The 140,322-nt window shown below is 37.9% G+C and overlaps 13 protein-coding genes across 20 annotated transcripts in view; 7 read left to right on the top strand and 6 right to left on the bottom strand.

The window, feature by feature from the left end:
• Positions 1-2,821, top strand: part of cers5 (ceramide synthase 5) — a 25,421-nt gene extending 22,600 nt beyond the window's left edge. For both annotated transcript variants that reach the window (XM_077225300.1, XM_077225301.1), the window contains 2 exons: positions 664-820; positions 2,138-2,821. In XM_077225300.1, the coding sequence (XP_077081415.1) occupies positions 664-820; positions 2,138-2,308 (328 nt within the window). In that variant the 3' untranslated portion in view covers positions 2,309-2,821. The remainder of the gene's footprint in view (positions 1-663; positions 821-2,137) is intronic.
• A 1,210-nt stretch (positions 2,822-4,031) lies between these two features.
• On the bottom strand, positions 4,032-4,414 carry cox14 (cytochrome c oxidase assembly factor COX14). Its single transcript, XM_077225502.1, has one exon. The coding sequence runs from the start codon at positions 4,412-4,414 to the stop codon at positions 4,232-4,234; it is 183 nt and encodes a 60-aa protein (XP_077081617.1). The 3' UTR covers positions 4,032-4,231.
• bcdin3d (BCDIN3 domain containing) lies at positions 4,359-8,274 on the top strand. The gene is made up of 3 exons (XM_077225416.1): positions 4,359-4,446; positions 5,871-6,076; positions 7,320-8,274. Exons 1-3 carry the CDS (start codon positions 4,395-4,397, stop codon positions 7,878-7,880), a joined length of 819 nt encoding a protein of 272 aa, XP_077081531.1. The 5' UTR covers positions 4,359-4,394; the 3' UTR covers positions 7,881-8,274.
• Positions 8,275-10,535: 2,261 nt separating this feature from the next.
• Positions 10,536-18,062, bottom strand: LOC143735205 (keratin, type II cytoskeletal 8). Its single transcript, XM_077225277.1, has 9 exons — positions 17,507-18,062; positions 15,564-15,772; positions 15,261-15,321; positions 14,248-14,343; positions 13,427-13,591; positions 12,882-13,007; positions 11,581-11,801; positions 11,424-11,470; positions 10,536-11,079 (listed from the first exon to the last, which is right to left on the bottom strand). The coding sequence occupies exons 1-9, from the start codon at positions 17,792-17,794 to the stop codon at positions 10,976-10,978; spliced, it is 1,317 nt and encodes a 438-aa protein (XP_077081392.1). The 5' UTR covers positions 17,795-18,062; the 3' UTR covers positions 10,536-10,975.
• Positions 18,063-39,952: 21,890 nt separating this feature from the next.
• Positions 39,953-45,911, bottom strand: dnase1l4.2 (deoxyribonuclease 1 like 4, tandem duplicate 2). 2 transcript variants are annotated; one of them, XM_077225393.1, is made up of 9 exons: positions 45,875-45,911; positions 44,058-44,147; positions 43,889-43,983; positions 43,713-43,799; positions 43,471-43,583; positions 41,707-41,819; positions 41,300-41,457; positions 40,342-40,438; positions 39,953-40,257 (listed from the first exon to the last, which is right to left on the bottom strand). In XM_077225393.1, exons 2-9 carry the CDS (start codon positions 44,136-44,138, stop codon positions 40,144-40,146), a joined length of 858 nt encoding a protein of 285 aa, XP_077081508.1. In that variant the 5' UTR covers positions 44,139-44,147; positions 45,875-45,911; the 3' UTR covers positions 39,953-40,143. The 2 variants fall into 2 exon arrangements, with proteins under 2 accessions (XP_077081508.1, XP_077081507.1); XM_077225392.1 differs by lacking the exon at positions 45,875-45,911 and adding an exon at positions 44,692-44,963.
• A 34-nt stretch (positions 45,912-45,945) lies between these two features.
• Positions 45,946-54,018, top strand: dnase1l4.1 (deoxyribonuclease 1 like 4, tandem duplicate 1). The gene is made up of 10 exons (XM_077227095.1): positions 45,946-46,003; positions 47,217-47,308; positions 47,559-47,647; positions 47,732-47,818; positions 48,666-48,778; positions 52,526-52,638; positions 53,198-53,355; positions 53,428-53,524; positions 53,668-53,719; positions 53,799-54,018. The coding sequence occupies exons 1-10, from the start codon at positions 45,946-45,948 to the stop codon at positions 53,801-53,803; spliced, it is 864 nt and encodes a 287-aa protein (XP_077083210.1). The 3' UTR covers positions 53,804-54,018.
• Positions 54,019-55,761: 1,743 nt separating this feature from the next.
• LOC143735337 (uncharacterized) lies at positions 55,762-58,243 on the bottom strand. The gene is made up of 4 exons (XM_077225496.1): positions 57,946-58,243; positions 57,640-57,695; positions 57,164-57,251; positions 55,762-57,008 (listed from the first exon to the last, which is right to left on the bottom strand). The coding sequence occupies exons 1-4, from the start codon at positions 58,178-58,180 to the stop codon at positions 56,974-56,976; spliced, it is 414 nt and encodes a 137-aa protein (XP_077081611.1). The 5' UTR covers positions 58,181-58,243; the 3' UTR covers positions 55,762-56,973.
• A 1,104-nt stretch (positions 58,244-59,347) lies between these two features.
• Positions 59,348-62,147, bottom strand: LOC143735339 (translation machinery-associated protein 7). The gene is made up of 4 exons (XM_077225499.1): positions 62,046-62,147; positions 61,641-61,696; positions 61,164-61,251; positions 59,348-59,537 (listed from the first exon to the last, which is right to left on the bottom strand). The coding sequence occupies exons 1-4, from the start codon at positions 62,059-62,061 to the stop codon at positions 59,503-59,505; spliced, it is 195 nt and encodes a 64-aa protein (XP_077081614.1). The 5' UTR covers positions 62,062-62,147; the 3' UTR covers positions 59,348-59,502.
• A 241-nt stretch (positions 62,148-62,388) lies between these two features.
• Positions 62,389-65,440, top strand: ccdc51 (coiled-coil domain containing 51). 2 transcript variants are annotated; one of them, XM_077225287.1, is made up of 4 exons: positions 62,389-62,485; positions 63,042-63,407; positions 63,503-63,667; positions 64,554-65,440. In XM_077225287.1, the coding sequence occupies exons 2-4, from the start codon at positions 63,087-63,089 to the stop codon at positions 65,331-65,333; spliced, it is 1,266 nt and encodes a 421-aa protein (XP_077081402.1). In that variant the 5' UTR covers positions 62,389-62,485; positions 63,042-63,086; the 3' UTR covers positions 65,334-65,440. The 2 variants fall into 2 exon arrangements, with proteins under 2 accessions (XP_077081402.1, XP_077081403.1); XM_077225288.1 differs by having other exon boundaries at positions 62,399-62,571.
• A 462-nt stretch (positions 65,441-65,902) lies between these two features.
• On the top strand, positions 65,903-77,720 carry mcm2 (minichromosome maintenance complex component 2). Its single transcript, XM_077225228.1, has 16 exons — positions 65,903-66,032; positions 66,767-66,951; positions 67,996-68,168; positions 68,665-68,937; positions 69,545-69,764; positions 70,619-70,826; positions 71,874-72,008; positions 73,024-73,215; positions 73,298-73,391; positions 73,826-74,076; positions 74,932-75,058; positions 75,260-75,372; positions 75,796-76,038; positions 76,762-76,944; positions 77,042-77,197; positions 77,314-77,720. The coding sequence occupies exons 1-16, from the start codon at positions 66,027-66,029 to the stop codon at positions 77,422-77,424; spliced, it is 2,670 nt and encodes an 889-aa protein (XP_077081343.1). The 5' UTR covers positions 65,903-66,026; the 3' UTR covers positions 77,425-77,720.
• A 765-nt stretch (positions 77,721-78,485) lies between these two features.
• On the top strand, positions 78,486-102,434 carry podxl2 (podocalyxin-like 2). 3 transcript variants are annotated; one of them, XM_077225253.1, is made up of 9 exons: positions 78,486-78,959; positions 85,423-85,662; positions 88,102-88,272; positions 92,173-92,852; positions 93,823-93,897; positions 98,387-98,543; positions 99,372-99,433; positions 99,553-99,732; positions 100,356-102,434. In XM_077225253.1, the coding sequence occupies exons 1-9, from the start codon at positions 78,926-78,928 to the stop codon at positions 100,566-100,568; spliced, it is 1,812 nt and encodes a 603-aa protein (XP_077081368.1). In that variant the 5' UTR covers positions 78,486-78,925; the 3' UTR covers positions 100,569-102,434. The 3 variants fall into 3 exon arrangements, with proteins under 3 accessions (XP_077081368.1, XP_077081369.1, XP_077081370.1); XM_077225254.1 differs by lacking the exon at positions 88,102-88,272; XM_077225255.1 differs by lacking the exons at positions 78,486-78,959; positions 85,423-85,662; positions 88,102-88,272 and adding an exon at positions 88,716-88,901.
• A 103-nt stretch (positions 102,435-102,537) lies between these two features.
• Positions 102,538-107,446, bottom strand: LOC143735237 (gamma-glutamyl hydrolase). Its single transcript, XM_077225341.1, has 10 exons — positions 107,092-107,446; positions 106,488-106,602; positions 106,359-106,409; positions 105,657-105,741; positions 105,225-105,363; positions 104,867-104,973; positions 104,585-104,675; positions 104,230-104,367; positions 103,710-104,018; positions 102,538-102,705 (listed from the first exon to the last, which is right to left on the bottom strand). Exons 1-9 carry the CDS (start codon positions 107,186-107,188, stop codon positions 103,897-103,899), a joined length of 945 nt encoding a protein of 314 aa, XP_077081456.1. The 5' UTR covers positions 107,189-107,446; the 3' UTR covers positions 102,538-102,705; positions 103,710-103,896.
• Positions 107,447-110,243: 2,797 nt separating this feature from the next.
• On the top strand, positions 110,244-127,926 carry LOC143735206 (uncharacterized). Of its 3 annotated transcripts, none has more exons than XM_077225279.1 (12): positions 110,244-110,594; positions 113,674-113,948; positions 116,720-117,004; positions 117,150-117,269; positions 117,408-117,452; positions 118,638-118,679; positions 120,292-120,333; positions 124,314-124,355; positions 125,685-125,723; positions 125,811-125,837; positions 126,011-126,373; positions 126,925-127,926. In XM_077225279.1, exons 2-12 carry the CDS (start codon positions 113,792-113,794, stop codon positions 127,071-127,073), a joined length of 1,311 nt encoding a protein of 436 aa, XP_077081394.1. In that variant the 5' UTR covers positions 110,244-110,594; positions 113,674-113,791; the 3' UTR covers positions 127,074-127,926. The 3 variants fall into 3 exon arrangements, with proteins under 3 accessions (XP_077081394.1, XP_077081393.1, XP_077081396.1); XM_077225278.1 differs by having other exon boundaries at positions 110,271-110,594; positions 125,682-125,723; XM_077225281.1 differs by lacking the exon at positions 118,638-118,679 and having other exon boundaries at positions 110,290-110,594.
• The last annotated feature ends 12,396 nt before the right edge of the window (positions 127,927-140,322 follow it).

Raw genomic sequence — 140,322 nt, 5'->3', positions numbered from 1 at the left:
CATGGTGACCACGGGTAACGGGGAATCAGGGTTCGATTCCGGAGAGGGAGCCTGAGAAACGGCTACCACATCCAAGGAAGGCAGCAGGCGCGCAAATTACCCATTTCCGACACGGAGAGGTAGTGACGAAAAATAACAATACAGGTCTCTTTCGAGGCCCTGTAATTGGAATGAGCGTATCCTAAACCCATGGGCGAGGACCCATTGGAGGGCAAGTAAATTCAAATTCACCAAATTCATTCATTCATTAATTCAAGTAATTCGTTCAAAAACGCTGATTCATCCAGTAATGAAACAAAGTGAAGTATTTGAGTACTTGAATTCGACTCGATTTTTTCATATTTTTAATAATTCATTCAAATCAATTAAACATTTTAAAAAGACTGCAGCAATTAACATTTTATCATAACTTGTAGTAAATTACATGTTATTTTGTTTAGATGTCTGTTCAGAATCATGGGAGAATCGTGATTCTATTTGAAAAAAAAAAATTGTGATTCTCAATTTATCCAGAATCGTGCAGCTCTACAAAATAGTAAGAGTTTATTATGGATATTTTGTTAAATGCCAAATGATTATTGTGGAGAGTTCCAAAGAATAAACCCCACGTTTTATTGAGAGCGAGCCGCTCATGCCATTATTGTGGTGTCTTGGCTGTTGCAGGATCCTGAACACGACGCTGTTCGAGAGCTGGGACATCATCGGGCCGTACCCGTCCTGGTGGCTCTTCAACTTCCTGCTGCTGGTCCTGCAGGTTCTGCACGTCCTCTGGTCATACCTCATCGCACGCATCGCCTGGAAAGCCATCATGAGAGGAAAGGTGCGCAGAAACCTGTCACATATCCTCGTTCTGAGACACTCTTTCAGGACATCATTCTGTGTAGTTACACGCGTTTCCTCCTTTTATCTTTCTTTCTCCTGCAGAACTGGTTTGTCTTTTCCTTCTCTCACTGGCTGGAAGACTGTTCCTGTCTTTCTGCTTCTGTCCTGATAGAAATCTTTCGTTCTTTCTGCTAAACTCACTCGCTTTAGAGTCTTTCGCTCTCTGTATCTTCTTCGGCTGTAAGTTTGCTTCTTTACTTGTTTTCTGTGATTGTTTTTGGTAGTTGTCCCAGAATGTGTGTTTAGCCCTTCGGTCACACTCAACAAATATTTAAGATTTATGTATTTGAATTGCATATAAAATTATGCAGTTTTAACATAATCTAATACATTTCATGTGAATATTTGCCAGTTATACGGTACATAAATTAAGCAGATAATAGAACTACTAATAAACTGAATGCACAATAACCAGGTTTGTACATTTATTATTATGAAGATCAATCTTTTATACATTTTGTTTTAAAGCTAGCCATATTTTAACTTTTATTGTTTTTGTAAGAATTTATCCTGATTCTAAGAATTTTGAATAAATGATTATTTAAGTAAACTATGCCATCGTTTTTATTTTGAGCGCAGAAATATTACCTGGTGGTTAATTTACTTATGACTGGCAAATATGAGTCACATTAAGTCTATCAGTTTGGTCAATGTTAAAACCGTGTAATCCAAATGGGTGTACATTTTATATGCAATTACATAAAACAAATTTAGGCCTAAATATTTTTTGAGTGCATTTTAGACATTTTGGCTTCATCCTAATGGTACGAAACTTGGTGGCTTTTATGGCACTTACTATATGACACACTTAATAAATCATGGACGTCATTAGAAAAGGCGAAATGGTCTTGAACAAAATAGCCACACTTGCAGTCAAAAAATATCGCCATAGGAAATGAATGGAAAATATGAAATTCACAGCAATTTTACTCAAGTAACCAATCAAAATATAGTAGTCTTTTATTAAATCTGAAGAATACCAAATGGTTTAAGGATTGTTTGGACTTATCTTCAGTTAGACAAAAACATTCAGATTTGAGTGCAAATTGAGGACTTTTAAAACTTTTAAAGCACCTAAGCGCCCTCTTGAGGAAGGATGCCAACAGTGTATTGAACCCAGAAGAGTTATTTAATTGAAAACCGACAATTTAATTGGTCTATTCAAATGTATGAGATGAGTAAACAATGTATATACATGCACACTACATCTAAACCCTTAAAACAGCCACAGCTAATAACCCAAATGTCGTTCCAGGTGTCCAAAGACGACCGCAGCGACATTGAGAGCAGCTCGGACGAAGAAACTGACACAACCTCCAAAGAGCGACTCAAAACGGGCACTCGCAGTCATTCACCGAGAGGAGAGAACGGCACCAACGGCCATTTTGGGCCCAAATCCTGGAGCCAGAACCACAGCGACTGGTGACACTCCCTCCATGTGGCCTTTGCACACACAGAACTCGTGTCCCGGAAATATCACAACGGGACCATTTCTCATCCCTGTACCTCACTCCAACACCAAAAACCAAAAAACACCAACAAAACATCCTGCTGTGGGACTTTTGAGACTCGATGACGGAGTTTGGGACGTTATTCCAGTGATGATGGGACACTAATGACAATATGGCCACTATAAGAAGCTTGTGAAAGAGAAAATGATTAAATTAGTCATATCTGCATTCCCTCGTTTCCTTGTTTCGGGAGCTGGGAAGACGTTTCTTCTCCGCGCTTCGCGTTTTACTGAAGTCAGGGAAGAACGTTGTCTTCAGATTTTAATGGTCAGATGTACTTGAGTTTCTATATACAGTCGTTTTTCTTTTTTTCGTGTTTGTTTTGGTTACTAATGTGTTTGTAATTTGTTTCCTGTGCTGTTTTTCATTTGGCTTTTTTATTTTTGGAAACCAAATAAGGTTATTAAAATGAAAGATGGGTCCTGTAATCAGATGCGTCTTGATTAATAGGTGAGTTTTCACCTTCCGTTTGATGAACAGGGTAGATTGAATGAAATAAATTTGCAAATAAATATAATTTATAAAATTACCAGTCAAACTAAAAATGTTATATTTGAAGGGTGATTTAAGGCTTGAATTTATTTCTAGTTCTCAACAGGGGGAAATGGGTCTTGATCACAAAGAGCATGGAGAGAGAAAAAAACACTAATTACAAATTATATAATTAAGAATTAAATTGTGCAACTATGTAGGTTGTCTGAAATATCTGTTCTGAACCAGTTGAGTGACTGTCATGGTGAATATAACTGTTTGTATTTCTATATTTCCAGTTGTCATTTTAATTTTAGTAATTTTGTTGTGTACTTAAGTCGTTTTTATTATTTTTTTCATATTTATATTTTGCATTAATTTATATTTATTTCCATTTTAGCTTAAAGTTTTTGTGATTTGTTGTGTACTTATGTTTTTAAAAAATGTTATTATTTAATTCATTTCAGCTTGTCATTTTAGTTCCTAATTCACATATTTTAATTCAGTAACTTGCCAAGGCAACATTTCTAATTTTTAAGTTTTCTAAATCTGATATTTTATTTTATGTCAATTAATGAAAACTACTTTTTAATAGTTTTAGGGTGTTTACACGACAAAGATGTGCAAAAAACAGAAAAGTTTTTCCGTTGCTTATTCGCATTCAGACGACAACAAAGTTATCAAATCGATTCCCGTTCACACAGATTCGCGAAATGACAAAAAACGGTGTATTATTCGTGCCAGGCCAGTAGAGTGTGATGTCACTTTGTAAAGAAACACTACGCACCAATACACTGAACACGCAATACATATGTGCATGACATCACCGTTTTCACAAATTCATGTTTGTGTAGTTAATATAGAGATGGTAACGGTACCGTTTTCAAAAGTTTGCGTTTTCAGGCTCCCTAAACGCTGTTTTCGTGTAAATGAACGGCCAAAAAAACGCATAAAGTTTTACAGTTTTAGTTAAACGGTGTCGTGTAAACGCTGGAATATATTAATTTCAATTAGGTTCAGCTTGAAAATGCCATGTGCAATCTTTAAAATGATTAGGTCCAGAAAACCTAAGAAATAAAAAAAAAACATGAAAAAATAATTTCAACCGCAAATTCCCAAACAGCAATTTGGGAATCATGCAAATTGATAGGACAACTCTCATGATAGTAGATTTTTACAAGGAACATTTAATATATTACAACATAAATCACTGTTTCCATAGTAGAGACCTCATTCACTGAACTAGACAAACGAACCCTTGAGGTTCATGAACGCAGGTGTGTTTCTGTTGACACACTTCCACACACTGCTGAGTCCCGTAACGTCCCACCCGTGTGACATGATTGTCCGGTTCAGGGATTGTGTGTTCAGTCTTTAATGGTCTCTGCAGCCGTGCTCTCGCTCTGTGCCGCCAGCTCTAGCTGTTTCTGCTTCTGCATGTAGCGTTGAGCCCGCAGGACACACAGGTATCCACCGTACACCGTCAGCAGCATCATGGAGCCCGAGAACAGCTTATAACCTGCGTCTGCGATGCGCTTCCCACCGAGCATGATGGATCTGGGAAAATATGACATGAACTCAGGTGAGGTGAATTAGCAGCATCCCAGCAAACACAGAACGTTCCCATATGGTTAAATTGGGAACCAATTAAGAACATTAGGAGAATGTTCTATGTATGTAAAGAAAACTTAACTGATAAACCAACAAAAAACCTTAAAATGCATGTTTTGGGAACCAAAAGCGGTTAGATGAGATACTCAGTGCAGTCAACGATGATCATCTGATATTTCATGAATAATATCAGCCCTTAAAGGGATAGTTCACACTGTCATTATTTACTCACCCTCAAGTTGTTCTGAACTTGTAAGAGTTTATTTGTTCTGTTGAACAGAAAAGAAGATATTTTAGAGAATGTGGGTAACTAAGCAGTTGCTGGACCCGATTGACTTTTAGCCTATAGTATGAAAAAAATACTATGAAATTCAATGGGGACCAGAAACTAGTTGCCAACATTCTTCAAAACATCTTTATCTGTGTTCAACAGAACAAATAAACTCTTACAAGTTTAGAACAACTTGAGGGTGATGTTGATAGAACTCTCACTTTTTGGTGAACTATCCCTTTAAATATACACCAGTTATACTTTAGAAATTTAGTAGCCGGTATTGTGTCGATTTGTGGAAGTAGATTCAAAATAGGCTTAATTAGGGTCTAATTCATTTCGGTTTTTAAATGTGTTTCTCCATTTTTCATAACAAATGTAACCGTTACACAGAGTTACATTAATTTAACCATAATAAAGAGGAGTAATTCATAGTTTCAATATTTTTACAGTTGCACCTTGACGCTGCAATAATTAAAATAAATGATTACCGTGTTCACATACCATTGTATTTACATGATCAAAGATGTTCCCATGTTACATCGCAAGAAACACGGTAATGCAATGTTCAATACCGATGGTAATGCTAAACCTTTTCTTAGTGATGAATACGAATCGTATTTATCTTTAGGTTTACAACACATCAGTATGAGTTAGCATCTTAGACATCTAATCAACAATTATGTTTAATTGTACCCCATTCCTCTTATGTTTTTACTACGTTTAACGTCGTACCTACTATAAAGTTACTGCGGTTACATACAATATCATAATGTGGAGTCTTACCTGTTTAATAACCAATTCAAAGTAAGAGGAAATGCAGTTTGTTCTCAATGTCAGACTGGCAAATGTTAATGCGCATGCGCAGTTACATTTCGTAACTCTATGGCAAAGCAGAAGGGCCAAATCTAGTAAATGCGTTTTTCTCTCTAGATTTCGTCTGGGTTTATAAACGATATATTTTAATATTTTACAACACGGAGCAAAATATATGTGTCTCTTTGCTGAATTCTTGTTTTTAACATTATAAATGTGAAATTCACAGTGAATTCATTCTATTCAATATAAGGAACTAGTTTTAAATGGCAGCGCGAGCCTTCAGGAATTATTTTGTTGTTGGACAGCGATGGAGACTCACGTTCCCCATGTGAGTTCAGAGGAAAATGAAGATCCAGGAGCCGCTCCTTATGGAAACTTCATCAATTATTACTCCTTTAACCCACCAGAGAATCGCCTGGGTTTGATACCAGAAGCGCTGCTTGAAAACATCGGATTCGGTTCTGACAGCTGTGAACGTGTTTTAATGCTGGATGTGGGATGTAACACAGGGGTACGAAGGATTTATCTCATTTTGTGCTTAAATAATGCTCGATATTGTTTGATGTTGTTAAATACATTTTTAATACATTAATTTAAGTTTAGTTATATAAAACTTGTTATATAATATATATAATTAGTTATATAATAAATGTTAAAATGAAATTCATTCATTTTAATAACCCTTGTGTTGTATATTACTTTAATAATCTTGTATCTGTTTTTAAAAAAAACTGAAATGTTGATGAAAAAAACACTCAAAAATGTCAAGTCTGTCAGTAATTACTCACCCTCATGTCGTTCTAAACCCGTAAGACTTTTTTTCATCTCCGGAACACAAATGAAGATATTTTTTAATTCAATCTTAGAGCTTTCTGTCCCTCCATTGACAGTCTACGCAACTACCACTTTCAAGCCCCAGAAAGGTAGTGAAGACATTAAAATAGTCCATGTGACTCCAGTGATTTAACCTCAGTTTTATGACGCGGTGTGAGTGCTCTGTTTGTGCAACAAAAAAAAAAACTTATAAAAACATAACTTAGGTCTTAAGAAACTAGCTTTCTGTGGTAGTTGCGAAGACAGTCATTGGAGGGACAGAAATCCCTCAGCCTTCATTATAATAATAAATATCTTAATTTGTGTTCTGAAGATGAACGGAGGTCTTACAGGTTTGGAATGACATGAGGGTGAGTAATTAATGACAGAATGTCCATTTTTTAAATAATAATAATACATTTTATTTGTAATGCGCCTTTCTCAAACTCAAGCGCAAACTCAAAGTTTTGTGAACTATTCCTTTAAGTATGATATTTACCCTTCAGATTCAGATTTTGAAGTTCTCTAACTAATTACTTATTTGAAATATATTATTAAATCCTTCCTAGCCATCCATATGCATGCATTTGAAATTATTAAATGAGACTTAAGTGTAAAACCACTATAAATACTATGAGCAGTGTCAGACATAGAAAGAATAGAAACATAGTTTCCAGACATGGAAAAGTAATGGAAATTAATATCTTTAAAATGTCATGGTTAATCTAGTTTTGTTTTTGTTGTTTTTTTGGTTATGCTCAGCAATTAATTGTTTTATTGTCTAGAAGTTGCTAAATAGCTCTTTATGAGGCTTTAATTATAATTTTGTAATAGATATTTGTGTAACAGTATCACCGGATTGGTTTCGATAAGGACATATTCAAACTCATAAAAAGTGTAGTTTTAATCACCAGTTTTATATCATTCCCTCTGTTTGTCAGGACTTGTCCGTTGCTCTGTACAAACATTTACTCCACGAGGACGCCTCTGGAAGTGACTCTCCTAAAAGAGAACTGCATCTGCTTGGATTTGACCTGGACCAAGATCTAATCCTTCGGGCACAAAACTCCAACCCTTTTCCCCAGAATATCCAGTTCATCCCCCTGGACATCACGGATGCTCAAGAGAGCCGGGCAGCGCTAGAGTCGTATTTGGGCAGGTTTGTCTGCCCCCGCTTCCACCTGTGCACGTGTTTTGCGGTGACGATGTGGGTTCACCTAAATCACGGAGACGCTGCGTTTCTGTCTCTCCTCTCCAGACTGGCTTCTCTCAGTGAGTTTCTGCTGCTGGAGGCTCAGCCGTGGAAGTGTTACCGCTCTGCTGCGCGGCGCTTACGCAAACTGGGCCGCAGTGACTTTGAACACTTCAAGGCCCTTGAGATTCGAGGGGACATGGCTGCGCATGCTAGAGAGCACTTGGAAAAGCAGTGCGGCATGGAGCTGGTGCAGAGTTTCGGCAATACAACCTGGGACAGAAGTCTTCTGCTCTTCAGAAGACGATAATAAAGAGAAACACAGTCAGATAGATATTTTAATCAATCAATCCACAGTCATCTGATGTGTGTATGCTGACTATGAACTGACACTGTATCCTGGTACTCAGAGCCACTACAATTCTTTGTAATTGTAGTTACCAAACACAAGGGGGCACTAGAGATATTTGCTTATGCCATGAGTTTGATGGTTTTTATGTCTGTATTTTTTTCTATCTGATGTACACTTACAATTAAGACTTTTTTATATTATTATTATTATGGATGTTTGTCTTCAGTAATGTCTTTAATTGTAAATCATTGCAGTGTGTATATATAAATGATTATTTGACAACTTTAGTATAAGTTAGCTTAAAAATATTTATTTTAGTTTAAACATTTTATTTTAATAATGCTTTAACTACCCAATTTTTGTCTAGTGTATTTACATTGTTTTCACTTCGTTGCATAAATAGTATTACAGCTTTTCTATAGGCTGGGGGGTGGGGGGGGGGGGGGGGAGATTACGCCTGTGGGCTACACAATATTAGTGATGGGATTTATGGCTCTTTGAGGGGATCCGGATCTTGGCGATCCGTTCCTTACAAAGAGCCGTTCAAAAGAACGGCTCTTTTGGCTCTTTTTAAATATTTAATCAGTTTTAAGAAGCCAGCTTGAGGGCATCTCAGTTTATCCTGGAAATAATCACTGGGAGGAATGATGAGGTGAGATTTGTAGTCAAATAATTTAAACTCAGATATCACACACCAATATATGAGTTTGAATTTTTCTGAAATATAGATTATTACCTCATTTGTCATGTGTGGACTATATACCATAGGGTTGCACAACATCCCTCTGTTTAGAAAGTGACATCACTATTTTGGATTCACCTTTAGTACAAAGTGTGTGTATGTGTAAAGCTATGTTGACTTATGTTATTCATACAATACCTACTCACAAATAAACATAAAAAACAAAGCCGGCTGCAATGAATTTCTGTGCAAATCAGCTTTTACTACAAACAGTAACACTTCCACACAAGAACATTGTTATCACACAAGAACATTTTGATTAAAAAAAACGGCTCTTTTGGCTCTTTTTAAATATTTAGTCAGTTTTAAGAAGCCAGCTTGACGGCAGCGCGCACAACTCCGCTCCTACCCAATGACAAAGGCACGTAGGTTTTTTTTTCCATTGGAGTACTCACGTAAAGGATGGGCGCGCATGCACAACTACTATCATCATGCTGTTAGGCAGTAGTACCCCTGCGCTGGGTGCGCCCCTTCCCCTATAACTGAGGAGCTAATTTGTGTGCATCTGTGTGAAACACGCATAGGAAAAAAAGAACGACAGAAAGAACGGCTCCCCTCCAGCCGCGACTCGGCTCCCATCGTTCATGTTTATGAGCCGTTCAAAAGAATCGGTTCGTTCACGAACGTCACAACTCTACACAATATTTTAACTGCTCATTTTACAGGATAAAGTTAAAATGTGCTTAAACGCATTAATTAAGTCACCATACGACGTGAGCTATAAGTATAACGCCAAAACGCATAATACTTATAACTAATCCAGGGATCATATTAATATTAATAATTAATAATTAAGGATCATAATTTATTAATCCAAAGTAATAAATCGTCACGCGCTTCCCGTCTGCACGCCACAGAAATCTTCCCGCGCTGAAAGAATTCAAAAACTAACAGACGAACCGGTCTAGCCTACTGGCTTTTCGCATTATTCTTATGTTATTATGTTATAATATATAACGTTTTATTAAACCGGACACTTTAATTTTATCAAACCATGTGAAAGTAACAGAACTACGTGAAACTGCGAAGTTCTGGACGATTAACGGAGAGGAGCAGATCGCCTCTGCAAAATTGTGAATCTTCGTGGTAAGCATAAGCAAGTATACAGCTGATAGAATTTAGTGTAATGGAGCCCAGCTACTAAGAGCTGATAGTAATCTAATGTTTAAATGTCAACTATGTGGAGCAATTTGGGGAAGAACAGTGGTGTATCAGCCTTCACACTCACACACTGACATTCCTCTTTAATTCTTTTCATCACCAGAAAGTTAGTTTCAGGATGTCATTTTGAGGAAATTTTGTCCAATCGGATATTATGTTAAACCCTCACTGACCATAATGTGCTGAAGACATCTTCTCTCTTCCTCTAAAATGACTCTCATCGTTGTGATTAGTGTAGTATATAAAACATTGTTTTATTTCTGCTATATTGCTCCAACATAATGTATTCCCAAGGCTGTTGTTAGTGTATAACGTTAGGCCTATCATGTCAGTTTCTGAAGCCTTGAGCCATTGGGATTAGGGAACATGAAAGACAAATCATATCATGTTTTACTGTCACTGAGTGCACATTGCCTACAGTCAAATGACAAATTATATTTGTTACATTTAAACAGGTTTTACAGGAAGAAATTCTCAAATTGCTCAGTGGAGAATATTTGGTTTTATTTTTCAGACCGTCTAATTATAAAAAAAATTAAGGACTGTCTGCTCTGATTTCACCATTTGCAAATGTTGAAATCAGATCTACTATTTGTTCATATTGTTAACTTTTATCACCATGATATCACTATGCAGGTATATCTACATGAAATACTGGTTTTGCACGCAAATTAATAAGTAAACAATCAGATCTAACAGTTCAAACTAGATTTTTTTATCTTTAAAAAAAAAGATTTCTCAATGTTTGTACCAGCTTGATTCTTGTTTTCCGTTGTTTAACTATTAAACTCAATTGAGTCAAACAATAAAATACAACTTGTCTGAACAAAGCCTTAAAGTTTATCAGATTGTATTGCAAGAGAAATTGACCCCATTTACAGGCTTTATCTCATTGAATAATAAAAGCATTTAATTCTATAGAATAAATCATTACACAATTTCACATTATAATAGTCATTTAATATTTTTTTTATATTGAATATATATATGTTTATAATATATTTGAATCACACACAAGGTCTTCGTTATTTCGGAAAAAATCATTGCAGATTACTCTCCTTGATTCACAGAAAGACAAAAGAAAACTACTTCTATATTTCAGGTTAACTGTCTTATGTATAGTATAGCATATTTGACTATTGTTAACACTTCAGTGAGTGCTGAATCTGGTGCTGTTTCTGGTTTCAGTAGTCTTGATCAGGATTTTAGGTGATGGAGAGCTGTTCTGCTGAAAACCATTCGCCCCTTTGGAACCTGTGAAACAAAAATAATAATACAATTCAGCTTTCAGATTGTGTATGAAGGTTTAAAGTGCTGGTAAAGAACAAGTTAAAGTCGACATGAAATGGCATTCGCGACCCATATTTCTTTCATTTTAATATTTTACTGTAATATGTTGTTGAATATCCTCTCTAAAAATCTTGGACAGGCTTGATTTTCTTTCTGGACAATTGATCGGATTGTGTAAAGTGGGTGTTTCATACAGGAATGGGTCGGCAAACACTATTGAGGAGCCTTTTGTAGAAGTCAAATGTTTTATGTGTATACTGTCGCCATTGTTGTAATGAATAATGTCACACTTGTCCACTCAGACTTACTGTAGTTGGGAACAGACTGGATGTTCACAATGGACTGCTGCCCAATTCTGTGAAAGGTAAAAACAATGAGACGGTCAATATTTATTAATGTAAACACTCTAGTTTCATTCCTCTTAGGTGGAGAACCATGCAGTAAAATAGGACTTGGACATGTTACCTGTCCTCCTCTCCTTCCAGAAGCTTCCTATAGGTGGCGATCTCGATGTCCAACGCCAACTTGACATTCATGAGCTCCTGGTACTCGCGGAGCTGGCGGGCCATGTCCTGCTTGGCTCTCTGTAGCGCCTCCTCCAAATCCTTGATACGAACTTTGGCCTCCTTCACAGACATCTCACCACGATCCTCGGCCTCCGCTATCTGGTTCTCCAGGTTCGCACGCTAAAATGATAGTAGCCTCGTGAATAAAGGTCCTTGCTCACTGAGTCCGAAATTCTCGTTCTGAAATGTTTGCGCGTTAAAAAATAAATACGACCTCATGTTGTGTCAGTCACATTTACACACTGCCTCCGAAACTTTCGTACGTCATAAAAAAATTCAGATCGGGTTAAATGTTCTTGCGTTTTTTGCATCCGTTGCAGCATTTTGAAAGTTGTTTTGACAATTCAAAGCCACCGAATGACGCATACAAAAATTTCGGACTCAGTGTGCAAGGACCTTAAATAACCACCATGGTTTTAGGTTAAAGGGGAACTTGGCAACTCTAGCTATTTCTTCGCTGATTTTCACTTTTGTTGTCGCATGTTTTCTCAACGAGCTCCCCCTACAGCTGTGAGGCGTATATTTCACAACAATGTTGTAAAAAAACTCACTTGTGGCACCCTTCTCCCCCTTTCTACCGCTGCTCATGTGCATTTCGTTTGCTTCATAGCATAATTACCTAGCATAAATATGACTTAGGCAATTATGCTATGAGGCTAACGATTTGTTATTATCGGAGCCGGCCAACTTTATCGTGTGGAGCTATGTCTACCGAGGTGGGTAATACATCATACACATTGAGGGCGGCGTGTGTGTTTATGTCGAATTATCGTAAAGCAGTTTGTGTTTCTCGCTCGTTCTCGCTTCTCACGAGACTTCCTATTTCCAACTTACCGGGACGTTAGTCCCCATGTTGCAAGGTTGGTTTTCCGCCTAGGAACGTTGGGGGGAGCGGAGAAAGTCACCATTCTCACCAGAACAGGTTATTAAACCATCCAAATGATTTCTAAACGGTTTTATTAAGTTGAAATAGTTGCCGAATGCCCCTTTAAAAGAAAAAGTTAATGTAGCACATTGTAACGGTGATGGCCGGCCTAACATAAATACATTCTTTTAAAGAAATCTTCGGGCGCCTGACAGGATTAAACGTGTCAAAATGTTAATTAACCCAGGATAGCAAGGAAAAAGTAACCACCTGTTATACAATAAATCACAGTAATAGTCCCAGAAAAATTCAGTTCACAAGGTATGTATTCTCACCTGTGATTTAATAACCTCGATCTCGCTCTGCAGACGGCTGATCATGCGGTTGATATCTGCGATCTCTCCTTTAGTGTTTCGCAGTTCGTCGTTGTACTGACTCGCCTGAGAGGACATCTGATCAAACTGACCAGATCGAGATTGAAAAACTGATCAGTACACAAATCACTGTAGTCCTGTACCTTAATGAAAGATCTTTTAACTAAACTTATTTTATTCCTACTAGCCATTTATGGAGCTCTACGGAGAAAAACACCTAGGGTCAACATGAAAAGTTTACTTTCTTAATCCATCCTCCTGGTCACATTGTGAACGATTACTCATTCCAATGGAAAATATTTCATCAAAATGTTATGAATTGCCTCTGAAACGACTTTTTCAATAACTAATCATTTCACAATGTATAAAATCAATCCTGCCCTACATTTTAGGACATTGAGTTTACTTTTTCAAGTTGAAAATGTGACTTCATGTTGACTTGAAGAGACAAATCTCTTGGAAGCCAATGCATTTATAAAGAGAATACGTTTGTATTTTGTGTCTACCTTGGACTTGTACCAGGATTCGGCCTCTTCGCGGCTCCTGGCTGCGATATCCTCGTATTGAGCCTTGACTTCGGCCACGATATGATCCATGTTGAGGTTTCGCGAGTTGTCCATCTGCACGACGACGGACGTGTCTTTGATGCTGGCCTGCAGCTCACGCAATTCCTGATCCAGAGACACAAGGCAACTTTATCTGTGTTTGAGGGAGCTTTGGCTCTGTGGAAACTACATTGTTAGATGTGTATTTAAGCACTGTATAGACAAATTGGTCTTGGTATTTGATTTGATGTGTAGTTCAAGATTGAAAGACAAAACATTCAAATAATATTCTTTTGCATACTGTGTTTTTTATCATCTGAAACATGCTGCAAACATGTGCAAGAAGCGACTTCTCTAGAATTGCAAACTAGCACACATTTGGATCAGTACTGGATGAAAGAGGTCTGAGCTCAAGTTTATTTATAAACACTGGTTTTACAAATTTATTTAGGCTTGGCTTTTATAATAATTGTTGTTTAATGCCACTGTTAATAATTTTTCTGTTTTATACTTATATTATTCCTTCATTTGTGTTTGTTATCTTTGAAAACATTTTGTTTTATTTACTGGTATTTTACATTATCTGAATGCAATAATAAACTGTGACTAATATACTGATGTGATGTTTTTTTTTCTCTCAAAGCAACTTGGAGTCAGATGCGAGTGTGTGTGTGTGTGTGTGTGTGTGTGTGTGTGTGTGTGTGTGTGTGTGTGTGTGTGTGTGTGTGTGTGTGTGTGTGTGTGTGTGTGTGTGTGTGTGTGTGTGTGTGTGTGTGTGTCACCTCATCGTAGAGGGTCCTCAGGAAGTTGATCTCATCTGTCAGAGCACCAACTTTATCCTCCAAATCAGCTTTCACCAGATACGCAGAGTCTACATCCTGCGGGACACAGTACAGTTTTTCCTCTTCTCGATTGCAACCTTGAATAACTTGTGTGTCTTCTTTAGGCATTGAATGCTCATCGCGATATTCAATAGAGCTACATCTTGTATATTTAGTATGCAACTTTGACTTCTTGCTACTCTCTGTAGGCCACTGAAAGCAGATCTCCTCTAGTGTATAAATAATGCCGCATCCCCACCCAGGCTTTTGTCAGTGGTGATTTGATCCCACCAGTCTTAACTTTAGCTCTTTACTCCTCCCAAACATCTCATTGTTCCCTCGCCTGGCCTGCTTTTATTGAACGTGTTGTGAAAGTTTAACTTTCCCTGGTCCTAAAAGTTAAGCTTTTTACCTGGTAACCTGCCCTAACCCCACATCACACTGAGGTCATACTTCTTGGATTGTGTTTAACAAAGTAAAAATAAATAAAAAATGTTTACTTCTGACCTCGAAAGTCATATGGATAACTAGGGATGCACGATATATCGGCCACCATATCGGTATGAGACAATTTATAATGTTGTCGGATATATTAAACCGGATAAATAATGGATTGTTTCCTTCAGCTGAGCCACTTCAGATGCACACTGTTCAACATGATGGTTTTGAATCGCTTGAAATATGATTGAAATCACTTCAAAAAAGGAAAATACAGTTCAGCGCAACATGTGCGGCACAAGTCTGTCATATAGGCTACATCAATTTATAAATGAGAATGTTATAATTGTTTGTTTGGGACATGGCTTTTAATGGTGAGATTTTTGTTTTTGTAATCATGCTCTCAAAATGTATCTAAAAATTTAGATTTAGATTTATCGGCTAATATATTGGTTACCGGCTTTTAAATATAAAGAATTATCGTTATTGGCACCAGCCAAAATGTTCATATCGGTGCATCCCAACGGGTAACCGACCTTTTTCAGAATCACAAAGTCGTTCTCCAGGTTGTTCCTCTTGTTGATCTCATCTTCGTATCTGAATAAAATAAAAAGTGGAAGTGAAAGTTTCTGATGTCTGAGAGTGAAGACATAGATTAAGTTTAGAAAAGTGTTTTGGAAAGATTTATTGTAAATATAGAGATATGTTGATTTTGATGATAAATGATGAGCTGTGTCAGATCAGGTTGAGCTCCAAATTCGGTTTCTCAAAGAAATACAAGAGAGGCTCTCGTCAGAGGTCAGTTAACATTGGCGCGAGCGTAGAGCTAAAGACTTTACTTGTGTTTGAAGTCCTCCACCAGACCCTGCATGTTCCTCAGCTCTCCGTCCAGCTTGGTCCTGTCGTTGTTGACCACGTCCATCTGTCTGCGCAGGTTGGCCATGTACGCCTCAAACATGGGCTCGACGTTGGACCGACCCGGGCTCTGGTTGTGCAGCAGCTCCCACTTGGTCTCCAGCATCTTGTTCTGCTGCTCCAGGAAGCGCACCTGTAGAGGTACAAAAAAATATTTTTTTTATAGTTTGGATGCTGAATCTCAGTATTCAATGTTATAAGAACCTTGTGGAATTTTATGCAGCAGTAACCGGTACTTATAATATCATAATATCATTGTGATCAAATAATGTGATCTTTGTATACAGCATACTGAGATGCTGATGTAGAGGTTGTTCACCCTCAATGTAAATCTTCCTTGAGGGACATGATGAGGTAGGCCAATTAAAGTGGAGATCTATTACCAAAATCCTTCTCTACAAGTTGTCCTGTCATGCTGTGAGAACAGAGAGGGAAAAAGTCCACTTCACTGCAAAAAAAAAAAAAAAAGCTTTTCTTCCTTAGCATTTTTGTCTTGTTTACAGTCCAAATATCTACAAATTCTTAAATCAAAATGCATTTAGATGATTAAAATGACATAAGATATTATGTCTTGTTTTCTGGATTAATAAATCAAAATTAAGCGAGTTGTTGCTTTAAAAAAAAGCAAAATGATCTGCCAATGGCGTAAGAAAAATAATCTTAATTATTTTTCTTACCCCATTGGCAGATCATTTTACTTTTTGTTTTACACAAAAACTCACTTAATCTATTTTTTCCCCCCAGAAAACAAGACATAATATTTTATGGCATTTTACTACTTTGGTAAATGCATCTTGATTTAAGATTTTTTATATATTTGGACTGGAAACGAGGCAAAAATACTAAGGAAGAAAAGCATTATTTGCAGTGTTCTGTGCAATTCCAGCATTTTACCAAAGTTATTTACCTAAGTGTTTTTCGTTCTGGTATGCAAGCATAATCGCTACAAACATGTGTTTGTTCCATTGTCGATAAAATTGTGCAACTCCAGTAAGGTGTTGATACAACTGCACATATTTTTGGCAGATTAGAGGTAATATAAATATAGGAGTTGCATGCTTTTTAGGTAATTTGTGAAGTAAAAAAGTTTTTCTTTTTCATTTAAGTATTTTGTTTTTTATTTCGTTTTTTTAGGGAAGAGTGTTTTATGTGGGATGGATATTATTAATGTTGAATGATGGATGTTTTTGGTGGGTTGATGTTGCAGCAGTTCACTCATCCGAGACAAATTCCTCATACGGGAGACAATAAACAGTACCTTGACCTTGATTTTAAGAGTTCTTCGTTGAAAGTTCTTCACTTCACTGCACATCCTGAAAGCTTGTCCGCTTTAATAGATGCCCATCTTGCCAAGATGGACTTATTAACAGTAACATGACTCCACATTAGCTGAACTGTAGCACTCCGGAGAGTAGTGGCTGACCTAGATGGGTTTCTGCGTAAATCCTAAAATTCAAGCACTTTAAAAGCCGACCTGAGACCCGTGTTGGAAGACCCAGCCCTGCCCCGACCCACAACAGTGACTTGGTTGTACTTCAGTGAGATTGAGGTGTCGATTTCAGTCCGGCAGGCTCATGGGATTCGGTTTCATTGTCCTCCGGCACACAAAAGCTTCCTTCATACTCACTGCGATAGTGCTGTCTTCAGTGGCTTGGTCAAATACGACCTGCTTTTTATCAGGTTTCAGGCTTCAGAGAAATGGGTCACGCTATGAACTATCGCTTATCGTACCAAATCACCTTTCACTTAGAGGTTTCTGTTGCAAGAGATGTTGATCATATAAAAACTATATCATTAACACTCATTTTAACCCCTACTTTTTAACTGAAACTATACCAATCTCAGGGAACAAGAAACCCAACTGTACCTTATCAATGAAGGTGGCGAAGCGGTTGTTCAGGGACTTGATCTGGTCCTTCTCTTTAGTGCGCACCATCTGGATGTTGGGGTCGATCTCCAGGTTGAGAGGCGCCAACAGGCTCTTGTTGACGGAGACACTGGCCATTGGAGGCCCCAAATATGCCGAGCTGGTGCTGAAACTTGGAGCAGATGCTCCCAGTGAGATCCCACTTAAACTGCTGTAACCGAAACCTCCCATCTTCCCACTGCTCCTCACGGAGCTGCTGGAACTGATGCGTTTGTTTCTCAGACTCATCGTTGGCTAGTGACGAGAGAAACTGAACTGATGTTTCAGATGAGAACAGGTGAACACGACGGGTGTCTCTCTGTGTGGAGAGGCTGGGCTTTTAAAGTCCAACCAGGATGGGGAGGAGAGTTCCTATTGTGGGAAAACCTGTTTCAGATTGGAGACACACACACACACTGTTGGCTTTATCTGAGCTCCCGGATCGGCAGTGAACACACACTCTCTCAGTTTCTCTTTCTTACTGTTTCACCGTTCTCATATAGCATCTAAATGTTTAATGTGGCCCATGTCAACAACATTCCCGAAGTAACTGCATGCCCTAATAAACGCATTTTCCAAAAAAGCAGTCCTAACATCATTCATTTCATATATGCATTTTATTAAAACTGTTTCATATTTTAGGGCCACATTTACCAGAAATCATGAACTTGTGTGCATAAGTTTCAGAAAGAGGACAACTATTAAGAAAACAGCATGCTTTTATGATTTGCTTAAACAACATGTGTTAATATAGAGCTCAGAGTAAAATCAAGCTTTTTTTGTGCGTTTTAAATAGCAAAAGCAATGTATTTCTATGCGAGCAAAACCATGTTATTCTTCCCTCCAGCAGTCGTATAGTTAAACTAAGATATGTTGAGCGCTCCACCTACTGGTAAGACATTTTACCTGCTTTGTTGCCCATATAAATTGTTTAAAAACTGATGATGTGCTCTCCTTATTGTTTTGACACATAGATATTTGAATCTCATTGTCAAAACAATTTTGTTATACATGGCTTTAAATGTTATAAATCATCATATTAACATTTAGCTGTCTAAATGTGCCTCTGGTATCATATGCTGTTGCATTGTTTAATTTTTTTAAGAAATTCCACCTAAAATACACATTTACTTTTTTTAGAAAGACATTTGGTAATTTTTCATTTAATAACTGTTGCCATTTGTTATTTATGTATATTGTGCTAACAAAACCATGCTATTCTTTCCTCAAACACTAGTTCAGTTTGAGACATGTTGAGCGCTCCACCTATTGGTAAGCTTTTTGTTTGCTTTATTTGAATGCTTTGCTCTCCACATTGTTTTGCCATAGATATTTAAGTGCAATTGTTAAAACAATGCAATGTTGAATGTTGTTATATATGGTTTTAAATGTTATACATCGTCTTATTAACATTTAACCCTCTATGGTGCACAGTATGATATCAATGAGGAACAAAATATGTGTTTTTCCTGTCTAAAATTGAACACTATAACAATGTCAATAAACATTTTTAAACATCAATTTTTAATTTAATTTATTTTTTTATTTTTTTTAAAGTTTGTTGCTTCAAGGCAACATTGTACCACAACGGAGATATTGAAACATTTGACATTTTCATGTAGAAAAAATTAATATATTTATTGAAAAGGTCACTTTCTTTAACCAGATACTTGAACAAACACATTTATCCAGTTTTTAACGTATTGCAAATTTCATATTTAATAAAAAATAACATTTCATATCCAGCTGTTACTCTCAGTCTACACTCTAAAAAATGCTGGGTTGTTTCAACCCAAGTTTCGGTCAAATATGGACAAACCCAGCCATTGGGTTGAATTTTTAAATTACATTTTTAACCCAATGTTTGGGTTTGTCCGTATTTGACCCACAATTGGGTTAAAACAACCCAGCATTTTTTAGAGTGTACTCTCTTAGACAAAAAATATATATCATATCAAGTTATCACATCAATCTTATCCATCTTCATCTTCGCTCTCACCCTCATCAACTGGCAGTTGTGTTTTATACCTTTTTTAAGTGCTTTAGAAAATTTGCAGATCATAAAATGTGCAGATATAGTATGTGAATTACTATTCTTATAAGTGCATTACAAAATCATGCAAAAATTGAATATATTTAGATAATTCTAACTCGTTTGCTTGCAAAAATAATACATAATGTAATCCAAACTAGTATGCCTGGAATGCCTTATTATGGTACAATGTTGCCTTGAGGCAACAGTTTTTTTTTTGTAATGTCCTCTCAAACATTTGATGATATAAAGTGTAAAGTTCTTGAAAATAATTCTTTACTTAGTAGTGAAGGTGACTCGTATGTTTTATGTGGGTGATTTACTGGATGCAAAATAGTGAAAAAGGCACTTTTCATCTGAGCAAATATGGAGCCATGTGCTGAAACAGCCATAAAATGGACCCTGTCTTCTCCCCTGAGATAGGTTTGACCAAGAAATGGGTGTCTCATTTTATTAAAAATAAACTAATATAGACTATGTTGCCTGGAGGAAACACTGTACCACAATGGGTTAAAATAAAGGCATGTTGAGTCTGTTTTTAGTTGCGGTAGCATTTTTCATTTAAATAAAAAAGGCATATTATTGCTTATGGCTGTAGTGCGCCTGCTGCTCATATTTAAATGAAATCCATCTTTAACAATGCCATTATTGTTAGTTCGATGCACCCCGCTGCCACTATCTCTTGACGCCTGTGCTTGCGAGGACCACCCACTGACTAGTTTTTAAGTTTAATCTAGGTAATTATAATGACTATAGGACTGATAACCCTCGTAGGTGTTGCGTATAGGGGGAGGGACACTTTTCGTCTAAATTCCCGCTGTCTTGCGTTTGACCTATGAAAAACCAGCATATTAAGACGGACAAGTAAAGTAGCCAATCAGGAGCTCGGTTACTCTCAGCGCGACCGTGTTTTTCAGCAGGAGATTTATTTTTCTGCTGCTGAATTGCGTTTTGCGGTGAGTGTTTATGAGAATGGATGTAACCGTTAACGACGAGCGTGTAAACGGTGTCAAGGAGGAATGTAACGATACAGTTGAAAATGGGGAATCGTCCGGTAGTAACGGGGAACATGACAAGACGATTGAATTGGGAGATTCTTCTGACGAAAGTGACGCTTCCAGCGTGGATTCCAGAGAAGAGTTGCTCGATAACCTGGATCTCGTGTTGGACCAGTACGTTTACACACATTTTAAATTGGGAGTTTATATATAATATATGTAATGATCAATTGAAATAAATGTATTGTTAATTTGTATTTATTCACTTTATAGACCAGTAGGTTTACACACTTTTTAAATTGTAGATTTTTTTATATATAAGCAAATTTTAGGTAGATTATAACAACATTTAACTCTTTAATGACCGCCACCTATAAATGGTTAAATTATTACAAACCGGTGATGGACGTGATATGTCTGAATTAGTTAAGGAAAAAAGAATGAGCAATGGAAATAAATGTGTTTTAAATTTGTATTAAATCACTTTATGTAGTGACTGGACATTCTAGTGCCCTCATAGACTGCAGTGCATTTTTTCTATTGCATACATAGATCATGATGTTTACCTATGCTGTTAATGTAGTAACTTTAAGGTACATGTTTTATGTTTGTACTCAAATATAATCATTTTCAGTATGGGCATATTAAAACATATGCCTGTAACTATATTACAGCTCTTTATTTTGTATTTATTTAGGGAATTTTAATAGATGCCTCACTGTGGCATAATGGATTGTAACATGATCATTTAAACATGAATAGTTAAATTTAAATGCTTTCTTTAGCAATATAGGTATAAAAATAAATACAAAAATTAACTATTAAAGTTTCATTTTATTTGGTAATTTTTCATTTGTAAATGTGGCATTTTGTATTCTTGCCTCATGCAACAGGTTTTCAGATTTCTCTGATGATGATGACGGTTATGATGATGTTGATGATGCTGACTGGAATCCAGAAGTCACTCCACGAAAGAAGAAGAGAACCGGTCTGTCTTCAGTCTCACCATCTCCAGCAAAGTCTAGCAGAACTGCTTCACCTGCTTCTGTACAAAGTAAGAAAGGGAAAGATAGGAAAAGCAAAGTGAGTCGATCCCTACCCTTTTCCATCTCAGAAGACAAGTGGAAAAGTGCAGATGAGCCTGATATTGAGCCGAATCAGCCAATCTTCAGACCTAGACTAACGCCCGGCCCACAGTTGGTCTCCAATGCGTCATGCAGTCCTCTACAGTATTTTGAGTTGTTCTTTTCAAAATCAGTGATAAAGACAATTTTATCACATTCAAATGCATACGGGGCCATGTGTCATAAAGAAACGAAGAAGCCATGGGAGGACATTTCTGTAAAAGACTTCAAGAAATTTCTGGCAATGGTGATTTACATGGGTTTGCTGAAATGCTTCCAAATGACGGACTATTGGAGGAAGTCAGACATCTACAGTCTTCCATATCCTGCAAAAATCATGTCTGGTAGAACATTTATTCGCATATGTGCGGCTCTCCATCTCAGTGACCCCAAAGTGGATGCAGAGAATGACGCAAAGAAGGGAACGCCTGGATATGACCGTCTGTGTAGGATCAAACCGCTGTACCAGGACATTAGGGACGCATGCAGAGCCTCTTTCCATCCCTTTCAGAACATCTCCATTGATGAAAGAATGGTGGCGTCAAAGGCTAGACATGGTCTCAAACAGTATATGAAAAACAAACCTACAAAATGGGGGTACAAACTCTTCGTACTGGCAGATTCCCTCTGTGGCTACACATGGGACTTCTTCATTTATGAGGGAAAAATGAACTTAGAGCAGAGCAAAGGCATTAGTTATGAATCTGTCATGATCTTGGCAAATGCAAGGTTGTTGGGTTCTGGCTACAAGCTGTTTGTTGACAACTTTTACACCAGTCCCAAGCTCTTCAGAGACTTGCTCGCTAAGAAGATCTGGGCTTGTGGCACTGTTCGAGCGAACCGCATTGGCCACTCAAAGAAACTGGCTCCTCGTGGCAATATTCGCTGGTTTCGTGAAGATGACCTGCTGTTTGTTGAGTGGAAGGACAAGAGAGATGTGCTGATGTGCTCCACCTTTCATAAAGCCTTTAATGGAGACACCATAAAGAGGAATGTGAAAGGAGCCGATGGAGTTTGGGCCATTCAAGATTTCCCCGTTCCAGCTGCCGTGTTGGACTACAACAAGTTAGTAGACTTTAATCAGTGGTAATTATGCCTTTTAAATTACATGTCTTTTAATAAATTTTATTTTGATTCCAGGAACATGGGAGGAGTGGATCTGTCTGATGCGCTTATTGGATATTACACAGTTCTACATAAAACAAGAAAGTGGTATCGATCCTTTTTCTACCACTTTGTGGACATCGCTGTAGTAAATGCTTTCATTTTGCACCAGCAGATTGCTAATATGAAGAACCAGAAGCCTTTGACCCAGAAGGCCTTCCGTGAGGCTCTTGTTAGAGAGCTTGCAGGAACGGGCCCTGAATATGCCCCTGAACGACCAGAACCGGCTCCTTCTACTGACTCTCACCTGCCCAAGTACATCAGAGGACACAGCACATTCGGAAGGCGGACATGCAAAATGTGTACCCACAAAACTCCAGTCATTTGTGAAACTTGTCAGGTGCCTTTGTGCTTTGTTCCGAAGCGCGACTGTTACAGTAAATGGCATAAATCTGGTGTCTGTGATGAGTCTGACACAGAATAAAACTTAAAGGGGACCTATTATGCAAAATTCACTTTTGCATGGTGTTTGGACATAAATGTGTGATGGCAGTGTGTGTACACAACCACCCTGCAGTGATAAAAATCCACCCACTTCTTTTTTTAAATCCCCATAAATCATAAGCAGTGTCTCCCAACGACCTGATTTCAGAATGCGGCTTTAGTGATGTCACTAAGGCACAGGCCCCGCCCACGAGTGTTGACAGACACTGCCGTTTTAACACAGAACCGCCCTGATCGAGTTAACAGCGAGTTGAGAGTTGTACACATCCGCCATTGCTGTACTGACGAGAATGAAGAGACGAGAAGGAGAGAGTTTATGGATAAGACTTTAATGCGGACTTCTTATACAGTGTTTATTCAGCTATTACAGTGATTTTCTTGAGTAAAATTTACGCTTCATCTTTTGTGTGATGTACCATAAACTTAATTGAACTCATCAGTATATTTTTGGCCAACATTCGGACGCGGTCCGCTACAACAGCCTTGTACTAACAGTAGATAAAAGCAAGATGGAAAAATAAGTTATAACCATAATTAAACTAGACTATACCTGTTCTATCTACATTCAGCATATATTATCTGGCTCTGTGGGCATTATTGTCCGACTCCGGGTAGAAATGAACACGGCTACTGAGAGTTTATGTTTTTATATCTTTCCGTGAGATGAGATTGTCATGACACGCAGCGCGAGCTTGTGAGGCTCCGCCCTCTTGGCCGGCAGCATTTGCATTTAAAGGGATATACACTAAAACGGTGCGTTTTTCTGAGCCCCAAAAAGTGACAATTTAAACATGCTGTAAAAAATTATCTGTTGGGTATTTTGAGCTAAAACTTCACATACACACTCTGGGGACATCAGAGACTTATTTTACATCTTGTGAAAAAGGGCATAATAGGTCACCTTTAAAGAGCAGTTCATTTCAAGTCCAAACTGCCAACCTAAACAAATCAAGGTATAAAAGCATTATCAAACCCTGGAAATAGAAATGCAACATGAAACTAGCAAGCCGTTGACAATGACTAATGGCATTTGAGGCTTGTATATTCTGATGAACTGGAAATATCATAGAAAATAACATTAAACTTTTAGTAGTAGGTGTAGTAAGTAGATGTAATTGAAACTTTACACTTTCTTTTTCTCCCAGTTTTATTCTGTTGCACTGGAACTATTTTTAGGGCTTTTGCACAGTCCGTCTGATGTTTTACCATTGCAGAATTGTGCCATTTAGTACCGATCCAGATTTATTGACACAGTTATGGTTTCTTTGTTCATTGTGGTGCGGCAAAATCATGATTTGAATGTATATGGGCAGTTGTGAGCGAATAAATCCAATCTACCATTGTGGTTATCCTGTCCTAAACACTGTTAGCTCACTTGCATTTTGTAATTGTATCAAAATGTTTTCTCATGGAAATGCTATTGGTACCATTACCTGCTGTAGTCTGATCTATTTGACCTGAATGGGGGATGGGGGGATGCTTAATATTAGTATTACAACTGTAGACATTCAAAATACATTTTATATCCTTGTGTATAGTATTCTAAAGTAGTCTGGTTATAGGGATATCTGTTTGTAAGTTGTTGAATGTCATTAAACACATTTATTATCAAGTACCCTTTCAGAATCACTGTTTGGAAATGTAATTAGGTATAGTTTGTTGAATAATATTGTTACAAAGTCAGAAATGATCAATCATTAAAATAAGTCTTTTTAACAAACGTAAAGTCTATTCTACTATTTTTTATTTTTTTTCATAGTTGAGAGAAATTCCTTCTAGTTTAGAGGTATATGTTTTGCTATTCTTACATGTTCATTCAAAAAGTCCTGACATGAATCGAAAATATTCCTTAGGGAAATAAAAAATAATTGCGCTTTATTTCAAAATATCCAATCAGGACGACCAATCCCGGTGACGTCCAGGCAAGGTATACCTGCTGTTTAATCTGGAGGCAGCTGGCCAATAACATTATGATCAAATCATGATAGACAAGAAGAACAGCGAATAGAAGAGCGACCTCGGTGGTTAACGGGTTAATTTCATTCTGCAATAAATCACGGCATGGTGTTTTTGCTCCACTTGCTGGAAAGATTTGCCGTACTATCTGCGACTTTAACTCAGCACGGCATTTAGAGATGGATGCATGCAATAAGGAGAAGGTTGACAGCTATGAAGAACAAGTCGAGACGGAGGAATGGGATTCTTCATCTGATAAAGAAAGTGTCGCTTCTTGCGTGGACTCTGCAGAAGAGGAGATATCCCTCGATTGTTTGGATACCGTTCTGGACGAGTAAGTTCATGTATATTTCTACAAGATCGTCATTATTAGGCTGATAGGAAAATAACCTCTGATTTTGCATGTCAACATCACAGATGTGTCAATGAATGAATGAGAAGATAATTGAGCCGATTTATTTTAAAGTAATGCACTGTTAGCCTTGTCTTGCGTGCAACATATTTCCCCCTCTAACTGAGAAACAGTTTTACTACTTGTCAATTGCCCCAATATTAACAGTTTTCTTTGAAGTCATATAATTTTAAAAGCGCCATAAATTAAATTGGCTTAGCTTGACTTGACGATGTTTTTGAAAGTGAACTCCAAGCTTTTTTCCAGTTAATTTTAGTTGTGACGAGGTCGCAAGCCACTTTAACTTATGTTTTTTAACACTCTCCTATTTTGTTTATTAATAATAATAATAATATTGATTTCTGAAATTGCATTAGGCTATGCAATATTAATGTGTTGTTGTTTAATATTATTTTTTATTTTCACGCAGCATCACTGCAATCCAGTTAAACCCTCGACTTTTTCACATAAATTATTTTTTAATTTCCGCGTAGACCTGTTTGAATGAAGTTGCCGTCCTTTTTTTTCTTCTTCTTCTTAATAAATATGCCCTTCGGTCCCGTTTTGAATCTGTGTCAATGTCATAGGCAGTAGATTTGCACAAACCTGTTTAAACATGTTTAAAACTGTGTGAATATTGTGTGAACGTGCTGTTTTTACCGCATCACGGAATCAAAAAAAGAAAAGAAAAGCGCGTTTGTGTGGATCGAGACACCGTGCTTTGTTGGAAAACATTCTCCCTATCCCTGGTGCTGGACCCTCAACAACACTAATCAATAGACCTTTTTCTCAGCAGCTCCATCTTTGATTTCCAATGGACATGTGAGGCTGTAAAGGGTTACCAAACTCCATTTCAATGAAAGTCTGTCCATAGGCGACCATATGGGCAACGCATCCGGCATTTCGGGGATACAAGAAGACCAAGCCCTATTTGAATGGGGGAATCCAGAAATCTTATAAACTGCTGGCCGAACTTAAAATTAAATAACATAGGTATTTCAAATCAGCAACAAAATCCCATAAATGTTGTTTCTGCTCAAATAACGTGAAAAAGGTTTATTTTTCGGGCTAGTGACCACCATCAAACAAACCAAATGTGGGACGATTATAAGTTTGTGTGGGACAATGTGGGACATATTACCAACATTAAAACGTAACCTGAAACTGTTATATAATATTTATAACTTAATAAAAACATTTGTATTCTGCCTTTCAGCTGATAAAAAATTATTTGTTCTTTAATCCCTTCCAGAAAACACCATTACATCACAATGTAACATAACATGTCTTTATTTCACATGCCCAAAGGCATGTATCATGCAGATAACTATTTTTGAAACAGTTCTGACCAAGTCCTACTAAAATCCAACAAAATAAATAATGAACAAATAAAATATAAACCAACATGAATTTAGATCATTGACAGTCTTAAATATTAAGAATATATTTAAAACCAAAAACGTTCCTATTTAACAAAAAACAAAAAACACCCTTTTGGGGAAAAGCTTTTGGCGGAATTATGTAATTGTGAATATTAAGGTACTGCAGCTACATAAATGGTCATATAACCCTAAAATTTTGCATAGTGTATCATGACACATAGGGGAAACTAGCAGAAAAAGATTCTGGGGATTGCTGCCTTTTTACTGTCAAATATCACCCTCAACATACCCCAAAAGACAAAAAAATATCTGTCCGCCTGACATATTGTCATCAAAGATGATCATTTTCAAGCATTTTATTATACATATAACTGCCACAAATGTACATGAAAAACGGGTTAAACGTATGTAACCCTCGTTCCCTGAGTACAGGGAACGGAGACGTGTCGTCGGGGGAGTTCCCTGACGAATTGGGATCACGCTAGGGAGACCAATTGCCTTCGAGTGAATTAAAACGAGCCAATGAAAATTGGCATGCAAGATTTGCATTCCGCGACCCGCCTACCAGCGCGGGTATAAAAGGCGGAAGTAAACATTGCGCAATGCTTTTCGCTGAGGAGCCGAACGGTGTCCAGTCCTCCGCGAAGGTACAGCAACATGGCGAAGGGACGACACGTCTCCGTTCCCTGTACTCAGGGAACGAGGGTTACAAACGTAACCGAGACGTTCCCTTTCGTCCTGGGAACTCCGACGTGTCGTCGGGGGAGTTCCCTGATGAATTGGGATCCCTAATAAAACGCCATGGTGCTGGCCCCTTCCAGCGCCCGGCAAAGCTACCCTGCAGCAGTTTCTTGAAAAAAGTTGCGGGAGCTAGCACGGGAAACACACTGCTGTTCCGCAATACCCGCACAGTGGATATTGGATAACACTGGGAAAGCGTTCCCTCAAGAGAGGAGGGAACGCTGCGGAAGCCCCAGCCTGACTGAGGAAGGCCAGGAATACACATATGCACTAGCCCGAAGGAGTAGTGAAACATATGGCAGTCCCTGAGGTAGTCCCAATCCAAGGGAAGTGGGAGCGTACTCAACAGGGACGACGAACGAGTCCGTCAAGGGGAAGACACGGCTGAACTGCACGTGGCATGATGGGCCACAATAGAAACCACTGGAGCACCCAGTCTACTAGCAACTCCATACTAGAGGTAGCAGACCTGGTGCCGGTCAGTCCGCCACGCCCAGCACCGGAGGGGTGAAGGAGGAACTCTCAAGGCTCACCAACGTAGGGCGCCATACGGAGCAAAGAACGCACGTATCCGCTGTTTGAGGCGGAGTGGCGCAGCAAGCCGACACAACCTATTCCCTCGACCCACTGGCCGTAGCCAGAACTCGGGAGGAAACAGGTTCCACACGAAGGCTATAGAACCTAGCGAACGTGTTAGGTGTCGCCCAGCCCGCAGCTCTACAGATGTCTGTCAGCGAGGCGCCTTGAGCCAAAGCCCAGGAAGCGGCAACACCTCTAGTGGAGTGAGCGCGCAACCTGGGAGGACAAGGCTCACCCAGAGACTCATATGCTCGGGTGATAGCATCCACTAACCAGTGGGCTAACCTCTGCTTGGAGACGGCCTTCCCCTTCTGCTGGCCTCCGTAACAGACAAAGAGCTGATCTGAGGTTCTGAAGCTTTGCGTTCTGTCAATATAAACCCGCAGGGCACGGACGGGACAGAGAAAAGCCAGGGCTGGGTCTGCCTCCTCCTGGGGCAGCGCTTGCAGGTTCACAACCTGGTCCACGAAGGGAGGGGTAGGAACCTTGGGCACATATCCGAGCCGGGGTCTCAACACAACGTGAGAAAGGCCCGGCCCAAACTCTAGGCACGATTCGTCGACCGAAAAAGCCTGCAGATCCCCGACCCTCTTGAAAGAGGCCAATGCCAACAGGAGCGCTGTCTTAATCAGGATATTATCTCTACCGTCAGCAAATCTCTACAGGCTCAAAGGGAGGACTTTGAAGAGCTCCAAGTACCAGAGCAAGGTCCCAAGAGGGTACAGAGTGCGAAACACGAGGTGGATTTAACCTCCTGGCACCCTTAAGGAATCTGATGACCAGGTCGTGCTTCCCTAGGGACTTACCTTCCACTGCATCGTGATGCGCGGCTATTGCTGCGACATACACTTTGAGGGTGGAGGAGGACAGCCTCCGCTCCAACCCATCCTGCAGGAAGGAAAGCACGACACCGATCGGGCAAGTCCGGGGGTCCTCCTGACGGGAGGAACGCCAATCGACGAACAGGTTCCACTTCAACGCATAGAGGCGCCACGTAGAGGGGGCTCTAGCGGAAGTGATGGTGTCTACCACTGCCTGTGGTAGACCACCTAGAACCTCCGCGTCCCGTCCATGGACCAGACATGGAGTTTCCAGAGGTCTGGACACGGGTGCCATAGAGTGCCCCGTCTCTGAGAAAGAAGGTCCTTCCTCAAAGGAATCGGCCAGGGAGGGGCTGTCGCGAGGAGCATGAGTTCGGTGAACCAAGTCCTGGTGGGCCAATACGGCGCCACAAGAAGGACCTGCTCCACGTCCTCCCAGACCTTGCACAGAGTCTGTGCAAGAAGGCTCAGTGGGGGAAACGCATACTTGCGCAGGTCCCGGGGCCAGCTGTGAGCCAGGGCGTCCGTGCCGAGGGTCCCCTCGGACAGGGAGTAAAACCACTGGCAATGGGTCGTGTCCGGAGAGGCAAACAGGTCTACCTGTGCGACTCCGAAGACACTCCAAATCAGCTGGACCGACTGGGGATGGAGTCGCCACTCTCCAGGCAGGGGAGGCAGTCGTAAGAGCTCGTCTGCCACATGGTTGAGCTCCCCTGGAATGTGAATGGCATGAAGCGACCTCAGATGCTTCTGACTCGATAGGAGGAGGTGGGAGGCCAGTCGCGACATACGATGGGAGCGTAGACCAGCTTGATGGTGGATGTACGCAACGGTCGCAGTGCTGTCCGTACGGACCAGTACGTGCTTGTGTCTGAGAACCCCTTTGAGGCGACGCAAGGCTAAGCGTACTGCTTGCAACTCTAGGCAGTTGATATGCCAATGCAGTTGAGGCCCCGTCCACAGACCTGAAACTGCATGCCTGTTGTACGTGGCCCCCCACCCGTTGGCAGAGGCATCTGTGAAAACCACAGCATGCCTGGAAACCTGGACTAAGGGCACTCCGGCCCGTAGAAACACAGGATCCGACCACTGGGAGAAGGTTTGGCGGCAGTGCGGGGTCACTTTGACCCGGCACGTGCCGCTGTGCCACGCCCACCTCGGGACTCGATCGTGAAGCCAGCGCTGAAGCGGTCTCATATGTAACAGGCCGAGCGGCGTTACTGCGGCTGCCATATGCCCCAGGAGCCTCTGAAATTGTTTCAGTGGAACCGCTGTCCTGCCTCGAAAAGACCTGAGGCAGGTGAGCACTGACTGGACGCGTTCCTCTGTGAGGTGCGCAGTCCGGGCGACCGAGTCCAGCTCCATACCGAGATAAGAGATCCTCTGCAATGTGATCCAGGGCAAAGTTTGCTCTTGTCCCAGTTGACCTGAAGCCCCAACCGGCTGAGGTGCCGAAGCACCATGTCCCTGTGATCGCACAATACATCTCGCGAGTGAGCTAAAATGAGCCAGTCGTCGAGGTAGTTGAGGATGCGAACGCCTTGTTCTGTCATGTGAACAATGGCCGCCTCCGCGACTTTCGTAAAGACGCGGGGTGACAGGGCCAGCCCGAAGGGTAGGACCTTGTACTGATACGCTCAACCGTCGAAAGCAAACCGAAGAAAAGGTCTGTGTCGAGGGAGAATCGAGACGTGAAAGTACGCGTTCTTCAGGTCGATCGCTGCTAACCAATCCTGGGGACGGATGCACTCGAAAATGCGCTTCTGCGTAAGCATTTTGAACGGGAGTTTCTGCAGGGCCCGATTCTAAATATGCAGGTCCAGGATTGGCCGTAACCCACCGCCTTTCTTGGGTACAATGAAGTAGGGGCTGTAAAACCCAGACCTCATCTCGGCAGGAGGGACCGGCACGATCGCGTCCTTCGCCAGCAGGACATCAATCTCTTTCCTCAAGACAGGGGCGTCCACCGACCGCACACGGGTGAAGTGGACGGCCCTGAACCTGGGAGGCCGGCGTGCAAACTGAATTGCATAGCCGAACCAGACGGTGCGGATGAGCCATCGGGACGGACCCGGAAGCGCTAGCCAGGCTTCCAGATAGTGTCCCAATGAACCCACCCGAACCACCGGCGTACCCGCGGAGGGGCAGCGAGGTGGAAGACAGGGACCCGGCTCTGGTGGCGTTGTAGCGACCGAGAGCGGGGGTCTGGGTGCGCCTGACACCAACCTGCTTCCACCGAGGGGTAGACGGCAGTGGAAGTGGACTGCTCAAACTTTGGGTACCGCTGATACAGTGGCGGAACAGAAAAGAAAAATTCTCCACCCGGCCCTCCCCCGGGGGAAGGAGTGGTGATGACACGCACTCCCAGAGACCAGATCGTCACACACTCTGGGTCGCTCCTCTCAGGGTTGCTTCCCTTCGCTGGGGGAAACAAACTCTGAGCGGGCTGGTTTTGAGGCGCTTCTGGACCACCAGTGTGGACATCGTCTAACCGAGGGCCAGCGCTGTGACTAATCACGGTCAGTCACTAAGCACAGCTCAACCCCGAGTTAGAACTACGCACGTGCAGTGGTAGTGAGAGAGGAAAAACTTCTGCAGATTTAGGCCTGTTTGGCTTGCCATATTGGCACCAAAATGCTTGCATACTGCCAAAATTCTTCACACACATCCAGGTACTTTAGAACAGCCCAGGAAAGTGTGGCTGTTAAGTCTGAATCTTCAGCATGAGAACACACCATTATAGTAGGAACTCAGCATCATTTCAGAGTATAACAGCCCTCTCTCCGATGTAGCGATCGACATCTGTCCTCCCTGGGGCCCTGAATGAAATGCTTGGCCCTCATGAGAAGGACCAGAATCCCATCCGAAAGCCTCGACGGCACACGGCACGCTGAGCGGCTCAAACCTTTACGAGAAAGGGGAGACGAACAACGTGCCGACGTGGTCATGCACTCTTGAGAGAACATGAACCACCCACGAACGCAGTCTCAACACACTGATTAGGCATGTGAAACAGTGATCGTGGCCATCAACCAGGCATGCAAGATAGTGAACGTGGCCATCGCTTCGATGACACACGGCACGCTGGGCGCTCAAGCCTTCAGGCAGGGCGAACAACGTGCCGACGTGGTCATGCTCTCATAAGAAAGCATAACCACCCACGAACACAGTCTAAGCATGTTTGCAATGCGCTAGAGGAGTGAGTGGTTCGTACTCACTGAAACCCTCAGATCACCAATGTTATTCACCAAAGTAGCCCTCCTCTGGTGCACCAGAAGAGAAACTAGATCGGGAAATAAGCAAAGGGACTCACCTCATAGAGGCACGCGAGTCTTGATCTTGACCGCGCATCTTGAGCGCCGAATGACGCGCTCTGGGTTGCAGTGACAACCCGCGCTGTCAGCCGGCGCTCGAGCGGCTCAAACCTTTACGAGAAAGGGGAGACGAACAACGTGCCGACGTGGTCATGCACTCCTGAGAGAACATGAACCACCCACGAACGTGGTCTCACACACTGATTAGGCATGTGAAATAATGAACGTGGCCGTCAAATAAGGACAGGAAACGATCGCATCCAGAAACACACGAGTGAAACGTCATCCTGAAAAGGACGCGATCTTCACTCGTGTTGCTCTTTCAGGAAGAAAGTACTCTCTCTATCGTGCTGAAGCACACAGGGACCCAACGCGGCAACACAGCGGGGAAACTGCAAGCCCGCTGTGCGCACTCAACCGTTTACCAGCTGTGAAAACAGCTTTTGAATTAACATCATATAGACGCAGCCGGCAGACAGGAAACCGGGCGCGGGCGCTGAAACGCCATCTCGCCAACACAGAGAGATCCCCTCCCGAAACAGCAGACTCGAAGCCGTAAGAAAAATACAATCTTAAAGCTCACTCACTCAGAGAGGACACAATCGGTCGGCTCCGAAGCTAAAAGCATTGCGTAAAATGTTTACTTCCGCCTTTTATACCCGCGCTGGTAGGCGGGTCGCGGAATGCAAATCTTGCATGCCAATTTTCATTGGCTCGTTTTAATAAACTCGAAGGCAATTGGTCTCCCTAGCGTGATCCCAATTCGTCAGGGAACTCCCCCGACGACACGTCGGAGTTCCCAGGATGAAAGGGAACTTCCCAAGTTTATAAGCTTCAATTTAAGTCCAAGATGACCTTTCTATCTAGAGGATTACAGCTGGTATAACCAAAGTTCTCCACTGTACCTCAAATCGGAGAAAACGGAACTTTCAAGCATTACCATTCCATATGGGATTTTTGCATATGAACAATATATCTAAAAAGAGTTGAGACTTGACTTATCTACTGCTATACTATATGAAGTGAATTGCATGAAAATTGAGTAATGTTATGCCCCTAGGTGGACTGGGGTCAGGGTACAACATACGGTACATTCACAACAAAATCAATTAACCAAATGTGAGGTTTATTAAAGCATTAATTTTTTTAATTTTTTTTATTTTTGCTGCTTATCCATGCTGTACTTAGACGATTGGTCATGTTAGTGTATTTTATTAGTGTAGAATATAAACTCTCAATCATCATTTTCCTCCTCCTCCTCATCTTCACCTATATTCGTATGGATTTCATCAGTCAAGTCCTCTTCATCGGTTTCATTTTCTGCCAAGACATCAACAAGGGCTTTGGGGATGACCTCGCCCTCAAACCATAGTGGTTCTAGCTTGCCTGTCTCTGTGTTTATGTGAAATCCATGGTCAAGAGGGCTTGGGATTTCCGGGTAGTGCTTATGAGCCCTCTTCCAGATGCATACTTGAAAGTTTACTCTTTTCATGTGCTGTAAGAGGACCCTCTTGCAAGGTGGGAAGGTTGAGAGGTCAACGGAGAGACCCTGTCGAAGCTCAAGACTTGAGCCACACATCTTCTTAACTTTAATCTCTCTTGCCTCATCAACTTTCTTGATTCGACGATTAAAACCGTAGAGGCGACAGGTGAACTCTTGAACACCGCTGATAATCTGTTCATCGAGCTCCCAAGAGTTCCCCACTTCAGCAAAGATCTGAATAAAGTTTGAATTCTGATCAAGAATTTTCATCGGACGGACCTTCCCTTTGCCTTTCAATGCTGAAGTGCAGTCAGCACCAGTGAATGCATGCAAGGCCAGAAGAGCTGAAATGTGTTCCTGTGAATAATCTTCAGCCAGCTGGTTGATGTTGATTAGTCTATCTCCCATGTCAAAGGTGATGTTGACAGTTGATGACTTGGCATAATACAGGAGGATGAAGAAAATGTCAGAGTCTTTTGCTCTGACTCTAACTGTTCTGATGTGAGGCATTTTGGTTTGGATATACTGCATGTAAATGATCACCCTCACATCTGTTTCTTCATGTTTTGAACAGATCTCTGGTAGAAGTTCTTTTGACTTAACTCCATCATTGCATTCTATCTTGTAAGCTTGACCAGCCTCTATGAAAATGACAGGCCTTCGGATGATGTCTTCCATCATATCATGAGAGCTCCAGTGATCCAGAAGTAAACGAATGAGTGCCTCCTTGTTTTCATCATTTGTGAGAAAACCATTCCAATCAGCAGGTCGATGAACATTCTGCCCATTAACTATAAAACGTTCACCACAACCTCTGCGATCTCTCTCAGCTGATTTTGGTGAATAAAGACGGTCAATGTAAGTGTCTGTGCTGAATACTGTTTCAGCTGCAGCAGGTAGACTTTTGAAGGTGCGCTCTGATATAGTCTTCATTGTCCGTGGTACATCACACATGTAGAATGAGGAGTTTCCATCTTGAATGAGAGCACATTGGCTTAGAGAAGGAAGTTGTGCATTCTCAGCATCTTTGATCATGTGATTCATTCCTTTTGCTTTGTTATTTTTTGCGAAAAAGCCATCGATTGTTGAGATGGAGTATGGCGTCAGAGTCAAGGGATAGGTCATTAGGTCAGAGATGCTTATTTGTGACTTAAGTTCTTGTGATTTCATGAAGATCTGAAAGATAAACCCACTTGTGGCCTTGTACTGGATCACTTTCTGGTTTGATGCCACAAGCTTCCTTTTAGGTGTGGTAGAGGACATTGTTTTGAATCTGTTCCTCTTGATGGGTTCAAAGAAAAGGACCTTTTTTGTTTGAAGTCGATCACAGATGAACTTCTCTTTTTGAGTTTTGGAACTCAAACTTGTCAAGGGCTGAGTAGTCTCAAGCTGAAATGGGTTGATAAAACTCTGAAAAGCTTGTACTGTTTGCTGCACTTGCTCCTCAGACCGAGTCATTTCACGTGGTCGGAGATCTCTTTGTTGCTTCTCTGAATGTTCGCCTCGGCCACTTGTCATTTCCCACATGGCTTCTACAAACTCTCCTTTGGCATGGGCAGACAGGATATGACGTTGGCTCGCTTCATAATTACTGGTTATTCCACAGATCCCAGCAGAATATGTCCCAGACCCTGCGTTTGACTTGAGCCATTTCATAGCTGTCTCCTCTATCGTTTTGTCTGTGTGGGAGCGGTTGCCTGGGACATGTGATCTGGAAACACTGATTGCTCCAGCGCGCAAAAGTTTCTCTGATCCTGGATGTGTTTCTTCAATGTGTTCAAGAAAATATCACAAGTATGTGAGGAATCTTGCATAGTTCTGTGCAGAAGAAGAGGTCTGGCATGTTGTTTAGAGCAGCTTTGTATCCTTCGTAGTCATTAATTTTGATTGCCTTATTCATTGACAGGACGAGCCAGATGCAGTCAATGTATTTTACCGTTAAAAACACAGTAAGTCTGTCCCTCAGAGCCTCGCTGTCATATCTTTCATGGCGCTGCTCTGAATAAGGTAGAGACAACGAGACCTGAAATGGGCGTGTCAGAAATTCAAAGTGTGTACTCTACTCAGGTCCAGGTTTTTACATCATTAATTTTTTTATTACAGCTTTTCAATTTTGAACGCATTGATGTATTCCTGAAGTAATTTATCATAAGAAACATGAGCTATGTCTCTTTGTTTGAAGGCACATTATAAGTTCATTAAATATAGAAATGTATAAACAACAAAAACCCCATCAGTTTTTGTAGAACAATCTAGATATAAATACATTAACACAGCATTCAGAAATGAAATGTAACTCATATTAAGTTTTAGAAAATAAAAAGATTAATTCAGCAAGAGTCTTTTTTGATTGTTTCACATTGGTTCTTGCTTAGTGTAGTACGTTTGTAATGTTTTTGTTTTCTTCTTGCATCATGCAACAGGTTTTCGGATTATGATGCCTCTGATGCTGACTGGAATCCAGAAGTCACTCCACGAAAGAAGAAGAGATCCGGTCTGTTTTCTATATCACCATCACCAGCAAAGTCTTGCAGATCTGCCTCACCTGCTTCTGTACAAAGTAGGAAAGGGAAAGATAGGAAAAGCAGTGTGAGTCGGTCCCTACCCTTTTCCTTAAGCGTCTTAGAAGACAAGTGGAAAAGTGCAGATGAGCCTGATATTGAGCCGACTCAGCCAGTCTTCAGACCTAGACTAACGCCCGGCCCACAGTTGGTCTCCAATGAATCATGCAGTCCTCTACAGTATTTTGAGTTGTTCTTTTCAAAATCTGTCATGCGGACAATTCTAGCCAACTCAAATGCATACGGGGCCATACGTCATAAAGGAACGAAGAAGCCATGGCAGGACATTTCTGTAAAAGATTTTAAGTCATTCCTAGCACTGGTGATTTACATGGGTTTGCTGAAATGCTTTCAACTGACGGACTATTGGAGGAAGTCTCACATGTACAGTCTGCCTTATCCTGCACAAATCATGTCAAGTAGGAAATTTATGTCCATCTCTAAAGCTCTTCATCTCAGTGATCCCAAATTGGATGCAGAAAATGACGCAAAGAAAGGAACGCCTGGATATGACCGTCTGTGTAGGATCAAACCGCTGTACCAGGACATTAGGGACGCATGCAGAGCCTCTTTCCATCCCTTTCAGAACATCTCCATTGATGAAAGAATGGTGGCGTCAAAGGCTAAAAATGGTCTCAAACAGTATATGAAAAACAAACCTACAAAATGGGGGTACAAACTCTTCGTACTGGCAGATTCCCTCTGTGGCTACACATGGGACTTCTTCATTTATGAAGGAAAAATGAACTTAGAGCAGAGCAAAGGCATTAGTTATGATGCTGTCATGATCTTAGCAAATGAAAGGTTGTTGGGTTCTGGCTACAAGCTGTTTGTTGACAACTTTTACACCAGTCCCAAGCTCTTCAGAGACTTGCTCGCTAAGAAAATCAGGGCTTGTGGCACTGTTCGAGCGAACCGCATTGGCCACTCAAAGAAACTGGCTCCTCGTGGCAATATTCGCTGGTTTCGGGAAGACGACCTGCTGTTTATTGAGTGGAAGGACAAGAGAGATGTGCTGATGTGCTCCACCTTTCATAAAGCCTTTAATGGAGACACCATAAAGAGGAATGTGAAAGGAGCCGATGGAGTTTGGGCCATTCAAGATTTCCCCGTTCCAGCTGCCGTGTTGGACTACAACAAGTTAGTAGACTTTAATCAGTGGTGTAAAGTTTGTGTGTGTGCCTTTTAAATGACAAATCTTATTCTTTTCATTCCAGGCACATGGGAGGAGTAGATCTGTCTGACGCGCTCATTTCATTTTACACAGTTCTACATAAAACAAGAAGATGGTATCGATCCTTTTTCTACCACTTTGTGGACATCGCTGTAGTAAATGCCTTCATTTTGCACCAGCAGATGGCCAAGATGACGAACCAGAAGCCTTTGACCCAGAAGGCTTTCCGGGAGGCTCTTGTTGCAGAGCTCGCAGGAACAGGACCTCCATCTGCTCCTGCACAAATACGCCCGATTCCTTCGAATGACTCCCACCTGCCCAAGTACATCAGTGGGGACAGCAGTATTGGAAGGCGAAAATGCAAAATATGTACCTTTAAAACTCCAGTCATGTGTGTGACTTGTGACGTGCCATTGTGCTTTGTTCCCAAGCGCGACTGTTTCACTAGCTGGCATGAACAAGGTAGCTGTAGCGAGAGTGAGGAAGAGTAAAGTTCTGGGATTTTGACTGTAGTTTGGACTAAGGTCAATATGTTAAGTCCAATTCACTTTCCAAAATTGATAGATGAGAAAAAATGTAAACACAAGAATAAACAATACTCAGAAGTGTAACATGAAAGTAGCATAATAGTTTGAGCCAAGTGGGATGTAATAATACAAAGTCCTTCTAGTCAATCTTTCTATTGGATTACTCGAAACCGCAAACATACAGCGAAACCAATAAAATGGGAACTGTTACTGATTTTTCTGTACTGAGACTTGAATCAGTGTATTGACTCAGGCCCGGTTTACACCTGGTATTAAGATGTGTTTTGGTCGAACGGATTACAAGTAGACAAGGGAGACACATACCCGTTTACACCTGGTGTTGTAATCCGTCTCCTTGGGTCTTCAGTTGACAAAGTTTTAATCACGTCTGTAAGGCGGAGAGTAGACAGTCTTTTGTGGCTGTTCGAACGCATTCGACCTCATGAGTATTTACACTACGAAAGCAGTGAATGCGTTTTTGACTACCTGACTGTAGAAAGTGGACAAGCTCAACTTTTTAGACCCCGTTTACATCTGTATTTAGCATCGTCCACTTGTGATCTGATCGACCAAAGCTCATCTTATTACCAGTGGTGGCTGGTGGGTTTTAAAATAGAAGAGGTAAAAAAATTTAGCGGTCAGATTTTTTTAACTGCATTAAAATGTCTTTTTTGGTCACTTATAGACAGAATATTTATGAAAAACGACACATATATCAAGAAAATATAAATATAAGTTCACTCACCTATCACTTGAAGCAAAAAATGCATCCTTCAAATGTTCATGTTAAAAAATCACATTCGGCCGTTTAGTGAAGCTAATTGCTGTAGCCTCTATCCAATTTAGGCATAGGGTCTTCATTTATTTTAATTTGTAGCTGTTGTTTGAATGGTAGTTTAGTAAATTTGTTTGCAATCAAATATTGAATGTCTATTCTCTCTATAGTTACATCAGCGGTAGCAGTTCAAACTAAAATCACGTAATTTACATCTCGTCGATGAATGGTTGATATACCAAGGGAAGCCAGCCTCCTCTGCCATGTAACTTTTCTCAACACTAATCGCTGAAAGTGAAATACTTCAAAATCGGGACACTGTAGCACATTAACATGCATATAAGGCCAGATGTCCGGATGGAAAGAAGAAGCAAAGCAATTTTTATGAAAGACTTTAAGCCTTTCCTGTCCCTGGTGATGAACTATTGGAGGATGTCACAGATTTACAGACTATTTTTGACCACCTATAGTACGGTCTACAAAATGATGGTACAAACATTCATTGTTACCAAATTGTTGTTTTCTTGCCCATTTAATCTCATTTGTGAGGTTGCTTCATTCCTTGGTGAGGGTAAGTGGATTGCAGTAATTTATCTTATTTTGGTAATGTAGACATTATGCTGAAGCTTATGTCACTAACTGATGTTTCCACAAGCCTTGTTTAATTTTATTGTTTACATTTTTAATAAGAGTTCGCTAGAGGTGCACGAGGCATGATTATTACACAATAACTATGATCTGCTATTTGCTATCACGTTTTCCTGCCAATTCATTGCTTGAGCATGAGTAAAATAGTTTGATAAAATAGCTTTGCTGATCTTTATTTGCTAGCATTTTAATAGTTGCTTTCCAGATGTACACACACATATTTACTAACACATTTAATTACACTTTAGGCATGAAATTATACGTTTTTGTTGGACAAAAAAAATGACATCAAATAAAAAATGAAAAGTTTATTTCGAGAAACTTGTGAGCATTAATTCTTGTGAACTACACAACAACAAAAACAATTGTTTTGAAATTAGTTATTTTTAGCCCTGATTTTCCTTATGAAGAGGTAGCTTCTCTCCTTCAGAAGAGTGATGTTTCAGATCCCATACGGTGGTGCAGTGGCATCCCATCATGCTTTTCATTTTTTAGTTTTCGTTTTGGAGGTCTTTGTTTTGGTTTTGGAGCTAGTCTTTGCCGCAGACTTCTTCTTCAGACTCACTTCTACTGGATAATGATCACTGATCTCCAGGGCCTGCCATAGATCAATCATATCAATATATTAATTACTTTATACCACATTAAAAAGTTAGATATGCATTGTGATGAATATACTCACCATTTCCTCCGAAAGTTTGTAGGCTTCCTGGAAGTTAAAAGGCTTCGCAGATTTTGGCACAACAGCTTGTAGCATGTCTTCTTTATACACCACAATTCTAGAAAATTACTTGCCATCAATATTTTCCAAAGCTTAACATGAAAATTGACCTGCCATTTTATGCATTTAGTCGTCTAGTTACATCTAAGCTATGATTTGCTCATCTTTTAATCAATAGTAATAATTTAACATTCATACTCTGAAGGTGCGGTCACAGGTGTCAGTGAGTGTTTACAGGCGAAATCCAGTCATTTCAATTGGAATCCATTGGGAATTTGGTGTGATGGCGAAGAGTTCACCACATTTTTCTCTCATGTTCATGTTTGTCTTGTGAAATTGCTGTACTGACCAACAGAAGGTTTCTTGGTTTGAAAGTGTCTTCTATGTGAGCTGTGCTTTATGCATCCCTAGACTATCGAAGATAGACAGTTGACCTTTTCGCTGAAAATGCGCCAATGTGACCACACCTTAACACCATGTCTAAACTGGGAGCGATTATTGAAAATGATTCTGTATTTTCAGCTTCAGAAACATGAATATTTGTATTCTTGTCACCATTGTCCTGTGCATTGGGTTCCCAACACCAAGTCCAAACCTATTCATTTTAACCCCCAATGTAATACCAATTTAGCATTTTAATCAACAGTAATTTTTTTGTTCACCTTCTACCAAATTTCTTGGAGTATCGCAATAATATTGTATCGTGAGTTCTGTATCTTGATATGTATCGAATCGTGACATGAGGGTATCATAACACCCCTAGGGATTATAATCAGCTCTATTTACTTTTGTCGCATTGCGATGCGCCACTGCATCCAGTGTAGACAAGGTGTAAGATGCATTTAAGTTATGAATTCTTAATTTTTAAACAGGCTAGCAGATGAAAGGTGAGTAAATTATTGATGTATCTCCGCCTCACCTGTCGTAGGTGTGGTCATTGGACTGTATGACTGTGGTGTCAACATCGTCCTCGATCAGCCAGTGGAAATTGGGATCACTGCGGATTCTGATGCCCTTCATCTTCTTCTTGGAGACGTAGGCGCCGTCTGCATTGAAATCGCCAAGGATCATGACGTTCTGTAGGACGGTATGTGTGAATTTTCTCTCAAACTCTAATCAATGTTTGGTTAAACTCAAGTTCACTTGTGTGTTAACCTTAGGATTGCTTTATTTCCCCATTAGATAAATGTCCTTGAGATGTGTACATTCACACATTTGCCAGACTCTTTATCCCCCCAAAAAACTTGCTGGACATTCAGCTATAGGGTACATTTTATCATTACATGCATTCCTTCTGGTATTGTGTTCTGGAAGTGTTAAACTCACATCTGTTTCCCATTTATCTTTGACGTGCAAAAACACATCATATAGTTCATCCAGTTCCTTCTGTGAGTCTTTGGGTTTTGTGTGAACAGGAATCAGCACCAAATCTTCCAGCACTGGAAAAGACAAACACAAACAAAATTGACTAACAATGGGGGTGCAGGTTGTTCATGTGATCCAACTCCTAAAACATTCACAGTTATGTAGGAATGTGCAATTATAAAAGAAGGGTAAATAACAACTTTCGTTTTGGTCTGTTTCTCAAATGGACTTCTTTTATGGTGGTTTTATATTTGTTGTTGAAATCTGAAAGTGCCATTACCCATTCATTCCCACATGAGGGTGAGTAAATGATGATAGAATTTATTCTATTTTGGGAGAATGTTTAATTTAAATTTCACTTGAAAATGCATGTACTATTAGGAGTCTAGGCTCTAGAGTTGTTCCAGAAAGTGTATTTGTCTAAGGTTTAAAGGGTTAGTTCATCCAAAAATGTAAATTATGTCATTAATTACTGACCCCCATGTCATTCCAAACCAGAAAGACTTTTGTTCATCTTCGGAAAACAAATGAAAATATTTTTTATTAAATCTGAGCGATTTCTGTACCTCCATTGACAGGCTACGCAACTACCACTTTGTTCATACAGAAATCGTAAAACAAATCCATATGAACTGAGTGGTTTAGTCAAATGTTTTTGAAGAGATTTAATCGCTTTATATGATGAACAGATTGCATTTAGGCTTTTATTCGCATGTATAAACATTGATCAGGGAACAAAAACAGAAGCTCAACCGAACCTGCTTAATGCGTGAGAACAAACCTCATTTGTTCTTGCAGAAGCTCAAACGTGCCACACTACACGAGAATGAACCTCATTTGTTCTTGCAGAAGCTCAAACTGTATTGTCTTCTTTAAATCTGAAACATCACTCTTGAAGTCTTGGAGTTTTGACGCCAGAAGATTACAAGGAATAAAATGGAGTTGGTCTGCAGAAACACAACTGCCGAACCAGCCCTTAAACTATATTTTCCTACAGTTTTCCTATAACACTCCACCCATGGGATCAATACATCTTATACATTTTCAAACTCTGCACCAATGTTGTTTATAAATTCATCCTTTTGCTTGTTGTGAATCCAGCCTGTTTTGAAAAGTGGAATGAGAGACCCCGACTTATTTATATTAGAGTCCCCCGCTCATCCTACAAATATTATTTAATGGCAGATTGAGATGCACAGCTTACATTTGTACCATATATCTAATGGCAAAATGACCCAACATATGCAGACATATTCCATGCAAGCACATTTCATCCTTCTTACAGGCCTACACAAACACACATACTCAGATGATTATAATAGCAGAATAAAAATGGCTGTTATACTTAAATCTTTATATTCTGATGAATAAAAATCGTCCACAAAACGTGCTGCGTAACACGAGAAATAACCTTATTGGTGTGTGTGGAGCTTCGTTTTCCACAATTGATGTTTGCCTTGATTAATGTTTAGCCTATTTCTGCATAAAAACCTAAAATAAATCTGTTTTATTTGGACTAAACCGCTTGATTCATTTGGATTAGTTCTACAATCCCTTTATGAAAGTGGTGGTTGCGTAGCTGTTAGTAGAGGGACAGAAATCTCTCAGATCTCATCAAAAAGATCTTCATTAGTGTTACAAAGATGAACAAAAGTCTTACGGGTTTGGAAAGGAAATAATGACAGAACTTTTGGGTGATTTATCCCTTTAACAGAAGCAGATTACCTGTGTGTTTACACTTGAAACGCAGAATGAAAGGCTCTCGGGAGAAAGCGTCCTCATCGCCCTCTTGATTGTCTTCATATTGGTACGTGTCGACCAGTTCAGCCTCGTCTTCTCTTATTGATATGAACAAAATAGTTTTGTTAGTGCCATATGAATGACTGTTCATAATTAAACATCTCATTTCTGATTCAATTAAGCTTTTTACCCCAGTTTTTATTCTGATAACATAATTCTGATAATACCTGTAGAAACAGACAAACTGCTCCTTATAAAGAGTCCGTCCCAGCCTGGCGCTTCCCACCATAGTGAAAGGACGTTTCTTATTAGCACTGTGGGAGAAACAGTGAGTTAAATTTGGGTTGAATTCAGGCTTTTGAGATAGTGTTGATGAAGCGAATCTCTGAAGGTTCACACAGACCCGGTGCTGTTGAGCTCCTGCAGGAATTTGGCTATAGCTTTTCCCGATTTGTCCACCACCTCCAGCACAATGATTATACTGTACCGAGAGAAGATCTACAGGGAAACAGTGTTGAGGTCTATTTGTTTTTACTATGTAATCTTCTTGAACAGTCCGATCATAAACTCACCTTAATGAGATATTTCATTATGTTTTTGTTTGACAGCTTGCTGGAACCCATCCGTCTGATGTTAAAAGATGCGATCTTCATGGTTTCGATCTAAAGAAGAAAAACCAGAAAAACAAGTTAAAGTGAAATGAGTTTCACGACTATAAACTCTTCAAACCGGTTGCATATTTTCAGGTCTGTTTTTTGGTCCTTCGTGCCAACTCTTAATCATTTCTATACAGTTTTCCTGTCGTAAATCGTCAAAGGAAGTTTAAAGGACAATTCAAGGATACATTGTACACACAAAGGAAAGACCTATAGTTTACTGACATGTCAGTTTGTGAAGGAACACAGCAAATACCACAGACACAGAAAAGGAAACCACAGCGAGTTTCATTTGGAGAGTTCGAAAACAAAATGCAATCCACACAACACAAAGTTTAACTTGATTGAATAAATTAATCCAAGAATTAAAATAAGTCCAATGCACAAGTATGAAATTAAAAACAACATATTAACCCATTCAAAGACTGCCGTCTATAACTTAACTTTTTTTAAAAATATGTTAGATATCTATTATTAAAAACATGCGACGTGTTTTATATATTTACATTTATTGTAATATAAACAAACAAACTTGATAATCAGCTCTTACCAAAGGTGGTTTGTTTACTATGAAGTCTCGACTTGTCTTCCTGTGTTGGCCGTTAGACAGCTAGTGAATAATTAATGATGGCTCTGCTCATTTAAAAACAGACCATGCCTACTTCCTCTTTACATCAGATAAGGTTTCTGTCGCACAGATGTCTCGTAAAATGGAGAATTTGTAGAGGCCACACTAATTGTTTCCAGCATGTATAGAAACATGTAAATGTATAGCAGACTTGACTGGAGGGAACCGCATATAGGCTCTTGTTTTTGACTGTCAAGTCAAGCGCTTTTTGAATGAATTTACATATCTGAAACCCCACCCATCAAGATAATGGTGCAGTCCAGGCTCAAGCCGGCAGAATATGTCGTCTAACACTTGTTGATAGTATGTGGTCCAGTTTGGTGCATTTTTTTGATAACACTTTATTTCACAGTCTCCTTGTTACATGTAATTACTGTAGTAATAACTATAAATGATGCATAATTACATACAATTAACCCTAAATCAAACCACAATCCTAACCCTCTAGTTAGTAAATAGTGAAATATTATTACTCAGTACTTAAATGTATAATTACACTGTAACAAGAACACCTTAAAATAAAGTCTATTTTTTAAACATTATGTAAAATGGTTCTGTCTGTCTGTCTATCTATCTATCTGCAAACCTGAATACCCAACATTTCCCGCCCTTTCCCTGACAGAATTTTTTAACAGACATCATATCGAAACTTTGTTGTGGCGTAAATGTTGTTCTTGGCTCATCGATTTTTACTTTACTCATATTTCACTTCGCCATGGAGGCATTGACTGCATTTCAAGCGTGAAAAACAACACAGGGCCTGGATTGTCTGGACATGAAATCCATCCCAACGACAGTTATAAACACAAAGAACCTGTCAAGTTGAATGTAACATCTACAGTATGTAGAGAATTATTGAACTTCATGTTATAATTTAACCCAACATCCACTTTAACCAATGTCCCCATTATCAACGACCTTCAACTGCAGGATTTGTGATGTAGTTACAAAAACAAGCACTTTGCATCCTTTAGGAAGCAACTTCCTGCTACACCTGAAACATCCTTCTTTGCTTTTTCTTCCTTAGTAGATTAACGACCATACAATTTATTTGTAATTTTAAACCCTTTGTGCCAGTCATGAGGATGATTGAATTGTAACTCACCTGCGCTCTTTAGCTTTCCACTTCGAAGTGAGTGTTTGCCAGGGGGAGGAACTGTTTTGTTGTTTCGAGGGATGTCCAGGTTGGGGCCGCGCCAAATCACTCTACTGGTTCCTGCGACTAGCCAATCAGGTCACAGGTGTCCAATTTTAAGGTGTCCAGCTGTTTATATGAATCAATACAGTCCATTTCTTCAGTGAATCTTCGGACCAGTGCTTGGGTAAGTTGGGGTTTGTTCTTTGATTTCTTAAATCCATAACTTATTTTGGTAACATTTTATTTTAAGGTGACATTGTTACATGTTACATGTACTTATACTAAAGTAATAACAGTAAATTAGGCATAATTACAAGTAACTAACCCTAAACCAAACTCTAACCGAAACTCTATAGTAAGTAGTATATTAAGTAGTTAATTTATACGTAAAGTACTAGTTAATTAATATTACTCACTACTTATTTGAGTAAGTACAATGTAACTACTTGCTTTTTTTTCAAACTTCTTGTTTTTTTTTATTTAACTGTTTTTATATTGCTAAAATGTTGCTTAGAATTAAAATGCTTGAAATTAACTTTTTTTTAAACAACACCCACAAATAGGAGTCGTGTTAGTTAATCCCCTGGACTTGTTTCGGCTTGTGCGGTGTTGAATGAGATGGAATGTGAAAACACTTTCTTTAAGTGTGTCTTTTCTTCGAAATCCATGACTAGAATCTATACATCCGCCATCATCATATACGTTTTTGGGTGGTGTCGTCATGTCCATGACAGATGGTCTCCAGAGTGCAGATTGGATTTAAAGGCAGTTTTTCTTCTTTGAAATTCTCCGTAATGTCTGAGAGCTGAAACGAATTTCTGCCCCATTCAGAGAGCCATTGAGAAACCCTCCGGGCATAAAAGAGCCCAAGACCCTGAGATAGTTTCACACAGATCTGCTCTTTCTTCTCCAGCAATCTGTGCTGATTTAATCCAGTTGCAGTTGTGAATAAGATTTGCATTGAAAGCCCATTTCCTTCTCAACCTGATTAAATGTACCCCTTTTTTGATTCAGACAGGATTAAATAGATTTTAAGCGTTGTTGGCCATTTAGACGAGATTATCTGTCTGTTGATCTCTTTGTAAACTTGTACTATAAACAGGTTCTTTCACTTGTCAGTCATAAGAAGATCACAAGAACACAACAAACAGGATTTTTCACATTATTTGTTGACAACTTGATTACAAAGAGTCTAAAGCGCATGATTTTTCATTCATTTGTATTCAACCGCCATTATAAATATAATAGCCTGATTTTCCACTAACGTTGCACATCTCTAATTTGATTTCTTCTGTTTCATGTTTAACAGATATCATCATGAAGGTCGCTTCTTTCAACGTCCAGAAATTTGGGAAATCAAAACTCTGTGATCCGGCCGTGCTGAAAACCCTGATCAAGGCAGTGTGATTTTACTATCATTCATTTGAAACCATTTCTTTTGTTTAAATGACAGATGGTTTAGTTTTTGTTAACGGTAATAACCCTGATCAATGTGACGCCCATTCACACCTAATACAGAGTCACATAAATACATCCCATTTGACAGCGAACTCCCTCTTGGATGAGTCTGTAACATGTTATTTATCGTAATGACTGATAATCCTTCAAGGGAGGAGTAGCAAGTATGAAATAATGGCTTGTATTTCTGCAGATAGTGTCACGCTATGACATTATCGTCATTCTTGAGGTGGTGGATTCTAGCGGAGCTGCGGTGGAAAATTTTCTCAAAGAGCTGAATAAGTGAGTCAAACAGGTGTGTTTTTCCATGAGGAAAAAAAACACATTATTGCATGACAGTAGTAACCATGGCCGCTCTTTCAAGAGGTCCAACAAGGCAGATCCTTACAAGATGGAGATCAGCACACGCCTGGGAAGAGGAAATTACAAAGAACAGTTCATGTTCCTTTACAGGTAACAGTTTCATTTTGAAGTTGCAATAGACCATGAGTCAGTGTAGAAAACGCCTGAAAACAAACACTGAATGTTCCCCAAACATTCCCATGGAAGCTTGTTTCCGCCACAGAATAAAAAAATTAAAAAGGTAATTGCGACTTTTTATCTCAGATGATATAACGTTGCTAATGTGAGTTATAAAGTCAGAATGGTGAGATATAAACGTACAATTCTGAGAAAAAGTCAGTCTTTTTTTCCTCAGAATTGGACTTTATAACTCGCAATTGCAAGTTAATATCTCACAATTGCGACAAAAAAAGTTAGAATTGCAAGTTTATTTCTTGCAATTGTAAGTTTATATCTCACAATTTTGACTTTATAACACATAACTGCGACTATATCACGCGATTCTTCAATTGCGAGTTTATACCATGCAATTCTGAGAAATAAAGTCAGAATTGCGAGATGTAAAATCGCAATTGTGAGATAAAAAGGCGTAGGTATCTTTTAAAAATGTTTTAAGAACTTTCTAGGAAGATTCTTTTAGGTAGGTTATTTTTGGAACCAAAAACTAACCTTTCCAGAACATTTCAGGGAGTTTATTTTGTGACAACGTAACTTTACATGTATTTAATAATAGATCTATAACAAATTTTTAAACAAAGTTAAGTTTTAGAAGACAATCCTTGAATGTGTTAATAAGGTGTTTTTATTTTAGTACTGGTGCATTGGCGCGTTTACATAGTCTTAAAAGCACGGCAACGAAAAAAAAGTCTTGTTTAATTATTTACAGATTAGAGGGTGATACAAGGTTAAAAAATAGTAATACCCCCACTTAACTACATGATCTGTTTTAAATATAAAGGGTCAGCATGGTGGATTTGGTTGGGTCTTACCAATATGGTGACAAACAGCCTGGAGATCAAGATGCTTTTGCCAGAGAACCTTTTGTTCTGCGATTCAAGTGTCATAAAACAGGTAAAGTACAACATATTATCTCCGTCTAACGTCATGAGTGTGAATCTGATTATCAGGCACGTGCAGAGGGGGGGGGGGGGGGGGGGGGGGGCTTTGGGTGCTCGAGCACCTGCACTTTTGCCCCTCGGTGCCCAAAGTGCCCTTTTGTCAAGGCAAAATGTTCTCTCCTTTTTTTTTTGTAATTAAAGGCCCTTTTGTGGATGCCTGCCCAATCTAACTATTAGTAAAATTAATGAATATTAATTTAGCCGTAAATAAAATGACCCACATGATGACCTTTCACCTGACGAACTCATCCGGGACGATTCCTCACGCTGCACGCGCATTTTTTAATTCGAGGGGTCTGGTCTTTTTATGTTATTTGACTAAAAACTATTATTTTTACTTTAAACTATTATTATTATTATTACAGTATTTATTTAAAAAACGTATAGTGCCATAAAAATTATCATCACAAATCTGGTAAGAGTTTAGGCTTATTATCACATACCGTTAGGCAAGGGTAACTTTGGTTTGAGAAGTGGTGGTGTGGGGGGGGGGGGGGGGGGGGGGGGGGGGGGGTATTTTCGATTTGAATCCCATTTCCTGCATTTACAGACATTTAAGGACATTGGTGATGCAAAATCCAGGAAATCATTTGATTATAATGATAAATTCTGCCAAAAATAATAGTAGGCTATCTATGTATATAAGAAAAAGATGTCTTACTTTGTTTAATAGGGCCCGATCGCCAAGACTTAAGAGAATAATTTTATAAAGTAAAAAATGTTAGCTATTAATGTTTGGTGTGTAAATAAAATTTAAATAATGTGAGACTCAATTTCCACTGTAATGTAGAAACAACATAAAGACAGAATAATGTCTCGATGAAATTAGGCTTCATTTTATTAGGCTTCAAAAAATAGTGAAAAAAGTGAACTTAAAACAAACCTCACATAAACCCATAATAGATGTCTTATTATGTTGACTTTCTGTCTAACAGCTGTGCCAGTTGTCTAACATGTATGAAATATACAGACATTTGAGAAAGTTTATAAAACGGCATAAATTATAAATTAAATATTAATTTAAATAAATTAATTTAAAATATTTTATTTGGTTAATCCGTTCTTTAGTCAAGAGCAGTTAGTAATTTTCTCTTTTCCTTTTGTTCTTTGGTTAACTTTACTGACAGAGAGAATGAGTGGCTGCTGTCACTTTAAGATCTGCCGCTGCTGACAGGATCTCACGCGTCTCATTCTCTCACAACTCTTTACTTCCATTTAAGATACTATTTAACTAATTTAAGACTGTTCTTGTGGGATACTCGACAAAACGGACATTTTGGCATAAATGTGTGTGTGTTATTGTTAGGTTCTGTCTTGACTACTTCGTTGCTGACAGAAAATGCAGCGGTTTAAAGTGGACTCGTTTTCATGGTAGGCCTACAGAATGTTTATTTTTTAGTAAGCTACACAGAATGTTCTACATTAATATATTTAGCTAATACAGTCTGAAGTTATTAAGCAGCAGTGTAGCTCGCCTCAGTCAACGTAAGGCTAACATCAACAGGTGTAACGTTAGACAGAAAATATGATTATCCTGACCTGAGCAAATTTACTGAATCAACCAATTCACATGTCCTTTCTTTCTTTTCATCCATGATGACATTAAAGTCACCTGTTGTTGTTTCTGGCGTTGCGCTGCAACCGCTAACGTTATTCCTGCTCATTAGAACTGTCAATGAGCTATTTTTAGAGTGCACGCGAAGTTCCTGGACGTGGACGCGCGCGTCGACACAGGCTCGGTCCTGCTCCTCCGTTGCTATGACGGCGTGCGGTTTAAAATCATAACAAACGAATTTGAAAGTGGGGGGGACACAAACGGGATTTTGAAAAGTGGGGGGGACATGTCCCCCCTGTCCCCATAGGAAATTACGCCCATGCCGTTAGGCTTACCAATATCTTATGTTTTATGTGCAGAAGCCTCTGTGAACATCTCCCCTAGTACTATTATATAGGCTACTATTATTATATTATTATATTATAGCAGCCTGGGCAGAATCTGCAGCTTTACAGCAGGCCAGTGAGCTAGTGAAGGTTCCAAACACTGTCAGCAGTCTTTACATGTTGTCATGGTCACATAAAAATGATTTAATCAGCTAATATATCTCTATATGTTTGTTTTAATGTCTACAGTCTCAGATCAGCTCCAGCAGTATCAGCAGCAGCAGCAGTAACAACAACAGCAAAGGCAGCAAACTCACTTAAGGACTTTAGTAAGAATGTACCAGAACAGGTATCACATTAATGTTAAAAATCTTGTAAAGTATTAATTGCTGTTTCTGTTTGCTTTGTTTTTATTTTCATTGTATAAATGTAACTCTTGTATTTGTGTAAATCAGTTTATGCCATGAAAATAGCCATAGATGCTGATATGGCATTAAATAAAACTGTACTGTACGAAACATGGGCCACGTTGATTTAGTCCTACACAGTTTAGTATAACAGCTGTTCTTTATTATTCTGTATAACAGAGAAGAAAAAGCCATCAGGTTGGGACAACTTAAGATACTTCAGTTTCTAATCCCAGAGTTATTAATAGGTGCACACTGCACATTAATTATTTTTTTTTAACTTTTAAACGTAAAATTTGTCTTTTCTGTTCTGTTTCTTTTTCAAAATTGCATCAATGCATTTGCTACTGTATCGATAGAGAATCATCCGTATTGATATATTACTGTATTGATATTTTGAGCACAGCCCTATTTAAAGCCTTGTTCCGCATGTGCCCCCTTTTATACTTTGAGCACCTGCCCCTCCAGAGGTCTCTGCACGGCCCTGCTGATTATTTTGTGCACAACACAGCGTATTATTTATTAGACCAGGGGCCGGTTTCACAAAGATGGACTTTGACTATGGCTTAGATGTAGTAGATAGTCAGACTTCAGACTAAATCAGACCGTTGCAGAAAGCATTTTAAGACTCTATCTTAAGTAGAACTACACTGCAATGCATTCTGGGTAAAATAAGACACTTTTCAAAACAAAAAACATGGCGGATCGAGTAAGCACATTCAACCGCTCAGTGCAGTTTACCCCAGAGGAAAATATGTGTTTGTTAGAGGAGTATAACAGTTACAAGGAAATTTTACTTGGGAAATTTAGCGGAGAATGTAGTAACAAGAAGAAATGTTTAATTTGGAAAAGGATTGCTACGACAGTTAACGGCGTTAAGACATACAGAAAAAAAAAAAACTCATTATTATATATTTCCAGTAGGATACTGCGGTCCCTAAAAACCCTTTCCCTTCTCATAACTCTCTCCATAACGCCGTCAGAAAACCACAAATTAGGAGCCATTTTCCCTTTTCTTTTGGCTGTTTGTAATGTAACTGATTGTTACTGTTGGTTGCCAAGGTAACAGAGTCTTAGACCTGAGTTAGCGTCTAATTTTTTTGGTCTAAATTAAGTCAGTCTTAATTTTTGTGAAACAGTCTAACTTGCATTAGACTAGTCTATGAGCCAATTTTAGACGTGTCTAACACTATAGACCAGACCGCTAAATAGTTTTGTGAAACCGGCCCCTGGCTACGAATTTCAAGCTAATAAATCAAATTTTCCTGTATTGTGTAATCTCTTAAATCCCATTTGACAATCTAAACAACTGAAACTGAAATCTCACAGGCTGAATTGTATTAATCTCTGGGGACAGGCTTTGACAGAAGGTGTTTATTCAATTATTATTAGCAGTGCTAGTGTCTCGGCAGTTTTGGAGGATTTGGTGCTAATGCCCGTCCACACAAAGCCTGAGGATTCAGTGAAGGAACTTGATGAACTGTACGACGTGTTTCAGGATGTCAAGAAGAAATGGAAGACCGATGTAAAACATAATGCACACCTTTAATACCTTTATGATAATCAACCATTGGCTGATCCATTAAAGAGTCAATATAGCTACTATATGTGACCCTGGATCACAAAACCAGTCACACGTCGCACGGGTATATTTGTGGCAATAGCCAACAATACATTGTAAGGGTCAAAATTATAGATTTTTCTTTTATGCCAAAAATATTGGGGTATTAAGTAAAGATCATGTTCCATGAAGATATTTTGTACATTTCCTACTGTAAATATATATATCGCAGATTAGGCGATTTTCTTAATATTTAGATTTTTTTGCTACATACGATTCCAGATTTTCAAATAGTTGTATTTCGGCCAAATATTGTCCTATCCTAACAAACCATAGGCTACATCAATGGAAATCTTATTATTATTTTTTTTTTAAATTGCACATGTGACTGGTTTTGTGGTCCAAGGTCACATATTTTAGGCAATGAGAAGCCATGCATTGTTGATTTTATAAAATGGTTACAACATAGTACAAAGTTTGTAACATAAAACAAATATATATTTCGAACATATTATCTTTACAGAACATCATGATTTTGGGGGACTTCAATGCAGATGGTAGTTATGTGTCTGATAAAAAGATGAAAACAATGCGCATCCGCAGTGACACAAACTTCCATTGGCTGATCAAGGATGACGAGGACACCACAGCCAGCACACGCAACGACAACACTTATGACCGGTAAAAAATTACACTGTACAATAAACACAAATTAGGATATCATTGTTATCAATAGCACATGTTCATGCACAGGATTGCGGTATATGGAGACGATATGCTGAACGCTGTTGTTACAAATTCGGCAAAACCATTCAACTTCCAGAAGGCCTTCAAACTGAAAGATGAGGATGTAAACAAGAATTTTTATATTTTATTTGAACTTACACCACAGCTTATCTAATCATACTTACCATCAAACATGAATTATTACTATATATTTAACTTTGAGGACTGGTTTAGGATGTTACTTAAACAGATTTAATGTCTTCACAGGCACTGAAAGTGAGTGACCACTATCCAGTAGAGGTGGAACTGAAGAATAAACGTAAGACACACAATACATCAGCAAAATAACTACAACTACATAATGAAAAGAAACTATAACAAAAGACTTTTGTGTTTAGGTTAATCAAAGAGGATGAAACATTGGGAGACATGAAAAGTGTGACTGGAGAGCTGAATATAAAGATGGATAAGCTTGAACAAACACTACAGCGATTGAGTCGTTTACATGAGAATTTAAACTTGAAATGTTAGGATGTTGTATCATTGTGTTGTCATGAGCTTTGCAAATATGTTTCACAATCAAAGACATTAAACATCTGAAATTCAAATTTATACAAACTTTATTCCTTTAAAGTTTTATTTACAAAAGAAATATAAAGTGTCAATAAAATAATAATAATAATAATTTGACGTTGCCATTGTGGACCCAAATCATAAGTTGGTGGTTTTGAACAGCAAGCAAATACACTAAATCACATTCATTTCTTCCCAGACTTCTTGATTCCACCTCAGGCTATAGAAAGAAAACAAAGGAGAAATGTTTGTTTACAAAAGCTTTATAGTAAAATTTTGTACATTAGATGAAAAAAGTCAGGGGGGGGGGGGGGGAACAGCATTTAAATGACATATTAAAGAATGGCGGGTGGCTTTATGTGTCTCTTACTTAAAGGTCCTTCCGAGCAGCCTTGGCTTTCAATTGTTCCATTGCTTTCGGTTTCTGTTTGAAGGCTATGTCCTTCTGTAGTTGGTAAATAAAACAAGGAATTGGTGCAATTCAACAAGTCATTAAATGTACAAACCATTAGAACAATCAAACTTTGACTGGTATGTAAGATTTTGATTACTCTAAAAACACGTAGCTAATCTGTCCACAAAAAATGTTTAATAAATAAATGTAGAATTAATCAATTCTGACCCTACCATCTGAATGTTGCTGCAATAATTGAGACTCCTCAGACAACGTTTTCCCCTCAGAAACAACATTTTCCACATCTTTTACTGCACTATTTTGCTGTGCCCGTCCGAATTTTTTACTGTAGCCCATTTGCTTCAAAGTTCTCCGTGTTGTGCGTTCGGAGATGCTCTTTTGCACACCTTGGTTGTAACGTTTGGTTATTTGAGTGACTGTTGCCTTTCTATCAACTTGAACCAGTCTGGCCATTTTCCTCTGACCTCTGGGATCAACCAGGCATTTTCTCCCACAGAACTGACGCTCACTGGATATTTTCTCTTTTTCCGACCATTCTCTGTAAACCCTAGAAATGGTTGTGCGTGAAAATCCCAGTAAATCCGCAGTTTCTGAAACACTCTGACCAGCCCGTCTGGCACCGACAATCATACCACGTTCAAAGTTACTTAAATCCCCGTTTTTGCCCATTTTCTTCCACTCACCGTGTGTGTGCATGCGCGGCTCCTCTGTTGCGCGGTCCCGCACACTCTCACAGGCTCTGATTGGTTAAGAGGCCAGATCGACGTAATACGTAATGTTAAGATCCTCAGCTATCATTGGTTCGTGCGTCGTCATGTTTTGCCGATCTTCGCCAAGTTTTGCCGAACTTACGCACAACTTTACAGTAGTCATGAGGCAATTCATGAGGGAAACTCAAATAGACTTCTTTTTTAAGAAAACATCCTAAAATAAAAGTCTTTGTAGCATCTTGGCTAATTTTAACTCAGAGATAAGCTAATCAGATCTGAAACAGAATGTTTCTCTTAATTTGTTTACAAAGATCAATTTCAAAATTCATTCAGTAGCCTATATTTGATCTGTTGTATTATATTAACATAATAAACTACATAACCATAATCTTGAGAATGAAAGCTTTGTTTAATATACGGGTTATGTTCATCAAACATGAACGATATTGGAAATATTCAAATACGTTTGTATACTCATTGTCGCTGTGGGAATTTAAACATTCAAATGCTGCTATATGTAAATTAAAATTTTAAAACGATGCTTTTGTGTGTGTGAAAAGTAGAGATAAGCTTTGTAATGATACCACAACTGACTTTCAATGTTTCATCAGGACTCTGAAATATTAAAGGACGGTCTTAATTACGTAATCCCGGACCCAGTACCAGGTTTACGAACTTAATCATTTATTAAACAAGTTTTTAAATTTTTTAGGACTGGTTTAGTAAGTTCCTAAAACAGATTTAATGTCTTCAGGCACTGAAAGTGAGTGACCACTATCCAGTAGAGGCGGAACTGAAGAATAAACGTAAGACACACAATACATCAGCAAAATAACTAAAACTAGGCCTACATAAAAAAAACTGACTGGAGAGCTGAATATACAGATGGATAAGCTTGAACAAACACTATATCGATTGAGTTGTTTACATGGGAATTTAAACTTGAAATGTTAGGATGTTGTATAGGCTAATTGTTTTGTAATGAGCTTTGAATATGTTTAAAAAAGAATACAATGTCATTACAATCTGAAATTTAAATTTACAGTCATTACAAACTTTATTCCTTTTAACCTTTTTTTTTGCATGAGAAATATGAAGCAACTAGAAAAAAATAATTTGACATCGCTATTGTGGACTTAAATCATAAGTTGATGGTTTGAACAGCAAGCAAACATACACTTAGGGGGCTTTTACACTGGGCTCGTTTGCTGCGGTCCGAGCCCAGGCGCGATTGTTCCCGGCGCCCCCGCAGCGCTGGTCTGGTTTCACACTCAACTTGATTCTATCGAACTCTGGTGCGTTTGCGTGTATCTTACGTCATTGCAAACGTGCACGGCGCATGATAGAAAACACGACGCGGGTCAATATATTGTGTTTTTTATTAATTTGGTGCTATTATGCATAGCTGAGTAAACAACGCAGGTTAACTGTGTGTGTGTGTGTGTTGCATGTCTTTCCGCTACTTGCAACTGGACTCTTTTGAGGAGACAGTGGATTTCCATTAATTTGTTGCCTTGATTGCACGCACTATGCGCGAATACACTGCAGACTCACTCTTGCTCGTATCCAGGGTAAATCTTCATCCCTTACGTGTGTTTTATTTAACTTAATACATCATAATCAGCTAAAACGCATGCGCAGGATACTTTACTTCCTGAACAGGTGCGCACCCGAGTCCGTGTTGCTTTCACACAAACGCGAACCGCAGCACGGTTCGGGATTAACCGAACTCAGACCACCTCCTCCAGGCAGTCTCGAGTTCGATACCCCAGTGCGCACCCGGGTCCCATGACAGCGTTCACATTAGCGATTTTTCATGCGAACCGTTCCCCGTTCCGAACTAAACTGCCAGTGTGAAAGCCCTCTAAAACGCATTCATTTCTTCCCAGACTTCTTGATTCCACCCCCAGCTGTGGAAAGAAAACAAAGGAGAAACTTTGTTGACAAAAGGAACAACTCAAAAGCTTTAAAGAAATATTTTCTACATTATAACATTAATAAATAAAACAACAAAAAAATGCATTTAAATAATAACAAATGACAGGTGGCTCTATGTGTCTCTTACTTAAAGGTCCTTTTCCAGCAGCCTTGGCTTTCAATTGTTCCATTGCTTTCTGATCCTCTTTCTGTTTCTGTTTGAAAGCCATGTCCTCCTGTAGTTTGTAAATAAAACATGGGATGAATGTGTGCAATTTAACAGGTCAAGAAAATGTACAAACCATTATTTCAAAATGTTCAAACTTTGACTGGTAAATAAAGTTCTGTAAACTACAAACGTCTTGAATTATACATATGTAGATTAGAGAAATATTTTTTTTCTCGGGGAGCATGACCTCGAACCACCTCACATTTGAATGCTCGTGTCTGTGGTAATGTGGACTGGTGTGGCTACAGTGCCAGAGTTGAATCATTGTCCCAGTACGCCCCTGTCTGTAGTCATTACTTTACTCTAAAGAAAGCTGATCTGTCCAGTTCACAAACCATAATCTCAGTGTTTATATATAAACACTTCAGCTGAAACCTCTGTACGATTGAACTTACATCATCCACATCCTTCGACTGCTTCTTAGGAGCCTTGATGGGTTTCTTTTTACCTCCTGCATAAAGAATAAATCATTTAGGTATATAAAACTCACATTTTGAAAAATATTAAATATACGTAATAAGAATTTTTTATTTTGTGTGTGTGTTTGGAGTATAACAATAAAAGAAAGGCCCAATATCGACTTCAAAAAGATTCAAATGCACTGAAATGTTTTAATACAGCTAAGCATCGTGTACAAAAAAAACGACATGTTTAAAATCTATAAATCTCCCGGCAGGATCGGAAAATGTCGTTTTTATTACCTGCAACCAGTCTGGTCATTTTCCTCTGACCTTTGGGACCAACCAGGAATTTGTTCCCACAGAACTGACGCTCACTGGATATTTTCTCTTTTTCGGAACATTCTCTGTAAACCCTATCTATGGTTGTGGGTGAAAATCCCAGTAAATCCGCAGTTTCTGAAACACTCTGCCCAGCCCGTCTGGCACCGACAATCATACCACGTTCAAAGTTACTTAAATCCCCGTTTTTGTCCATTTTCTTCCGCCCACCATGTTCGTGCGCGCGCGGCCCCTGTTTTGTGCGGGTGCACGCACACCCTCCCAGGCTCTGATTGGTTAAGAGGCAAGATCGACGTAATACGTAATGTTGAGATCCTCAGCTATCATTGGTTCGTGCGTCGTCATGTTTTGCCGATCTTCGCCGAACTTACAGCGTTACTTACTGTAGTCATGAGGGAAACTTAAAGAATGGACTCATTTCTGAAGAAAACAGCCTAAAATAAAAGTATATGCATCATCTTGTCTAATTTTAGCTCAGAGATAAGCTAATCAGAGCTGAAACTTAATGTTTCACTTAATTTGTTTAAAAAGATCAATTTCGAAATTCATTCAGTAGGCTAGCCTATATTTGATCTGTTGTATTATATTAACATAAACTACATAACCCATAATATTGAGAATGAAAGCTTTGTTTAATATATTGGTTATGTTCATCAAACATGAACGATATTGGAAATATTCAAATTAATAGTCATAGGTACGTTTGTATATTCATTGTCGCTACTAGAGTTTTAACATTCAAATGCTGCTATATGTAAAATAAAATTTTAAAACGATGCTTTTGTGTGTGTGAAAAGTAGAGATAAGCTTTGTAATGATACCACAACCGACTTTCAATGTTTCATCAGGACTCTGAAATATTAAAGGACGGTCTTAATTACGTAATCCCGGACCCAGTACCGGGTTTACGAACTTAACCACACTTAACATAAAGACATGAGTTATTACTGTGCATTTAAATAAACAAGTTTTTAATTTTTTTTAGGACTGGTTTAGTAAGTTCCTAAAACAGATTTAATGTCTTCAGGCACTGAAAGTGAGTGACCACTATCCAGTAGAGGCGGAACTGAAGAATAAACGTAAGACACACAATACATCAGCAAAATAACTAAAACTTCATAATGAAAAAAAAACAATAACAAAAGACTTTTGTGTTTAGGTTAATCAAAGAGGATGAAACATTGGGAGACATGAAAAGTGTGACTGGAGAGCTGAATATAAAGATGGATAAGCTTGAACAAACACTACAGCGATTGAGTTGTTTACATGAGAATTTAAACTTGAAATGTTAGGATGTTGTATAATTGTTTTGTCATGAGCTTTGAATGTGTTTCAAAAAAATCAAAGTCATTAAAATCTGAAATTTAAATTTACAGTCATTACAAACTTTATTCCTTTTAACGTTTTCTTTACATGAGAAATATAAAGCAACTAGAAAAAATAATTTGACATCGCTATTGTGGACTTAAATCATAAGTTGATGGTTTGAACAGCAAGCAAATATACACTGAAACACATTCATTTCTTCCCGGACTTCTTGATTCCACCCCCAGCTGCGGAAAGAAAACAAAGGAGAAACTTTGTTGACAAAAGGAACAACTCAAAAGCTTTAAAGAACTATTTTCTACATTATACAGACCTGCCAACCTTGGATTTTTTTTGAGTAGCATCAGGGTGGGGGGTGCGGGGGTGTTAGCTATTGCAGTGAAAGTCCAAAATTTCAATACGGCTCAAAACCATTTTTAATTAATGACTAATATTGCATTGCATATAATGTGTGCTGGTCAGCTAGTCTAAAATTAAGAAACCCCTAGAAAACAGTAAAAAAACAAACACAAATAGATGTGTACATTTAAGATAGGCTACTTAATGTATTATTCCAATATCCAAATATGATACTAAATCACACAGTAAAAAGGAATTTTATTTGTGCCGTGTCTTTGCATTTGAACATTGCATATTTTAAACAGGACACACATTAGCTGAATAAACGTTAGCCAATACAAACATATTTCTAGAAAATAGTTGACAATGAATAGACAGGAGTCCGGTCACATGACCAATAATAGAAAAACGAATCACTTATTCTAAAAAGAATATCAAGTATATGTTAGACGATTCCGACATATGAGGGCTGTGTTAACAGTAAAACGTCTGTCTTTTAACGAATTTTAAAAACACGGATGGATAATACAAAATGCTTTCTGACATTTTGAAAGAAAAAAACTTTAAAAAAATAAAAAATTTAAACTTAGCCCCTCAATTTACAATTATCTTTTCTCTCTCTGTGCGCGCGGTCTGTGTTTGTGAGAGAGAGCTCGCGCAGCACTGATACAACGGTTAATCCATAAGTAACTAATGCGCTAGTTTTCATACAAAATCATTATGTAACATAATTAGGTACTTTAGTTATTATTAACACAATAACGTAACACATGCAGACTACGTTTCTCAACACTGAGAATGAATAAAACGCCTGTTTCTCCAGACTCACGTTTATCAGTAATCCGCAAATTACAGAACTTTCATAATCACTAAGCCACAGCGATTTTAATTTTATTTAGATTTATTGTTCATCAATACTAAAGCATTTTATAATTTGCATGACTGAATGATGTTTTCCTCTTATCTGAGTGACCATGAATGACGAGTATTTTAAGATAATCCATGTGATCACTCCCGTGTGATCATCGAATCCAGATTAAGTTAACTAAAAACAATATTTCAACTTTCCACATCCACCCCAGCCCGTTTACCTTCAGGAGTCAGAAGTGCTGTGGCTAACAGCTACTGTAGCCTACTGTCCTCGCTTATGAACTCAGTCAGACTGCGGGCCGCGGGAGTGGAAGAGGATTGAGCGGGATTCTTTATTGCTGTCGATTATCAGTCTCTTTTTAATGATAGGCTTTACGCATCTGTCAATCATCCCCGCTTGCTATTTGGGGAATGAACCCAGCGCTATGATTGGTCGAACTCCGCTTCTTTTGCTGTTGCTTGATTTGAGGACTGCACGTGCACAGAAGCGTCACCAGGTTTTTGCGTAGTTTAGAGTGACAAATCGTACCACCATACTTTGAGGTCAAAATGCGTACAGGTTGGCAGGTCTGCATTAAAACAATAATAAATAAAAAATGCATTTAAATAATAACAAATGGCAGGTGGCTCTATGTGTCTCTTACTTAAAGGTCCTTTTCCAGCAGCCTTGGCTTTCAATTGTTCCATTGCTTTCTGATCCTCTTTCTGTTTCTGTTTGAAAGCCATGTCCTCCTGTAGTTTGTAAATAAAACATGGGATGAATGTGTGCGATTCAACAGGTCAAGAAAATGTACAAACCATTATTTCAAAATGTTCAAACTTTGACTGGTAAATAAAGTTCTGTAAACTACAAACGTCTTGAATTATACATATGTAGATTAGAGAAATAATTATTTTTCTCGGGGAGCATGACCTCGAACCACCTCACATTTGAATGCTCGTGTCTGTGGTAATGTGGACTGGTGTGGCTACAGTGCCAGAGTTGAATCATTGTCCCAGTACGCCCCTGTATGTAGTCATTACTTTACTCTAAAGAAAGCTGATCTGTCCAGTTCACAAACCATAATCTCAGTGTTTATATATAAACACTTCAGCTGAAACCTCTGTACGATTGAACTTACATCATCCACATCCTTCGACTGCTTCTTAGGAGCCTTGAGGGGTTTCTTTTTACCTCCTGCATAAAGAATAAATCATTTAGGTATTTGAAACCATAATAGCATGATCAAAATAAACTCACATTTTGAAAAATAGTAAATATACATTGTAATAAGAATTTTTAATGTGGAGTATAACAATAAAAGAAAGGCCCAATATCGACTTTAAAATGATTCAAATGCAGTGAAATGTTTTAATACAGCTAACGCAGATAGCATCGTGTACAAAAGAAAAATACTGAAACAAAAATCGACGTTTAAAATCTATAAATCTCCTGGCAGGATCGGAAAATATCGTTTTTATTACCTACGACGTTTTACACAATCAAACTGTCATGTTTAGGGGTTTTATTTTTTTATAAATTTTACCTTCTCTTCCAGACATGTTGCTCTAATTATTTAGCTAATGCTTTTTCCGCGCTGTCAGGACCCCAGCTGTTACCCGGATGTAGTACGCCCGTCTTGTGCCTGAGAGAGAAGAGAGTCTGATTCAATTTGGCGAATCGATTCGTTCGGTTTGAGCCGTTTGGGTCGTAGTGTTCATAGACATCATATGGTAGTGTTCCCAGAAGATTAGATGTTGCGTTGTTTATAAGCCCAACATGTCAGCCTCACAGTTATGTTGCCAAACGAACTTCTTATAATATGTTTGTTTTAAGTGGCTTGATAATGCGATCGAGTGGCTAACAAATGCTTTGAGAATCGGTTCAACTAAATCATTAACAAATGAATCTGTTCAAAAGAACACCAGCCACTGCCTGAAAGAAATGCGCTCATGCAGCAAGATGACATTTCAGGAAATTTGACAGGTATTTTAGACTATACAGTCTTCTGTAAACATGAGAAAATAGGGACCTGAGCTGAAACGCGACAGAGTCTGCCCGGAGAATCGCTGGTGAGTTTTCTTGGTTTAATCCTGAAATGAATTCAATTAGAACTGTAAACATTATTTACCGACACTATTCATTCATTAGTTCGAAAAAGTAAATATAATGTATGTATATAACAGCGTCATAGTTACATTAGACATATTTTTGCTGTGTTTTTCACTTTTGAATTACCAGCATAGAAACTTTATTTTAAATGTTGTGTTTATATGTTGTGTAACTATATGACCTTAGATAGTAGATCTTTCAAAAATAAGCCCAAATCAAATTTATCAGTCGTATTTCATCATTTTTAACCTGCCTGTATATGTATTTGCTCCCAATATAGTGTGTTTTTGTTTTATACATTCTTGTAGCCTAGTGCAAATGCAAATTAAGTTAATTTTTCAGCTAGAAAACAACATTATTGTTTTTTTTAAAGGATCACTGAATCCACCTTGTGGATAATCTCATGAAGTCAATGTATTTATTCTTGCAGGTTTTATATTTGACGTGTGGAATATTCCACATATGAGGCTCTTCGATGAGGTTCAGAGCGAAAACTGTATTTTCGAGTAGCTACGTTTCCACATGTCTCTACCGACACCAGCTGTCTGTCCCGGTCCAGTGGAACCGCCACAGAACTTATTGCACACAGCAACAAACCCCGAAAGATGAGCCGAATAAAATGACGTCTGTGAAAGAGCGCACAGCATCTGCGTTGACGTATGCTGGAGACCTGGGGAAACAATGGGGCCGAAATTTGGTGAAAACCACTACAGTGACCGTCAACTACTGGTGGGAGCGCTATGAAGAGTTTGTCGGGCTTAATGAAGTCCGAGATGCTCAGTCTAATGTCACAGAGGTAACGTTTGACAAATGATCCCAAAAAAGATAGACTTTTCACTCATGGATTCATTCATATATCAATATAATGTGATTTTTGTATTGCTATATCAGGCTGAAAAGGCCTTCATGATCGCCAGAGGAATCGTCAGAGAAGCTCACACCAGCCTGGAGGCTCTACAAGTTCGGCTGAAGGAAGTGAGGGACCGTTTGGACCGTGTGTCTCGTGAAGAGGCTCATTATTTAGAGTTAGCCACACTCGAACACAAGCTACTGCAGGTGAGGTGACCTAGTAATGTACAGTACCGCATTCATTTCTTTGAAAAATGTTGTTTTTTAAAAAAGAAGTCTCTTCTGCTCACCAGGGCTGCTTTTATTTGATCAACAATACAGAAAAAAATCTAATATTGTGAAATATTATTCCAATTTAAAATAATGGTTTTCTATTTTAATATACTTTAAAATAGAATTTATTTCTGTGATGCAAAGCTGAATTTTCAGCATCATTACTTCAGTCTTCAGTGTCACATGATACTACAGAAATCATTATTATATGCTGATTTATCAATGTTTGAAAACAGTTGTGCTGGTTAATATTTTTTTTATAACCTCTGATATTTTTTTCAGGATTCTTTGATGAAGAAAAAGTAAAAAAAGAAAGAAAGAAGAACAGTATTTATTTTTAAAAGAATGATTTTGTAACAATATACAGTACTGTTCAAAAGTTTGGGGTCAGTAATTAATACTTTTATTCAGCAAAGATGAATATTAAGTGATATTAAAGATTTACTTAGTTAGAAAGGATTTCTATTTTGAATAAATGCTGTTCTTTTTAACTTTTTATTCATCAAAAAATCCATCACATGTTCCAAAACAATAGTATGAAATCATCATATTAGAATGATTTCTAAAGGATCATGTGACACTGAAGACTAGAGTAATGATGCTGAAAATTCAGCTTTGCATCACAGAATTTTTTTTTTTTTAATTTTTTTAAAATAGAAAACGATTATTTTAAATTGTAATAATATTTCTGTATTTTTAATCAAATAAATGAAAATTAGCAGAAAAGGTTTCTTTTAAAAACATAAATAATAGTAATTTTTAAAACGGTACTGTACGTAGATAGATCGCACCTTCCCTTTAACGTTTTTATCATTTACAGGAAGAACGGCGCTTCAGAACGGCGTATGAGAACGCAGAAGGCGGCGAGCGAGAGAAGTTTGCGCTCTTCTCGGCTGCGGTGCGAGCAAGCCACGAAAAAGAAAGGACCAGGGCCGAACGTACCAAAAACTGGTCCGTGATTGGTTCAGTATTGGGCGCAGTCATAGGAGTGATGGGCTCCACTTATATAAACCGGGTGCGTTTGCAGGAACTCAAGAGCTTGTTGCTGGAGGCCCAGAAGGGACCGGTGAGTCTTCAGGAAGCGATTAAGGTCCAGGCCAGCATGCATAAAATGCAACAAGACGAACTCAGCAACCTCATCGACTCCCTCAGGGTGAGTGCGAAAGGAGGCGTAGAAGATACGAAAAAAGTCAAGCAAGCACTCGTCCCGCCAGCGAATGCCATCGTCCCAACCTCCACATCTAGTGCCTCAGAAGAAGCAATTCAAGAGATTCTCCAACACAGCCAACGAGCCCAAGGGCTCATGGAAAGCCTGAAACCACAGCTGGAGCAGCTGGAGGAGGGCGTCGGGAAGGTCGGGATCGAGATACAAGCGGTGAAGACGACCCTGCAGTCTCGGCCCTTGGAGAGGCCGGTCATTCAAACACGAGACACTCAGCTATTTGTTTGCGACACAGAGATAGTCGTTCAAGGCCTCGGTCAAACTGAGAAAAGACTGGAGGCGCACATCAACAAAACGAGTCTGTACAATACAGTCCTGACCTGTGCTGCGTTTGCTGTGACTGTGCCAGTTCTGTACATTATGTTGAGAGGTACTTGAAAAGTGTGCAGGCACTTTAGGGGCCAATACACTATGATAATAATGTAACTGAAGAGTACAATTATTGCTTACGGTTGTGAAAGATTAAATATTGTCAATACTAAGAATCAATGTTTTATGTTCATTCTTTGTTATACTTTCATAATGCTGGTTGAGGAGATCCCCCCCCCCCTTCTTGTAAAGTGCTGAGAAAAGCCCTATATAAATGTAATGAATTATTAATTATTACAATGCTATAGTTCAGAATGTGCTTAATTTAGAAAAAGTATTTTTCACAAGGAAACACCATTCACATTTTTTTAAACTGTAAAAATCTAGATAGTTTTTATATATTAAACTTGTAAAATATGGACTAAAATGTATAAACTGTGGACGTCTCCTCACTGTTTATCCAATTGCTTATTTTGAAGCTAAATGTGTTCGTTCACTGTCACAATGTGCTTTGTCTAGTTTTATTTTTCTAACCATCTTAACATGTCCGTCCCTTTTCACGCGTCAAACCAATGCGCGTTCAGATCAGAGTGACGCAGTCGCCAACGGACCAATCACAGTGCTCTGACACTCTTCCTCAATTCATATTCATAGCGTTTCTCGCGCGCTTAGTGGTCACGTGGACAATTTCGCGCGAAAAGTTAGTCTTCCCGGGAAAAACTAGTCTACAGTCGAGCTGCTGTTTAAGACGGACGTGAGAACATGGCGGTGAGTGTGTTTTGTATTTCATCTATTTATATGTAAACAAATAATTTAAGCCATAGTTTAAATGTGTTTAAAGTATTTGACGTTCGCAAACGTGTCCGTGATTATGTGTGAAATGTACATGGCACATAAAAGTATTATTTAGTTGGTCGATAATGCAATGTAATGATCTACATTCAACAATAAACTCAATATAATATACACACTTGAACAAATATGCGTTTACATTTTCACGAAAGTAATTTTAATTCGATTTTTGTATTTTTTGTTGTTGTTATAACTGTAACTGTCAAATCAAACTTAGGCCTGTTAAAAAGCCGACCAAAATTATTTAAAAAAAAAAGCATTTCTTGTTTTTAATTGAAAACCTCCAGAAGTGACATGTTGAATATTTTAAGCTATTGTGTTGTAAAGGGTTAAGCCAGTCTAAAATAAGTTCCCACGTGGGTTAAACTAGATTCTTTGTGTAACTCTTGTGGTTTCAAGTAAGTGACTGTTCTTGTGTTGTATGAAAGTAGAGCATCAATTTTTTGTTGCATGTTGCCCGATTAACAGGTCTGTTTTCTGCAGTAATAATATTAAGTTAGTTTCAGTATTAATACCTCAGCCTGATCTACTTGCACTGTTGGACATGTGTGAAGTTTCCACTCTGACATTTTCAGTCTGTCATTTCACATCCAATTATAGTGAAGATTCTTTTTTTTATGTAACACTGAATTTTTTTTGCTTCAAAACAGGATTCCTCAGAATCATTTCAGATGGCCACCAGCCCCACTCGTGGGTCCCGGCGGGGGGACCTGACCTCCAGCCCCGGCAGAGACCTGCCTCCGTTTGAGGACGAGTCCGAGGGGATTCTGGGAGAAAACATTCCCAATGAGGATGACGGAGATGGAGAGGAGCTGATCGGAGATGGGATGGAGAGGTGAGACATAATCTGGGTGTCTTTGTGATAGTTTGCAGATGAACAGGGTGACTTTTAGGGAGGAACCTCATGAAACGTCTCAAAAACATGTTCAGGTCATGTGACATCCCAAAATAATAAAAAAAATTGTGCTTAAAAGATTTTTAAATGCCAATGCATTTAATGTTAAATTACTATTTTATCAATAGATACGTTTCTATTATCATATTTGTATGTTTTGATTAGTTGATCGCCATGTAGATAGCCTTGCTGCTGACATGGCATTAAAAAATTGGGTAACACTTTATTTTACAGTGTCCTTGTTACATGTGTTCCATGTATTTACCATGGTAATAACAGTAAATTATGCCTAATTACATGCCATTAACCCTCAACCAAATCCTAATCCTACCCTAACCCTATAGTAAGTACTTGTAGTTAATTAATATTACACTGTACTTAAATATTTAATTACATTGTAACAATGACACCTTAAGATAAAGTGTAACCAAAAATTGTAAATATTTTTATGCCAATTTTGGGATATTGCATAAAAAAAAATTAAAAGAACATTCAAAAAAGAAGATTTGCGCATAAACTACAATAAGGCAAATCTCATTGCGCACAGTTTTAGTCATTCCGAAATGCCTGAGCCAATGTCTGTCATTAAAATGAATTGGTATAATTATCTCCCAGAACCGTCTCATACGATTCCGTTCTCAAACATCAGGCGTCTGAACACAAGATAGCACAACAACATTTGTTATTGCATTTTGCCTGCAAGCTCTGAGGTGCGAGTCATTTATTATACAGGGAACAAAAAGAGCCATAGTGGCTTCACTGGTTTCAGAAAACCATTTTTATTCTTGATACTCTGTGCAAGTTTACCAGGAAATTACTATTTTGTTCTCTTTAACAAACATGAATATTGGAATTGGTGTGAATATTTTATGTGATACTCCACTTTTTTGTTTAATTCGCAGCTTTGCATGAAAACAAGTTCGCTTTGAATGATAGCATCTGCTAAATGAATGTAAATGTAGCTAACGAGAGTATTTTTTACAGAGACTACCGCGCCATCCCAGAGCTGGACCGTTATGAAGTGGAAGGTCTGGATGAGGATGAAGATCTCAGTGAGCTCTCACCCGGAGCTCGGGCTGAAGCAGAAGCGGCCATGAGACGGAGGGACAGGGAACAGGGCCTTGGCATGGGCCGCATCGGGCGCGGACTCCTCTACGGTGGGCGTTTAGTCATTGTTGAATAATACTTAACTTTACTGCAAACCACAGAAGATTAGCTAATGTAGGGCTGCACATTTAATTGAAATAAAACCAAAATCGGCATGTGGCTTAGTGCGAGTTACTATTTTTTTTTATTTTACAGTGAAATTAGAATAATATTGTTTTTATGAAGAAGTGTGTGTGTATATATATATATATATATATATAATGTATTTATACTTTATAGTATATATATATATATATATATATATATCATATATTATTTACCATATATTACATTATATATATATAGTAAATGTACCAAAAATCTCATTCATTTAAACACATTTAAACACATTTGGCCAAATTGTGCAGCCATACCAACACGCACAGCCAATCTGGACTTTTTTTTAAAAATCGCAATTTGTTTTTCACCCCAAAACATTTGCAGACATAAGTCAATATTAGTGCATAACAAATGTTTAACTGTAGTTGATGTTTCTGTGATGTACAGACAGTGAAGACGAGGACGACAAACGGCCCACGAAGAGGCAGCGCGTTCTCGCGGAGAGGGCAGCCGATGGCGTCGCGCTGGAGGGCGAGGATGAAGAGATGATCGAAAGCATTGAGAACCTGGAGGACATGAAGGGCCACACAGTCCGGGAGTGGGTCTCAATGGCCGCCCCGCGACTGGAGATCTACCACCGCTTCAAGAACTTCCTGCGCACGCATGTGGACGAGCACGGACACAACGTCTTCAAAGAGCGCATCAGCGACATGTGCAAAGGTGGGTGGTGGACGGTCATCTGGGAAAACCATAGACTTAAAAAAATTTGGATGTAGTGTCTGAGACGTCACCCGTAGGTTTCTGAAGAGCATTTTTGAAGCCCAAAGTGGGCGGAGCCAGCTGTCGCCATCTTTGTATCGCGTCACTCCTTGATAAATAAAGGCAGCGAGGCAGAGTAGCTGAGGTGACGTGACGCGAACAGACGGCAGACAAACGTCTAGAAGTGACATCAGCGGTAATCCACCTATCACTCAAGTGGCCACGCCCTTAATTATGCTGAACTTTAAGGCTTAATAAAATTTAAACGGGTGACGTATAAAAAAATTCACCCCCTCACAGATGTCATGAGGGGCAAAAATTAGCTATATAGACCAAAACCACTTTTGTACCAGGCTATAAACATGTTTTTCTGCTGTAAAGTTGGCCATTTTAACATGGGTGTCTATGGGATTGGGTCTTTTGGAGCCTGTCTCTAGAGGCCTATTGATGAATTGCAGTTTAAGTCGCTTTCGTGTTGACTTCACGAGAGAGACTGGAAGGTTTCCGCTTGGGGAAAACCCTATTCTATAATCCAGACGTTTGACATGACATTTTGCGATCTCTTCAGAAAATAAGGAGAGTTTGCTGGTGAACTATGAAGAGCTGGCATCCAGGGAGCACGTGTTGGCGTACTTCCTGCCGGAGGCTCCCGCGGAGATGCTGAAGATCTTCGACGAAGCCGCGAAAGAGGTGGTTCTGGCCATGTACCCCAAATACGACCGAATCGCACACGAAATCCACGTCCGCATCGGGAACCTGCCGCTGGTGGAGGAACTGCGATCGCTCAGGTACGAGCAAATCCACTTCTGTTGTGCTTGTAGTACTCTTGGTTCTTCAAGAAATATTATATCTATAATTTATAGCGGTGTAACGATACCCTCATGTCATGATTCAATGGTGAAATGAAACTGCTGAAGACGCATCTCTGTCGGCAGCACTTGATCCACTAATACTAACACTTTCTCTTCTATTCTATTTTTATTAAAAAAAATGGACTGCGTTAATTAAACTGAAGGGTCATAGCACTTGCATATTGTTGTCCTATTGTTAGTTTACCTGCTTCTATTGCTCTCATTTGTAAGCCGCTTTGGATAAAAGCTTCTGCTAAATGTAATACATATATAACGATACCGACACGATATTATCGCGGTACTCCAATACATGTGATAAAAGGTTAACAAAAAATGTACTGTTGATTAAAATGCTAAATTTGATATTAAATTGTGGGTGTAAATGAATAGGCTTGGACTCTGTGCTGGAAACCCAAAGCACAAGAAAATAGAGACACCAGAATAACAATATTCATGATTCTGAAGCTGAAAATACAGAATTATTTTAGACTAATATGCTGCACTCTTTCACTGACTAGATATTTAAAATAATGTACCCCACTTTTTACTGGTAACAAGACATTTGGCATTATCAAGACCCACAAATATTCCCTGATCGCATTATTAAACATTACATTCAACATTATATATAGTAGTATAATGTAGTACTGACACAACTTTTTTTCTCACAGTAATTTTAATTTTGGGTTCACTCTCCACAATACATATTGTTGCATTTTTGTATTGCGATATATTGTGACACGATATATTGTTACACCCCTAATAATTTTATTTTTAATTTTTTTCTCCAGGCAGCTTCATCTGAACCAGTTGATCCGCACCAGCGGGGTCGTGACCTGCTGCACTGGAGTCCTGCCACAGCTCGGTATGGTGAAATACAACTGTAACAAGTGTAACTTCATCTTGGGTCCGTTCTTCCAGTCCCAGAACCAGGAGGTGAAGCCGGGGTCCTGTCCCGAGTGTCAGTCGCTCGGGCCGTTCGATATAAACATGGAGCAGGTGCGTGACGAGGATCATTCTGTGCCAAATTAACTGTAGAGATGAAGATTCGTTTGGGTTTATGTTATGAAACCAAAATATCTAGGTCATTTTCACCTCCAAATCAAAAGAAAAACTGTTCCTGCAGAAAGAAAATGTAATGTTTTTGTTTTTCTGCTTTATTTTTATGGCATTAAGCTCATTTTCACAATTAAATGCCACAATATACTATAGGATCAGTATAAATTCAGTACAGTTTCCACTGTAATGTTGCAACACTTCAGTTTAGGATCCAATTCTCACTTTTACTTGCCTCGGTAAACTCCTATTTACTGCTTACTAATAGTTTGTAAGGTAGTTGTAAAGTTTAGGTATTGAGTAGGATTAAGGGATGTAGAATATGGTTATGCAGAATAAGACATTAATATGTGTTTTATAAGTACTAATAAACAGCCAATTTCCTATTAATATGCATGCTAATAAGCAACTAGTTAATAGTAAGGATTGGACCCTAAACTAAAGTCTTATCAAACATTATATATAAACCCGTATGTAAATTATATTTTAAATGTATACATTTTTATATATGTGTATATTACTGATACAAAAATAAATGTAAATTATATATTATTTCTATCTATCTATCTATCTATCTATCTATCTATCTATCTATCTATCTATATATCTATCTATCCATCCACTTTAAGAAAATAGTGCATATAGCATTTGTGTCTTTAGTTATTTGGTGAAATAACATGTTCTTGACCGTTTTCATGAGGTTCATTCATATTTGTTATTTCACCTGATCCAATTTTAGTGGTTGTCTATTAATCAACTATTTTATGTATAATTTTAGTATTCTATAGTATTAAATAACAAGCTAATATATATTAGTATTGAAATGATCTTTGCCTAAGATGCTAAGATGCCTAAGTTGCTTCTGTCTTTATGTAAATGTGTTGATAAGAGACCAACCCTAATCTCAATTTTGGCAGTTGTTGCCATGGCAGCAGGATGCAGCTGTTTCTCTCTTCTGCTGATGTTAACTAGCGTTCTTGCCTTTATCAGACCGTGTATCAGAACTACCAGCGAATCACCATTCAGGAGAGTCCTGGGAAAGTGGCGGCGGGTCGACTGCCTCGCTCCAAAGACGCCATCCTGCTGGCCGACCTGGTGGACCACTGCAAACCTGGAGACGAGATCGTGAGTCGACACACCATCATTACTGCAATATTTCTCAAATCCTGTTTAATAAACGAGCCGAACTCCAACAATCCGTCACCGACACAGGATATGACAGATTTGTGGCATAAGATTAAGCTTTGGGTGTTTAAGATTAAGTTTGTAATTAAATGTGGACTTTAAAACCTTTTTGATCATTAAACATCTTCATATAAATTACATAAAACCACAACATTGAATTATATTGACATAACTGTGTAATAAAACATGTACCCAAATATTTCAATTTTGACCTGTAAATATTTAAAACTACATTTTTTTGAAATGTGCTTTTTGTTTATATCACTATAACTATATCAATTGATATTCAAGTAAAATATGCCTATCTAAATGTATATATTTTTCACAACATAAGTAATATTTTAATATATATTTAATTGTGCTGGGCAATGATTAATTGCATCCAAAATAAGTTTGTGTTTACATAAGATGTGGTTGTTTGCTGTGTATAATTATTTTGTATTTATGAATACACTCATATGCATGTATATATTTAAGAAATATTGGCATGCATATACTGTATGTGTGTGTATATATATATATATATATATATATATATATATATATATATATATATATATATGTAATTGATATTATATATAATTATAAATATTATTTTATATATAAGTAACACATTTTTCTTAAATACATGTATGTCTGTGTATTCATACAAAATAATTATACACAGTATACACACATGTATTATGTAACCACAAACTTATTTTGGATGCGATTAATCGTTGCATAGCACTAATATTTAAATAAAATATACCCTAATATTTCAATCTGTAAATATTTAAAACTTATAAAATGTTTAAAAAAATATTTGAAATCTGCTTTGTATTGTTTATAACTCTATAACTATCAAATAATATTAAAGCAAAATATGCCCATCTAAATGTATGTATTACCAATATAACAAATATTTGAATATAGATTTAAATAAGATATACCCTCAAAACATCTTTTTTGGCAGGAGCTCACAGGAATCTACCACAACAACTACGACGGCTCCCTCAACATGGCTAACGGCTTCCCCGTCTTCGCCACCGTAATCCTGGCCAATCACATTGCTTGTAAGGATGAGGGCGTGGCCGTGGCGGAGCTCACCGATGAAGACATCAAAGCCATCATGGCTCTCTCCAAAGACGAGCGCATCGGAGAACGGGTGCGTGATGCTCAGATGCTTCGAGTCATTGTAATACACATCTGAAAGTTTCTCCAGACTAAGCTTAATTTTCCTCGTACAGATTTTCGCAAGTATTGGTCCTTCCATCTATGGGCACGAGGACATTAAACGCGGTCTGGCGCTCGCTCTGTTTGGTGGTGAAGCCAAAAATCCAGGTATCTTCATCTTTCACAACTGTTACCTTAAATATCAGGGCTGGGCAACAAGTAATCGTGATTAATCGCATCCAAAATAAAAGATTGTGTTTATATAATGTATATGTGTGTGTGTGTATATATATATATACATACACACACACACACGTATGTATATGTTTAAGAAATATTTGCATGTATATATAGTTATATATATATAATTAATATTTTTTAATATATATATATATATTTTATGAATAACACATTTTTCTTAAATATATACATGCATGTGTGTGTATATATATTATACAAAATAATTATACACAGTACACACATAAATATTATGCGGATGCGATTATTTGTTGCGCAGCCCTATCAAATATACGTGTCTGGTACTATATTTTCTAGCAGATGAAAATTGGCTTGGTACAAGTAAGTAATTTGTGTCTCAACAGGCGGGAAGCACAAGGTGCGTGGCGATATCAACGTTCTCCTGTGTGGAGATCCAGGAACAGCCAAGTCCCAGTTCCTGAAGTACGTAGAGAAGATTGCGAGCCGGGCGGTTTTCACTACAGGACAGGGCGCCTCCGCTGTGGGTCTGACGGCTTACGTTCAACGCCATCCCGTGACTCGAGAGTGGACGCTTGAGGCGGGAGCTCTGGTGTTGGCGGACCGAGGAGTCTGTCTCATTGACGAGTTTGATAAGGTGCGATAACGTTTGAGGCAGCAGTTTGTAGCTTTAACTCTCTGGTGCTCTTCGGTAATGTTTGACCGAAAAATGTAAAAAAAAAAATTCCTTCATTGGAACGGTACGAAACTTGGGAACGGTTATGGCCCTTGCAATGTGAACACACACACACACAAAAAAAAAACATGGACATGATTTGAACAGGTTAAATGGTCCTGTAAAAAACTTGTATTGTTTGTAGTCAAAAATTAGCATATTGGAAATGAATTGGAAACAAATTTCATCTAGTGGAAACTTTCGGTACTGCGCCCAAACAAAATCTTACTGGAAGCTTTTTTTTTTTTTGATTTATCAAAAACGTAATAAATTTTAAACTTTCAGAGATTTTGAAACTTTAAATTTATGTCTGATTTTTCCTCACAGTTTTAGAGTAAAATATGTTTTTGAAAATATTTCATATAAAAATTAAAAATAGTATTTTCCCACATTTTTCATAACAATAAACCTAAAATTCTGAAACTTGAGTTGTCTTTAAGTCTGTGCTCTAAAGCATTCGAGATTAATGAGACGGTCTAAGTTGGAAATTACATTTTCAGGTCTATGCTCAAAAAGTGAATAAATTGATTATAAATGCAGTGTAAATATAATTTAGTACTATAAAATGCCCTACAAATACAAAATATTAAATAAAAAACTAAAACTAACTATTGAACTAAAACGGTACATTTTCACTGAAATAAAAATTCAGTCACTTTTGACACCAACACACAAAGAGCACCAGAGGTTTTTGATGCACTGTTCCACCAATTTTTAAATCAAAATAACAATGTTTTTTGGGGAATACCCATGTGAACATGTAAGTGTGTTCTTTAGATGAACGATCAGGACAGGACCAGTATCCATGAGGCCATGGAGCAGCAGAGCATCTCTATTTCTAAAGCTGGGATCGTCACATCGCTGCAGGCTCGCTGCACTATCATCGCTGCCTCCAATCCTATCGGTGCGTTCTGGGACTCGTGACGGAACTGTTTAATGAAAGTCGAAATGAGGGTCATAACTTCAATTTTGCCATCGGCACTTTGAGTTGCATGTTAATCTATAGCGCAGTCAGGTTTTAAATTACTTCCTGCTGGGCTAAACGTAGCAGCAGCGTTTCTGACAGCGTTCATTTTTCCTATGAAACTTTTCATTCTTTTTAAAGGTGGGCGCTACGACCCGTCTCTCACGTTCTCTGATAACGTGGACCTGACGGAGCCCATCATTTCTCGATTTGATGTTCTGTGCGTCGTAAGAGACACTGTCGACCCTGTGCAGGTGAGTCAATGTCCTATTAATATGCATGCTAATATGCAACTAGTCAATAGTAAGAATTGGAGCCTAAACTAAAGTTTTACCAAAAATGATATATATACCTGTATATAAATTGTATTTTAAATGTAAAAATATTTATATACGTGTATTACTAATACAAATTAGATGTAAATTATGTATTATTACTATATATATATATATATGAACACTTAAAGAAAATAGTGCATATAGCATTTGTCTTTAGTTATTTTGTTTTCATGAGGTTCATCCATATGTTATTTCACCTGATCCAAATTTAGAGGTTGTCTATTAATCAACTTTTTATTTTATGTAAAATTGTAATCCATTGACATTTGTCAAGTGCTGACAAACACTCACCTAAACTTTGTTGATTACATTACCCGTAATGCAATTCTCTGCGTTCAGGATGAGATGCTGGCTCGCTTTGTCGTGGGCAGCCACATCAAACATCACCCAAGCAACAAAGAAGGGGGTGTGGCCGGTTTAGAGGAAGTGTTGCTCCCGAACACCTCTGATGCCCCCCCCATCCCGCAGGATCTGCTCAGGAAGTACATCTTATACGCCAAAGAACGCGTGCGACCCAAACTCAATCAGATGGACCAGGACAAGGTGGCCCGAATCTACAGCGACCTTCGAAGAGAGTCTATGGTGAGTCGCATTTGAGGTTGAAGACTGTTAAGATGCTTCATTAGTGTTGCTCGATTTATTAAAATAAAACCGAAATTGCTATGTAGCTTTGTGCGACTGTCAAATCGCAAAGGCTGCGAATTAATTACATAAATATGCGCTGCATGTTTCAGAGTGAATCACGGCACGGTGTTCTTAAACGCAAACATCTTATGCATTACTTTTATTTTATAGTGAAATATTACCATAGTGATATTTCTTTTGTTTTAGTCATTTTTTATATTTGTATTTAGTTTATCATTTTATAGCCTATATTAATATATGATCGTAAAATGTTGGCTAAATTGTGCATCCCGTAAAGCAAAAGCACAGCAAACGTGAATTATTTTACTTAAACTTCAATAGCAAATTTTTTTTTGTTAGAAAATTGCATCATATTGAAATACCCCCCGTCGTCACAGTCCACACGTCACAGCGAAAACGGCATTTTCTAATTTATGTACTTTGTGTCTCCAAAAAGCTCCGTTTTTTGGATGGAAGGCCTAAACCTGAAATATTTTTTTTAATTCACAATATTTTTCGAGAAGAAAAAAAAAAATCGCAATGCGTTTGATTTTTTTACAACTTGTGCAGCCATTCTTTTTAACATTCTTCAAATGTTTCCCAAAATCTGCACTGAAATTACGTCCGTCCGTCCGGCCGTATTTACCACTGAAATGTTTAATAATACAAGTTGTTTGGCAGGCCACAGGAAGTATTCCGATCACCGTGCGCCACATCGAGTCCATGATCCGCATGGCCGAGGCTCACGCTCGCATGCACTTGCGGGACTACGTGCAGGAGGACGACGTGAACATGGCTATCAGAGTCATGCTGGAGAGCTTCATCGACACACAGAAGTTCAGCGTGATGAGGAGCATGCGGAAGGTGAGCTGATTGTACTGATCCGGGATCAGTTCTGCAAGTCTTGTGATTCTGTCTGGTTAAGTTGGTAACCGAAGTCGCGTTTATCGCGTTTCCACAGACGTTCGCACGGTATCTGGCCTTCAGGCGAGACAACAACGAGCTCTTGCTCTTCATCTTGAAGCAGCTGGTTTCTGAACAGGTCTCGTATCAGCGCAACCGGTACGGAGCCCAACAGGACAACATCGAGATTGCAGAGAAGGATCTGGTGGACAAGGTAACTAATAGATGCGTTTAAAAAAATAAAAAAAAATCCAGTAGAACTGAATTACAGGCATGTTACATGTGTCATTTGTGAATTTGAATTGTAACTGTCTTTTTTTTTGTCTTCAGGCCCGACAGATTAACATCCACAACCTGTCTGCGTTTTACGACAGCGACTTGTTCCGCTCGAACAAATTCTCCCACGACAGCAAGAAAAAGCTCATCGTTCAGCAGTTCTAGGCAATCGTCCTGGATTTGTTTGCAAGGAGTTGCATAGAATCGTCCGGACTTGTATATAATTCTATCATGTGGTTATTGGACCAGTCGTTACATGGATTTGAATATTGTTTTTGGTCCATTCGTGAACTTGTTACCGTAGTCATTACGGTTGTAGTGATCTGCTCGGCTCATGTGGTCTTATTCGGCTGCATGTGACATCTTGAATTGTCCCTGGTGTCAAATTATTTGAATGTTGTAAAAATGGAAAAATAACTTTTGTACTGTTATTGAGCAATAAAATAGAGTTGTGTATGTAATTGACTGTTTGTATAAATTATTACGCTAGTGAAATCTCTGCTTCCTGTCAGAAAATGTAAAATAAGTAGTTTACTAAATTACAGAGGTCTTGTTTGAATGGAAGCTTATTTCCGCCACAGAATAAAAAAGGTAATCGTGACCTAACATTTCTGACTTTTCTCGCAGGTTGAGTCGCAAATAATAATTAATAATAATAGTACATTTTATTTATAATGTGCTTTTCTCACACCCAAAGCGCTAAATTTCGAAACTCGCAATTGCAAGTTTATATCTCAATTCTGAGGGAAAAAAATCTGAAATAAACTAAATACAGACTTTTTTCCCCTCAATTCTGAGTTCAGACCTCGCAATTCTGACTTGATTTCTTGAAATTATTAGGTTCTATCTCATTTAAATCTCAGTATTATGAGATATAAAGACAATTCTGTCTTTATTTCTTGCAACTCTGATGATGTCTTGTAATTTAAAAACTTAGAAAGAAAAAATAAAGGTAACACTTTACTCTTAGGTTTGTTAGTTAACATGAACTAATAATGGACTGCGCATACAGTATTTATTAACCTTTGTTAATATCAACATGTACTAATACTTTGTTAAAATCTTGTCAAAAACATTAATGCACTGTGTGAACTAACAATGAACAGCTGTATTTTTATTAACCAACGTTAACAAAGATTAACAAATACAGTAACAAATGTATTTTTCTTTGTTAGTTTATAATGTTAACTAATGAACATTATTGTAAAGTGTTACCGTTGATTATATAGGAGCGTTCTGATTGGTCGACGTGAGGTTCCATCGCTGGCCGTTTAATTCTAGTTTCGTACTGTCGCTAAAATAAGCCCGGCGGTGTTTAGGACCCAGCATCCCTGCAGTCACTGCGCCAGGCAGGAATCAAACCCTCCAAAATCCTCAATATATCCCTGCTAATTCATTGACTGGCAGAGCAAGAGGAGCAGCAGACGAAACTACCGTCTAGTTTTCCTCGCATTCTTTGCACAGTGTATCACGCATGTCCAGATAGATCGGCAGATGAAGCTCGAGACTATCGACTGACCTTTTGTTTTTAATTCCGATGAGTATTTTGTGTAAGTGCGTCTCTTCTCGCGCACGTTGAGGTCAGTAAGTCACGTATGATGCACATATGAACGAACTGTAATACTGACGCGATTATTCCTAACTGCGACCATTTAAAGCTGCAGAGATGTCACTCGTGTCTTTTCAGTGCCTGATGTTTGGTGAGTTCAGTGTTTTTCTGTGTGCATGTGTGTGTGGAATGAATGAATGTTTGCATGTAGATTTATAACAAAATATTTTAAAGTATAAAATATTAGTTTTATTATTAAAGCAATAATAATTATTACTCTATTTTATAAAGGAATGTATTTGTTTTTAAAATATTTGTCAAGCTACTGATAATTTCATGATTTAATCATTAAAAAGCCTCAAATGTCTGATGATGTGGTCGAGTAATCACAATGGTTGATTTATAATGCTGTCTGAGACTAATTTGCATCATCACTGAGACTTTTCATTGTCGCGATGGAGTGGAGAAAAGGGCATTGTTGTTTTTTAAGATGATCATTTGTGATTTTTGGGGGGATTTTTTGTTAATGTGCTTGTCATCATCTTCAATATCATGTATGAAAAGTCCAGTCACTCAGCTGATTCAGATTTTTGAGTTATTGATCTGAAGTGCAGATTACGGCACACGCCCCTTTCCCTCTCTATCTAGAGACCCACTGGTGTATTCAGGTCCAGTCAGGATTTTCAGCATGATTCATCATGTAACTGAGAAAAGAGCATTTTGCAGCTGTTGTGGACACTGATTGTTTTTGGCATGCTGTGAGTGTGTGTGTGATGGCTTGTCATGCCCATGAGGCCAGGGCTGACAGATTGTGCTGGTCAAAAGACTCGCTGTGCTGCTGTCCACACAGACCGATGACCAGACACAACAAGGACCGGTCAGGTTTGTTTAGTCTAATGGCCAGCACAGATTCAGGCTTAATCCAAGTCCATGCTCAACATCACATTCCACACCTTTTCTAAACTATTGTGATATTATTTTAAACCATGTATTTTTTTTTAAACGTACATGGTTAATATCTTGGTATTCTGAGAAGTTCATTGGAGTACCATGTAAACACCATGGTATCACTGTTTTTTAGGGACATATGTGGTAGAGTAATCACAAGGTTTATATTATATTCTTTCATATACTTAATCGTAGGAAAGTAATTGTACTAGGATTATTTTGAAACAATTTTTACTCAGAAATAGCTGGTAAATTTTAAATTTACAAAGAATTGGCAAGTGGCACTTGAATTAAATGTGAAACTGAAGTAGAAAGACTGAAATACTGTATTATTTTCTTTTAAAACACTCCAGTGATCTTTTATTTACAACTTTTACAGTGTAACATGTATATATCATGGTATATGCATTATGTTTCCGTTATATAATGCTGTTGTGTTTTGGACATGCTACCATAGTGGTTCTTTGGAGTAGGCTATCATGTTACCATGATATTTATCAAAGTATTTCACATTTTTTGTTGTATTACTATTGTAATACAATGTATTTTGAATGTATACCATGGTATTCTTTGAAATACCTTGGTGTAAACATTAAGTATTTCAAATTTTTTGTTGTATTACTATTGTAATACAATGTATTTTGAATGTATACCATGGTATTCTTTGAAATACCTTGGTGTAAACATTTCATGTCATGGAATAGGCTATGTCAAAATGCTGCATTGCCATTTCATTTAGTTTATAGTCATGGTATCATGTTTATGCCATTGTGCTTTTTGCAATTCCTTTGAGTACCATGTAAATACCACAGTAATCTTCCAATCCATGGTATATCAAATTATTTCCCTTTTTTGTGGTCACCGTCTTACTATGGTAATACATTGCTTTTTGAACTTATACCATGGTATTCTTTGAAGGAACTTGGCGTACCATACAGTAAACATTTGAAGTCATAGTCAAAGTACAGTATTGCCTAGGGCTGCACGATACATCGGCCACCATATCGGTATCGGCCGATATATGTTAATTTTTAATGTTATCGTTATCGGCCCGATAAGAAAATTTGGCCGATATATCAAAGCCGATAAATAATGGATTATTTCCTTCAGCTGAGACACTTCAGATGTGCACTGTTTGCCATGATGGTTTTGATTTGCTTGAAATATGATTGAAATCCCTTCATACAGTTCAGTGCAACATGAACAGCGCAAGTCTGTCATATAGGCTACATAAAATTATAAAGAGAACATTATAATTGTACGTTTGGGTCATGGATTTTAATGGTAAGACTTTTGTTTTTGTAATCAGGCTCTCAAAAATTATATAAAAATTTGGATTTAGATTGATCAGCCAATGTATCTGTAATCGTTTTTCAAATATGAAGAATTATCGGTATCAGCCATAATGTTCATATCAGTGCATCCCTAGTATTGCCATTTAATTTAAGTTCTAGTTACAGTATCATGCTTATACCATGAATATATCATTTTTAATTGGACACATACTATACGGAGAGCAATTTAAATACCGTAGTATACAAATATGGTAGCACCACTCGTGCTCTCTTTAGCAGTAACAGCAACCGCAGACCTGCAGCTGCCAGTCTGACGACTATAAATCTGAGTCCTAATGCTCGATGCCACCTACACCCACAGGCTCTGCTGCAATGCAAGCTGGCACAGCCCAGAAACACATTCAGGTCAGGTGACATCAGCATTTATCTCGACTTCATATCTGAGAAGAGAAGAAAAGAAAAGGGACAGGGAGGTTTTAGAAAGACGTGAGGCTGAGAATTAATTGGCAACCGTATAAATTCACAGTGTGTTGCTGAAGTCCAGGTGCCTCACGCTTTAAATTGGTCCAAGCTTTGGTGGGATTGAAGATTTATGAATCATCTTATCCTGTGTTCAGGTTTTCCTCGGCTCTTTCACAGAGTCTGAGACTGGCGCTGGCTGAACTGCTTGTATATTTAGTACAATAGCTGCTGTGTGACGGATTTGTGTTCGTATCAAATGGCATAGGATTGTGGCATCTTGGTCTGAACGGATGAATGTGCACTATATTAAGACTTCTGAAATCAGTCAGACAGAAACAGGTGGATGCTGGACGTACTATGATATAAAACCAGTGTCAAGAACATGTCTGATTCATATTTCACATCTTTAGCAAGATATTTCTTCTTGTTTTGTTCTTCAAGCTAATGCACAAATGTGACCCAAAATCACAAAACCAGTCACAAGGGTCAATTTTTTGAAATTGAGATTTATACATCATCTGAAAGCTGAATAAATAAGCTTTCCATTGATGTTTGTTAGGATATAGGACAATATTTATTTGAAAATCTGGAATCTGAGGGTGCAAAAAAACCATAACGAAACATTGAGAAAATCGCCTTTTAAATTTGTGTTTGCGCTTTTGCTTCATCCTTTGACAAAAATATTTTTTTTATATATGTAGCAAAATTTACAAAATATCTTCATGGAACATGATCTCTACTTAATATCCTAATGATTTTTGGCATAAAAGAAAAATCGATTTTGACCCATACAATGTATTGTTGGCTATTGCTACAATATACTCGTGCGACATGTGACTTGGTTTTGTGGTCCAGGTTCACAAATGTTTTATCTTGAGTTTCATCCAGTTTATCCAACTCTATCCCCAGAGTGAATATCATGGACAGGGTTTGTTGCCGCAGAGCCTCTAAAAACGAGGTATTAGCTTTTATGATTAATGTACTATCTAACGCTTGTCTGAACCTTGAGAGCATCACTGGGGCAGAAGGCCAAGGAGCGTTCCTCAGAGATAGACGTGCTTGGCATTAGCCGTCAGCAAATTCACATTTTTCATTCACTGATCAGAAGTAGCCTTGCAGAAACCGGAGTCCACTGAGGCAAAATAAGATTGCGTCAACCATAATTAATGTGATCTAGTGGAGTGAGACATTGACACTTTCTAAGGACATACACTAGAGATCAGGTGACTGTGGATGCGACTGCACTTTTGGGCTGCTGTGATGATTGGTAGATGTTTAGTACAATAGAAAGATGGAGGAAAATACATTAGTTACACCCTCAAAATGTAGCTAATTATATCTTTTGTTGTTGTTAGTGACCATGTAGGGACCTTTCAAGCTCTAAAAAGAACAAAAAATGAACACACAATGAAAGTAGGCTTGTGTATTCTATTCTTTTGATGTCATTTGATACATTTGGTTTGAGATCAGACACTAGCCATTATTTACTGATCATCTTAGCTCTGAAACCTTATTTGGAAAGGTCAAGTGACACTCAAGGACCAATGGCGTTCAGCATCATTAAGTTTTCAGATAATTTGAATGCAAATACAATTTGGAGACTAAGCACCATGGCAGGAAAGTGTTTGTCTAGCGAACACATTTTAGAGAATTGTACACTAGCATTTATTCTGCAGGTGTACGACATTCAACTTCAAGTGGCATTCTGCTGCACTTTTCCAAGTAGGATGCTGGATATTCAGACTTTTCGAGTTGAATGGAATAAATGTAGTATGTTTTTGGACAAAGGCCTTGTTTCCACCTGGTATTAAGATACGTTTTGGTTGATCGGATCACAAGTGGACAACGCTAAATACAGATGTAAACAGGGTCTAAAATGTTTTGAGCTTGTCCACTTTTGAGCACTTCCAGAGGTAGTCAAAAACGCATTCAACTGTTTGTATTGCTTTCGTAGTGTAAAAGCACGCTGGCCAGGTGGGATTTAAACTTTGTAGGCTGGAGGCCCTGGTTTGAACATCCCAAGCACAATGTTCTCTCACCATTCCTGATTTCTAACACACACTCACAGCGTGAGTTTCACTTTCAGAGCAGAAACTAAAGCTGATGCTCTTGATTATTTTCCTGCGTTCATATGTAAATTGCGCGAGCTTATTTTGTCCATTAGATCGTAACATCTGAAAAAGCCCATCCCCTCGAAGAAATCTTGACAGAAGTGGTTGAAAGTGGACAGAAGAGAGGGATTAAAACACCAGGTGTAAACGGGAATGTGTCTTCTTGTGATCCAATCAACCAAAACACATCTTAATACCAGATGTAAACAGGGCCAAAGTGGTCTTAAGCAAGTCTTTGGCTTACAATCAACCCATTTACTCAGTAAATGTCATTTTGTTATCTGGGATTATGCTGTCCAACAGCCTTCTGGTTTGGAAGTTTCCCCAGCATTGCATGGCTCAAGTTCGCTGGACATCCGGGGTCTTCAGAGTCTCTAAAAACAACTGGAACGTTTCCAGAAAGCAAAGATGATCTATTCATAAATTGGAGCAGGAAGTGCCCAGTTTTTCCACCCTGTTAATTACCGCACAATCACACACTTACTAAATATAATACCAGAGTCACATCAGCCCGCTGGTCTCCTTAATTAAACCAAGCCTCGCTGGAGAATATATTTCATTAAACAGCTCCATGAATAAAAACTAAAGCCTTGTCAGACTTAGAGAACTGTGTAATTGGCTTTGAAACGCCATCTTGGCTCCAGCGGAAAAGGGTTGTTGCAGATTTCAGGCCAGTTGTCGCCTTTTTCAGCTGCCCAGTGTTAAAACCAGTGCTAATCCTGTGGTGACCTGGTAGGGCGAGGAAAGATAAGACCGGCTGGTTTTAGAGACAATTCTAAGCCTCCATGATACGAAGCCATCTGTGGTTGAAGCCCATTGAGGCCAGGACTCGAGATGTCTCCAGTCAGTGTTTGATGGATATACACATACTTGAAACCATCTGTCACAGTTTGAGAAAGATTAATTTGTGGTGAAGGAGATTGTTAAATAGTTGGTTAGGTTCTTTCATGTTTGTTTGTGCCTTTACTCAGCCTAGGCCCATAAAGTGAGCTGTTTAAACCCTCATCCCTGTCTTTGGTCATTTTGACCAGAAACTCATCTTTTAATTAAAAAAAATAATAAAATTGAGGGTTCATCAGAGGGGTCCAAGACCCTAGGACATTTGTCGCACTTGAATATCGAATACACACACACACACACAAAAAATTGAATTATTCAAAAAAATTGAATTGAATGAAAATTGAGGAGTTTTGTGGTTGAAATTTTAAAAAGTAACAAATCTTTCCCTCGCTGGTTAATTTGACCCCATTATGAATTAATGGAATATGAGGAATGTATCAGTAAACTAAAAATGCTTAAAATTCTAACTAAAAATGCTAAAAGTTTACCAAATTATTTAATAATGTCTACATATTTTAATGACACATTATGTATCTGAATGCATGCTGAAGTGAACTGACTTTAGGATCCAGCGGAACAGCTCATTTGCTCCATATAGAGCTATAAGGCCATCTTGTGACTAGAGTCATGAAATATGTTATATTATCATTTTTGTCGGCAAAGACACCCATTGTAAGATATTTTGAGCTGAATTAAAAGGGTAATGCATGAAATTGTGAGTTATTTTGAATTTAAATTGAAAGAATTTGAGGAATGTGAGAAATTATTTATTAATCAAATCTAATAATTTAAAGGTAAATAAAATAAAAAACAATCTTCCAAAAAAATTGCATTGAAAAAATATTATCAAAATGAAATAATATAAGCTTTCTGGACAAAACCAAAATTAAGTTTAATTTTAGGGCTTTGTGTCATTTTGACCCACAAGGGAAAAAAAAAAACTTTTTTTTTCTTTCAGGTTCAGTATTCCTGGTTCTGGTGTGTGCCGAGGTTCTGAGTGCCGGTCCAGCGCTCCTCCCCAATCCTCTCCGCTCCCACGGGCCGGTTCTGGATGTTCCCGTAGGCTTCGAGCATGAGGAGCTCTCGAGGGATCGTAAACCCGGATTCATGGAGAGTTCTCAGGAGAGCTCTGGGTTTGAAGACAGCGAGGATGGCAAGAACATTCACGCCGAGACCAAAGACAGCGGTGCCATGAATGGTGAGTAGAAGCAGTTATTCGAAACACAATTCATAAGTGCATGTTACTCCAAAATTCATCAAGTTTGTTTTTGTAAACTTTCAAAGACTCAAACGATACGACTTTCCTTTTGCATTTGACGTCATGAGTCTCATTTGTCAACTGGGGGTCTAAATAGTTCCTCGAACAATGACTTGACTTCTATTACAAATAAAAAAATTTCACATTATTACAATCAAAAATCTGTCACGAACTTGTCAATTGTCGACTAGGGGTGTAATTATACACTCTTGGCAAAAACTGAATGAAATTTGGTTGCAATTTAACGACTGAAAATGTCACGTCATGCATACTTGTCATGTCAACTAGGGGTCTAAATATTTACTCTGACAATAATTCAGGGGGAAAGACGTACTATTAAATGTATTAAAAATTAAGTATGTTTTGCATTTTTAATACATTTAACAGTACGTCTTTTTCACCTGTGAATCTAATCCGGATGAAATTTGTTTGCATATTTAGCTACATATTTAAAATTTTGGATTAGAAAATAATCCTGGGTCTATATGTAATTTCTGCTGTACTAGAATCACCAAACGTAATTGCAGTCTTTTTGTTTGAGTGGCTTGATTTAACTAAATTAACATTCATCCAAGCAATACCTTGAGTTTGGGTTGGAACTACCCATTTCTAGTGTTTGAAACTTGTTTAACAAGTTTTTATTTTTGCAATTCCATTAGCTGCCACTAGTGGTGCAAAGATTACATATTGCACCTTTAAATGGTGCAACAAAGGCACTGAATTTTTGTTGTTATACTGTATATGTTGATGGATTCATATTGTGTCAGTCACTTAGTATGACTCAGCCTCTAGACAGTTATTTAGCTCACAAAAATGACTTGATTGTCAAACCGGCAGTTAGAAGTGTAAAGTGGTGTGAATAACAGCTTTTAGGACACGTTATCGTGCGTCATTTCCTCGACACCTCCCGCTCCCTTCTGATGTTAACCTTATTTTTGTTGATTAGTTTTGTTGGCTTTAACAATTCCATTGATGTTTCAGTTGTGGATGTTCTTTACAGTAGTGAGTAGAGAAAATATATCCACTTTTTACACAACGCCTGGGAATCAATGTGCCCGAAAACAGTCTTATTTTTAGTTCACCTGCTAGCTTGCTTCCACCGCAGTGGCCCGTTTCAAGTGTGTGTGTGTGTGTGTGTGTAAGACAGAGAGAAGGACAGAGTCGTCCAAAAATGTTCTGTCGTGAGGAGTGTGAAATTGAGATTTTCTCAGGTGGATATGAGCTCGAGTCAGTTGGGACACTCGCGCTGTATTCTAAATGAGACATCACTGTTATAAATGCTCATATTAGGGTTAGTGATTTGAACAAACCATGTTTAAAACTTTGGCATGCAACTCATCTCATGCTACTGACACGACTGATTCCTCAAATCATGTGTTTTATTGTCAGCCAGCCACAGCACCAGAGCATTGTGGCGATGAGATGCTTGCTCAGCTGAACATGCTAGCGTCGAAGGCTAATATTTGGTGTCTATATATGCACTGAATGGACCAATCAGAACTATCTGCTTAATAACTTGAGATAAACTTTCTTTTTTAAATGTTTAGTAAACCGTTTCAGTGTGTCCATATGGAAGATGAGTCAATTTGTGCCTGCCGCAGTAAATCTGAGCGTGAACACAAGACTCCGTCACACTCAACCACTGCTGAATGAATAACACACACACACACACACACACACACACACACACACACACACACACACACACACACACACACACACACACACACACAGTGTCACACTGCAGACAGGCTTGACTGATCTGCCATATGGAGAGACAGGTGGACAGAGCCGTGACGGTGTGTGTGTGTGTGTGTGTGTGTGTGTGTGTGTGTGTGTGTGTGTGTGTGTGTGTGAAGACACTTGCAGGTGTGTTTCCTCACCTGGCTCTGTGCTCACCTCCTCATCTGAGAAACTCAGCCGGTTATCTGTTTAGGACAGACTATCTATCTATCTATCTATCTATCTATCTATCTATCTATCTATCTATCTATCTATCTATCTATCTATCTATCTATCTATCTATCTATCTATCTATCTATCTATCTATCTATCTATCTATCTATCTATCTATCTATCTATCTATCTATCTATCTATCTATCTATCTATCATCTATCTATCGTCTGTCTGTCTGTTCCTGTGGTTTTGTGCTCTTTTTCTCTTCTCTCACAGGAGTTTCTCAGCCGTCTTGTCCGTTTTTACACATTCACATGTCTTTAATTACTGTGAAGACCTTCAGTCACCCGATGCTTTTCATCCCAAGCCAATAGCAGTTCAGTACAGGGGGACAGACTTTGAGAAACTGAATCTGTTGTTGTTAAAAGCATTATTGTACGAAATTTTCAGTGGGTGTATGTCGTTTATGTTTTGGCTTTCAGAGCGCTGTCTGATGCCCAGGAAGGTTGGACCGTGTCGTGCGTCGTATCCTCGCTGGCACTTTAACCCCGTCACTATGAAGTGTGAAAACTTCGTATTCGGCGGCTGCAAAGAGAACCTCAATAACTTCTTGTCGCTGGAGGAGTGCGCCAAAGCTTGCCACACAGTCTCTGGTACACTGCTTTTTTATTACATCCAGTTATGATCATTTCCCCGAAAAAGTATAGATATATTGTCTCCCACCCGCTGACACTAGACAAAAGCTCTCCTCATTACAGCGTGCCTCAGTGTCTGTGTGTGTGTGCGTGTCTCATGAATAATCAGGCTGCGATCAAGAGCTCTCGGGACACTGATGTGTGTGTTGTGCCAGACGCAGGTGCAGTGCTGCAGTGCAGCTGCTCAAATCTGCTGTTCTCCGCAAACTAAAGATGAATAACTCCCATCAGATCTTACTACACCACATCCTACTGTACTACACTGTGGAAACAACATTTACTTAATCCTGGACTTTACAATAAACCATCCGAAGCTGTTTATGCTGTGCAATACTATACCATGCTTTTATATGCTATGCTCTATAGCACACTTTATACTTAGCTATGTTATACAAGACTTTGGCATCTTTGACTATACTGTGTCCCGCTTGAGATGGACTGATATTTTGAGATGGTCCTCACTGCAGAACACGAGATCCAGGGGGCGACGTTGGGTCCAGATCCAACTCCTCCCACTTTATATACTTTATATCCGCTCCATCAGATGAACCAGCATATTTGTGAAGTTGCAGCCCGCAATTTTAAGAGTAAGTTGCGACATTCGAGTGTGTTGTGTGCAAGATGTAGTGCAGTGCAGTGTGAAAGGAAAAATTAGTGATTTATTGTTATTTTTAATTCTATGCGTAAATTCTAATTTTTAATGGTCTTCCTCTAATGTTGGTCTGTTATTCCGGTTAGACGATTTGGTCCCGATGTGGTTTTCCTTGTGTTTCGCTGTCAAAAGTTTCCCTACTCTATTCAGTGTCTGTTTTACCTTGTGTGCTAATAAATGTTTTTTTTCTATTTCATTGTGCTGGTAATGCATTTTGCATGCATTTACGTAAGTGAGATGCTCTTATTCTGTTATGTAAATTAAGTCACATGCCCTTGTGAAGTCTCATACAGTTTTATTATAATATGCATAATCAGTGGTGGGAAAAGCACACATATTTTCTACTTAAAGTAGAAAGAGAACTTGATTTAATATTACTCCAGTAAAAGTAGAAGCAGGCCCGCCCACAGAAATGACTGGGCCCCTGAAAAGGTCCAGTGAATGGGCCGTCCCCAAATCCGCTAGGCTACTCATATCATGCCTGTGCTCTCTCTCTCTCTCTCTCTCTCTCTCTCTCTCTCTCTCTGTCTCTCTCTCTCTCTCTCTCTCTCTCTCTCTCTCTCTCTCTCTCTCTCTCTCTCTCTCATTAACATACATTTAACTGAGAGAGACTGACTCAGTGATGGGGGCTACATTGGTACACACACACACACACACACACACACACACACACACACCAAGGTTAACAAACAATCTGCACTGTAAACCCGAACAAGTTGGCAAAACTCAAAACATTTAAAGGGGTGGTTGAATATGATTTCACTTTTCTAACTTCAGTTAGTGTGTAATGTTGCTGTTTGAGCATAAACAACATCTGTAAAGTTACAAATGAAGCATGAACACGTTACAGTGCACCCCACAAACACAATCAAGCCTTCGAAACAAGGTGTTTTACCAATCGATTGCCTCAAGTTATGAAATTCAAAGTTTAAGTAAGCAGAACTGGCAAATTGTATTTTGTACTTAAACATTTCAAGGTAAGAACAATTAAGATTTATGAGTACACTAATTAATACAGCTAATATGTCCAACAAACAGGTGATGTCATACTTGGTAGTAGTGCTATCGTGGCGTAATAATCTGTTTGGCTGTAAAATGTATTACCTGAATGAAATGAAATCGATTGTATCGTCCTGTGGAATCATTAATTCACAGACAGCATAAGAAGATGTTCAACTAATAAAGATCTTCATCGCTGACGCTGGCAAACAATATGATGCATTTGAAGATTTGCTCTCACTTGACTGTACTGTAGTCCACGGCCGATTCATCCAACGCTTGTGATGTTTTTAAATCTTCCTGTTAGACAACTTCGAGTCAAGTGTGAATTGAAAGCGCTTCAGACGATTCGGTGCGTGAGGAACTGCACAGATCATTCAAACTGATTCGCGAACCGATTTAGACAGATCTGCCAACTTGTTTTATGAAGTCTTTGAACAGAATCGACTCGAAAGAGTGATTAATTTGTGAATTGAGCATCGCTCATGCCCAGAAAAAAAGATACAGCGCGCTTGGAATAAACTACGCATTTAACACGTATTGCATTAAAATAAAGTAACGAGAGGAATGTCACACAACGTAACGAAGTAAAAGTTTTTTTTATTTATTAGAAATGTACTCGTGTACCACATACCTGGCATACCAACTAAATGTAGGCTACTACAATAGCTAATAATTATTTTGTTCATGTCACTTTGCTGCTGACCGCAAACTGGCGAGAAGCACTGGTGTTTTTGACGTTACGTTACGTAAAAAAAAAAATAGCCTGCTCAGACCATTTTCAGGAGAGGGGTGTTTCATTATGACACAGGCTACATTTTACTCAAGCAGCATTAAATAAAATGCATTTCTTTCTGACTTTTTCAAAAATCAATGGTGCTTTTTTGGTTCAAAATAAAATATGGTAACCTGTTTATATTTAGAATGAACATATTTATTGCTGGACTGCATGGGCCCCCCCTAGCGGCTGGGCCCCAGAAAACGTTCCCCTTTATCCCCCCTTATGGGCGGCCCTGAGTAGAAGTGCCTACTTTTTAATATACATGTGGACTATTGAGAGGGGTAAAGGATCAGCCAATCAAAGAATACACTTCTTTTTAAGAAATATTTATTTTTACATGACACAAGGAACTACTTTTCTGGGAAGGTGAAAGTTAAGATTATATATATATATATATATATATATGTTATAATGTTTTGGAGTAAAAGTAAAAGTTTCTCCAAATGAAAATATTATAATAAAACACTTGCTTATTGCCCACCACTGCACGTAATTATAAGTGCACATTCACACGATGTAAAAACTACAGTGTTTGTAAGTAACCATTTAAAAGTTAAATAAATAAATAATTGTTTTCTCAAGTTTGTTTTTCCGTCAGAAGAATAACTTGCTTTAGTATCGCCTCAATGCGTAAACGGTAGAGCAGCAAAATGAGTAAGACTTGTCTTGTTGCAAAACTTCAATCGAAATGCAGTGGGAGGAGATCCAGCTCCGCCCATGTATCTAAATCTAACCCCGCCCACTGGGTCTGATCTAGCTCCACCCCCTGGCTCTAGATCTAACTCCACCCTTTGGGTCTGGATCTAGCTCCGCCCCCTGGATCTCATGTACCACAGTGCACTGCTTGTACATATCTACTGGATATTTGACTGATATTCGATATGTATAAACGAATTGGTTTAGAAATGTGTAGACATAGGCAAAAACAAATATGTAAATAAATTTACAACCATTTAAATCACAAAACAACATTGCATCAATATAATGGCATAATTAACAACAGCAGAAATATGCTTTATAGTATTTATAAATAAACACTTAATTTGTATATTAATATTTAATATTATAATATTTAACATTATTAAATATTTATGATGCTTAAAATACTTTTATTAGTGTAGTCTAACAGCATAAATAAAAATGTTTGGCTATCAGACATTTAAACTTAAACATTTAAAATTATAGGTATAAGTCATAAAAATATCTTTAATACTATGCTTACTATACTTGCGTTATACTGTACAAAATTACACTCTTTTCATACAACAACCAACTATTATAATGGAATATTATAGTACATAATCATGATTTAGAGCAGTAGAGTCTGGCAATATATAGAGTATATACATGGCTCGGTGAAGTCAAAAATGACTTCTGTGGTGTGTTTTGATTTATGTTTCTGACACGTTTGCTATCTTTCTATCAGATTACAGCCCTTCATCTCCAGAACCGCCATCTTCGCCACTTCCTCTGAGTGTAAAGCCCAGTGAGACCAACTCCTCTTCTTTGCGCTTCATCCCTACGGCTGAGCCCGTAGACCCCGAGCAATGGGAGAGTGATTCTGAATCTAGCGGTTTCCCCCTCCCCCCCTCCTCCGGCCCATCAAGAGCAGGTGCTGAAGACCACGCCCCCTTTACAGCCACTGCCACGCCCCCTGCCCTCGGACTGGCCCGTCAGAACCGAGAAGAGGCCACAGCCGGGCCTGACAAACGCCTGGCGTCCCAGGACCCGTTTGATGACGAGAGGGGCCATGAAGTAACCCAAGCACCCACTGCTCCTGAAATCGGGCCGCTGCCCAGCCGGGAGCCCCTACAGCCTGACGCACTGCACCGGGACGATACAGAGGAAGAGGAGGATGAGGAAGAGTTGGTGGTTTTTCCCACTGATACGGATGAGAAAGAGTCTGACTGGCGGTACCTCACGACCGGGCCCTCGTCCTCCCCCACTTCGGATCTGCCACCGTTGATCTTCACTGAATCTGCCTGGCAGGGGGCGGAGCTAACCACAGCGGCGGATGAGGAGGGGGCGGAGCTTCGGCACGGCGGCACCGAATATCTTGCTGAAACCGAGCTCCACGACTCAGAGCTGTCCCAGGAGGCCGAGCAGGTATTTAATAATTAAAAATACACATTAATTTACACATTACACATTAATTGAGCGCTAATTTAGTTCAAAGCAATTCAAAGAGTCACTTTGCTTAAATATCGTAACAGTAATATATTCCTTCTTGTATAAAATGTTAGTTTGAAGCATAGAAAACAGCTCAAGACCTTCAGAATTCAGTAGTAGATACTTGGTTCAAAAGTAAAAGTATGTACCATTGAATAATTTTTTTATATTTTGAATGTATTTGTATGTGACTATATAAAATATATTTTTAATTATAAAAACGTAAATAGTAAATATATAAAACATGAATATACAGAATTAAATATAAATGTATTTTAATATTATCTAATTATAAATGCATGATAAATAGTAAAAATCTGATTTTACTATTGTAATAAATAAATATAACATTGTTTCTTTGTTTTTATAGAACGAGAGCATAAACAGCATGACATTAAGAAATGTCTCTTGTAAGAAGCAATGTTATAATTCTTAAGTTTTAATAATTTTGTGCTTTTTTAGTTTTTCTAATATTTCTATTTAGCTTTATTCATTTGTATTTAAAGTTTTAGTAATAGTAATTTTTAGAACTTTAACCCAAAACTTAACTCAGAAAGAGTTTGTTTTATTTCAGCTTTATTTCAATAACCAAATTAATTTTTCATTTTAGTTAACAATAACAAGAAGTACGTAATTTTAATGTCTTTTTCAAAAAACATTGACAAAACATGTTTGGATTCCACAGGTGGTATAAAATCCTCAGTTGTTTCTTTGGATGGAGTATGTCATGTCTTGATGGAAATGATTTTACGATTGATTTATCTGAATGCTAGGAAGATTAATGTGTTTATAGATTTGTTCTCCAGCAGCACGGCAGGTTGTCAGTGAGCGTTTCAACAAACCACAACAATTCAGTGCAATAAAGTGGCTGCTAGACCAAACACCCTCTTTTTCTCATTCTGTGCAGGTGATTTGTGTCGACTGGAGCAACCTCGCAGGAAAGGGCTACGTTATACTCAACATGACGGACAACTTTGACTGTGTAAGTCATTTTTTGTTACCAAAACTCACCCAGAAAACACTTGCTAACCCTAACCTAATATACCATGCATTGTTCTTGCATGAACAAAACAAGTCTCCTTTTCTTCATCAAACTCCAGTCAGGATTTGATGTAATCGCTCTTAATGAAGGTGTGAGTTCTGTTCAGACTCTCGCTTCACGTACTGCAGCAGAGATGCTCTGTCTCTGAAACATGCTGACTGCACAACTAACCGCGCTCAGCACAAACAATGACACACGCTGGGAGCTCAGAGGGCATTACAATCCTCACGCTCTCTGAGAAAAATGTGGTTCTTAATCTTATGTACTAGTTAGCGGAGCAGCGAAACACACACACACAGAGGCAAACGCTCTTGCACTCGGTTCCTCTTGAGCTCTTGAAGTTGACATTTATGTTTCATTTAAAAAGATAGTTTGTCCAAAAATGAAGTCAGTCAGCAGAGCTACTAAAATGACAGAATGGTACGATAAAAGTGGAACTAATGATATTTGACATCCAAACTGGCGTAACATGTTTTGGTCCTTCATATCTGAATGTATGCAAGCAAAAATGAGATTTGAGAGTTAAATTTGGTTCTGTTCATCATGAGATGATATCTAATGGCTTCAGTAGTTATATTGACAACTTTTACTATGGTTTTCTGTCATTTTTGGAGCCTGACAGTCCCAGTTCACATGCATTTTGTCTTGATAATTGGTATACGGTATAAATAATTGGTATAAAGAGCACCTGTAAAAATCCTAAGCAGATCATTTGGTTTCTTGAGAATTTGATGAGAAACTTTGTTAATTTTGAGATCTCAGACCAGTGTTATTCTAGTATCATTACAAGTATTTTTTTTTAATTAATTTTTAAGTTTTAGTAATTCTGTTGTTTTAGACATTGTATTGGTTTTTTTTTAATGCCAATTTAGTTTATACATTTTTTATTTAGTTTTATTCATTTTATTAATTCAACTTAAAATAAAATAAAGATACAGATCCCTGCACATAACACAGAAAAAAAGAAAAGAAATTGTGATTAATTATCATGACTTATTAATTCGTAACCACGTTGTCTTAATTCTTTCCCTCGTTTTAGTAAATTGTGGCCGTGTTGTGCTAATTCGTTTCCTCGTTTTAGTAAATCGTTGCCGTGTTGTGCTAATTCGTTTCCTCGTTTTAGTAAATCGTTGCCGTGTTGTGCTAATTCGTTTCCTCGTTTTAGTAAATCGTTGCCGTGTTATGCTAATTCGTTTCCTCGTTTAAGTAAATCGTGGCTGCGTTGTGCTAATTTGTTTCCTCGTTTAAGTAAATCGTGGCCATGTTGTGCTAATTCGTTTCCTCGTTTAAGTAAATCGTGGCCGTGTTGTGCTAATTTGTTTCCTCGTTTAAGTGAATCGTGGCCATGTTGTGCTAATTCGTTTCCTCGTTTTAGTAAATCGTGGCCCTGTTGTGCTAATTTGTTTCCTCGTTTAAGTAAATCGTGGCCATGTTGTGCTAATTCGTTTCCTCGTTTAAGTAAATCGTGGCTGCGTTGTGCTAATTTGTTTCCTCGTTTAAGTAAATCGTGGCCATGTTGTGCTAATTCGTTTCCTCGTTTAAGTAAATCGTAGCTGCGTTGTGATAATTTGTTTCCTCGTTTAAGTAAATCGTGGCCGCATTGTGCTCATTAGTTTCCTCGTTTAAGTAAATCGTGGCCGCGTTGTGCTAATTAGTTTCCTCGTTTAAGTGAATCGTGGCCGTGTTGTGCTTACTCGTTTCCTCGTTTTAGTAAATCATAGCCAAGTTGTGCTAATTCGTTTCCTCGTTTTAGTAAATCGTGGCCACGTTGTGCTAATTCGTTTCCTCGTTTTAGTAAATCATAGCCAAGTTGTGCTAATTCGTTTCCTCGTTTTAGTAAATCGTGGCCACGTTGTGCTAATTCGTTTCCTCGTTTTAGTAAATCATAGCCAAGTTGTGCTAATTCTTTCCCTCATTTTAGTAAATCATAGCCAAGTTGTGCTAATTCGTTTCCTCGTTTTAGTAAATCGTGGCCACGTTGTGCTAATTCGTTTTCTCGTTTAAGTAAATCGTGGCCCTGTTGTGCTAATTTGTTTCCTCGTTTTAGTAAATCGTGGCCGCGTTGTGCTAATTTGTTTCCTCGTATAAGTAAATCGTGGCCGTGTTGTGCTAATTCGTTTCCTCGTTTAAGTAAATCGTGGCCGTGTTGTACTAATTCGTTTCCTCGTTTTAGTAAATCGTGGCCATGTTGTGCTAATTCGTTTCCTCGTTTTAGTAAATCGTGGCCGCGTTGTGCTAATTTGTTTCCTCGTTTAAGTAAATCGTGGCCGTGTTGTGCTAATTTGTTTCCTCGTTTTAGTAAATCGTGGCCGCGTTGTGCTAATTTGTTTCCTCATTTAAGTAAATTGTGGCCGTGTTGTGCTAATTCGTTTACTCGTTTTAGTAAATCGTGGCCACGTTGTGCTAATTTGTTTCCTGGTTTAAGTAAATCGTGGCCGTGTTGTGCTAATTTGTTTCCTCGTTTAAGTAAATCTTGGCTGCGTTGTGCTAATGCGTTCCCTCGCTTTAGTAAATCGTGGCCACATTTTGCTAATTCTTTTGCTCTCCATTTAATCTTATTGCTCTCTTAAAATATTATGATGTTCCTTTCTTTTACATCTTTATTAACACACTCATCACTAGCACATACACGGTCTCGCCAGTGTTGAAGAGGCCGGATGTCTGTTGCCACGGTAACGCTCTAGTGGCACGTAATTGCAGCATGATCGCAAAGATCTGTCCCCCCACTGGCTCCCTGACAGCTGTGTGCTAAACCCTCGACGTCTCTGCGATGCAGTGTTTGAACCCGAGCAGCACTGCAGAGCGATTGATCAGAAACCAATACAGCCCACAGTCTCTCTCCGTCTGAATGACTCAGCGCTTGCTGTGAATGGCCTGGGAAAAAAAACGGATTCTGATTTCTGTAGCCTGTCTGATGTGTGTCTGTTTCTGACTGGAGGAAGTCTGTTACCAAGTCTCAGTAACAAAGCAAACTCCAGTCTGTCTGGAAGCTCTTGATTCGATACTGGAGAAACAGAGCATGATTTGCCCTCGTATTTCATTTCAAGTCGTATTTTATGTCACTTTTCATTTCAAATACATCATCAATAAGTATTTAAATTATTTTGTTTGCTTTATTACAGGTGTATTTTTTCTGTCTTGTTTACAAAATACAATTTAATTTACAATTACTGTATTATTTTGTATTTATTGATTACACCATTTTATGATGTACTTAATCATTTAGTTTTCTGCTTTGTCCACTATATTACATTTGGATATATTTCATTTACATACATTTTTGTTTTTGCAACATTGTATAATGTCTTAAAGTATTTCATACATGAAAATATTAATAATAATAAATAATAATAAAAAAAATTGAGCAAGGACAGAACCAGCCAGTGTTCAAAACTATCTGCGTGCCTTCGCTCGATTCAAAACGGTTAGCTTGGAGATTCACCCGTTGTAAAATGCAAAAGACTTCGGAGTGGCTACAGAAAAAAGGAGACTGCAACCAGCGCATGCGAAAACAAGGGTAATATCGGAAGGGCATTAAATGTAGTTACGCAACGCTGATGTGTCTAACATTAACAAAGTATAATTTGCACGGTTTGACGTGATATGATAAGCGATCGTAAGATTAAATCAGCGCGTTTAATGCAATGCTTTTTTTCCCTTAGTCGATCAGAACAAAAGTGGATGTTACTTACTTTTTCAGAGGACATTTTCCGGTGAAAATTCTTCCAAAAAGTAGAATCGGTGATTGCGAATGCCAGTATCCACACCGGCGGCGACTGACAGCCGCACATTCTCCTCAAAACATTGGATTCATCCGCGCTGTGCCGTGCCGAGGCACAACCCACGTAAATTTGATGATTGTTCGAAATCTGCAATTGCAGTTATTCGCGGAGAGATGGCGAAAAGAGGAAGAACTACAGACTGCAGCTTTAAATATATATAAAATCTTATATTTTTATAATTGTGTGCACATTTATGCTCCCATTTATGCTAACAACATTTCATGTCTTAAAGTACTTCACAGATTTAATTTTGTCCTTCTATTTTATATATTTAGTTATATTTTATGTAATTTTATTTTACATATAAATATTTATGCTCATATCACATTATTGTGTTTTTTTTTATTGATTCAAAATTAAATAATATTTTTTAGATATACAATATAGTGTGAAAGACATTGGTGGGGGAAAAAATCTGATTAGTATTTCTTCATGCTATTTTTCTTTTTTCTCTCCTTTCCTTGGGTATATGTTTTTGAAAGTATTTATTTAGAGAAAACATGTATTAAGTAAAGGTGTTCTCACACTGAGAGTGAATTTTCAGCATGAGATTGAATGTAAAACAATATGTTTAGGATGAAAAACGTACGATTTTTACATGTGGTATGCTCTGTTTTTCCATTCTATTCCTTGTGTGTCTCTCGCAGGATGAGTTTCGTATGGAGAGTGGCGACAGACTTCTGGAGCTGCTGGAAAACACTTTCTCCAGAAAGCTGAACATCCCACAAGAATCCTGGCTCATTTTCCTCAGCAAACCCACACAGCAGGACCACCAGCTCCTGATGGCTTTAGCCAGCGAGCAGGGTAACACGCGCACACACACACACACACACACACACACACACACACACACACACACACACACACACACACACACACACACACACACACACACACAATCACACACACACACACACACACACACACACACACACACACACACACACACACACACACACACACAATCACACACACACACACACACACAATCACACACACACACACTTTACGTGGTTACATATAATGTCATATTTATGGTTTAGAGAGGTGTTAATAACTTGTAAGCTTTTAATTTCATGCTCTATATAAAGGATAAAAATAACATATATTATCTCACATCTCTGTTCAGAGCATTAGTTAGATGTCATATCTTACAAAGCCTGACAAAGGTCGTATTACGTCACAAAATCAAAAGAATAACACAAGAGATTATATTTTGCACACAGACAATAAGGCCCCTTTAAGTACCATTAAGATTTTTTGCATTGTGACATTTTCAGCAGCTTTTTTATGATAGTGAAGCACTCAATTGATATTATTGTATTAAAGAAAATCATTTAAATTTAGTATTTATATGACACGGTAGTATTTGTTGTAATTTATGCTAAATGATTTAAAAAATTTATTCAGAATAATAATTTTCTCTATCATATTACAATTATGGATAACAATGCAGAAATGTTTGGGGTTGTCATGAAAGTATAATGTCACAGTGAAAAAACTCTTAATGGTCCTAAAATAGACTAAATTTTCTTTGTAAAACTTTATTTTTCTCTTTTGATTCAACAATTCTTCATTGATAAACAACATTCTATAATATTTTTTGTCTCATTTCCTGTTCATCATGTGAAGAAATCATAGCCCCAAAAGACGTCCTGTCAATGCTGGGGGAAATCAGAAGAGGTCTATATGAGGTGGGACTGAAATGCAGCAAATAATAATAATAATTATTGAATTAATACATTGAAAGTTGTGAACGATTTGAGTAGCATGAATAATATGCATAATAAATAACTCAAATGAATTTTCTCAGATTGGAATCCAGAATTATTCCACCGTAAACACGTGCCACTCGAGGCCCAGTCAGACCCGCAGCGACTACGGGAAGCTGTTTGTTGTTCTAGTGATCATCGGATCGGTGTGTGTGCTCATTATTGCTTCTGGAATCATATATATCTGCTGGCAGCGCCGCTTACCCAAACTCAAGAACATGGTAGGTCAAATCCACAATAGACCATTTTTCACATTTCCGTGTTTCTCAAAAGTCGTCATAGTTGGGTAAACTTTTATAGCGGTGAATGAAAGAATTAAATATATTTTTTTGTGTTCCCATTTGCTCGCTTAGCAAAAGAAAAAACACAATAGTGTTTTCACAACTTTCAAAAAGAGGGAAAAAATAGAGAGATTGATCATGGCAGTCAGAAGAGAAAAAGATGTTTTTACCGTTACAACCTTCACTCCGACATACGCTGTTTTAGAAATACCCTCACATCAGCTAGTTTTTTGGTGATTTGATGCAAGGGTAATATAATACAAAGTAGTGTTATAAATGTACATAATTAAAACAAATTAAAATATAAAAAACTTTGCAGGATTTACGATATACGATGTTTAAACGCGTCATCAACAGTCTGTGAAAAGGGTCCATGGTGGTCAAAATGTTCTGTGGTAATCGAGATTATGGCACAAACACTGTCACTGTCAACTTGAGCGCAATTAATAATGGATCTCGAATGCTAAATATTAACCTCAACATTCTCTGAGTGACGGTTTGGGTTCACATTGAATTGATTATTTATCTTGTTTTTTGGTTTGTCTCCTCCGTGCCTCATCAAGTCGCGAGGCGAAGAGCTCCACTTTGTGGAGAACGGTTGCCATGACAACCCCACACTGGACGTAACCAGCGATAGCCAATCAGAGATGCAGGAGAAGAAACTTAGCGCCAATGGGGTGACGGCGGCCGCGGACGGCGGGAGCGGTTGGCAGGTCCTCGTCAACAAGCCCGGGAAAGATGAGGAAGACAACCAAGAGGAAGACACTCACCTTTAATCCCGGGAAACAATCAGCAAAACGGCATGGGAAAGCAGCATCGCATTAAAGACTATGAAGGCACTAAACATTTTCAAGCTTTTTCGAACCATCTGCTGTATAAAATTTGTTGTCTTTTGACGTTTTTCTTTATCTGCATTACTAAATTCAGACGGACTAAAGTGCTTTAAAGTGCGAGTTGTTTATGATAATGGACAATTTTCAGTGCAGGAGCTAATCATTAGTATTTATAAAAATCGAATGTGTCAAACAATCAGTAGGCACTTTAGAGTTTAAAACGTTGTTAGAAAATTGTTTCTTGCACTGTTGAAGCAATAGTTCACCCCAAAAATATGAAATATGTCGTTTTAATCTACCACATGTCGTTCCAAACTACTGTTTTTCTGTGAAGGGAGAAAAAAAAAGAATTTAGAAGAAACTTAATTTCCACACAACAACGGACGTCAAGTTCCAAAAAAAGTAGAATATATTGGCTTGCATGACATCTGAAGTAATTCTATAGACCTAAGTAATTCTATTGAACTTCCGCTTTTGCGTAGCTCTGTATATTTCCATGGCATTGCTGTCGAATAGTAATAAGCTGGTGGAGTTAATGAAAGTTATCTTGAGCATTGTAATGTTTGAAGCAAATGTCTGAAATGTCAGTAGACCGGGAACATTTAAAAATTAACTGTTCATTCATAAATTTGTAAGATCTTACCTTCATGCTGTGGAAATACAAACCGGAAGACAATAAGCGCAGAGCTCAAAGGCAGCGAACATGACGAGATCTCTAAAAGTTGTACAGAAATAACTAGACCTACGTAAAGATTCTGCAGTAGTTATTTCTTAGAAAAATGTCTTACGGGTTTGAAACGACATGAAAGCGATTAAATGAATTTTATTTTTTGGGTGAATTACAGAAGAACAAAAAACATTCGTGTACTTGAAGAGAGAGACAGAGATTGTACTAAGTATTTTTGTTGTTTTCTTGATGTGTAGACAGTGTATCTCTAATAATACACTATAATCATTAATTCTCAATTTTACTAATTTTAATGCAAGTATCTACAGTTAAGCAGGCTGCATATTGTGTTTTTACATGCTGAATGCTGGATGGACGCCTACCTGCCTTGCTCTTTTATTGTGCATCGATCGGAATGGCTGCTCCGTACTGGATTAATGTCGCTCTTTGTTAAGGTTTTTTATATTGCACCTTTAACGTTGCTCAGCACCAACGGCATCCAAAGCAGAACAAGATTCTTCTTACAAAAGAATCTTTCACATAGAAATGTGTCGAATGGCGTTAGGCAACGATTTCTTTGTTTTCTACATGTTTTCAGTGTTTTTAAAAGCAAAAGTAAACGGTGATAAAAAAAGAGAAGTGTTAAACTAGCTATCTTCATGGTGGTTATCTTGTTTATGGTACAGTCTGTTTGTCAAAGAACAATCTTATTTGTCACAATAGATAAAAGGCTATTCTTTACTCATTTTAAGTGCATGAAACATTGTAGTACATAATAGTCTATGCACATGTCAGGCGTCAGACTGATTATAGGCTACACAATTTAGCAAACGTGAACAGTTAATGTTAAACAGATTAAAATGGTTAGTACTCCAGAGCGCTCTATATATAACGTACATGCATTTTTGGTTCTTTAATAAGCCTTGATGTAGGACAGTTTGACGCCAGTGTAGAACGCTGTTGTTTCGTACCGTTCTGTCCTGGTACGAGAGCTATTAGCAAATTTGCACTTTTTCCGTTTTTGATTTTGTACCTCAAACTGCTTAATGTATCTGATTGTAAGGAGATTCCGATCTCATTTTCTGGTAATTTTATGTTGTCCCACCTCTTAAAAAGGCAAAAAAATAAATGTTTTGAGAAGGCTTGTCTGGTACTTTGTAAACGCACCATAAAGTTAGACGTGTCACTGCTGCCCCCTGCTGAGTGGTGAATGACTTGCCATATAAAATTGACTTCAGTTAAAAAGAGATTTTGAATCCATTTTATTTTCCTTAATTTACAAAGCAATACAACATTTTAACATTGCATTGGCATGCTTGTGAACCCTGTGAAAGATGACAGTTTGACTTCAAAACGGTGGCACTAGAAGATGCATCGGCCTATATGATATGTCTTCTGAATTGGATAGAACTGCTTTGATACATCATGGGGCCAGTTGTTCAAAGGTAAACTGATCGGATTTTGGTTATCGGATTGGATCAAATCTTGAACATGGGTTGTTCAAAAGGGAAAGAATGAGTCTGAAATCCGATTTGATCATGGAATCCAATCCTAATTTTAATCTGGATCAAACCTTCAGTTTGTGTTGTTCAAAACTTGTCAGTGGGATTTGGATAACTTTGATCCAAAAAAAACAGTATTATCCTGATCCCAACTGGGGGTAGGATTTCAAGTTGGATTCCAAGAAGAAAATGTAGTAAAACTTTTAAATTGGTCAAATAATACTTTTGTATCATTTAGTGTATATATACTTTTATTTATATTTTGCACTTGACTTGTGTAACCGTTGTAACAGTGATAAAGTAGACATAGGCTACCAATAAAGCCATTCAGTAAAGTAAAGTAAAAATAAAAATGATCTTGTCCCCATGAAATAATTTCAATAACAAACAAAAATAATATAATTCCAATTTTCTGTCATTCATCACCGTATATTAATTTCAAAGAAACAATCATTAGAGATGAGCCTGTCAAAAATAATTTCTAACAATTGCATACTATACGTCCAGTCAGTCCCTCATTCAGAAAAATGTTTTAAGATGTTTTCAAAATATCCACAATGTATATTTGTTTTTTATTTGTTGTGGCTCAGATGAGGGGTCATAAAATAAATTTATGAATGGAAGTGGATGTTTTTGTTATTTTTGTGTTTTGTCTCAAAATAAGAAGCATTTACAGTGACTCCATGTTGGCTCTTCTACCTGTTCTTTACATAGCTAAAGGATATGTTGTCACATTAAGAGCACTGGTAATCCGGATTTGGTAATCTTGTAAACTGTGTATCTGGATCAGGGTGATCCAGTCCAATGTTGCTTTGAAAAACCGGCATAAAAGTTAGACGGATTACCTGATCCTGAATAAGAAAAAATGGGATTTCCAAATCCGGATCATTTTGATCCAGATTAAATGTTTTGAACAACTGGCCCAAGATGATTCTAGAACGCTTCACATCTACACCCAGAATCTACAATCAAGAGCAACATTAAAAGCGTGAACTTTAAAATACATCTCGGCATTCCTAACATCAAGTTTTGGCAAACTGTATGAGAAAAGAAATAATTTTAAAATAATTTTCTCGCCATGATGAATATGAAGAGTAATGACTTAATCGAAGTAGTAATTTTGTAGGAAGATGCTGTCCAGGCCATTGAAGACAGGCTGATAGTTGTAAATCAGAGCTTTTTCCTCTTCACTTTGCGAAGAAAACCGATGATGGTTTTTCATTGCTGAAACAGACAATATGCATATTAATACATAAATTCAGTGGTCAGAAAGTAAAATTTCGGAGTCTATGCTGCTTAAAATCTCTTGAATGTTGACTGTTTTTGGAACAAACTAGTTTTTTACACCAAGTTAAGTCCAATTAAAATGGTTAAAAGGCCAAGATGAGAGATTCCCAAATTAATATTGCATCTTCCATTTTTATAGATGACCAACCTTCAGAAACAAAGAAGTGGGCAGTGTAGAAAGTGGCTTTGATGGCTGAGGGGGTGTGCACCATACCGGGTTTATCAATCCACTCGAACGGGCTTTTCTCTGGGTGCCACTGCACCGCGTAGAAGGGATATCGAGACGCTACAGGATATGATGTAGTAAAATTATTCACTTGCTGAAAATTTTAACAAAAAATATCTACATGTATACTTTTAAATGTAAAACCAACTAGTTAGTGTTTATGGGTGGAAATCGGTTTAATAAGAATCAGCCGACTGCGAGTCGGTTTCTGAATGATGGGTTACATCACATACACACACAAAGAGATGCTCTGTGATGTACAGAGAGACATTCATACCCTCCATGGTGGAAATGAACTCTTTCTTGCCGTCTGTATTTGTGGTCAGGACCCTATAAAAACGCCTCAGCTTGGCATTGCCACTGTAATTCTGTAAGAGCAAACCGTTTTTATACAGTGAATATACAATGACTGATCAGTATGCAAAAAGCAGTATGGGAAATGCAGAAGTCAACGTTCCTGGATTTAATGGCAATGTTGGTTTTATTGTTCAATTTTATGCCTTGTGAAATTACTGTTCTGACAAAAATCCTCATATGCATTAAACGGCTGAATTGGTACCTGCATGGACAAGCTCCAGCTGTGGAAATTAGACGTGATGTTTTCTTCTGCCAGAGACTGAAGAACATCCTTTGGGAATTTTTTGAACAATCTACTGTTTTGGGCTCCTGTAATCAATCAAAATCATTGACCAACCATTAACTCACATTAATGAGCTATTGCATGAAATTGGTAAACACAAAACTGTGGTTAGCAATTTCCATCATTTATATATTCTGCCATGTTTATATAATAGAAGTATGCATTGTTATACGTTTCCACCCATTAATTGTCACCTGTCACCATTGTAATGTACAACAGTGGTGTATGACTAGTAAGAGAATGTGATGCATTTGGTGGAAAACCCACGGATACCGACCCGGGCTGAAGGTCAACGGCAGGGCGACTGCTTTGGTGTCGGTCAAGGTCAACAGGTTCTTGTTGCTGGTCAGAACCGTGAGCTGCTGGAAACCCTGACAAGTTCCCCAGATCGGAAAATAGTCCGAAACATCATTCGCCTGTTGTTGATCATAAAGATGAACCCTCACATTCAGATCAATTCAAAATAATTTTCACGGTTCCACTTTATTTTGTTGGTCACTTTAACACATTCTGTTGACGCAAGTAATGTTGTGCCTACATGTCTACTAACTCTCATTAGATTGTTAATAGAGTATTAGTAGACTGGTAGAGTTATGATTAGAATAAGTTGACATGTGGTTGCAAAGTTACATAGTCAACAGAATGTTCAAAAGGGACCATCAAATAAAGTGTTATCATTTTCACATATGACGAATCTTTTTAAACGTACCTTTATTGCAAGTTCATAGAAAATCTTCGACACTCTGGTAAACTGAGACTTTTCAATGTCCACATTTCCTCCAGGGAGCAACAAACTAACCAAGTAAAAACAGAATAAAGGTGATTTAAAAAAAACACCCCTTTTTGGAAAATACAGTTTGATATGCCAGTGGTTTTGGAATATGGTGTCAGTTTTCTAGTTGGACCAGTTTCCATGTACAAACATATCTTTATTTGTATTCATCAATAATTTAACCAAGAACGTATCATTGAGATAACAATCTCTTCTTACGGAGAGTCCGGTTTAAGACGGATGCACATAAAGTTTCACATAAAAGACAAGTACATGTTTTCCTTTATTTTTAAAACTTGCTCAAAGGATTAATTGCATTTATAATCAATTACATTTCGCTATTTGTTCCAGGCACAGGGAACATAAAAAGAGGAAGAAAATTGGACCAAATGCTGAATGCATCCCATGAACATTCAAGCAAATTTGAGTTGTAGATCTAGTGCAATAGCTTTTTACGTGATAGGATAAAAGATTAAAAATATAAAAAGGGTAATTTGCCTAAAGTAGTCGTGTTAAAGCATGTAGAACAGATCACCATAATCCAACACACCTAGAAAAGTACTCTGCACTATTTTCTTTCTCCACATGGAAAACATCACGTTTCTCCCAGCTTATGACAAACTATTCAGAAACACTCACCCATTTATTGCATTGAATAGTTTTCCATACTCCTCCTCTGTCCGATTTATGCTGCAAACAAACATTTATTTGTGTGTATTCTTTATTTAAATGTTTTTTTTTTGTATGTATAGTTTGTGTTTAACATACCGGATCGGTACAACCCTGGCACCAGCTGACTCCAAGTGTTTCACATATGATGCAGCTATATAAGAAGATCCCTGTGCATGAGGGTCGTCCTCTAAGTTTTCCTGGGCTAAAATTCCTGAAACAAAAAAGACATAATTAAGGGGATGTTAGCTACTGAAAACATCAGGCTATAGGGGTTTGCAGGTCTTAGCTGGTTTAGCTTGTAAGTCAAGCTGGCGTTACAACCACAAGATAAACATCCAACCAGACCCATTTTAACAAGCTAGGACACATTTAAGCATTTTATTTTTATTTTTTGTCTGCAAGATTAAGTGGTCTTCCAACCATATGTTTAAACCCCTTTACGTGTTGCCGTGTCATTGAAGAGTTAATAAATAATTTAGAAGAAACTAGAACGTTCTACCTACGGAGCTGCAGAGAAAAAAGATGCTCCGATAAAAAAGAAAAAAAAAAGAATCGCATGACATAGCAAAAAATATAAAATGCAATATCATAACATCAACAGACATCATACACTACTTTAAGCGGAATATAGCACATTAAAAAAAATGAAATCGCTAAAATCTTAAGGTCGATGATTCGAAATCTTAAATGTTATTCTTACCGATGATTGGTCTGTAATTTAAATTACGAGCGCATGATGCTGGAAACCCGCATTGAATAGCGGCGAAGACCGCGAGCACGAGCACCTGGCGATACATCCACCTCAGGTAACACACCAAAGGACGAAATAAAAGAAAGCTCCTTGATGTTATCAATAAAGAAGACAATGACAGCTCCTCTGGTGATGTCAGGCTTTATAACGAAAGCTGAACCCGGATTCGCTAATCCGCAGTCGTCAGGTTAAACAAACAGCGTTTCGACACGCGCATGAATTATTGAGGCGTGTGTGTTCTTTCGCGAGGATCAGCTTTGAAGAATTCACGATCCAACGAGAGCGAAAAGTCACGGCTGGCCCCGCCCACTTGATTCCTCACATCGCATTACGTTCCTTCATTTAAAATGTTCTTAACGTCAGTTAGGCTACATTATTCTCAATTATGTTTTGTTGTCTAATGACGCCTAATCATAAGTTTTGTTCTCCTCTATAGAAGATACTTATGTAATAGTAAAATAAAATAAAAATTAAACACTTAATATCTTGCTCACATGCCAACAGCAATATTAATCATATTTATGAACAGGGCACTCCCTATTTATGTTTTGCAAGCCTTTAATTGTGTCTACAGGAGAAATAATGACAGGGCATGATTAAATTCAGACAAATATTTAGTATTTGAATTAAAAAAAATTTTTTTAGGTGCACTGACAATTACGTTTGCATTAAAAAGGTCTTACACATGAAGAAAATAATATTGTTAACCATGTTTAATAAGTGAAGTGACGTGAAGGTCAAGTATGGTAACCTATATCTTTTCTCTGCATTCAACCCATACAAGTTAGTGCACACACATTAGGAGGAGTGAGTAGTGAACACACACACACACACACACACACACACACACACACACACACACACACACACACACACACACACACACACACACACACACACACACACGCCAGTGAACACACATACCCAGAGCATTTTTGCTGTGGCGCCCGGGGAGCGATTGGGGCTTAGGTGACTTGTCCAATACAATGCACATTGCCTATAAACTTAAGTTATAAAACATTTTATTCCTTTGTAAACAATAAAAAAAAGTTTAGAAAGAGGGAGAAGAGCAAAAAAAGAGATACCAAAAAAGATACACTAAATCAGTGTAGGACTGAAATTGATTTGGGCTCTTCTTTTCTGTTCCGCTTTTCTGGATGTGATGTCAAAACCCAAAACAACAACAGTAGCCACGCCCACCAGAGCAGAGAGAACCAATCGGATCACAGCTTCAGAAAAAGCACAACAGCAGATACAGTCTGAGTCTGAGGAGATAGAATAACAAGAAACATAAAATGACTGATAATATGCTGCTGACTTCAGTAAATTAACACTAATATCACCTTCACATGTGTGACAGAGTGTGTTGATGTCCAGATGTGTGGTCTGGTTGCTGATGGGATTGTTCAGCACACAGCTGTAGGTATGTGAGCCTTATACAGTGCATGATATTGTACTTTCATCTGTGTTAAACTCAAGATGGCATCTAACCTGACAAAGAAGGTCTATACAGTAATACCCAAACCTTTCACTTTTATCCAAAGTGATGGAACTTTCATTGTATTTATCAATGGAATGCTTCAAAATCATAACATGTTATTAAACACAAAGATAATAAACAATATAGGCTAAGGATACACTCTGTGTCAAAATTTCTGAAACAAACCGAGGTTCTTAAATCCCAAGAATCAATCTTTTGCTCTGCTGCTTTGTTGCTCGCCTCCCATCCAAATAATTTGCAATAAGTTTTTGCACTTTGTTACTTTTGATATTTAAAAAGTCTCAGATTTCAAATTCTGTCCACTTTATTACTAAATTTAGACATTGAACACTGTTTTGGCACTCTTTATGTGGCATGATGGCTGTTGCCGCCCCAGTTCAAACAAAGTGGCATCGCGACTTTGTAACGTTTGTTTGATGTGGAATTCAGACTGTGATATTCATGTTAGAGGAAGAAAAGAAACTCTTCATCCACAAACACAAGTGCACAAGCTGCCTGCACACCTGACAAATGAAACCACAGTTTGTCCTATAGATAAATAAATGAGGCCACAACAGGTTTCACTGACTCACAAACTGAACAGATTGTCATGCATTCAGTGAATCACATATATTTCTCTTTCTGCTTTAAAATGCTTACAAATGACACTAAAACTGATTGTTGTGGGTAATATTACTATTAACTGCAAAATTAGACCTTTGCTTTTTAGAGAATATGACAGTGCCATTTGTAAACTCAGACATGGATGGTTATTGCTCCAACTTGATTTTAAATCTTGCAAATGATCTTGCTTTTAAATGTATTTGTTTGCATTCGCATTAACACATAGGCTGGTTCAAATTCCCAGATAAAGTGTGTGAGAACAAAACCCAAGACCTTTTCGAAATGTATTAGCAAGGAGTTTTTTATTTATTTATTTTTTACACAAGACAAAAAGTGAAACTGAAGATGTACCTTGAAGGTGTCAAGTGAAGTTTTCTACATGCACTGCATGCTGTATCAGGTCAGTCTTCAAATCTGTTCATTGCAGAATCTCTCGCTCTCTATCGACATCTAACGGTTAGAATATAAAAATGAAAGTTGAAGGTGGAGGAACATTTCATGAAAAAATGGCTCATTGATATTTTTACTAGTACAGATTATCATTGTTAAAAAGCTTGTTTTTTATTGATTTTTTTTATTGAAAAAGATATCGTGCACAAACAACAAGGTAACAATAATACATAATTGCAATACAATAATAAGATCAGGTGCAAACATGGATTACAAGGAAAGAAAAAATAAAGAAAAAATATATAAAATAAATATAATAATACATAAATAGGGTTTATTTTCAAATATTCTTATATTATAGCAAAACGTTTTGGGGTTTTTTTGTGCAGTTTTTTGTTGTTGTAGCCTATTTTTACTTTTCATGGGCATTTGTAGCTATAGAAAAGAAACTCGTTGTGAAATACAAAAATATTTGTTGCTGCTCATAAAACGTCCAAAGATAATGTCCTTTTGAGAGAAGATTCCAAGATGAAAAGGAAACTTTGGGTAAAAAAGCCAGTCATGAATATCAAGCCGTAACAAAAGTGAAGTGAAGTGAAACACCGTTGTTGTGTGATAGATGGCGATATAGTTCATATCATCACATCATCTCTCTCTTGCGATCGATCAAGCGTGTAAGGAAGTCTAAATCGCTCTTTTTTGTGGAAACAACTATCATAGACACCAGTGAACTTCAGTCAATAGGCTATCATTGGGTTCAGTGTCTCTTTTTAAGTCTTTTTTAATCCTGTCTGTTCGGCAGTAAGTTTTGAATCTGAGCTGTGACGGGACGATCATTCGGACTATTTCCACTTTTCATGTTTCTTCTTCACTCAGATTTTTGGCTAGGCTACTCAACTCTACAGCGATATGAAAAGCAATTTGTTGATTTTTTCTTTTTTATTACTGCACATATACGGTAAGTTGTAGGCTAAACATTGTTTAAGGCACTTTCGGTTTCAATCGTTTGAGCCTGTAGGCTACAGCTTTATGAAACTTTTTTAAATAGCACTGCAGGTATAGGCTACATTACAAAAAATTAGACGTGTGCATTTTTTTTTACTAAACGAATAGTAGGCCTAATAGCATATATGCTATTGACCTTTATAATAATTTGTTAAGGCAAACTCTCATCATAAAGCGAAGACGGGGGGACAAATAAAAAATCTAAACTATATGTTTTATAGTCGATCACATTTAACAGTGTTGTAATCTGTAGACCATTTTCCCACATTTCAAAGTAGCCTATTTGTGGCTGTGGCGGAAAATACTGATAAAATGAGCCAATATCTAAAGATATTTGCATACATTTCTTTATAATACATGCTGAGCCCTGTCAGTTTTAATCGAAGCAGTGGATTGTTTTCTGACAGCAACACAACTAGCGACGTCTCAGAGATTTTGTTAAATCTCTGCTCCTCAGACAAATTTTGCCTACACGTTTACCAGAAAACAGAATCAGAACAATATACACGATCTTCCTGTTTAGAAGTTTACACCCCTCTGGCTCTTAAAGTGTTTCCTTCTGTATAGCCTAGGTGTGTATGAGGGCGCTGACGGAGGCCTTTGCTCAGACACGACTACTTAAAAGGGATCTTAAAGGGATAGTTCCCCCAAAAATGAAAATTGGCTTTTAATTTTTTAATTCTTCAATTCTTCAGTAGAATTTTTTTGTTTTTGTTTTTCGATCTGAAACCTTGATGCTTGGTGATTCATAGAATGCAAGTTATGGGCTACTGTGACTGAGAGCCAAAAAACATACAGGTAAAAACAAAATTAACCCTCATGACTCCCGATGATTCATTGAGGTCTTGTTCGGTGCAAGAATCTAAACATTATCAAACGGTCTTGAGTGCGTTCACGACATTCTGGAGCGCGAGCTTCCTGTTGCATCCCTTTCTATTAACAACTTTCTAGGAATGTTGAATTGTTTCCAAGAACATAAAAATCTCTCAAGATCTCAGCAGAGGAAGATTAAACAACCCCACAAACAGCATAACCAGCTTTACTTATTAGTAATAAGTTATTAGTTATTAGACTTTATTTTTGTCAGACGCCTACAGAAGTTCTTATTGAAAATTTACAGAGGTTTAGATGCTGATGTTTGGTGGAAAATGTTTTAAGTCATCATTCTGGTGATCAGTGTTTGCTTTGTTTGGGGCCTTGACTTTTGTTAGTTTATTTCTTTTCCAGTAATTGCAGATGTTTTCAGAAAATAAATTGATTATGAGAAGGCAGATCAGCATGTCTGTTTTAATGGCAGTCTCGTGACTGCTTAAAGCAACTGCTTTTTCTGTAGTTTCAAGACTGACTTAAAGCAACACTAAGTAAGATTTTTTACCTTAAAATAATGTTTCCAAAATCGTTTCAGTGGTTCATCAAGTCGTGACATGGTGAAATGCACTTATGCCACAGCTTTGCAGTCATTCTGATATATCCACGCTATGTAAGATTGCCAGATCGGGTCGCGTTTCTGTAGTTCTAATGAGACATAAGAAAACTACTAATTTGACTTGCTTTATGGCAAGCGTTACAATTGCTACAATAACTCATTTGTGATGTTGCTATACATCATACTTCCATAAAATCATGCATCATACTCTACCTTGTCTGTGGCCATTGTTTATTCCAAAGCCGGTGCTGGATAAACAAGAGCATGTGTGTGCGCGTGCGACAGTAGGCGTAGGATAAATTATTTACGACTGCAGTAATGGACAATTCCGCTTCCAACCTGTAGGACGACCGCAGAGGAAAAGTTACTTGGTGCTGCTTTAAAGGTATAATTCACCTAAAATTACGAAATTATGTCACTATTTACTCCCCCTCAAGTTGTTCCAAACCTGTACAAGTGTCTTTCTTCTGTTGAACACAAAAGAAGATATTTTGATGAATGTTTGTAACCAAACAGTTGACAGATAGGCTATCTGGTACCCCCGCCTACTAGGGGTTTAACGGTTCACAAAATTCACTGTTCAGTTCGATACATACAATGGTGTCACAGTTCGGTACGTTTTCGATACAGCAAAAAGAAAGATAAAAATAAAAATATATAAGAAAAAATAAGTTTGAGTTTCCTACATCTTGAAATTTTTAGTTTTATAAATGGGGGGTAATCTTTGAAGGATGAACAAATAATGTTTTGGTCATCACATTAAAAATATGATAATATTTTGGTTTTGAAGTGCTGGGAAAAGATGTGTGATATAGCTACTTGAAAGCATTTGACTATTTCTGCCAAACTTCCAAGGTTACAAGTTAGTGTTACTATATTAAATCAATGGTGAATGTTGCTGATCTGTGGACTTGAAACCTATAACTAGTTCATTCATGGAACAATGTTTCTCCTGGTTTCCACGTCAGTGCTGTTTGATCCGTTAATAACGGAGACATTTTAATGCTTCTCACTAGATCTCGCAGCGATGTTATTACTTCAGTGGCGAAATCTTATGCTTTGTTTACTTGATCTCTTAGCGCTGTGTATAACAGTGTTGCTTGATCAAGACCTGCTCGCGCTGCACTGACATTGGTCCAAACTGATAAACGGTCCGTGAAGAACAAAATAATGAGTAGCGGAGTTTCGTTCCACTTTCATTACATTTGCCATTTGATGTTGCGCAACGTTGTGGTGGATTTTGGTTGGCAGGAAAAATTGTCCAACGAATCATTCGGTTTGTAATGCGTACCAAACCGAAAGCCTCGTGCCGAAAGGTTCTACGAATGCATGTATCGTTACACCCCTACCCCTACAATTGGAAGTCGATCGATCACCAACATTCTTCAAAATATCTTCTTTTGTGTACAACAGAAGAAAGAAACTAAAGTACATGTCAGGCCTAATTGAGTTGAAGAAATTTTATTATTTGTGTTTTACAGTATGTTGTGTTATATCAAACTCTGGTCCAAACAAAGGCTGCTTCCTTTCATGTTTGCATTTCACATAGTTACTGTGTTGTGGTTTTGTTAACAAATCTGAATAAACGTTTCTGTTTGTTCTTCAGGTGTGTTTGGTGATGCAGTGAAGTCAGTGAGGGAGATTCAGTCACTCTACACGCTGATGAAATACTGAGCGAAGATACGACAGGGTGGACATTTGGACCTGAAGATATTGTCATAGTAATGAACCATGAAATTAAGCAATTTAAAGACACATTGCTGGTGGACCAACAGTCTGTATCTCTTACCATCAAGAACATCACAGCTAATTTCTCTGGAATATATAAATTTAATATTTTCAGCAGGAGCCTGTACAAGACGTTTAATGTTACTGTCTATGGTGAGTAGCTCAAGTCTTTCAGTGATATTATCTCTATCGAAACTCTTGATGTGCAGAAATGAACACAAGTTTGCATTAAAATAAATATTACTTTATCTAAAATTTGTAAAGGAATAGGAATTGATGGAAGGTCTATGGTGTTACTTGAGTAATTTGCCCATGAACTGCTGTAGACAAAGCTGACATACTGATTGTGTTTATTATTTTGATTCTGACTCCTCCCCGTACTTCTACCAAATTAAGCCTGTTGTTAAAGGTACAATATGCTGGATTTTTGCAGTAGCCTAAAATATCCAAAAACCACTTGGCCAATGTTATATATTTTGTTTTGTTGATTACTTACAATATCCCAAATGTTTCCAACTATTTGTAAATCGTGCGAAAATTGCAATTTTAACCAAGGAAACGGGACATGTGAGCAGGGGTCAGGAGTTGCTAGTCAAAGACGTCATATCCATGTTAGCTTCGGTTTCCGCCAGGTTTGCGCTCGCGCTGCGTTAGTAACCATGGCGACAGACGTGGACAACCAGGTTATTGCCGTTATGCCTAGCAAGACGCTCACGCTGTTGTTGTTTTGTTTAAACATTATGGACCATGGCAAGCAGACTTTGAGACAAAAAGAGGAATAAAACGAAGATCAGCATCTTTCGAGATGCCGAGAGCTCCACGTCCGCGACTAACTTCGACTTGACCGAGACGCGAGTGTTGCATGTACTTTATTAGACAGGTGAGCAAATGTACATAAAACGAATCAATGTTATTTTGTTCAACATGATGAAATGTTAGAATATGATCTGTATGTTATTCTAATGTTGATCTAGCCCACTGCTAGTCTCATACAGCCAACACACAACCTAACTAACAACATTCAACACACTCAAATGCAGTTTAGTGTGATCGTGTAACTGTTAGAGCGAGTGAAACAGCGCTGCGTTACCTCAAGTTTAATTCGTCTATTAAACTGACCTGTGTGAGTATTAATTCAGCACTTGCGTATTGAGATTGAGGAGTCACGTGCCGATGTGGGCGGGGTCTGAGCCGGTCCGCCATGATGGTAGGAGACGCTATCGGTTGCCAGGGGCAACGCCATCAGAACTTCACAGAAGCGCGACTAAACATTCAAGAGGTCTTTCATTTTTGCGCATTTATTATTTTCGCGCATTTATTATTTCGGCGGGACAGAGACGGATCTACGAATACAAGAAAAAAAGGAACAAAGTAAAGAAATGCAAAAAGATAAGGCGAAAGAAAAGGGACCTTACAGGAACAAGCTCACACCAAGCGCAAAACAGCGGTATTTGGAGAAACAGCATCAAGATATTTGTTCTTTTGCACTAAGAACAGTATTGTTATTTTATTATTATTACTTATGTTGTCCATGAAACTTATGTTGTCCGAAAAAAATACATATATTCAGTCCTCGATAAATATTGTTAAGCCATATCAAGTTGTTTCAAGCATTTATTTCAAGAAATAAAAAAGTAATGAACAAGGCACTCAAACAACACTTTTGCACATGTTCGTTAAGGCACAGCAAACAGTGACAACTTATCAAAGGCATCAGCCAACCAAGCAATCCGGCGTCTCTTCGTCAGGTCAGGGACTTGCTCTCCCTGATGCTGTGTCCATTTCGGTAACCTAAAAAACTGTATTCCATTCTTCCTATGTTTTCCAAATGTATCGTGTGAGGTACTGGAGCAGTTTTTAACGCAGCAGTGACCTCCAGGCATGGTAAAACAGTGTGGAATTGCGAGAACCTCCTCTACTACCGAGTTAACAACACATGTAAACAATCTTGTTTTGCTGCCGGAATCCTGCCAACATGGCGGAGAGGGTGAGAATCCCGCGAGATCCCGTGATATCGAGGGGAGGGGCTCTGTACCATGACGACAACTCCTCACTCTCAATAGTTCGGTAGAATGAAATGTCCTTATTCCTTTATCCGCGGGACTCGCGTTGCGTGTAGCGCTGGTATACGTTTAGCAATCGCGCCCTGCTTCACACCACAGTCATTTTAAAAACATCAATATATTCACTTATCCTAAAAAGATCCATCAGATTGACGACAAGATCCATACTTACATACGTCGGAATATACGTCATCATTATACGCCTTTGTCATTTTAAGAGGTTAGCGACCCCTGGTGGTGAAAATTCCTGCATATTGTACCTTTAAGCATGTTTTGTTGAAACTTTGTACCAACCTGTGTATTGTTGTCATGTGTAATGTTATGACCATGTAAACCTGGTAAATGTGTTATCTAAGCAAGTTCACCCACCTGAAACAATTCTCCAAAATCAAAAGGATGATCTAGAGTAGACAACTCGAATAAGGTATAATTATTTGAATAATTTATATTGCTTTAACAAATTGCTGTAAATCCATTACTCAGTGACGAGTCAATTATTTTCTGCTATAGACAATATTGATGGAACTTAAAATATATTTTTAACCAGTTATTCCTTAAATTCTTACCTAAATCAGTTTTAGAATTTTTATAAGCAATTCTAGATAATAAAAACAAAATAAAGTACCTACAATATGTTCTATATTCTATAGATCTATTTTAAATAAATAAAAAATTGATTAAAAAAAGTTAGGCTAGGCCAATAGATTTCCCACATCAAATTGCAAGACATTTGTAAACATGTTAAACTACTGCTTTAAAATCTCAGATCTAATTCCTTTCAGATGAACGTGGTGATTTAACAATAAAGGTTGAATTATCTGTAAATTATCTTCAACCTGATTGTTCTCTCATGTTTTCCAGCTCGTCTGCCTGTTCCTGTCATCATCAGTAACTCTTCACACTGTTCTTCATCACCATGTTCATTGGCGTGTTCATCAGTGTTGAATGTGAGTCATGTGACTCTCTCCTGGTACAAAGGAATCAGTTTATTGTCCAGCATCAGTGTGTCTGATCTCAGCATCAGTCTCTCTCTACCTCTGGAAGTGGAATATCAGGATAAAAACACCTACAGCTGTGTGCTGAACAATCCCATCAGCAACCAGACCACACATCTGGACATCAACACACTCTGTCACACATGTTCAGGTATATCTATAACCAGGCTAACATAACTATGTGTACATACAATGGCTTTAAAAATAGTCAAATAGTCTCACAGCTTCAACAGATCATGAACAGGTATTGTAAGATACATTAGATAGTTACTGGACGTGTACCTTCTCTATTGCAGCACAAGGACGGTCTGTTTGGGCTATAGTGGGTATATGTGTTGGTGTCCTCCTGCTGGCAGCTGTGCTGGCTGCTGCTGCTGTTTACTGTTACAAGAAATCTGCCAAGGCAAAAGAAGAGGGTAAGTGTTACAGCTGATTTAATGAGAAAAAAGTGTAACCACAAAACTTTGTAACCAAAATAAAATAAAAATCTGCTAGATTGTGGATTGTTCTGCTACTGGCTTCACTGTTTAAATTATTTTATTTCTTTATAACAGAGCAGACTCCCGAGGAACCGGAGGAAGCTATTCCTCTAAACAGTAGTAAGATAATACGTCATATATATTACTGTATGTACTGACTGTTGTGTTTGCCAAGTTCTTTTAAAGACAGAAATGTCTTTAGACTGTTGATGTTTGTAAATTTTTTCTCAACATTGACTTCGCTGACTCTATCAATTTCAAATTCTTTTTTTTTTTCATTAATGTTTTGTCTGATTCAAACATACATCATTTTGAAGATTTTTTTAATAGACAATGTCTGAAGAACAATAACTCATTTTTGAATATTTGCTTATTGCGACTCATTTTGCCAGCACTGGTCACAAAAAAGTAGGCAAAAAACAGTATGTGACAAAAGAAGTATGTCCGAATTCAGAGTACTTGTACAAAATTAGTCAAAATGTACCCAGATGACCTACTACCTCTGGCGGGATTCTGAAGTGTGCATATGATGGACACTTTACAATCCCATGAAGCAACGAGAAAGGATTTATGAATGACAGTCATTGACAGAACTGGCAGAAATGACATTGGTATGTCACATGATAATGACAATATGGCGACTGTAGTAGATTAAATTCAAACTACACACATATAGAACATAATATTTTGGAGTTGTAAAGTCATTACTTATTCAAAATAAGTACCTATTCAAGAGAGTATGCAAATTCAGACGCAGCCTCTGATTAATACAGCCCACAGTTTCTATTTATGATCAGAAAGATGGTTGGTCAAATGGTAACAGTAATAGTAACAGAAACCGTAATAGTAACAGTAAACAGTAACAGTAAACCATAACGGTAACAGTAAATGGTAACAGTAAACCGTAAACTGTAACAGAAACAGGATACTGTAACAGTAAACCATAACAGTAACAGTAAATGGTAACAGTAACAGTAAACGGTAACAGTAATAATAAACAGTCACAGTAAACCATAACAGTAACAGTAAACAGTAACAGTCATGCAAGTTAATTTTTCTGACCCCATGGCAGATTTTTTTCCAGTAAATGTATCTTGATTGAAAAATATTTAGATATAAAAATAATTTTGAGCAGTGAACTAAATTAATTTCACTCTGCAGGACAATATAAATGACACCCCCCCCCCCCCCCCCCACACACACACACACACACACCCACACACACACACACACACACAAAACAACACCACACTACTTTGAAACCACAATTGAAAAGTTAACTTGCATCTATTATGATTTAAACAGATCCAGTTCTTAGAGATGATGTTGTTGATCATCCAAACAATGGTAAGATATTGAATTACTCTGTACACCAACTGCATCTCTCTGTGTATTTGAGTCTGTAATGGCGATCTCAGTCATTTTCCCTTCTTCACTATTTCGAAAATTTCCCAAAAAGTCTATTCTAGCATTTTCCACGGTCAAAAGATTGTCTAGAACCAACAAACCTTCTTCTTTAAAATTGTTACGCATATACAACGCATATAAAACTAGTCAAAGTCACGTGATACAGTACAAATAACACAAAATATACATTTATCAAAAAAAATAATTTGATATAAGTGTAAATATTAGGGCTGGGAAAAGATTAATCGCATCCAAAATAAAAGTTTGTGTTTACATAATATATGTGTGTGCATTGTGTATAATTATTTTGTATATATATAAATACACACACATGCATGTATATATTTAAGAAATATTTGCATGAATATACTGTATATATTTATTTATAATTTATATTATATATAAATATAAATATTTATATATAAATAAAAAAATTTTCTTATATGTATACATGCATGTGTGTGTGTGTATTTATATATACAAAATAATTATACACAATGCACACACATATATTATGTAAACACAAACTTTTATTTTGGATGCGATTAATCGCGATTAATCTTTTCCCAGCCCTAGTAAATATATATTTTTAAATGTAGTTATGCCTCTAACAGTAACAGTAAACAGTAACAGTAGTAAAAAGTAACAGTGAACAGTAACGGTATACAGTAAACAGTAACAGTAGTAAACAGTAACAGTAACAGTAGTAAACAGTAACAGTAAGAGTCGTAAACAGTAAGAGTAGTAAACAGTAACAGTAGTAAACAGTAACAGTAGTAAACAGTAACAGTAACAGTAGTAAACAGTAACAGTAGTAAACAGTAACAGTAACAGTAGTATACAGTAACAGTAACAGTAGTAAACAGTAACAGTAGTAACAGTAACAGTAGTAAACAGTAACAGTAGTAAACAGTAACAGTAACAGTAGTAACAGTAACAGTAGTAAACAGTAACAGTAGTAAACAGTAACAGTAAGAGTCGTAAACCGTAAGAGTAGTAAACAGTAACAGTAGTAAACAGTAACAGTAGTAAACAGTAACAGTAACAGTAGTAAACAGTAACAGTAACAGTCGTAAACAGTAACAGTAGTAAACAGTAACAGTAACAGTAGTAAACAGTAACAGTCGTAAACAGTAACAGTAACAGTAGTAAACAGTAACAGTTGTAAACAGTAACAGTAACAGTAGTAAACAGTAACAGTTGTAAACAGTAACAGTAACAGTAGTAAACAGTAAGAGTAAACAGTAACATTAAACAGTAACGTTAAACGTAAACAGTAACAGTAAACAATATCTAAAACACTGCAAAAAGTGATTTCTCTCTGAAATGAAATGATGTCATGTATTGTTTTTCTGATAAATTGATCAAACTTTTCATGCAAGTTTATTTTTCGTAAATGTATCTTCAATTAAAATGTTTAGACATAAAACATTTTTTGAGCAGTGAACTAAATTAATTTAATCTCGGAGGACAATATGAATGAAAAAAACAACAACACTCTACTTTTTAAATTACAATAAAAAATAACTTGCATCAATTATTGTTTAAACAGATCCAGTTCTTAGAGATGATGTTGTTGACCATCCAAATAACGGTAAGATATTGAATTACTCTGTGCACCAACTGACTCTCTCTGGCTGCGTGTACACTTGGCATTAACATGCGACCTGTATCCGGATGTTGTCCACATACACATTGACGAGTGTAAACACGCTTCTGATCGGAAAGTTATCCGATCAGCGTGTCCAGGTTCAGAGGCAGTCGAGGACGCATTGTGATCGGATCTCAGTGTAATGTAAACGCAATTAAGCCATCGTGTCTGCATTCAGAGGTGGACGTCATATAAATGGGGGGTGGTGATGGCGCAGTGGATAAGACACAAAAACCTAAGAACCTTTGGTGTGAGAGACCCGGGTTTGAATCCACTGTGATACACCAATGTGTCCCTGAGCAAGACACTTAACCCCTACTTGCTCCAGAGGCGTGCGACCTCTGACATATAGCGATTGTAAGTCGCTTTGGATAAAAACGTCAGCTAAATGAATAAAAATAAAAAATAAAAATATAAATCCCCCCCGCCCAGTCTAGGGCAGTTTAGACAAGAAATTAAACTTATTTGAACCTTACAATATACGTCAATCTTTAAAACTCTTTATTTAGACTTAAATGATGTGTGTCATTTTTCGTTTTAATTGTGCAACATTATCTGAACGAGGCGATTGCCTGTACAATCACAGTCATTCATGAGATCTTACTGAAGAGCTGCACGCTGCTTTGCAGAGGAATAATCGGAATCGGGATTTTTTAATGTTTTAAATGTTGAATGTTTTTATTGTTTCAGCATGTTTATCAATCTCCCATTTCTTTCAATATAGTCATGATTGCATGCTATAACCTTAAACCCAGATGATCGATGATGTGATTTGTTTAACATGATCAACCCAGTTATTTTTGTATGATCAACTGATTTCAACCTTCGTTCAAAAAACTTAATTTTTATTAATTTATTAATTATTTTTTTAGTAATTACTATTTTTATTAAATAGTAATTATTAATTTTATATAATTACTGGAGATTGCATAGGAACAAATTGTTTAATTTGTATCATCTTTACTCTTAATCTGGTGTCGTGCCACAGACCTAATTTAAATATTATGCAGGAAACAGAAATCCGATAGACAGATACAGCGGCTACTTAATGTGAACAAATGTAAACACACTATGTCCTGATTGGCTAATGATCGGATCACGGTGATCGCATGTTAATGCCAAGTGTAAACGCAGCCAAATACGCATAACAGTAACAGTAAACGGTAACAGTAAACAGTAACAGTAAACCATAACAGTAACAGTAACCGGTAACTGTAACTGTAAGAGTCACCAGTAACAGTAAACCATAACAGTAACAGTTCTCCGTCGCTACGACGGATTTCCGTTAATTGCAGCAAGTCTATGACGGATTTCCGTCAATTGCAGGGTTCCCGTCTGTTCTTAAAGGGTATGTTTGGCGTTTTACAAGTAAAGCCCTGTTTTCAGATCGTTTCTGATGAAATCGAACGGTTAAGATTAAAATTTGGACAAATGCTGCTGTCCAGAGGATTTTAGGTTTTTGTGTTAGCATTAATTTTAATTTTAACTTAATTTTAGTTTGAATAGGTCTTAAATTAAGGAAAGACGAGGTGTATTCACCCTGCTGAGGGGGATGTGATAAAGCCTGGATTGGAGTGAAAGCACGTGCCTCTCTCCACTCTAAGCATTCTGTAATCACTTCGCTTATGGGCCAGTCCGGGTTTTCAATTCCCGCTCACGGAAAAACTGCTCCGTGTTCACTCAATTAATCTTGGTAGTTTTGGAGAAGTGCATGTGTCAGGCTACGGCTGGTTCACTGCGGTCCGAATCTAAGCCCGTTTGTTCCCAGCGCCCCCCGCAGCGTTTGTCTGGTTCACACTCAACTTGATTCTATCTAACCCTGGTGCGTTTGCGTCATAGAGGTTTGCGTACATATTACGTCATGGCAAACGTGCACGGCGCATGATAGAAAACAGAACGCGGGTCAATATTGGCCGTTCCTCAATACCACGTACCAAAACTTCGGACTTGCGTCCTTGGTAATTCGGACCTGCCAAGTTCGACTCAGGAGAACCGAACTCCCGAAAACGAGAGGACGCGAGTCCGGTTATTCTGCAAATGGAACAGCGCGTTCTTGTTCGCGTCACTCAGCTCGCTCTGGCTACTCCGGTTATGTATATTTTAAGGCAACAATAAAACGAAATATGGTATAAAATACTACTCTACCTCTTTTCATCCACCATAAAACGAAATATATATATATATATATAAAACACCTCTTTTCATTTATAAATGAACATATTATCATAAACATATTAATGCCCACACAAATGTGGTTCAGGCAACGCACATTGATTATCTTCACTGCATATATTTATAACAACACGAAATATAAAAAACAACCCTGCTTTTTTTGTTTTCATTTAAAAAATATGAAATATTATTGATCATTAAAACTGACATTCAACAAACAGAGACAGGGTTGTATCGTTGTATTTTATTATGCATGTACACATACAGTGAAGAGAATGCATAGTAAAATATATATAAAGAATATTTTATATAATTTAGAATATATAACATTACACAACCCTGTCTCTTTTTGTTAAATGTCAGTTTTAATGATCAATAATATCCAGTATAAAAGTATAAGTAGCCTAATAGGTAGGCTATAAGAAGCTATGCAATGAGAAATAAAGCAAACAATTCAGTCAAACATTATTGAGCTCTCTAATAGGCTACAAAGTTAAAGTTAAATAGCCTAAATATATAAAGTTATGAAACTTCACTTTGCCCTCAGCCAAAACGATTTGCCATGGAACAAACTATATATTAATATAGTTTAGCATTGTTTGGTCTTATAAGATAAATAAAAACATGCACTGAAAAGTTATGTAGATGGTTGATTATTGGTCAAGCTAAGTAATTTTTTATTCATAGATTAAATAGCTCTTAAAATACGCAAACTGGCAATATTAAAGCAGTTTAAAAGATCTCCCCTTAAAACGCTATTGGTCTCGACTATTTAAATAAAGTTAAAGGAATATGACTTGGCCTGAAAAAAATTTCAGTCAGAAGAATATTTTTCACTTTAATCCCTGTAACTGTAACAGTAAACAGTAACAGTCATGCAAGTTTATTTTTCTGACCCAATGGCAGATTTTTTTTCAAGTAAATGTATCTTGATTGAAAAATATTTAGATATAAAAATAATTTTTAGCATTGAAAAAATGCCCCCCCCCCGACCCCCCCAAAGTAATAAACAGTAACAGTAGTAAACGGCAACAGTACCAGTAGTAAACAGTAAGAGTAAACAGTAACAGTAGTAAACAGTAACAGTAGTAGACAGTAACAGTAAACAGTAACAGTAGTTAACAATAAACAGTAACAGTAGTAAACAGTAAGAGTAAACAGTAACAGTAACAGTAGTAAACACTAACAGTAAACAGTAACTGTAGTAAACAGTAACAGTAAACAGTAACAGTAGTAAACAGTAAGAGTAAACAGTAACAGTAAACAGTAAGAGTAAACATTAACAGTAAACAGTAACGTTAAATGTAAACAGTAAGAGTAAACAGTAAGAGTAAACAGTAACAGTAGTAAACAGTAACAGTAGTAAACAGTAAGAGTAAACAGTAACAGTAAACAGTAACTGTGAACACTAACAGTAAACAGTAACTGTGAACACTAACAGTAAACAGTAACTGTGAACACTAAGAGTAAACAGTAACAGTAAACAGTACCTAAAACACTGCAAAAAGTGATTTTCTCACTGAAATGACATAAGATATCATGTATTGTTTTTCTGATGAATTGATCAAACTTTTCATGCAAATTTATTTTTCGTAAATGGATCTTGAATTAAAATGTTTAGATATAAAATATTTTTTGAGCAGTGAACTAAATTAATTTCACCTTGGAGGACAATATGAATGAGAAACAAAAATGCTCTACTCTGAAACCACAATTGAAAAGTTAACTTGCATCTATTATTATTTAAACAGATCCAGTTCTTAGAGATGATGTTGTTGACCATCCAAATAACGGTAAGATATTGAATTACTCTGTGCACCAACTGACTCTCTCTGTGTGTTTGAGTCTGTAATGGCGATCTCAGTCATTTTCCCTTCTTCGCTATTTCGAAATTTTCCAAAATAATTAATTCTAGCATTTTCCACGGTCAAAAGATTGTCTAGCCCCAAAAAACCTTCTTCTTCTTCAAAATTGTTACGCATATAACGCATATAAAACTAGTCAAAGTCACGTGATACAGTACAAATAACACAAAATATACATTTATCAAAAAACACAATTTGATATAAGGGTAAATATAATTATTTTAATGTAGTTATGCCACTAACAGTAAACAGTAAAAGTAAACAGTAACAGTAGTAAACAGTAACGTTAAACAGTAACAGTAGTAAACAGTAACGTTAAACGTAAACAGTAACAGTAAAAAGTAACAGTAACTGTAGTAAATAGTAACAGTAAACAGTAACAGTAGTAAACAGTAACAGTAAAAAGTAACAGTAACTGTAGTAAATAGTAACAGTAAACAGTAACAGTAGTAAACAGTAACAGTAAACAGTAACAGTAAACTGTAACAATAGTAAACAGTAACAGTAGTAAACAGTAATCTTGTAAAGCTTTACTTTTTCTTTGTCTTGTTACAATATTAGAGAAATCAAACTCAAAACTACTTTACACGTATTCACATTCCAAAAACATTAATTTTAGCCTTTTCCACGGTCAAAAGAATGTCTAGCTCCAACAAACCTTCTTCCTTCTTCAAAATTGTTGCAAATACAACTAGTCGAAGTCACGTGATTAGGGGTGTAATGAAATCCCTCATGTCACGATTCGATACATATCACGATACTGAGCTCACGATACAATATTATTGCGATACTCCAAGACTTATGATAAAAGGTTGATTAAAATGCTAAATTTGAGATTACATTGTATGTGTAAATGATTAGGTCTGGACTTGGTGCTGGAAACCCAACGCACAGGACAAAAGAGACACCAGGATAACAATATTCATGATTCTGAAGCTGAAAATACAGAGTTATTTTAGACGAAGATGCTTGCACTCTTTCACTGACTATATATCAAATATTTTAAGCCACTTTTTATTGCTAACATTAGATATTTGGCATTATCAGGACACACACATATTACCCCATTGCATTATTATACATTATATTCAACATTATAGAAGTTTAATGTAGTACTGACACTAAAACTCTGAAAACCTTTCTTATTTTTTCTCACAGAAATATTCATTTTGGGTAAACTTTACACAATACATTATCTTTAATGTAGTAATGGCTCTAACAAGTCCAAATCAGATTAAGATCTTTTGTCTTTAGCAGATGGTGAAATGTCTAATCAGCAGAGAGATTTACCAAACTGTAAGTTACTTTAAAACAATGTGCATTTTCATTGTCCATTACAAGTAATCTTAAAAATATAAAAATCTGTGATTATTGTTCGAACAGGTCAGGAAGAATGTGATCCACTTCAGGGTAAGATCCCTCTCTTGTGAGCAACTTTGCCACATTGCTTGCAGTGTAAATCCACAAAAAAATGTTATAATTTCCAATATCACACAAACCTAAAAAAAAGTATTGTTTAACAAGATATTAGTTGTACACCACCTCTACATTATTAATTCCTGTCTTGAATTTTTTTCCTCCAGATATGTTTCATGATGGGCTAGATCAAGTGAAGAAAATAAAAGTGAAGCATGGAGATACTGTTACTCTAAACTCTGGTGTTACTGACGTACAGAGAGATGATCGGCTACGATGGAAATACGCTGATTCCAGAGTCTCTGATTGCACAACCTTGTTTACTGTCATAGCTGTGTGTCATAAAAGGAACGATAGGTTCACAGTAAAGGATGGTCCTGGTGGGAAATTCAAAGACAGACTGAAGCTGGACTATGAAACTGGAAATCTCACTATCGAGAACATGAGAGTCAAAGACACTGGGCATTTTAAACTTGAGATCACCAGCAACACACATCGTCTTACCAAAACAATCAAAGTCAATGTCCGCGGTGAGAAGCTTAAACTTCTATTTTCACTTGTTTTTTGAACCCATAAGTTTATGTCCACAATTCACAATAGCAGTGTTTTTAATAGCTTATATTTTTCATTTTTTTCTCCAAATAAATAGTAAAAGGGCCCTATCTCTAGCTTCTGTGTATAGAATTATAATTATACACTGCAAAAAAAAAATTATATGATCAATAAGTTATGACAACATAAGTTTTTACATTGCCTTAACTCATCAAAATAAGTTAAGCAATTTTCAACATTTTTGTCATACAAGATTCAAAACATTTTTTAAGTCAGTTTAATGTAATTTAAGTTGAAATGACTTTAACATTCAAGTTGATTGTACTTAATTTTAAATCAGCAACTTTTTTACAGTGTATAATTGCGATCAGGTAAAGATAATGTAAATCTGTGTTTGCAATCTAGAGTCACGTGATGCATTTTTCTTATGACATGCATTTTAACATGAATATTTAATTCGCTATACAGTGCAACTTAACTCTGCGGCTTTCTCTCTTTTTACCTTCTGTGTTTCTTTGTTTTCCTACAGCTGCAACACACATATGTAGAGATGATCTAAATGAGACCGTGTTGTCCTTGATACCAGAAGAGGACCCCAACAACACTAGTACATATACTGTTGATCCGACGGGCACTTTATCCAATGAGGACGAGGAGGAGTCAGGTGGGGAACGGTGACATAATTTCACATGACAATGCCAGTCTTGCAGATGTAGTCTATATGGATTTACACACATGCATATATCACTTTTTTAATGGTTAAGAAGTGGTTCATTAAGTGCAGGTAATGCGACCGTATGCCAAAACATGTGCTTGTTATGTGTTGATAACTATATGTGATGAGAATATTTTGCTAAATATAGTGCTAAAGACATGATTTTAATACACTAACATTTTCAATATGCTAATCTCTGGACCAAAATGAATCAAAATGACAGTCCCAAAACAGTTATGAACCTTGTATTGTACATAAACAGTATCAAGGTTTTTTGCATCTCATATAATAAATTGAGAGTGACATACAGTATTGCCATCAAAGTTTGTGTAAATATTTGTGTGCAGATTGAGTTTTTAATATTCAGGCCAGTGGTTATTTACATACTGTGATATTTGAGATGCTCTCTGTAAATTTACTGTGAAAACATGCACTCCATATTATGAAATATAATCACTATCGATTATATTGACTAATAAAACTTTATTGTAAAAATGGCAATTAATAAAAAAAAAAAATACTAAATATTTCGTTACATACTATATATACACTATAGTTTTATATTATACATTATGTATTAAATACTAATAGTCTTGCTTGGGCTTAGTTAAGAAAACATATTCTACATAAGTCTAAAAAAAATATATTTGAAAAAAATCAACATTAAATTATGGGTGATGTATGGCTAATGTTGACTGGACTATTAAATACAAATCCAATTAATATTTGATAGTATCAAGACAGTATCAAATTTAATGTTTGTCAACTGGAGAACCTTATGGATTGTTATGAAATAAAGGCTAATGTGGGTTTTCATTTGTGTTTTTATGTGATTCAGACACCAGTTAATAATTTAATATAATAACTAATCAGTAATTTCTAGTTATGATTCCCAAATAATACATTTTGCACAAAAAAGAAGGTTGGTAACCAGACTTATCCCATTGACATCAATAGTATTTTTACCTACTATGGGGAATGGATAGCCTGGATACCAGCCCGAACCCCGCCCACTACATTTTTTTGGTCGGGAAGTTGGGTCTGGACTCGATCCATTGAGGAGTAATTAGGCTTGTTTTGAGATGCGCTTTGCCTCGCCTGAAATGTATGTTAGAGTAGGCGGCTGCAGTGAGAGGAGGAGTGAAAAAAGCTTAGGCAAGCCGGACAGATCTCTCTTCTCGAGGTGGATCAAAGACACCTGTGAGATCAAAGGCGGATATCGCGGGATTCACGCTCGTGCAGTGTTGCTAATAAACTGGATGTAATTTAAGTTCTGTTGCTTTTATATGAAAGTAAATATAATTAACAAGTATCCCAAGTTAACCCATATCGCATAGTCAGAGAGTTTATTCACACACAACATACGTGTACACATAAACATGATACCAGAGTTTTAAAATTAAACATTTTAAAAAAGAACAATACATCACGGTTGTTTAAACCAATGAGCATTAAGCTGTGTCGTCAGCAAGTCGTTTCCCATCATGCTTTTGATCAGCGCAGTCGGTGGACATAGACATCAAAGCAACTGCGCGCGACTGCAGAATCTGACACGTGCGCCTTTGCGAGATGGTTCTCACTGCGGAACATGAAATCCACGGGGAGGAGTCGGATCCAGATCCAATTCCTCCCACCTTACATACACCTAAACCTAGCCAACTCCGCCCTCTGATCCCTAAACACACCCCTAATCCCTAAACCCAACCCTAATCCTACCCATCTCCACCCCTTGGATCTTGATCCGACTCCTCCCCGTGGATCTCAGGTACTGCATTGAGGTGCTACTGGCCTTTGCGGGCGCGAGAGTTTTTTGACATACGTCAGCATGACATCAGAGCAAGGCGGACCGCACTCGGACACATTTCTAACCGGCATGCATCTCGCGTTGATCACCGGTGATCGGTTCTGCGCAGATTTTGCTCATCTCAGACAAGCCTATTATGATCGGTTCAGAAAACGTCTGGCCAATCAAATTGCCAGGGCGGGCTTTATACAATGATGAACAGATGATCTGTAGTTACGTAATCATCACGTCATCAAAGAGCCCTTGGTTTATGGTTTGAACCGCCACTGAACAATCGTGTCTTAGCAACCGTAACTAGGTACGGGAGGTCTGGCAAGCTTTCGAGCGAGGGAAACGTGCCGAAGCGTTGTGCGTATGGATTGTGCAAATCTGATACCCGGTAACCTAAAAGTTTGGACGGGGGAGTGGATTTTTTTTCCTTCCCGAAAATCTAAAAGCCAAGAGGGAGAAATGATGTGCGTGGATCAGCAGTGTGTGAGACCCCATTCACAACTACATGTCCACAGGATTAACAAAAACACCTATTGCTTTGAAGTTGGAAATAATGACGGTTCCTTGTTCATAATGCATATATTTTAACGTAAAATAAGACGATTAAAGACAAGACGGAGGCTCACTGACATACTTTAAAGGTGACCTATAATTCAAAATTGAATTTACCTTGGTATAGTCAAATAACAAGAGTTCAGTGCATGGACATGACATAGAGTGAATCTCAAACTGGACTGTTTTCGCGTTCTCATTTAATTCACGTTTATGAAAAACGGTCGGTTCTCCGCACAATACCGACTGTGACGCAATAGTCGGGATCATTAATATGTACGCCTCCAAATATTTGCATAATGCCAGCCCTCAATGCCAGGCGGAACTGCGCAGCCGAAGCATGGCAGTTGCTCAGTGTGGATGTACACATGAACACAAAAGTATTTTTTAGTTCCTTCATTTGAGCCTCTGAAGAAACAATGGGTTAATTTTATTTTCTCTGGAAATTTCCAAACATTTCACCGACTGTTTCCTCAACTTGGGCCAATACAGAGCTGGCCTCGGATCGAGCTACCAAGCAACACTTTCTGATGTGTAATTGTTCAAGTTCAGACAGGTAATCTTTCTCTCAAAATCGTTCAATACTGTTTATGCATCAGTAAGTCAAGCCAGTGACTAAAATATCAGCTTCACATCGTTTCTTTTAGTAGGATGAAAATAATCGTATTTAAATTGTGAACAAATTATATACAGAAAGCGATCAAAGAACAATCTTTCCACACAGCGCGAGTTTATCTGGACACTTGCCAAACTCGTTATGAAATCAATGGCGCACGTTACTGCACAACGAAGCTCTTACTGTATTTACATCATCGTGTTTGCATTGGTGAAAGCATTAGAGAGAGTGCAGAAACTGCTTTGCAATGATAAGATCTTCATTCTCGCGATCAACACACTGTCATCTGCTCAATGCTCATCACGGCAACATTTTATGTGATGGGAATAGATCTAAATACTTTAAAAACATCTCACGATTCGTTAATCTCGATAGCTGTTATAGTAAAAACGTATAATAGCAGTAGTAAAAGTATTCGGGAGAGAGTTTCACATGTAATGCGTAGCTATTTCATATGCAAGCATGTCAGCCAATCACAGCAGTGGCCGCGGTTACACTGAATCCCACAGCAGACACGCCCCTTCAAACAGTGTGTTCAAATCAGAGGCTAAAAGCAGGCTAGGAAAAATGCCATTTATTTCTAAATTATGATTATTTTTTATCTAAAAAACATACTAACATTATAAGGGTAACCCAGGAAACATTATAAAATAATAAAAAAAAACATTCTAGGGCACCTTTAAAATATATTTCAGCATTTTGTTAATCGACGGCCTACTAACGTTACCCCTGACTGAGTAACTTTAACCCAATCCGATCGCGGCTCAACAGTGTTATTGTTATTCCACAAGATTTATGGATAAGCTGTTTGATTTATAATTATTTTCACATTTCACTTACCCTGCTGTGCATGAACATAGCTGTTCCTCAATTTGTGTGTTTCCCATTTGAATGGTCAGCATATGAGGCGCTGCTGCTTGCGCTGGGACTATAGGCTTTAGCTTCAATATTTAAGAAATTATTCTCTAATCGTTTGCATATTATGTCGTGGATATATCCCTCGAATACATATTGCAGTCCCTTTTGTCTTGCTCTCTCAGATATTTCACATGTTCGCCAAAAATTACTAATCATCTCATTGGGAATGTCTGAAACCGGTGCATACACACTGTAATAGATGTGCTAGACGCGAAAGCTTGACAGGCGTAGCAACAGTAACTAAGGAGGGCGGGGCTTAGCAAAGGGTCAGTTGAGTGAAGAGGTTTTTTTTTCCTGGTTCGGTTAAGACACGCCTCATAATCAAAGCCCTATGGAGCAGTATCAGACTCACATTCTGACTAGAATATGAGTATGACGAAGTCAGGCTAGGGAATGGAACCAAAAATTAATGGAACTTAATTATTATTTTTTTGTTGTCTTATGGCGTCTAATCATTAGTTTTGTTCTACTCAATATTACTTGAAGATACTTAGAAAAAATAGCATATCATTGTAAAAAAAAACAATAAATAAATAAAAATTAAACACTTAAAATCTTGCTCACATGCCAAAGCAATATTAATCATATTTATGAACAGGGCACTGCCCATTTATATTTTGCAAGCCTTTAATTGTGTTGAATGAATAGTCTACACGAGAAATAATGACACGTGGCACGAATAAATTCAGATAAATATTTTGCATTTCATTTTTTTAAGGTGCACTGACAAATTACTTTTGCATTAAAAAAGGTCTTACACATGAATAAAATAATACTGTTAGCCATGTTTAATAAGTGAAGTGACAAGCAAGGCCAAGTACGGTAACCCATACTCAGAATTTGTCCTCTGCATTTAACCCATCCATGTTTGTGCACACACATTAAGAGCCAGTAGCCTACACACACACACACACCCAGAGCATTTTTGCTGTGGCGCCCGGGGAGCGATTGGGGTTTAGGTGACTTGATCAACACAATGCACATTGTCTATAAACTTAAGTTATAAAACATTTTATTTATTCCTTTGTAAACAAGATTTAAAAAAAAAAAGAAAGAAAGGGAGAGGAGTAAAAACAGATGCAAAGGGCTGGGCAAGTAGGCCTAACGCATTTTTTAATTAATGCCGACAATTTTTTTATCGCACGTTAACGCAGTTTTTTTAATTATTATTATTTTGAAAGTCCGTTGCTCACTGGCTCTGAATACACATAGGCCTACAGTCAAACCATGGGTCACAGGAGGGGTGGGATGTTGGTCAGCCAGCAAATAACCCACCCAAACAAGCAGTGGAGAGAGGCTTTGGCAGGTTCTCTCAGGTGAACAGAAAGGGAGACAGCGATCCGCGAGTGAATGACCCGCGCTCTATGGATAGTAACATGGCAACGGCTTCTGTGCGCTACGCAGTAGATTTTTCAACTTAAATTAAAATTATACATAACTTTACCTGATATGCCTGCTTTTTGTTTTGTGTGGATGCTCTGCCATGTGAATTCCCTTGTGTTGATGTCCTGATAACTATTTAGATTCTGGAAACTCACAAACTAGCGAGCTGAGGATCAATCTCTCTTCCAATGATTTGTGCTGCGCGTCGTGTACAAAAAGCTATAGACAATTCAACTTTGGCAACGGGCGGGTGCGGGCGTGAGGCGAGCATTACCGCAACAGTTTCACATGAACGCACCTGCTTGTCGCTGCACCTTGTGCTCAACCGCTTCACCTCACTCTACCTAAGTTTAATGTAATCTTAGTGTACGTGGGAAACCATGGCATGACCAAACCTAAGCTAGGGGAGAGCCGATGTTGTGACGAATTTCGACCCCCGCCAAATTATTACCGCCCTAACATTGGTAGGTTTAGGATTAGTTGTGGGGGAGGGGTTAGGATTAGGGGTGGGGTTAGGATTAAGCAATCAGATACTAACTTCAACTCTGTACAATGGGCCGATCACGCAAAGCCAAAAAACCACGCATCTCGGATTTTCCCTCATCAACCGATTCACCGCCGTCACCAACATCACCAACATCCACTCCTACCAAAACAAACTGCTGTTCCGACATACTTTTATCATCAACGAGCGCTTATCTAACTTGGATTCTAGACTCTCACTAATCGAAGTACTACACAAAGAATTTCAAAACCTCCGCCATAGCCTGGAATACAGTCAACAACAAGTCGATTCGCTCACAGAAGAAAACAAATCACTGAAAAGCTCCGTGGACACACTCACTGCAAAACTTTCCACTGTAAACACTCAACTTACCTCCGTCGTCGCTGAGAACAAAGCCATGCAAGAAACCATCCTGGATATACAGTCACGAAGTATGAGAGACAATCTAATCTTCTCCGGCATTCCCGAATCATCCACCGAAGACCCCGAAAAATCTGTTAAGGACTTCATGGTTAACCAGCTCAAACTTACACCAGAGACTATGGAGCACATCACCTTCCATCGCGTTCACCGTTTAGGACAGAAACCCATCAACTCCACCCGTTACCGACCCATCATCGCCAAATTTGAACATTTCAAGCAAAAAGTACTGGTTCAGCGACAAGGACGGCACCTCAAAGGGACTCATTACGGACTCAACGAACAATATCCACAAGAGATCATCCGCAGACGTAAGGTACTTTTCCCCATCCGTAAGACAATGATCAATCAAGGTAAAAAAGCAATCATCACAGTGGACAAATTATATATTGATGGACAATTGTTTAGAGACAAAGACACTACTCCCTGGCTTTACTAATTATTGAAACTAGCAATGTTACATTTCCAATCCGTTTATGCTCAATTTATATTCAATTCATAATCTTCATATTCTTTAATTAAACCACTTGCACCACGCACGCACATTGTATTCTAAATGCACCTAAATAGCCTTGCTCACTGTTTATATGTTCTGTTGTTGGTTATAGGTATCTATGTTTTCCCTGTTTTATTTGTCATTTGGTGTTATAGATTTACACACACACACACACACACACACACACACACACACACACACACACACACACACACACACACACACACACACAACCACACTCACATCCATACACACAGACTTATACTCATACAAGGTAACTATGAAATATACATTATAGGTTCATGCAATTGAAATTCTTAACTTGGAATATTCGTGGAGTTGGTTCACAAACAAAAAAAAATAAAGTTTTAAATTACCTAAAAAATACACAAGCAGATATATGTCTAATACAGGAAACACACCTCTCACAATATACACAAAACAGCTTAAAAACTACACATTTTAACCACTGTTTTTCCTCCCACTATAATTCAAAACAAAGAGGAGTATGCATCTTAATAAACAAAAAAATGCAGTTTAACCACCATACAACCATTTCAGATCCTGAAGGCCGTTTTATCATTATTAACATTTCAATCAATAATAATCCAATTACAATTGGCAACATTTATGGACCAAACTCTGATGATTCATCCTTCTTTACAAATTTCTTTTCCTCGCTTTCAAACATTTCCAACGGTCCAATAATTATAGGGGGAGACTATAACACTGTAATCAATCCATCATTTGACAGGTCAAAACATACAGGAAAATCTTGGCAGTCCTCTAAAACAATAAAACAGTTCATGAGTGATTTTGGTCTTGGTGATGGTTGGAGACTACAACACCCACTCGCCAGAGAATACACCTTTTATTCTAATGTCCACCAAACCTACTCCCGCATTGATTTCTTTCTAACCAGTAATTCAATCATACCAAATATCTTAGAAACCAAAATTCATCCGATCATTATTAGTGACCATTCTCCAGTAACTCTTACATGGAATTTATCTGCAATACCAAAGCACCCCACCAGATGGCGTTTTAATACATCACTCTTGAAAGATCCAGAATTTGACAGCTATTTCAAGAGAGAGTGGACATCCTACCTTGAAATAAATGACTCTCTAAAGTCGTCAGCATCACTGCTCTGGGAAACATGGAAAGTAGTTTTACGGGGGAAAATTATATCATATTCAGTACATAAAAAAAAAAAAAGACAGAGAAAAAGAAGTCCAACTGGAAGAAAGAATAAAAGAATTAGAAATTTTACATGCAAATAATCAATCGGAAAGCATCTATAAAGAAATTAGAGAAAAAAAATTTTTGCTTAATGAAATAATAAACAAAAGAAACCAGTTTCTGATTCACAGGCTCCGTCAAGAAACTTTTCACCATAGCAATAAATCCGGAAAATATTTAGCCAGCCAAATTAAAAGAAATAAAGAAAGAACAGCTATAACCTCCATCAGAAACTCGGCAGGGAAGCTAACCAATTCACCAGTTGAGATAAACAAGATATTTCAAGATTACTATACAAAATTATACTCATCTGATCTTGATCCAAACCAAGAAGACATAATCCAATTCCTCGATAACACCATTCTACCAAAACTCAACATGGAACAAGTAAACGCACTAGAATTACCAATCACAGAAAAAGAACTTCACTCCGCATTGAAAAGCATGCAAAACAACAAAGCACCAGGTCCGGATGGCTTCCCTGCTGAGTTTTACGAACATTTTTGGTCCACCTTATACCCACTATTTAGCAGAACAATAACAGAAATAAAACATAACGCAAAGTTCCCTTCCCATATGAATACAGCACTTATATCACTCATTCCTAAACCTAACAAAGACCACACCTTCACATCTAACTATCGTCCTATCTCACTTATGAATGTCGACATAAAAATTATTAGCAAAGCACTAGCCCATAGAATTGAACAAATTATACCGTATATAATCCATCCTGACCAGACCGGCTTTATAAAAGGTAGACATGCATCCAATAATACCCGCAGATTATACAATTAAATGCATTACTCATCAGTACAACAGAAAGATACTCTCATTGCCACATTAGACGCCGAAAAAGCTTTTGATAGGGTCAACTGGAAATTTTTATTCATCACATTACAAAAATTCGGCTTTGGAGAGTCATTTATTAACTGGATCAAGATTTTATACACATCACCATTGGCCACAGTCACAACCAATGGACTAACATCACAAAGCTTCACACTGCACAGGGGGACGAGGCAGGGATGTCCACTCTCTCCATCCCTATTCACGATTTTTATTGAACCCTTAGCAGCAGCTATCCGTCAAAACCCAGCAATCAAAGGTATTGAAACACCACAACAAACACATAAAATCTCACTTTATGCAGATGATATCCTACTATATATACAAGAACCCCTAGCATCTACTCAAGAAATAATTAAAACAATCCAGTCCTTCTCAAAAATATCAGACTATGCAATAAACTGGAACAAATCTTCCATCCTCCCTTTACATAAAACCAAATGGGATGTGGCACCCCATCAATCACCAATATCTATATGTCATGATCACATCACTTACTTAGGCATTAAGATTTCCTCCAGACTGTCAGAGTTGGTAACACTCAACTTCACACCACTGCTAAAAAAAATAGAAGACGATTTGCACAGGTGGCTCAACCTTCCAATCTCCATAATCGGCAGGATCGCAGCAATAAAAATGACGATTTTACCAAAAATTAATTACCTATTCTCAATGATTCCAACCCACCCCACACTCACCTGGTTTAAATCACTAGACTCCATTATAAATCGCTTCTATTGGAAAAATAAAATACCAAGGATAAAACTCACTACACTACAAAAAAGTAAGGTTCAAGGAGGACTAGAAGCACCAAATTTCCAATATTACTCAATGGCTAACCAACTGCAATACATATACAAATGGATTCACCCCACCCAATCTGATATTATATGGCTAGATATAGAACAATCACTATGCAAAGAATTAAATATAGCTGACATACCGTTTCTCACCAAATCAATTAAACAACACACATGTTTTAATGCAGTAACCATAGCCACCACTCTGACAGCCTGGTGGAAATTTCACCAAATCACAAATTCTACATTAGCTCCATCTAACCTCACCCCACTATGGAACAATAGTGACTTTATAAGCAATAAAAAAACATTGAATTTTCACACATGGGCGGAAAAGGGTATCACCCACATTAAGCATATTTTCAAATCTAACACATTTAGACCATTTCCGCAACTGGCCCAGGAGTATGGCATCGGGAACAACGAATTTTTAAAATACCTACAAATCAAATCTTCTGTTCTGACAAAAATAAACATCAGAGACACAAATTTAGAATCTCCACCGGCAATATCAGACTTGGTCAACATTTCCTCCCCAAAGAAACTTCTCTCTAAAATATACAAAATAATTTCAAACCAACTTCAGACCATATACTTACCAACAATAAAATGGGAAAACGATCTTTCAATAGCCCCTGATGCCAACTTCTGGACCCAAATCTGTAAAAACATCTATCTCATGTCCAAAAATGCGAATCTTCAGTTAATACAATACAAAACACTTCACAGAACACATTACACGGGAAACAGATTAGCTAAAATGGGTTTCACATCAGAAGTTTGCACACATTGCAATTAAAATTCTACAGATACATACATCCATGCAACCTGGCACTGCACTCCAATCAAGCACTTTTGGGAAGAGGTCACACAGTCACTATCAACTATAGTTGGCTGCCACATCCCACTGTCGCCTTCTCTTTGCTTGCTGGGGGACCTCACAATAATCACTGATAAAACTATAAACTCTAAAATACTCCTCATAGCTCTAACCATCGCCAAGAAAACTATCCTCATGAACTGGAAAACTAGAATTAAATTACACATTAACATTTGGAAAAATCTTATTACAGACTTCATTGCAGTGGAACTCGCATCTCCCCTTCATAACTACGCATCTGAAACTGACCTCTGCCATCCAGCACTTTCTGACCTCTTACAGCTATGAATCCTATCTCTGTTTTCAACTCCGACTCCTCCCACCCTCTTAATCAACCCACGAATATTAATGCATTTTAGTTGTTGGAACTTGTTTGTCATCATTGTTATTACTATCTTTACTGTTATTGTTATAGTTACTATTTTCACTTCTATTTTTTCATTGTTGTAATTGCTGTTGTTGCTGTCTTTTGCTTTCACCATTGCGGTCGCCACTGCCACCATCATTGTCATTTATTATTAATATTATTATTATCATAATTATTATCATTAATCTTGCCATTGTCAATGCTGTATTGGAATTAAGTATCATTGTCATCACTACTGCAATAACTCCCCCCTTATCTCTTCATGGGCTTTTAATGCAACACAACATAGAATAGAAAAAAAAAAAGGAATATGTATGGAAAACCTAACAAACACCAAGGCAGGCTAGACAGGCGAGAAGTGGTTTCAACGGGACAGCATCTCTGTCCCAATTTGAGACACTCTCGCACTGTACTCCCTCTTTTAATGCACCTTAGACATTGCACATAACAAAAAAAAAAAATAACACAAAAAAATTTATATAAATATTAGGAAAAGATAGGGACTGATGAGATGTGGGGGAAGGTTATCTTATATCTTATATCATCTTTTTGTGCAGGATTGACAATGGCAATTGTTACATAGGAGGTATGATGGAAATAAAAATCGACCAACACAATATTGGCAGTGTGGTGGTAGTGGGGAGTAGGGTGGTGATGGTAATGACAATGGTAATAGATAATAAATGGTTACTTTGTTTACGCATACACACACATGCACATACCCACACTCACACCCGCTCACATACACACTTAGATCAAACACTTAAATCACTTTTATGTCACTTCTGGAATTATGGATTTACAAGATTGCTCACTGCTGCACTATGTTGGTTTGTATGTATGTTTGACTGTTAAATAAAAAATAAAAATAAAAATAAAAAAAAGATACTAACTTCAACGAGGGGGGTAATAATTTGGCAGGGGGTCGAAATTCGGCACAACACCGGGACGATTGAAACGCGGACGGATGAAACATTGAGATTTCCTTGAAAACCATTCACGTCATGTACGTAAAATTTCGTCAGCACGTACAACACGCAATGCCGAACAAACAGGAAACATTTCTTCTTTACATCATGCCGTTTTAAAGTTAGAGCCGGAAAACTGTTTTTGAGTGCAGTTAGTGAATTCTTTCGTGCTGTACTTTTTTTTGACTGACAAGTTGTATTTATGTTTTCATGTGCCATTGTAATGATAGTACGGAAGGTGTATTAGTACTAAAACACACACTTAAGTGTGTAATATCAGAGAATGTCTAATAGAAGAGAATTGGCACTGTCTGGTTACTTCCGGTTTCTGGACTGGCTGCAGTAACACTTCTCTGTCCATGCGGGGGCGCTCGCAGGCGAGTGCAGAATGAATGGGAGTCTATGGCGTTTCACCCACAGAAATCCACTTTTCTCAGGATGTAATTTTTTGTCAAGTAATTTGAAAGTTGCATTCAAAAGGGGGGGCTAAGATAATACACTCAGCTGAAAATTGCATTTTTAAGTTCACTTATCTGTTCTAAAAATCCGTTCAAAAATGTGATGACGTCACATAATAGCAGAATGCTAGCGTGTTCTGGCCAACAACGACCCAACCTGTAAGAAATCGAAAGGACATAAGTACTCGTTCATTAGACTTTTGGTCTATAATCTATACTGAACTTGCGGAATCAACAATAAATCTACCTTGATTCATTGACAAGTAGGACAAAGGGATACATTTAGCCGTCTAGCTCCATAGACTCCCATTCATTCTGCACTCGCCCGCGATCACCTCCAGTGGAATTCTAATGGAACTGCAACCAAGATTATATACAATGGGGCTAATAGGAAGTGCCAAGGCTCTCCGTTAGACGGGCTCTGGTAATATCAGAGTTTTTTAGTTTAAGGGCAAAACAGGTATAAGTGGCAGGAGGCGCTGTTGGGACGGTTGAAACAAGGCTACTGTTCATAAATGTTTATTTAGCCTATACTTTTCAAAGATTCATATAGGCCTACTGTTCCATGTTATCTCTTTAATAATCATCAATCTTCAATAAATTTCATTTATCGTCCGGTTGACCTAATTTTCTTCATAATAACAGGCTATTCAACTAGCAAACACTCAATATGACTCAAAGAAGAAATGTAAGAAAATTAATTGTAAACGGATTTGTCTGTCTTCTTCAAAATAGCCTTTTAGAAAGATTACGCAAAATGCGCATAGGCTGATTGCCTATTGTTTATTGGCCGACAGAACAAAAATGTTAATATGAACCGTTAAATAAAAAATAAAATAAAAAAACTATGTTTTTAACAATATGTACATAAGTTACTTGTCAGGCATTGTTCATAAAAACAAGTATTAGAACAATAGTTACTGTTTAAACTGTTATGTTTCATTGCAACAAAGCACAACTACC

Source organism: Siphateles boraxobius, unplaced genomic scaffold, assembly GCF_051911475.1.
Source record: "Siphateles boraxobius isolate OS27281-9 unplaced genomic scaffold, OSU_SipBor_1 13, whole genome shotgun sequence".
NCBI classification, from domain to species: Eukaryota; Metazoa; Chordata; class Actinopteri; order Cypriniformes; family Leuciscidae; genus Siphateles; species Siphateles boraxobius.
Note: the sequence above shows the minus strand (reverse complement) of the source record. Positions and strands in the feature narration are given on the sequence as shown.

Coding starts and splice junctions, on each gene's coding strand:
- bcdin3d (XM_077225416.1), top strand. CDS start 4,395: ATGCGCTTCCCACCGAGCATGATGGATCTGGGAAAATATGACATGAAC. Junction 4,447..5,870: donor AAAATATGACATGAACTCAG/GTGAGGTGAATT, acceptor GTTGTTGGACAG/CGATGGAGACTCACGTTCCC. Junction 6,077..7,319: donor ATGTGGGATGTAACACAGGG/GTACGAAGGATT, acceptor TCTGTTTGTCAG/GACTTGTCCGTTGCTCTGTA.
- cox14 (XM_077225502.1), bottom strand. CDS start 4,414: ATGCTCGGTGGGAAGCGCATCGCAGACGCAGGTTATAAGCTGTTCTCG.
- LOC143735205 (XM_077225277.1), bottom strand. CDS start 17,794: ATGAGTCTGAGAAACAAACGCATCAGTTCCAGCAGCTCCGTGAGGAGC. Junction 11,802..12,881: donor TCGAGGTTATTAAATCACAG/GTGAGAATACAT, acceptor CTATCATTTTAG/CGTGCGAACCTGGAGAACCA. Junction 11,471..11,580: donor CTGGAAGGAGAGGAGGACAG/GTAACATGTCCA, acceptor TACCTTTCACAG/AATTGGGCAGCAGTCCATTG.
- dnase1l4.2 (XM_077225393.1), bottom strand. CDS start 44,138: ATGAAGATCGCATCTTTTAACATCAGACGGATGGGTTCCAGCAAGCTG. Junction 43,984..44,057: donor TAATGAAATATCTCATTAAG/GTGAGTTTATGA, acceptor GTTTCCCTGTAG/ATCTTCTCTCGGTACAGTAT. Junction 41,458..41,706: donor AAGATAAATGGGAAACAGAT/GTGAGTTTAACA, acceptor ACCGTCCTACAG/AACGTCATGATCCTTGGCGA.
- dnase1l4.1 (XM_077227095.1), top strand. CDS start 45,946: ATGTCCAGGTTGGGGCCGCGCCAAATCACTCTACTGGTTCCTGCGACT. Junction 47,309..47,558: donor TGAAAACCCTGATCAAGGCA/GTGTGATTTTAC, acceptor GTATTTCTGCAG/ATAGTGTCACGCTATGACAT. Junction 48,779..52,525: donor ATTCAAGTGTCATAAAACAG/GTAAAGTACAAC, acceptor GTGTCTCGGCAG/TTTTGGAGGATTTGGTGCTA.
- LOC143735337 (XM_077225496.1), bottom strand. CDS start 58,180: ATGGACAAAAACGGGGATTTAAGTAACTTTGAACGTGGTATGATTGTC. Junction 57,252..57,639: donor AGTCGAAGGATGTGGATGAT/GTAAGTTCAATC, acceptor TACAAACTACAG/GAGGACATGGCTTTCAAACA. Junction 57,009..57,163: donor TGCTGGAAAAGGACCTTTAA/GTAAGAGACACA, acceptor TTCTTTCCACAG/CTGGGGGTGGAATCAAGAAG.
- LOC143735339 (XM_077225499.1), bottom strand. Junction 61,252..61,640: donor AGTCGAAGGATGTGGATGAT/GTAAGTTCAATC, acceptor TACAAACTACAG/GAGGACATGGCTTTCAAACA. Junction 59,538..61,163: donor TGCTGGAAAAGGACCTTTAA/GTAAGAGACACA, acceptor TTCTTTCCGCAG/CTGGGGGTGGAATCAAGAAG.
- ccdc51 (XM_077225287.1), top strand. CDS start 63,087: ATGAGGTTCAGAGCGAAAACTGTATTTTCGAGTAGCTACGTTTCCACA. Junction 63,408..63,502: donor CTCAGTCTAATGTCACAGAG/GTAACGTTTGAC, acceptor TTGCTATATCAG/GCTGAAAAGGCCTTCATGAT. Junction 63,668..64,553: donor TCGAACACAAGCTACTGCAG/GTGAGGTGACCT, acceptor TATCATTTACAG/GAAGAACGGCGCTTCAGAAC.
- mcm2 (XM_077225228.1), top strand. Junction 68,169..68,664: donor CGGGCGCGGACTCCTCTACG/GTGGGCGTTTAG, acceptor TGTGATGTACAG/ACAGTGAAGACGAGGACGAC. Junction 74,077..74,931: donor TCATTGACGAGTTTGATAAG/GTGCGATAACGT, acceptor TGTGTTCTTTAG/ATGAACGATCAGGACAGGAC.
- podxl2 (XM_077225253.1), top strand. CDS start 78,926: ATGTCACTCGTGTCTTTTCAGTGCCTGATGTTTG. Junction 85,663..88,101: donor AGACAGCGGTGCCATGAATG/GTGAGTAGAAGC, acceptor TTTGGCTTTCAG/AGCGCTGTCTGATGCCCAGG. Junction 99,434..99,552: donor TCAGAAGAGGTCTATATGAG/GTGGGACTGAAA, acceptor GAATTTTCTCAG/ATTGGAATCCAGAATTATTC.
- LOC143735237 (XM_077225341.1), bottom strand. CDS start 107,188: ATGTATCGCCAGGTGCTCGTGCTCGCGGTCTTCGCCGCTATTCAATGC. Junction 105,742..106,358: donor CTATTCAATGCAATAAATGG/GTGAGTGTTTCT, acceptor TTACTTGGTTAG/TTTGTTGCTCCCTGGAGGAA. Junction 105,364..105,656: donor TCTATGAACTTGCAATAAAG/GTACGTTTAAAA, acceptor GATCAACAACAG/GCGAATGATGTTTCGGACTA.
- LOC143735206 (XM_077225278.1), top strand. CDS start 113,792: ATGAACCATGAAATTAAGCAATTTAAAGACACATTGCTGGTGGACCAA. Junction 117,005..117,149: donor ACTCTGTCACACATGTTCAG/GTATATCTATAA, acceptor TCTCTATTGCAG/CACAAGGACGGTCTGTTTGG. Junction 117,270..117,407: donor TGCCAAGGCAAAAGAAGAGG/GTAAGTGTTACA, acceptor TCTTTATAACAG/AGCAGACTCCCGAGGAACCG.